This window comes from Sciurus carolinensis, chromosome X (genome assembly GCF_902686445.1).
Source record: "Sciurus carolinensis chromosome X, mSciCar1.2, whole genome shotgun sequence".
Taxonomy (NCBI): domain Eukaryota; kingdom Metazoa; phylum Chordata; class Mammalia; order Rodentia; family Sciuridae; genus Sciurus; species Sciurus carolinensis.
Genome location: NC_062232.1, coordinates 56,655,385 through 56,799,563, shown reverse-complemented (window position 1 = coordinate 56,799,563; position 144,179 = coordinate 56,655,385). Strand labels below are relative to the sequence as shown.

The 144,179-nt window shown below is 37.1% G+C and overlaps 1 protein-coding gene, 1 non-coding gene and 1 pseudogene across 6 annotated transcripts; 1 reads left to right on the top strand and 2 right to left on the bottom strand.

Annotated features, from left to right (window-relative positions):
* Nucleotides 1-3,302: 3,302 nt before the first annotated feature.
* Nucleotides 3,303-3,368, bottom strand: Trnai-uau (transfer RNA isoleucine (anticodon UAU)). Its single transcript has one exon. It is a non-coding gene; the product is annotated as a tRNA-Ile (tRNA).
* Nucleotides 3,369-12,926: 9,558 nt separating this feature from the next.
* LOC124971499 (AP-3 complex subunit sigma-1-like) lies at nt 12,927-17,643 on the top strand (annotated as a pseudogene).
* Nucleotides 17,644-23,621: 5,978 nt separating this feature from the next.
* Nucleotides 23,622-140,856, bottom strand: Chic1 (cysteine rich hydrophobic domain 1). Of its 5 annotated transcripts, XM_047535514.1 has the most exons (13): nt 140,452-140,856; nt 127,649-127,703; nt 119,938-120,093; nt 100,140-100,196; nt 99,821-99,880; nt 98,301-98,466; nt 79,235-79,330; nt 75,513-75,597; nt 73,603-73,697; nt 59,237-59,316; nt 48,631-48,737; nt 25,164-25,758; nt 23,622-24,441 (listed from the first exon to the last, which is right to left on the bottom strand). In XM_047535514.1, the coding sequence occupies exons 1-6, from the start codon at nt 140,745-140,747 to the stop codon at nt 98,416-98,418; spliced, it is 675 nt and encodes a 224-aa protein (XP_047391470.1). In that variant the 5' UTR covers nt 140,748-140,856; the 3' UTR covers nt 23,622-24,441; nt 25,164-25,758; nt 48,631-48,737; nt 59,237-59,316; nt 73,603-73,697; nt 75,513-75,597; nt 79,235-79,330; nt 98,301-98,415. The 5 variants fall into 5 exon arrangements, with proteins under 5 accessions (XP_047391470.1, XP_047391467.1, XP_047391469.1 ...); XM_047535511.1 differs by having other exon boundaries at nt 23,622-25,758; XM_047535513.1 differs by lacking the exon at nt 75,513-75,597 and having other exon boundaries at nt 23,622-25,758.
* Between the last annotated feature and the right edge of the window lie 3,323 nt (nt 140,857-144,179).

Sequence of the window (144,179 nt, the reverse complement as noted above, 5' to 3'; positions counted from 1 at the left end):
CTTTATGACTGAATTCATCACTGGCATAAGAAGTAAGATGAAATAATAATAACGGGGATTTAACACACTGTCCTATCCACAAGGTCTATGCTTACATAATCTTTTAAAAAGATGATCTTTTATTTTTTGAACTTCAGTACCTTTGTAGGTACCACCATGCAACTCCAAAATTGTACCCACATTAAGGCAAAGCCAGTAGGATTTTTTTTTTTCTTTGCTGTTGTTGTTGTTTTGGAGGGAGTACCAGGGATTTAACCCAGAGTTCTTTAACCAATAAGCCACATCCCCAGCCCTTTTAAATTTTTTTATTTTGAGACAGGATCTCACTAGGTTGATTAGAGCCTCACTAAGTTGCCAAGGCTGGCTTTGAACTTGCAATCCTCCTGCCTTGGTTTCCTGAGCCACTGGGATTACAGACATGCAGCACTGTATCCCATGAAGCCAATAGTTTTTGTTTTTTTTTTTTAATTCTTCCTATAATCTCCAGCTCACAGGTGTACTTTTTCCAATCAGTTGGGCAGAAAGAGAGGGTTCCTCTCAGTCTTTTCTGTCTAACTTCATTGACAGCTTAGTAGTTTTTAAAAAAATATATTTTTTAGTTGTCAGTGGACCTTTTTGTTTAATGTATTTTTATGTGGTACTGAGAATTGAACCCAGTGCCTCACACATGCCAGGCAAGTGCTCTACCACTGAGCCACAACCCCAGATCCCCTTGTGAAATCTTTTAAAACCTAACACTATACTGTGAAACCATGTGTCTTACTGCATTTATAAGCACCTGCAGTATTGTGTTTAAAAAACAGGAATGAAGATGGGAGTCCTTGATTCATTCTTGCAATTAATATTTGTGTCCTAATATTTTATCATTAAGACACTCAGGTTATGTTTCAAATAAAAAGTTATGAAATATTAATTCCCACTTACCTATATTTATGTTCATTAATTAAATTAATCAAAAGAACAGTTGGCATACTTGATGGCATATGTTGAAATGATTATATGTTACCTTTAACATGGTTAAAGAAGGTAAGTTTAAAAACTCCCAAGCATCCATTAACAAACTCATTTCTGTTTTTTCTATATCCAGACATGTTTTCCTAAATTCATAACCCATTGTGTACTTCCATAAACATATCTATTACTAAGCTTCATAATAAATGACATTATATGGCACATATTATTCTTCAACTTAAGCTTACACTAAATAACATAGTCCATTTCTATTAGTGTTAATGAATGAAGGAAATATTAATTCATTAAAAATAATTTTTAGCACTTGATGGGAACAGCATTTCTTTTGAGATTTATAACTCTCCCAGTAAATAGTTAACATTTTTTGTGGTGCTGGGGATTGAACCCAGGGCCTTGTGCTTGCAAGGCAAGCACCCTACTGACTAAGCTATCTCCCCAGCCCTAGAATTCTTATGTCATAATTAACTTGGTGTGTTACCTAAATACTGAAAAACTACTCCATAAAGTTGTTACACAAATTTATATTCTCAGCAGCAATTTATAAGTGTTTCTATATTTTCATATTCTTTCCAGAATTTTGTATTGTCAAAATTTTTGTATGTTGTTGAATTTAGTTTATATGACCCTGGCAGTTATTGATATTGGATATCTGTGCTTATTATTCATTATAATTTCTACATTTTAACAACACATCTAGTTTTCTATTCAAGTGCCTATTTCTTACTGATCTATAGACTTTGAAAATAAATTCTCCACATCAATCCTTCATTCCATAGAAAATACATATACATTCTCTAAATTTCTGGATGATTATTACCTTGTTTATAAACTTTTCTGAGCAAACAGTGTTAAGATGTATCAAGATATCTAATCTAATTTAAGGAATATTCTTGAATATTCATTAGTAAATTAGTCTACTTTGGGATCACAAACATTTTGTTTAATGTCACTTTGTTGAATGTTTTATTATGTTTTAGAATAAAATTTCACAATGGGTTGTTCATCTGTATGTAACAAAACCATTTATAATGTGAATTATTTTCTTCCTACGTGGATAAACATTGGCAATAGCACCATTTGCCAATTAGATACATAATGCAATCTGCCATAAACTCATATTCAGATTCATGTGACTATTTCAATACTCTATGTACCATTAGTACATTTGTCTCTACATGAATAAGATAATATTTTAAATATTTAGGAATTGTAATTGTTAATATGAGACTGACATAAGTGCATCTTGTTTCAAAATTATCTTGCACTTTTTCTGTTTCTTAATACACATTTTTTTTGTACTTTTGCCTACGAATTAAGAGCAACATGTCAAATTCCATAACAAATCATTCTAGAAACACGATTGCAATTACAATGAATTTACATGTGGGGTGTGCATATGTTGTTCATGTATTGACATTATATATACTAACATTAATTTTCCCAGTCCAAAAATATTACATTATGATAATAGTAAAATCTTATATTTAATTGAGCCATTACTATGTGGCAGGCACTGTTCTAAAGGTATTGCATACAATTATTTGAAACACTTGTGTCAATTACAAAAGACTTTATACTTATTTAGTGGTATTAAGCAAATTCAATTGCGATACCATCACCAATTCTGTTTTTTTTTTTTTTTTTTTTCAACGATTTTCCTCAGGGTACCTTTTAGAACTCACCCTATCATCTGCTTGTGTCCTATATCATTGATTTCTATTCATTATTTCCTTATTCCAACTTACTATGGGTTTACTTTACTTCTCTTTTTCTAGCTTTCTAAGATGGAGCCTTGATTACTGATACTTAGAGACTTTTCTTCTAACAAAATGATTTAAACTATAATTTCCACTGTAGTCACTTCTTTAGCTACATACACCCCATGAATTTTGACATTTTGTATTGTCATTACCATTCGGTTCAAAATATTTTCTAATCCTCCATGTGATTTTCCTTTGATGCATGGATCATATAAAATTGTGTTACCTAATTTCCAAATATTTGGGGCATTCTTACATAACTTATTTTATTATTTTATATTTAAATTTTAATTCTGTTATAATGAAAGAACATATACTGATTTCAGTCATTTTAAATTTATCAAGACAAATTTCATAGTCTACCATATGCTCTAGTTGAACACATGGTATATACTTAATAGTAAAGTATATTTGCAATGTAGTGTTCAAAAATTGTAAGTAACATTAAGGTTGTTGCTTATATTCCTCGGATCATCACTGTCTTTATGGGTTTTATTATATAGATATGCCATCAAATGCTCAGAATAAGGTAGTAAAAATCTCTAATTTCTTTTTTTTTTTTTTTTTTTATGGGTGCTGGGGATCGAACCCAGGGCCTTTTGCTTATAAGGCAAGCACTCTACCGACTGAGCTATCTCCCCAGCCCCTCTAATTTCTTTTTCCCAGTTATTTCTTTTTTCCCTTAAATTTGTCATTTTTTGCTTAACTTGTTTTTAATTTCTGTTCTTAGTCATACATTCGGATTGTTACAGCTTTCTAACAAATTGAGGCTTTTAGCATTATAAAAAAGTCCTTTATTTCTGACACTACTCTTTCTTTGGTCTTAATTTTTGTTTCATTTAAAACACAAAGTACATAATTGTTCTTGTTTTCTTTTGGTACTGGAGATTGAACCACCACATTGCCAGCACCGCACCCCCCCCCCCCTTTTTGAGACAGTTCTCCCTAAGTTCCCTAGGGCCTCACAAATAGCTAAGGCTGGTTTTGAATGTGTGAGCCTCCTGCCTCAGTCTGTGGAGCTGCTGGAATTACTGGTGTGTGCCTTTTAATAATGTCTAACTTTATTGCCCATTAACAAATGATTGGTTAAGATTCTCATTTAATTATTCATTTTCCATTTGTCTTCTCTGTGTTTTGATCCTCTGTGCTCCCATTTACATCACATTGAAAACAGGGATGCATTCCTCAAATTACAATTGTAGTGTTTACCCATAGTTAGGGCTTATACTGAGGTGGCACTCAGAAAAATGCAGAATAAATAAATGAATAAGACCAGACAGGCTGGGGTTGTAGCTCTGTGGCAGAGTGCTTGCCTAGCATGTGTGAAGCATTGGGTTCCAACTTTAGCACCATATAAACACAAAATAAATGCATGCTGTCCATCTACAACTACAATATTTTTTTTTTAAAAAAGACCAGCCAAATATCAGATATAAAGACTTTTAAGGGAAAATTCTTTCAATATATACATAATGAGAACATTATGAGTTGACATGAAAAATAGAATATTTTCTGCTTTAGAGTATACTTAAATATTATGATTGTTGGTGGCAGAAATTTATAATTTTTCATGTTAATAACAAGACAAAATTACCAACTCAGTGAAAATGCAAAGTTTTTCTTTTTATCTTTTTTTAAATTTTCTGGAAAATTGCACCATCTCTCAAAACTATGAGAAGAACCAATCTAAGAAACACTTTCTCTTCTTTTTCCCTCTGAACCTACTCTTCTGGTTCATACCTTTCATAAACTTCAAAGGGAGTTTGAAGATTTTCCTTTAACAATCTTTAATAGATTTTCAAAAAAATTATTTTTAAAAAAATATATCACAGCATAAAAAATACAAGTAAGAAAAAAATTATTAAATTTCTGTCATACAAAAATAGGTTTAAATTTTAGTAAACATCTTTTGAATATTTCAAGCATATAATTTAAAATAAAAATGCAGTCGTATTAGAAACATAACTACAAATAATTTCATTAATCTTTTATTCTATCCCAAGGTGGCTGCTAAAGAGAAGGGAACTGAGTAAAAAGGAGCACAAGAAAACTTTTAGGAGTAATGAAAATGTATTTGGTCAAAACAACTATGATACATTTTAATGTCAGTGAATTATACTTCAGTGTTTTAAAATGGGATTACATGTGCTTTTTAAAGTTATTTTAAACTGACAGACTAAAATTACATATATAGCATGTACTATGTGAAATTTGGGAATATATATATACTTTGGGGAATGGTTAAATCTAGCTAATTAAATTCCTTCATGTAAGGGCTGGGGATATAGCTCAGTTGGTAGAGTGCTTACCTTGCAAGCACAAGGCCCTGAGTTCAATCCCCAGCACCACAAAAAAAAAAAAAAAAATTCCTTCATATAGTTATTTTCATGGTGAACACACTTAAAATCTGTTCTTTCTGTTTTTCAACTCATAACATTGTCTTCAACTATAATCACCATGTGCTTTTATAGAAAACTTCGTTTTTATTTTACTTGCTTCAAAGACAGAAAGCAGTAAAATGACGACAGTAAAGTACTGAAATTCAGGTAAATATTATTTCACAAGAAACAGAACTACCAAAAAAAAAATCACCAAAAAAGTTTTTTTAATGCAAAGTAAAAGATGAAATATTCTATATGTAGTTTACCATGTATTCAATTTAGAGTACTGGCACCATACAATGAAATATGAGATTAACATCCAATAATTACTCATGTATGTCCCCAGGCAACAAATTTCTGTGGCACATGTTAATTCTACCCTTGGGTTCAATCCCAGATACAAAGAGAAAAAAACTATAAAGCACCAATTGGGGAAATTGGAGGAAATAAAGGAATGAAAATAAATTTATGGATCATTAAAGACATGATGAAAATGGAAAAAAAATAAAAATTTATGGAAATGTATTAGATAATGCAGTATAAATTGGAAGGAAACTCTTATCAAACCGATCTAATAAATTCAATGCAATTTTTCACAAAAATCCCAGCAATTTTTTTTTTGTAGATAACGTCAAGTTGATTCTAAACGTAAAAATTGCAGAACACCAGAAACAAGTTGGAAAAAATATCGAGTAAATCATTACCCAATTGTGAAACTTACTTTAAAACTTCATACTTTAAAACTTCAGTCTGAAGCTTCGTGTAGTCGCTCACGCCCGAAATTCCTGCAGTTTGGGAGATTAAGGAAGCAAGAAGATCGCAAATTTCAGAACACCTGGCAACTGAGACACACTCAAAATAGGAGGAGAGGGTAAGGACCTACCTCAGCGGCAAAGAGCCCAGGTTAATCCCTAGCGTCCCGCCCCTTACCACGGCCCCCACCCCCACCCCAAACCCTACAGTAATGGAGAGAGTGTAGCACTGCTGAAGGATTGGAGGAGAAAATGACTGCTATATTGGACTAATTCCAAATTAAAAATTTGGCCGGGCACAGTAGCATTCCAGCAACTCTGGAGGGCTGAGGAAGGAGGATTTCAAGTTCAAAGCCCTCAGCAACTTAGCGAGGCCCTAAACAATTCAGCCAGATCCTTTCACAAAATAAAAAAAAGGAGCAGGTCTTGGTGGTGCCCGCTTGTAATCCCAGCGGCTCCTGAGGCTGAGGCAGGGAATAGCAAGTTCAAAGCCAGCTTCAGCAATTTAGCGAGACTGTAAACCACCGAATGAGACCCTGTCTCAAAATACAAAAAAAAAAAAAAAAGGAGGGAGAGGATGTGACTCAGTGACTAAGCGCCCCTCGGTTCAAACCCTGGGACTAAATAAATAAATAGGGCTAGGAATTTAGCTCAGTGGTAAAGTGCCTCTGGGTTCAATCCCTAGCACACACACATGCAAAAACTGAGTTTTAACCACAACATTAAAGTATGTGCCCCCTTTTTACCCCAACCACATGCTTAGAACAATACACAGAGGCAAGCTGAAGGAGGCAGGCCTCATCTACGGAGACGTGCCAAGAAACAAACCAGAAGCTAAGCGGGGCACCCACTGCCATTTCTGCTTTCACTTTCCATGGTAACAGTTACCTGAGAAAAACTGGTCCAAAAATATGAAATGGAAAATACCAGAAATAAACAACTTCTAAGTTTTAAATTGCAAGCCATTCTGAATAATGTGATGAAATATCCTGTCAGTCCTGCCTAGGACAGGACTCAACCCTTTTCCCATTAAGTCCATTCAGGAAAGGTATTGCCTCAAAATTCCTTTAGTTGTCCCTTGATTAACAAAACAATTATCTTGTTTGCAGTACTTGGGTTCAAGTAACCCTTCATTTACTTAATAATAGACACAAGGCCTAAGAGCAGGGATGCTTATAATTTGCATATTGAAAAATGCAGCAAAGTGCTCTGCACAGTAATCCCAGTGACTCAGGCTGAGGCAGAAGGATCCAGGGCTGGGGAGATAGCTCAGTTGGTGGAGTGCTTATCTCACGAGCGCAAGTCCCTGGGTTCAGTCCCCAGCACTGCAAAAAAAAAAAAAAAAAAAAAAAAAGGAGAAGGATCCAGAGTTCAAAGCCAGCCTCAGCAAAAGCAAGGAGCTAAGCAAATCAGTGAGACCCTGTCTCTAAATAAAATACAAAATTGGGTTGGGGATGTGGGTCAAGGGTTGAGTGCCCCTGAGATTAAATCCCGGGTACCCACCCACCAAAAAAAAAAAAAAAAAAAAAAAGGGAAGATTGTGGACATAAGAAAAAAAAAATTCTTAAATGAAATTGCTAAGATAAACAAATATAAATACAGCAGATAGCCTCAATGAAGCACAGGCATACCTCATTTATTGTACTTTGTATTACTGTAGTTTACAGATATTGCATTTTTTACAAATTGAAAGTCTGTGGCCATACGCATGGAACAATACTATTGAAACCATTTTTCCAGACTGACACCATGGCATACACCTGTAATCCCACAACTGTAATCCCAGCTGAGGCAGGAGGATGGCAAATTCAAAGCCAGCCTCAGCAATTTAGCAAAAACTCATCTCAAAACTAAAAAATAAAGATGGCTGGGGATGTGGCACAGTGTTTAAACCCCCACAGGTTCTATTTGTATTTAAAAAAAATTTTTTTTCCCCAAAAGCATGTGTTCACTTTGTGTGTCTGTCACACTTTTGTAATTCTTACAGAATTTCAAACTTTTTCATCATTTTTATATCTATTATGGTTATCTGTGATCAGAGACCTTTAATGTTACTTTTGTTTTCAGGTATCACAAACCTTGCCCATATTGGAAGAAAACTTAGTAAATGTTATGTGTGTTCAGATTGCTCCTCCCATCAACTGTGACTCATATCTCTCCATCTCTTCAGGCTACTTTTTTCCCTGAGACAATATTGAAATGCCAGTTAATAACCTAATTAACAACCTGAAGGAAGTGTCATAGCATGCCCACTCTAAATCAAGAGCTACAAATGATGAAGCTTGGTGAGGAAGACATGTCCAAAATGAAGAAAGGTCAAAATCTAGACCTCTTGGGCTGGGGATATAGCTCAGTTGGTAGAGTGCTTGCCTCACAAGCACAAGGCCCTGGGTTCAAATCCCCAGCAACACACACACACACAAAAAAAATAAAAATAAAAAAATAAAAAAAAAATCTAGGCCTCTTGCCCTAAACAGTCAACTTGTGAATGGAAAGGAAAAAAAAAAAAAAAGTATTGCTGCTTATTGACAATGCACCTGGTCACCCAAAGCCTCTGATAGAGATGTAGAAGGAGATTAATGTTTTTATTCTAGCTAACGTAAGATCCATTCTGTGGCCCATGAACCAAGGAGTAATTTTGACTTTCAAGTCTGAGTATTTATAAATTACATTTCATGAGGTTGTAGCTGCCATGGATAATGATTCCTCTGATAGACCTGGGCAAAGTAAATTGAAAACCATCCAGAAAGGATTCACCATTCTGGATGTCATTAAGAACAACTGTGATTTATAGAAGGTAATCAAAATATGAACACTGGGGCTGGGATATAACTCAGTGGTAGAATACTTGTATAACACATGCTCAAGGACTTGGGTTTCATTCCCAGTACAGGGGAAAACTGAAAATCAGTATTAACAGGAGTCTGGAAGAAGTTGATTCCAACCCTGATGGATGACTTTGAAGGTGGTTCAAAATTTCAGTGGAGGAAGTAACCGCAAATGTGGTGAAAATAGTAAGAAAACTAGAATGAGAAAAGAATCTTGATAATATGACTGTGATCTCATTACAGAACTTTAACAGATGAGGAGCTACTTTGAAAGACGAGGTTTTTGGGCTGGGGAGATAGTTCGGGTGGCAAGGCAAGCACTAGGCCATGGGTTCGATTCCCAGCACCACACACACACACACACACACACACACACACACACACACACACACACGATGAGGTATTTGATTTCTTATGAGTTGGAGTCTATTCCTGGTGAAAGATGTTGTGAATGTTGTTTAAATGATAAAGAATTTAGAATATTACCTAAGCTTAGTTGATAAAGCAGGAGTAGGGTTTGAAAGGACCAACTTAGCTTGAGAAAGAAGTTCTACTTGTGGGTAAAATTTTATCAGACAACATTGCATGCTACAAAAAAATCATTCATGAAAGGAAGGGTAGTCAATTGATGCGGCAAACTCACCGTTGTCTTATTATTTTTATAGAGGTGGTTACTATTTTTAATGTAGTTTTTAGATGTTGATGGACTTTTATTTTGCTTTTTTTTTTTTTTTTTGCGGTGCTGAGGCTCAAACCCACGGCCTTGTGCTTGCAAGGCAAGCACTCTACCAACTGAGATATCTCCCCAGCCCGGACTTTTATTTTATTTTAATCATTTATTTATATGTGGTGCTGAGAATCGAGCCCAGTGGCTCACACATGCTAGGTAAGCACTCTACTACTGAGCCACAACTCCAGCCCACTGTTGTCTTATTTTAAGAAATTGCCCCAGTCACCGCCCTGATCAGTTAGCAGCCATAGGCATCTTAGCAAGATCATCCAACAGCAAAAAGATTATGACATGTTGATTGCTCATGATCATAAGCACTTGTTAATATTAAAGTTTTTTGTTGCTTTTTTTTTGAGGAGGGGAGGAGGACCAGGTATCTAACTCGGTGGGGCACTCAACCACTGAGTCACATCCCCACCCTTTTTTGTATTTCATTTAGAGACAGGGTCTCACTGAGTTGCTTAGCACCTCGTTGTTGCTGAGCCTGGCTTTGAACTCTTGATCCTCCGGCCTCAGCGTACTGAGCCACTGGAATTATAGGCATGCACCACTGCACCCAGCCAGTATTAAAGTATTTTTAAGTAAAGCATGTACTTAATTTCCTTAGACATAATCCTACTGCTCACTTAATGGAGTGTAAACATAGCTTTTATGTGCACTAGGAAACTGGATTGTGATATTGGTTGCAGAATTCATTAAATTTATCAAAACAGAAAAATAACATTGTATAATTTAAATGGGTATATTATATACCATGTATGTTTTATCTGAATAAAGATACATTTTAAAATTGTATTGGTCTAAACACCACCAATAAAAGATGAACATCTTCATGTAGGATAAAACACAAGCCAACCTATCTGTCCAACCTAAAAACCCAAACACCCATCAACTTACGAACCCCGCCAACCTAAACCTAAACCTAAACCTAATCCTAACCCTAACTCTAACCCTAACCGTAACCCAACTTAGGGTGAAAAACACACATACACACATGCATGTTATGAAAGCTATTCAAAGATTAAAAGTACAGGAATGGAGAAACACTGACCAAAAAAAACAATTGAAAATCTATATTAATGTGAAACAAAGTAGATATCAGAACAAGAAAGATTATTAAAGGGTAAAAGGAAGTTTACAAAAAGAAAGGGGTGATTTCCCCAGAAGACATAATATTCCTAAGTGCATAGGACAGTGAAATCATAGAATTGAATGAAGTAGGTGAATCCAAAATTAGTATGAGATGTCAATACTGCTATCTGTGGAATTAATAATAGAAACAAAATTAAAGATATGGGCTGAGATTTTGGCTCAGTGGTGGAGCGCTTGCAAAGCACGTGTGAGGCACTGGGTTTGATCCTCATTACCACATCCAAAGCTAAATAAAATAAAGTTATAAAAAAAGATAGGGAAGGTCTGAGCAACATTATTAACAGCTTGATATAATTATAGAACAACCTAACTAATAACAATATATGTTTTACTCTGTTATGTATGTAACAGTCACAAAGATCATGCTCTGGTCTATAAAATAAATTTCAATGAATAAAAAAGTAAAGCCCTATTTCTAGTAAATAGATTGAACAAGCCCGATTTCCAGTAAATAGATTGAACTGATATTACAAACTTCCCAAAGATGAAAACTCCAAATGTAGATGGTTTCTTTCCCTGGTAAATTCCACTAAGCAATCAAGGAAGAAATAACATCAATTCTACAGGCTGCCTTCCCCAACAAAGGGAGAGAGTTGTTATTTTTATTTTATTTATTTTTTATGTGAAAGTGTTGTTTATAAAGGAAAAGGGTTAAAGTTTACAAGAATGTTGATTGTCTTTAGGTACATTTCGACTGTGTATTTTTCTTGTCCGACTAGACGAGGGCACTTTAGGAGGAAGTCATGGTCGGCTTCATCTGGAGCTAAGTGTTAACACTCTGCCTATCCATGCACTATAGTTGTTAAGAGAATATAGGTGGGCTGGGGCGTGGTGGTATGCACCTGTAATCCCAGGAATTTGGGAGGCTGAGGCAGGACAATGGCATATTTATAGTCAGCCTCAGCAATTTAGCTAAAGTAGTATAATCTAGATTCAACTTTTAGTGGAAAATGAACAGCTGGCAGTAGAACAAATCTCAGGAAAACACTGAATGTTTTATAACGTGCTTGAAATTGAGGAGTGGGAGAAAAAATCTATTTTTCAAAAACCCTACTTTGGATCCAAACTCATTTCCAAAGTGTTTTGTTCCTGCACTTGTACAAAACTGTATAAAACAAACCTATGAATTTCAGTTGCCTTGGAGGCACCTGAAGGAAGTGGAATGACCTAGACATATCAGCTTTTTCTTCTATTACTGTAATTAAATTAAATAGGTGTGAGCAAAACATTTTGGATATCAGGTACAGGACAGGAGTTTGTTAGTAGGACAGCCCTGTAGACATCTGGTTAGAATTCTCATGATTTTAAATTTTCAATCTTTAGGAGAAGGCAGAATACTTAAACTCTACATAAAGACTAAAACATTTTAACATTTTGCAGTTTGAAATTATACTGACTACTAGCATGTTAATTTTGTATTAACATTCCTGTAAACTTTAGCCCTTTCCTTTACAAACAACACTTTCACACAAAAAGTAAAATTAAAATAATAACTCTCTTCCTTTGTTGGGGAAGGCAGCCTGACACTCCCATGCTCTGACCTGAGCAGCTTCTCCCACTCACTTTTGTGTGTGTGGTGCTAGGGACGGGAACCTAGGGCCTGCCAAGTCACTGAGACACATCCCCAACCTGTCTCATGTGTTGGATTTGTTTCTACCATGGCCGAGTCAGAGTTCCTGTGTCTGGGAATAATATAAAAATCCATCAGAGCATCCTCTATGTCAAAAGAGTCAAAATATTACGTAATATAAATGTATCACAACTTATTCAAATGTTCTCCAATTTACAGATGCACACAGGTTGTTTCATTTGTCACCAGAACAAACCTGCACAAGAATTCTTGTGTATAAGTGAGATATGAACACTTCTTAACTGAAATTTCTTTTAGCCACATAAGCATTCAACAACAAAATAATGTCATTTTTTACCATATTTCTCAAATAGTAAGCAAGTTATGCTAAACATAAATTTATTTTCACCAAGATTTGTACCCAGAAGATTTAGCTTACTCACCAAGCCAGCAATCCACAAGTTTCCCAAAGAGTACCTATACACATAAACACTTCCCACATAACTCTGAGATGCTTCAAGAACAAATATTAAACTGGGAGTGGTGACACATAACTGCAATCCCTGTGACTCATAAGGCTCAGGGAGGAGACACGATGTCAAGTTCAAAGCCAGTCTCAGTAATTTAGCAAAACCTTATCTCACAAAAGTAAAAAGAACTTGGGATGTGGCTCAGTGGTAAAGCACCCCTGGGTTCAAGTCCAGTACTCCCCTTGCCTCCGTAAAAAGCATTATATTCTCTGAGGTCCTTTTTTGGGTTATGTATTAAGGGAATGAGCGCCATGGTGTCTATAAAAACGCTTTTAGACAAGGAAAAACGAGAAAACTACGCAGACAGTACAGGTAAGATGATCGCACAGTCAGAAATATTCTCTGATGTTCTGAAGAGAGGGGAGAGAAACATGGAATGCAAGCAGGTTCTTCCCCACACAGACCACCTGAAGTGTGTGGCCTCCATAAGAGCCAATTTTGCTCTGTACTCACCATAACTCATCATCTGGGGAGTTCTTGAATTTTCATCAGTAAATTCTTCCTTTACTGGTTTTGCCAATCCCAGTAAGCACAGAATTATGCCCACACACCTGACATGGTAGCAAACACCTATAATCCCAGTGGCGCAGAAGGATGGCAAGTTCAAAGCTGACCTCAGCAACTTAGCGAGGCCCTAGGCAACTTGGTGAGACCCTGTCTCCAAAAAAAATATTTAAAAGAGCTGGGGATGTGACTCAGGGTTTAACGACCCCTGGATTCAATCCCTAGTGCCCACCACCTGCCTCTCCCCTGTAAAACAAAAAAAAAAAAAAAAAGAATTTCGCTGACACGGTCATTTTAGATCTTGCACTAGCCTGGGTACATGGGCCATTAAAGCCTGGGGTGGATGTCACAGCCAAAATAGGCCCTTTGGGCTAGCTGCCACTGCACCACCCAAATGGATCCATTGGAAGCTTGATGTAGCATCCTGCTGCCTCTCCCCCAGTTTTCTGGACTACATTCTGCATTTCCTCTCAGCCTTGGTTGTCTCCTTTGGTATGCAGTTTCTTCTTCTTTCCCTCCCCAATGAGCTGCAATATATAATACATAATATTGTATTAATATTATTATGCAAGCATGGTGTTTAATCTATTATGAACTTATTTTTGTGTATGTTCAAGATAAGAGTCTAATTTCATTCCTTTGAATGTTCAGAAGTCCCAGTGTAATGTATAAAACTGCTCCCCCACCCTTTCCACTGCAGTCATTTTCCCCACCTCCCAACCACTTGTCAATCTGTGAACATCCTGGCTAGCTATTGGTTCATCAGTCGGCTTGCAAGTATCCTTCTCTGTTATTGGTCCCCTGTTAGCCCGGCAGAATTCAACAGCTTTACTATAGCTACCCCACCATCTTTCCTCATCTATCTCTCTTTCCTACTCACTTTCTCTATCCTCCTGGCTTTCACACTCTCTCTAGCGCACGCCCTTTCTCGTTCCCTTTCTTTTCCTCTCATTTTCTCTCTTACCCTGCAGGGAGACACTCTGATTGCTTAATAAACTCCCTTATGTGATTTCCCGTGTCTGGCGTGGTTTTTCTGGGATCCCTTACATTGGTGCCGTGACTCAGGATGGGATCTTCCACTGTATCTTAAGCGAGTGGAACCCCATCTGACGCCCCAGTGCCCCCCCCCCCCCCCCGTCACAGCCCCACATTCCATTCTGCCCAGACGCTCTGCTCTGCATCCATCAGCGGACTTCAGATTGGTGAGTCCTCTAGGCCGGTTACCCTAGGCCGATTTATATCCTTGAGGCGGCTGAGGGGTGGGGGTACCCCCAGCCACAACTTTTATAGTTACGACTGGCCCCTATAGTCTGTTATCTGCCGGGTGGATTCCTGATTTTATGGTGGGATTTCTCTTTCAGGGTTGAGGCTGATCTCGTACTTGCATTTGTAATCGAAAACCCTGATATCAGGTCCTCAACCCTTCTCGGCTTTTGCCTGGCCCCACATGGATGTTTGTGTGATGACACCATCTATGTGCTGCCTTCTCCTCTCCAGTCGACTACTCTGTGGCCTCGGGACGCCGGGGCACAGACTCGGCTGTATCAGTCCCCACCATGGGATCTGGGTCCTCCAATCTGGCAGATTCAACCCTGGGAACCCTTCACCCGACCCCCGGCCATCAAAATTCATTTGTGTAATGGCACACAGCTTCCATGAACGAGCGGGCAGATGAAAAGGGATTCCTTATCTTTAAGTCTCTTCTTTCTTGCTTCTTGGCTCTTCCTGCAGGCTCGGGTGCCTCCAGACCCTGCTTCTCCATCTTCCCCTGCTTCTCCATCTGCTTCCACTCCCCGGCCCAGCCCACCTAGTCCCCCTCCCACGAGGTCCCACATACGCCAGTGTGGAGGGAGTAACAAGCCCAACCATCAGTGGCATGTCCCAGTAAGAAGTATGACCTGTTAGCTGCTTTCAGATCTGCGTCAAGGCTTACATTGGAATGTAAATGGAGGAAGCCAAAATGCTCAGTGAGAGACCAGTCTCAAACCCAAGGAAAAAAGTGTCCATTTTAAATTTCTCCTGGGCTGTAACTCAGAATACTTTTTCTCCCTTTCACCTCTTCTCTCTTTCTCATTTTCTCATGCTATAATTAATGACCATTATCATTTTTCTTCTAGGACTTTTGTTTTTCTTAAATGCTATATTTTTGAGCTCACAATTTTGATCCTACATACATAGGTTAATGATTTTTGATCAGTTCTTTTTATCCAACTCTAGAGTTATTTTTGAACATCTGTTACATTGCGATGGAGATAAACATTACAAGGCCTTTGCTTTTGTGTTAAATATAAACATATATAAAATTAAAGTTTAAAAAATGGATCCAAATACTTTTAATTCACGTGATTTAAAGAGGTTCAATTTAAATTGGGTAAACTAATAGAAGCAAAATGTCTTTAAAATTAACTCACAAGTCTCTAGGTGGTCAAACTCATTAAATGTTGATGTTTATAAAATGTCTAACATCAATTTTTCTAGGACTTTTCTTCAACAGGAAAGAGTCGGCAAATACTGTTGGTACACTTGTCTGATATCTTGGGTTTTTTTTTTTACAATAAGATGAGTGAATTAGAATTGACATGTATGGGATTTCTCAGATGTGTTTGTTAGAGACATCTAATTAATCGATCTCATTTCAGTACTCATGTCTGTTTGTTCTTCTCTCATAGAAGCACCCATCCCCAGATGCCTTTACAACCTGCTCTTCCCCAACTGGACTTCTACCATGGATCCCTTGACTAACCCGATTTCTAAAAAGGGAACTCCAAACTGCTTGCTCCACGCTGCCCACTTCCAGCTTGAAGAAGCCAGAGTGGTCATCGCCCCCCTTTCCCTACAGCAGTAAAAGAGTTCCTAAAATTAGAGGGGCGAATGAAGCCAGAATTGGGGACAGGCAGTTAGTGTAGAAATACGGGATCCATCAAATTGGGGAAATGAAATCCATGAAAACCATCTGCCTTTGGAAGTCTGGAAGGAGAATGGACTTTTTACATCTCACCTGCAAAACCAGCCTCAGTCACTTAGGTGGGAAGGAGAGAGAAGGCTTTGGAAAGAACTGGAGAACAAAAGATTTTCTTATAAAAACAGAAATGGGGGAATGTAATGTATAAAGCTGCTCTCCTCACCCTTTCTGTTGCAGCCATTTTCCCTGCCTCCCAACCACTTGTCAATCTGTGAACATCCTAGCTAGCTATTGCTTCATCAGTCAGCTTGCAAGTGTCCTTCTCCAATATTGGCCCAGTTAGCCCGGCGGAATTCAACAGCTTTACTATAGCTACCCCGCCATCTTTCCTCATCTATCTCTCTTTCCTACTCACTTTCTCTATCCTCCTGGCTTTCACACTCTCTCATTCTCTTTCTTTTCCTCTCATTTTCTCTCTTACCCTGCAGGGAGACACTCTATTTGCTTAATAAACTCCCTTATGTGATTTCCCGTGTCCGGCGTAGTTTCCGTGGGATCCCTTACACCCAGCACCATGTGTTGTCCACTTCCACATTATGTGTTCTTGGCACCTTTGTGGAAAATTTGTTGACCATAAAGGTATCAATTGTTTCTGCCACCTCAACTGTGTTCCATTGGTATGTGCATCTGTTTTTATAATATATTTTGATTACTATAACTTTGTTGCAGGTTTTGAAATTAGGAAAATATTTTGTATGATGCTTCTAGCTCTTTTTGATCCAGATTGTTATCTGTTTAACAGCTCCGGAGGAGGGAGCGGGTGGGGAATGATCTCTGGCAAGATCCCAAGGTGAGGCTCCAGCACCCACCTGCGCCCTGGTCCCTAGTGTCCACCAGATTTGGCTCAGGCCAGCCATAATCAAGTTGATCCTCATCTTCAACAACCACAGGAGCCCGTGGCTCTCCAAATTCTACCAGTCCTACAGTGAAGATACACAACAGCAAATCATCAGGGAGACATTCCTTTTGGTATCTAAGAGAGATAGATGAAAATGTCATTTCTCAGAAGGAAGATTATTAGTTGGAGGATCAAACAACACACCACTATGTAGACATTACTTGATGCTGTATTTTGTCTCGTGTGTGTATTCCTCAGAATGTAAACTTGGCATTTTAGATCTAATTCAATTATTCATGGAAACCTTAGATAAATGTTTTGAAAATATCTGTGAACTGGATTTAATTTTCCATAAAGATATTGTTATCAATATTCTTGCAGAAATGGTGTTGGAGACCAACATGAATGAGATTGTTGCACAAATCGATGACCAAAACAAACTGAAGAAATCTGAAGCTGGCTTATCAGGAGTTCTAGCCCTTGTTATATCAGGGGCTAGAATATGAATCTTCCGGAAATCCCAAGAAATATTAACATTGGTCACATCAGTATAAAAGTGCCAAACATGCCCTCCTTTAAATAAAATATTAAAAAGGCTACTCTTAGGTAAAATCCAGGGGGGAAAGTTGTCTAAGTTTACCATGCAGTTGTTTACCAAAAATAGAGGAGGAGAGTCTTAACTTTTGCTCTTGGATTTAAGTCAAAGTACTGTATAGAAATTGTGTAAATTCAGTATGGAAGGTCAATGTTGTAGATAGCCTCAGTAACTTAGTGAGACTCTGTATCAAAATAAAAAAAAGAAGGGCTGAAGATGTATCTCAGCAGTAAAGTACCCCTGGGTTCAATTCCCAGTACCAACAAGAACAACAACACAAAACACACACACACACACACACACACACACACAAAACAAACAAACAAACAAACAAAAAAACCCGAACAAAACCAAAACGAAACATATCCAATGCAAGGGAGCTCCAATTTAGCTATCAGTGGATTTCTCAGCAGAAAACTTGTTAAAAGAATATGGAAGGACATATTTTAGGAGCTGAAGGACTACAACCAGCAACCACAAATACTATAGCCAGCAAAGCTCACATTGGGAAATGAAGGAGAAATAAAAACATCCACAAACAAATGCTGAGGGAGTTCATCAACGCATGAACTGCCTTAGAAGAAATACTAAAGGGAGTATTCTTCATGTTGAAAGAAAATGACATTAATTAGTAACATGAAAACATATTAAGATATAAAACTAAGTCCATCATCAAATTCAGAATACCTAATATTTTAATGGTCATTTGTAAATCACTTGTATCTTAGGTGTGATGATTATAAGGCAAAACAACCCAAAAATAATAAATTACTAAGGGACACACAACATAAATGATGTAAATTGTGACATTATAGACATGAAGTGGGGACAATAAAAGTGTACTTTTTAAAAAATGTGATCAAAGTAAATGTGCTATCAGTTTAAAACACCCCATTTTAATAATAATAAATTTCATTTACACCACATGGTAATCAAAAGTAAAAACCTGTAGCAGATACACAAAATACAAAAAGTAAGGAGAAAATCAAGAGAAAATCAAGTCACAAAGGAAGATAGCAAGAGAAGAAATGAACAATGAATATATAAATCCATCAGAAAGGACTGGAGGTATAGCTCAGGGATACAGCATTTGCCCAGTAAGTACAAGGCCTTGGAATCAATCCTGTGCGCACATACAGAAAAATATAACAAATAAATAAAAATGAAGGGGTTAGGGCTGTAGTTCAGTGGTACAGTGCCTCGCACGTGCCAGGCAATAGGTTCAATCCTCAGCAACAGATAAAAAGACAGTGTGTTCATGTACAAATAAAGAATAAAAAAAAACCTTGAATGTAAATGAATTAAATTCTCAAATCAAAAGACGGAATAGCTGAATGGATACAAAAAACAAGACCCAACTCTATGCTATCTACAAGAGACTCACTCTGACACATGACTAAATGTGAAGGCATTGAAATATTCCATGCAAATGGAAACCAAAAGAGAATGGGGAAAATAAGCCAAAGTAGAAGTGAAAAAATACTAACTACTGTTTTTTCTGGTGTATAGGCCATACTTTCTTTTTATTTTGGAGGGGAGTTTAGGGGCAGTACTGGGGATTTGAACATGGCTTGCACATGGTAGACAAGTGCTGTATCACTGAGTGAGCCCCATTTCCAACTGAGCCATACTATCATGTCTTTATGTGCCTTGCAATTCTGTTCATGAAAACTGGACATATAAAGTACATAATGTTCTAGTATTATAATTATTCTGGAAATAAAAAGTCTCCCTTTCTCCAGTATTTGTTCATGGTGCCTTTTATGGGTTGCAGTTGCTTTTATTTATAGATTGGCTCTGATTTACAGCACTCCTTCAATGCGTAAGCAACCTGCCCTGCTTATAATTCTGCCCCAGACTTCCTTTTCTGCTTCAATGGAGCCTAAGGGTCAGCCATATCTCTAAAAATTCTTGAAGTTGAATGTAAGTAAAAGGTTATATCCTTTTCAGGCCTTTTTTGGGCTTATGTGTAGCACTGGTCATGCCCTTGATCCTCTTGATTCTCCAGTAGATGCAGGAACTTTTCCAAACCTTTAATTTCCTTACTTATCTTTCTCCGTATTCTTCCAGCTGCACTGTTTTTAATTAGAATCCAGGGTTCCAAATGATCCTGACAGTTTCCCCAATTTTTGGATCTTTGGAGTACCCTCCTCTATCATTCTCAGTGATATTACACCCTGCCCCCAATAGTTGATTGAATTATGAAAATTTTCAATCACACAACAAAGACAAAAAATATCACATTGAAGACTCAGCACATGGGTTCTACCATTAACTTATACATGTTTTTTTTTTTTTAATCATATAACCACATATCTATATATCCCTCTGTTCATATTAGTTCTTATGTTTTGATGTATTTCAAAGCAAAGAAATAAATGAACACTGGCACATATATATCATTAAAAAGTTCAATATTTATTTGAAGCACTTTTAATTTTCATGTCACACACATATACAATGAATTGCCAAATTGTTAAGTATACACAGAACTTTGATACATTTAACCTCATTCTTTTTTGATAAATTAGATAAGTCTCTTCCAATATCCTACAACATCCTTGAAGGACATGATATTGTGTGTGAAACAGTGCTAGACAAAGAACAACTCATGAGGTTCACAGGGTTTGGTATTACTTAGAAGACAAGGCAAGTGGTTCAAATTTTCTGATGGTTCTCTCTGTAACTTCCCCAAAAAATCTACTATTGGCCTGTATATCTTCAGAGATTGGTATCTCACCAGTTCTGGAAGTAATGTATTCTATTTTTGGACAACTCAGAGTATTCAAATGCCCTTGTTAATACGGAACTATGCATGACACTAGTCATCTTTCTACTATTACAGACAGTTCCCAGTTGTAAAGCTGGTTGGTCCATGCCTGTAACACCAGCAATTCAGGAGGAGGAGGCAGGGGGATTGCAAGTTTCAGGAGCCCACAGCAATTTATTAAGAACCTGTCACAAAGTAAAATAAATAAATAAATAAACACATAAATAAACAGGCCTGGGGATGTACCTTGTGGTAGAGTATCCCTACATTCAATCTCCAGTACCAAAAGCAAAAACCAAAACAATAGAGGCCTTTCACCTGGTCTGATCTTCTTTTTCCCATATTGTACCCTAGTCCTTTTAGCCACATTTCATTGATGATTTGAAAAGGATCCTATCAGTCTGCTACTTTGAACTTCAGTGATTTATCAACGTTTTCTTTAAAAGATACTGCTTTGAAGCTAAGGAAAACTCCCACTAAGGGGGATTCTTCAAATGAAATCAAGTACTTCAACTCTTTGTTGTGGTTTGGAACATCTACTTTTTCTTCTTCAGTTCAGATCCTACTTTTACTTAGCTCATTTCTTGCAATACCAGCTATGTGCTCCTGATAGTTTCAGGCTGCCATCTGGTGGCTATCTCAGGCCGTGTATTTATTGATGGTAGCCCAGCAGGGGTTGAGAACATGAAGATTTAAGGAAGTCTACAACTAGATCGTTCTGGATCTTTCAGAAAGGAAACCTGGCAGGGTGTGGTGGTACACCACCACACTCAGGTGGCCAATGCACGTGGCTCACAACTTCGAAGCCTACCACAGCAATTTGGCGGGAACTTGTCTCAAAATTTAAAAAAAGAACTGAAGTTGAATCTTACTGATAGTATGTCCCTGGGTTCAATCCCCAGTGCCAAAAAAAGGAGAAGGGTCTGAACCATGCATTTGGGAGCCAAAAAGGAGAAGGGTCTGTACCATGCATTCGGGAGCCAAAAAGGAGAAGGGTCTGTACCATGCATTCTGGAGCCCACTGTGCTTGGTACATTCCCATTTGAGTCTACCTTGGACTAACTTTCAGCAAGTCGGTTTTCCTTTTCCTTTCTTCATTTCTATGCATGGAATTGTAATGGATTCATAAAATGAAGCCAAGCAGTAGTGAAGGTCATGAAGGGGAAGAAGTAGAGTGGAGGATTTGAGGGCTGGTGGAAGAGAGGGGTAAATATAGCATGAAGGTGACAAACGGCAAAAGAGGTCATGGGTTGGAGGACCACAAGGAAAGACAAACATTTTTGAGAAGTTCCATTCCCGTCAGATTGATATTTCCAATCTAAGTAGTAAAAGATTTCATTTATCCTATTATTTTACTAGAAAGTCATGCAAACAAATGGGGGTGAAAGGTTAGTTTAAAAGAAGTTCAGGGGGCCAGGAACAAGGCCAGGACCAGGGATGTAGCTCTGGCCCTGGGTTCAAGCTTTAGTACCAATACAGGGAAAAAAAGACAGTCATCCAGAATGGTATTTAAAAATTTTAATTGAACTTTCTGCACAATATCTGGAGAAAATAGGTCTTCTTTGTAGGTTTTTGCACCGGCTTCATTTTGGGGGCTTCAGGTAGTCTCTTGGGGAAAATTATCTGAAAGTTTTCTGAAGATTATTAGATTCTTAAGCATTGCTTTTTCAAAAGTGTGAGGGCAATGTGCCTTATTTGGAATGCTTTTTTGGGAGCCAAGAGTAGTTTAAAGGTGGAGAGTATCCCCTACCGGAGAGGATTTTACATACTTTTGTTATGTATCTGACAATTGGTTTGCATTCGAACAGTAGGGGGTTAGCATATCCTTTCACTCCCAAAGAATGCCAGGTTTCTAACTATTCCACCAGGGACTCTCCTTTCTCAGGTAGAGAATATGGGACCAGGTATGAGGTCAGTTGCCTAAACAGGATAGAACCAAAGTGCTTACCTGGTGGCTGCAGGTTCTCTACTGGGAGGTCCTCCACCGCAGAGTAAGACTTCCGTGCCCCACCTTTGGCTTTTATATGCTTTTTGCTCACAGATTATTGGTTGCCGCCAGAGGTTAAATTCACCACAGTGGTTTTGATTGGTCCAAACAGAGTATGTAAATTGAGCTATGAAATTCCAGGGGGAAGTAGGAAAGTATATAAAGAGCAAGGACTCACAGTTTGGAAAGGACCAAGAGGTCCTAACACTACTCCTCCTCGCTTTCTCTGGGATCAAGTAGCCATTTTGTGAAATGCTTTCCTTTACTTCTCTCCTACACCGAGACACCCATAAGGGCGTCCAAATTTCCAAGGAAAGGACCATCCAAGGCAGTGTTGTAGGATACAGCAATCCTCAGAATCATCAGGGAATGACCTTGGTTACATCATTTAGCCTCCATGAGCCTTTCATAATGTATTACAAGATAAACAATCCTTCATTAAAACTTATCACTTCACTCATCTTTGAAGATGGTTCTCACCTTTTGGTGTTGCCCTTTCCTAACATTTTGGGTTCAAGAGTTTGGTGGTAGAGTTCCAAATTTGGTTGCATGTGGTATCTGGGTACTTCATCAATATATCAAAACTATACTTCTTTCAGTCCACAATCTCAAAATCAAACCAATCTAATGCATTTTACATTTGTTATTCAGTTTGTGGAGAATTTTATCATTAGTTTTCTGTTTTGAGTTCTTCTTGGGTGTGCCCATTTTATGGATGAGTAAAGTTGAGGTTGTGACTCTTGAACTGGAAATGGACCCTACTTCCAGTTTAGAGTTCTTTGTGATATAGTAGTGTTTTGTTTGGCTTATTTTGATGATATTGTTTGCTTGTTTTTCATTTTCTTTGTTCGTTGGTATATTTTTAACTTATGAAACCTTCAGAAGAAGTTAGACTTTGAATATTTTAGCCACTCCTCTCTAGCTCCCTCCGCCTCCAGCCCTCCCTCACTTCTTTAAGCTCTGTAATCCTCTGCAGCAGCCATATTTGTTCCTTTCCCGGGGATGTGAGCTTCCTAACTATGGCTCTCCACTTTTGTGGTCTTATGAACCATTTTCTGGTTCTGTACCACCCATGATGGAGGTCTTTAACAAACAAACATGGAAATTACATAAATTATTCAAAAAAATTCTTTGCTTTGTTATGCTATTTTGCCGCCATCTTATCGTTGTTTTTCAGATTCTCGATTTATTCTTAGGCAAATTTTCGCCTAAGAATACATTTATTACATTTTTTCTTTGGAGTGGTATTTGGTTGACATCTTTTTGGGGTGGTTTTGCTATCCTCTCCAATTTCCTGTTAGCCCATCGGGGCCACGGATACCTGCCATTTTTTTTTTTTTTTTTTTTCACTTTGCCCAACGGGGCTGTGGATACCTACCTTTTATTTACTTACTTTTTTAAAGTTGCCCATCGGGGTTGTGGATACCTGCTTTTCATATGCATATTTTTAATTAGCCCATCGGGGCCTCGGATACCTGCTGGGTCTCTAACCCGTTATCTTTGGCCCATCGGGGCTGCGGATACCTGCTTTTTCATATGCATATTTTTAGTTAGCCCATCCGGGCCTCGGATACCTGCTTTTATTTTTTTTTTTAACTTGCCCATCGGGGCCTCGGATACCTGCATTTTTTTTTTTTTTTTTTTTAATTTTATTTTGTTGGGCTCATCGGGGCCGCGGATACCTGCTTTCATTTTTTTTTTCCATCGTCATCGAGACTTTTTCTGGATGAAAATGTGTTGGTGGTGTGGCTGATTACACTACCTGGAATATCTTCACTTTTTTTGCTGATGATCGTTTGTTGGTGTGTGAGTGAAAGAGCAGCTCTGGCCAGGGAGTGACCTTGCAGATAGGAGAAGCGAGGGTGCTGGCTGTGGAGCAAGAGTGGACGCCATTTTAGAGTTGCTGCAAGTCTCGGCAGTGGTTGTGTCAGTTGTGCTAAGTATAAATTTAGGGAGGCGAGATGGATGGCTCCCTGGGCAGGGGTAGTCATGTGCTTTGCATGAGGTGAAGGTTTCAGATGAGCTGGTTTGGAGGTGTTCGGAGCTTCTGCATGGACTGTGGTATCGGCAGCAGCAAAACAAGATCGGAGGCAGCAAAACAAGTCCGAGGCTGAAAAACAAAACCGTTGTGTATGAGAACGTTAGGAGAAAGTGGGAGGGCGAGGATACAGGGGCAGGGCTCAAAATGGCGATTTGACATTGCTGCGTTGCATAGCATGGCTCCCACTGCCATGTTGCACTGCACAAAATGGCCGATCCAGTTATTTCAACATGCAAGTGGCGGGAAGGCTGCATGACGTGGCGTGTCTTTGTTCTGATATGTAGCATGGCGGTGGATCATTTCGGCGTTCCAAAAGATGGCGACGGAAGCCCTTGCGGCATTACATAACATGGCGGGTTTCGTTGTTTTTGACATGTCGATTTCACCGTGGATTTTGCTGCGGGGGCGATGTAGCACAGTTGTTGTGTGGCTAACCCGGCCGTTTGTTACACTGGTGACATAGCGGGGTTTTGGTTGAGGCAGTCTTGATGAGCTTGGCAGAAAGTGGCTCTATCGCATTGCTTTAAGATGGCGGGCTATGCTGCCTTATACTGCCCACAGCGGCAGTTCCAGATTGCTCCATGACCTAAGCAATCTGAAATGCGAGTGGAATTGGACACGGCCAATTGGAGCATAGGATGAAATTACACTGTGGTGACTCACTGTCCAGCGAGGACTTGAGTGAGCAAGCATGGCTCCTCACAGCTTCTTATTCTGCCAGTCAGAAGAATTGGAGAGAGGCCGTGCTGGTGGTACTCTGGTGGTACCCAAGTCCTTTCAAGGACACTTACCTTTCTGTCTCTCTTCACTTATGCTTGATGCCTCCATTTCAGCATGGCTCCTGAAGTGCTGGATATCAGGCTGGGCAGGCTTGAACCTTACTGAATTCCTCTGTATTATCATAATGGTCAAAGGCTCCTCCTTGGCCACTCTTCTAACTTGCATTGTGGCCATGGGCAGTGCTCCAAGTTTGTCTGGTGTGGACATGGTGGTGACCCATGTCAAGTTCCAGAATGGATCCCAGATGGTCGTTGAGCAACAGGTGTCAGAAGAGGAACCCCTACCTTCCTCAAGAGGAACACCTACCCCTCGGCTAATGCTGGAGTCGGGTTTTGATGTCAGTCATAAGTCTTTGTGCTTTGCTAGTCTTTGACTTTAAGTCTTAAGAAGTGAGTATTTAGAGGCTTCATTTGTAGATTTCACTTGAATTAACTTTAATGAACTTTCATTTTAGGTTCTTCAGAGTTTCCAGGTTCTCTTCATAATTTCTTCAATTTTTTTTTTTTTTTTGCAGTAGATATTCAAAGCCACATTCTTTAGCATTTAAAATATTTGCCATTTTTTAAAAAATTGGCATTAAAAACTTCCCTTAAAAATTTGAAGAATCTAAAAGGACAGAAATAGAGGAAAAAAAAAAACAATCAACTTTATGATGAAAGTTAAAAAAGGAGTATTTGAACATCTACACCACTCCAGGCCTTGCTTCCTTCCCATTCTTGATGCTGCACTAATGACCTATCTACCAGGCAGACAACTGGAATTGCTGTGGTATGGTATCCCTCTACCAGACTTAAACTATATTAAGAGTACTAATGCCCACATTTCTACTTTCTGTGGTTGCCTGCTTTCCTAGCAAGGAACTCTTCCCTAGCCCTGCTACCACAGCTCCTAATCCTGTCTTGCCCCACTGCCACTGCCCCTGCCCAGCCCCAGCCCCAGCCCTGTCCCTAGCCCCAGCCCCAGCCCCAGCCCCTGCCCCAGCCCCAGCCCCTGCCCCAGCCCCAGCCCCAGCCCCAGCCCCAGCCCCAACCCCAGCCCCAGCCCCAGCCCCAGCCCCTGCCCCTGCCCCAACCCAGCCCCAGCCCCCCAATCTCCCAGGCACAGCCTGGCTTCTCCCTAGAGCAACTCCAATCTTCATCGATTGAATCTCAAAATAAGTTGTCCATTGCTCATCTTGTTAGACTAAGACTGTCTACCCTTAGCACTCTGACTGCCCGAGTCACTATCTTTAATTAATGCACCCAGTCCCCTTTGTCCATGGTCCCATAACAGAACAGAGTCCCTAACCCTATATATTAAAGATAGAAAATGTTAATTAATCAAGAGGTTCATATCAGACAATGATTGCCCATAACCAAAGTTACTTATTATCTTCTCAGACCCCTACCTTAAGGAAGGAGAAACTATTCTTGTCATTGTCCCAGTAATCAGTCTCAATTTTCTACACAGTACTCAGTGGTCTTTTTTTCACATACTGTACTGACCACCTACTACTCTTTACGTTGAGTGAACTGTCCATAATCTACTGATTGCACTAGAGCCCAAACTTTGCGTTCGGCAAAGATGGCATGCAATTCAAATCTTTTGTTGGACAGTTAATGTGATCAGTCACAATTAATTGCCCATTAAACAAGGCACATTATTACATCCCTTTGCTTTGCCTTGCTTCTGGGGAGCTCTGTTCATGGTCAAATAAAGTATAAAATAGGAATTATTCATTGACTCCCCTTTACACTTGCTTTGAGGCAGTGCCGAATATCTGAGATGATGTTTCTTCAAAATTTTGAGTAAGAACTCAATTGTGCATAGCCTTGCTCATTATATCAGGGCCTTTCCACCTCGTTTGCACTACAGCAGAGATGCTCATTCTCAAAGCTCCTTTCCTTGGAATATTAATGAGTACGGTCATAATTGTTCATGGGCCTACCTAAAAGAGCCACCTATACTCTTTTCACTGCTGATAAGTACAGCAGACTATCAACTACCTAAAAGAGCCACCTATACTCTTCACTGCTGCTAAGTACAGCAGACTATCAACTACCTAAAAGAGCCACCTATACTCTTTCCACTGCTGATAGGTACAGCAGACTATCGCCTACCTTGCATTCAGGGGTAAAACCCTCATTGCCTCTGCTCCTATACGTTAGTTTAAGATGTCCCCTCTTGATGCCATTAATGCTGAGGAGTTCCCTTCTATCTGTGGTCCAACACAATGAAAGTGGATTCCCATCCCATTCTACTCTGGGATACTGCTAGAAAGTGCAGATTATTAAAGAGCACGGTTCTTGGACAGTTAATGAATTTGCACAGTTTTCGTTGTCCAGAGCCTTGTCCATCGGAAAGAGCCACTGTATCCTACTTGCGCACTGTTACCCCAGTGCTCTTCTCTTGAACTGATGATATCTACAACTACATTTGTGCACTAGCCCTGTCCGCTCACTCAGTTTCAGCAGGGGATCCTTATTATTACTCAAGACCTCTGCACTAGGACAGTTTATGTGCACAGTCCTAGTTGATTACAATAAAAATCTATTATATTAGGATCTTTGCACTATCTTTGCTTAAATCAAGAGGGTGCTGATTACATAAAGCCCCTTCTGAAACTGTTGTACAGAATTGCAGTTGTTCTCTTTGGGATCCCATCCCCTCAGGCACCCTCTGTATTACTGCAGGGGACACTTTGGACTGATAAAGTGCACAATTAAAATTGTGGTTCCTTAAACTAAAGATTCCATTCCCTCACACCCTAATAGTATTTGGGCAGAGGGTGGAACCACTAAGACCCCTTCTTTTGTACTGTTAATATATATGTAAGTGGATTTGTCCCTCTTCCTGTGAACTACTATTTCTGGAATTTCTGGAATTCAGCAGTGGATGACCTTTACGCAAGACCTTTGCATTAAAATAGTTAATGTGAACCATGGTAAGTGACCACACTTATGTATTTCTGATCAAGTCACCTGTACTTGTATTTTATAGCAAAGGTATTAATTACCTACATTGTTACCTTTTCCTGGGACTATGAATGTACAAAATTCCAATGCTCGAGGTCCCTCCCTTTAATATCCCACTTCCTTTATATTAAAGCAAGTGATCCTTCTCTTGGGACTCTTAGTGTACTTCCAGTTGTCCCTGCTCTGGCCCAGTAAGCCAATGTCTGAACTTCTCTGAACATTATAGCAGGGGCTGTAGCCACCTGAATTCTTTCTATTAGACTATTAAAGAGCAATATTGCCCTAGGGTCCTATCCAATTATACCTCCTTTGTATAACAGCAGAGGATGCTTCTATACTACTTAAATGCGCATAATTAGCAGTATTCTATGCCTCCTATGTTAGAGTAAGATTCCATTTCTTTGCTTCATGGCATCACTGTGGAGGCGCTTCTAAGTAGCCAAGATTTACTCTGTTAAATGTTCATACTTAATTTTGCTGTAGTAGTATGCACCCAGTAAAGACCCCACATACTACTTATGTTGTAGCTGGAGGTACCTACTACATAATAAACTTAAACTAGTAAAGTTAATGTGTACCATCTTAGTTCTGTACACATTCTCAGTCATCGACAACTGTGCCTTTTACATCGGGACTTTGTACTTACCAAAGCAGAAGGTGCTTGTAACCAACATAAAGCCCTTCTCCTGAGAAGTGCTCTCTCTCTCTCTCTCTCTCTCTCTCTCTCTCTCGCTCGCTTGCTCGCTCTCTCATGCTCCCCCCCCCCATATATATATGGTCCTTCAAATTACCTTTCTGTCTATGACCCTTTACACCCTCTTTGGCCCACTGCATAAGGCACTGTTCACTTGAGGACCATTTTCAAAACTGTTAATGTGCATGGTAACAGTTGCCTTTGGATCATTCCATTTTATAGCAGTGGTGTTGGCCACTAACACTCCATTTCGTGGCCTGCTAATATGCATGACTGGATTTGTCCAGGTTTCTATGCACTAGAGAAGGAAGCCACTCTTGAACTTTCTGCCATTCCCTTTCAGCAGGGAGTACAGACTGCAGAAGACCCTTATATTTGAACAGTCAAGGTGTACACATTTGTAATAACTACACCCCTGCACCTTTGACTTTAATGTACCTAACAATATGTGGCTCATCCCATATAAGATCTTACTCTCAGACCCCTTTGCAGTACAGCGGGGGTGTTGATCTCTAAGGCCCCTATTTGGGCGCTTTTATGTGGATAATTATGCTTGTCCAGGTTCCTGTGTACTAGATCAGGAAACCTTCCCTACCCTGTCCTCCCCGCTCCTCCTTTCCCTTCCAGCAGAAATGACAACTCCATAAGACCTTTATATTTGGAGAGTCAGGGTGCACAACTATACTAACCAGTCATGCACCTTTGACATTAACATGCATAACTGCAAGTGGTTGATCCCACTTCGATAAGATCCTACTCTCAGACCCCTTTTGCAGTATAGCAAGGGGTGCTGATCTCTAAGGCCCGTATTCTTGGCCGGTTATACGGGTGATGATATTTGTCTGGGTTTCTGTGTCCCAGACAAGCTTTCCCCCAATTGTGATCTTCCTTCCAGTAGTGAAGATCACTTCATAAAATCCTTATATTTGGATGGTCAAGGGGTGTAACAGTAATAACCAAACTGTGCACCTGAACCATAAGTATAACTGTGCATAACTGCACTTGGTTCATCCATTTGAACAAGATCCTAATTTCTTGGGCTGGGCTGCAGCTCAGTGGTAGAGCACCTGCCTAGCACATGTGAGGCACTGGGTTCGAGCCACAGTATGACATAAAAAATAAATAAATAAAAGAAAGATATAAAAAAGAAGGTCTACTCTCAGACCCCTTTTGTCATAGAGCAGGGGTGCTGATCTCTGAGGCCTTTATTCTTGGCCTGTTCTGTGGGTGATTATTCCATAATACCCTTAGATTTGGAGAGTCAAGGTGCACAATTATACTAACTGATCATGCACCTGTGACATTAATGTGCATAACTGCACTTGGCTCATCCCATTTGAATAAGATCCTACTCTCAGACCCTCTTGCAGTACAGCAGGGGTACTGATCACTAAGGCTTCTTTTCTTGGCTTCCTCATGTTCCTGGATACCCTTCCTCTCACTCCCTTTGCTTCTCAGGAGGGACTATCTATTACTTTAAGACCTTTATAAAGTGTGTATATTTAATTTATCAAAACTATGTCCCTTGGGCATTAATGTACATAACTGTGGCATGGTTCATCATATTTAACAAAGGTCCTACCCTTACACCCTCAATTGGCATATACCAAAGTTGCTGACCTCTGTGTCGCCTTTCTTGGCCTGTTAATACACAGAGTTGCATTTTCTTGGGTTCTTGGGCACTAGACAAGGCTATCTCAACCTCTGACTTCTCAGCCATTTAGTAAGTGGTGCCCACTGCTTAAGACCTTTACATCTGGACAATTAATGTGCATAATTGCCGTTGTCCACAATCCTATTACTTCTATGACCATTGTATCCCTTGGCTCTAGTGCAGGGGATACTCCACTGCTCCTCCTAGTGGACCATTAATATACAGAATTGAAATTTTCTTTCGTCTTTGTCGGTAGACTAAGGTAATGCCCACTTACATTTCCTTTGTGGTACAGAAGGGTGTGCTGATCAAGCAAGGTCCTTTGCTTTTGGACCTTTAATATGTATAATTGTATTTGCTACTATTCTGTGCACTATAAAAGGATCCCACTTACTTCCTTAGCACTTTCAGTCAGAAGTAAGTACCCACTACTCGACTCTCACTTAGAAAGTTTCTATGCACAAAGAAAATTTTCTATGCATGTCTTATATCAGAAATCTTCTGTTCTCCTTGCTTTAAAGCAGAGAGATGCTTTTATCCAGTCCCACTTCATTTGGACCTCAGTGTATGTTAAAGCTAGGATTTCATCTCCTCATATCCTCTTTGCATCAGGGGGACAATAACTATGAATGAGCCCTTCTCTTGCAAATATGAATGTGCATAATTATGCTTGTGGACCTGTGTAGTAGAAAAGGACCTTATGTTCTTACTACTACCTTCTGCTTGCTGCTGAGGCATACTGTTCATAACCTCAAGTCTTGCACAATTAATATGCAACAATAATAATCAAGAGGGTACTGATCATTAGATGGCACCACTGCACCATTTTTACATATATCAGTGGTGCTGATCAACTAAGGTCCTCTGGACCTTTAATGTGAATATTTGCCATTATGCATGGGTAGAATACTATCTTCTCACACCCCTTTGCATTACTGCAGGGGCTGCTGATCACCTAAAATGTCTTCTCAGACTGTTCTGGGCACAATGGAAAGTCTTATTGTTCTATTTTCCTTCCCTGAAACTTATCTGGGGACTGTTAAGAAGCATGATGGCAATCATCAATGGTTATATTTCATCCCTGGCCTTGTTAAGCAAGTACCCTGCCCCCTGTGACCATGGCATAACAAAGTATAAACATCACACTATGCCAAGTACTTGTGCATCGAACAATGGCACGTACTTTCACTACTTTTGCCTTAAAAAATTAAATCCCCAAAGCCTTCCTCTCCCCTGCCCCTTCTCTGCCCTTGGACCCTTGTTGACTAATGCTCACAATCCAGTCATTAGATAAGACTGTGCTCCCTTTCTCCCCATCCCCTTCCTCTGCCCCTTTCACCTCTTTGCTGGGTAATGTTGACTGGGCAAGGCCCTTTCGCTTAACAATCCCAGATGTCACTGGTTTACCCACTTTGTATGGCCATACGTCTCAGTTGCCCTTTCCTTGGTCCCACCCATTAGACACGGACCCCTCCACTTCCTTTGCATTGCTTCTGAGTAGTGCTGATTATCCACAGCCCCTTCTCTGTGTCCTTAATGAACACAGTACTGAATGTCCCAATTTTCTCCCCATCAGTCCAAGATCTGTCTACCATTTTGGTACATTTGTGCAGCATTGACTATTAAAAGCAGGCCTTCACTTTCCCCTGCATTTGTTAATTATCACAATTCCAATTATGGGCACATTCTGGGGGTAAGAACCTCTCCTGCCCATCTTTGTTACTGCTTTACTGTGTAAAATATTCAAGGCAAATCAGGCTCAGGGAGCTGGATTGCCACCCTTGATACAGGGTTTTCAATACACAGTAATAATTGAAAATTGTCTCCCTAGGAAGGAAGGTTAACATTTCTCTGCATTCTTCCTTCCAGAGCAGATTTCCTGGTTAATAAATTCTCCTTGCTGGGCACAGTGGCACATGCCTATAATCCCAGCAATGCAGGAAGCTGAGGCAGGAAAACTGCAAATTCCAGGCAAGCCTGGACAACTTAGTGAAACCTGTCTCAGATCTTAAAAAATAAATTAAAGGGGCTGGAGATGTAGCTCAGTTGTAGAGTGCCCCTTGGGTTCAATCCTCAGTATTGCAAAACAAAGCAAACAAACCAGAAACCAAAAACCTCCTGTTCTCTTTTGTATGTGGCTGTTGTACAGTGCAAACTGCCGGGATATGATCAGAAAAGTTGCTGTTAATTTACTTTAAAAATTTTTTGGAATTGCAAGGTGGAATTGATTACCTGATCATTAATTATTTCAAAGACAAGAATCTATTTATACTATGTACCCAAAGACCAGTGTCTCTCATTTTATCGACAGTGATGAGTCTATGGATAGACCACTTTTGACTCTTGCTATTTTAATATTTATGAAGGAGTTCTAGAGTAGAACTCTTAAGACCAGAATCTTTTTTTGGCTGTACTACCATTTTAAAGCCAATCTTTGGGCTTTACTATAATGCACTTTTAGGAAAATTACCTAAACCTTCTAATTCTTAAATTTCTTCATCTTGAACACCAGCTCAAGTAGATTGCCATAGAAGGATTAAACAAGAGAATATGTGCTGAGGTGCTTTTAAAAATTAAAGGCCAGCTCATTTGATTATTATATAAAATGCACTGTTCAATTCTGCTAGTAATTTAAAGTAGTTTGAAAAAGCACCCTAGAGCGAGAACTCACCTTACAAATGATGGGACCTGTTTCCCCATCTAACAAGAAAAATAATCCAAGATCTAATTATTCTGAGCATAAACTTCAACAGTAGATGGCTGCCTAGTAAAAACAATATCCTAGACTCTAGTATACAGGGTGGATATGATAATATGAAACTGCTGAAGCAAATAACTAGTCATCACAACAGCAGTTTTTCCTAGTTACTGATAAAGGATACTATTCCTCTGAGAAAGATGTCCAAAGATCCACCCCAGCTGAGTGCAGTTTGCTCTACCACCTCTTTGGACAGCTGTAAGAAGAATATCTGGCTCTTTACAATACTGTAAGTACTGCTTTATAGCTATTAAATAATCATTTCTCTATTCTATTTTCTTTCGCTTAGACGCTACCTGTAGAAAAGTCAGGGTCTAATAAGCCTCTTTGCTGCTTCTCAAGTCACCTTATAAGTATGTGTGTGTATATACGTATGAAGATATATATATTATGTTAACCAACAGACTTGCAGAATTAATATTGTGTACCCAGCCCTATGCTAGGTTACACTGACATGAGGAATAGAAATGATGTAATCTTAACAATTTCATCTCTGAGATGGCTATATTGTTGAAGAGCTAGTATAATATAAGCACACTTGCTATAACTTTAGGAAATGATAATCAAGTGTTGCTTTGTAGTAACAGACTTTTAAAAAGGAAGCACACTAGGATTTGAAGTGAACAGGATGAGTTTAAAGGAGGATGTGGGTTTATGTTTTCTCTTTGAGCCAAGATATCATTAATGCTACTGTAATCTTGGGTAGTCTAGTTGGTTTATTCTAATGTCATTTGTTTTTTATCACTTTTGGAGGTATGGAAAGACATTAAAGAGACAGGGCCTAGCCATTGAGTTTCGCTATATATCAAGGCTACCAAATAAATTGGTGATAGTCTCAGAAGTCTGAGTTTTTCCAAGTTCAGGGATTGGAGGGATAAATTTGATACTCTGGCTCTTTGTACTGTTTTACTCTATTTCTGCCCATGGATGACCATGGATAATCCATGGATAATCCAAATCGGAGATACTTTTAGTTTGGAATCTTTTTGGCAAAAGGGTAGTGGAGGATTAAATTTACAAAAACCTTGATCTTATCTACTCTGTGCTATAGTTTATATATCCTCTACCCTTTCATTTTTTTCAACAGGTACCTTGGTAAACTAAAAGGAGCTTATCTTCCTTGATGTAAAACAAAGTTCCAGCTGAAAATATATTCTTTCACATAAAATTTGATTAAAAAAATTTTTTTTAAAATTTTTTCCCCTGTTTTTGGTGTGTGTGCACTCTATCCATCCATCCTAGCAGGGGCAATTAGAGCTGTATGCATGAGCTGGGTTTCTTCCACTGCTCATCCTAATTCATATCAATATTTCCAAATAGCTCCCCCTCCCCTAGCCTTATGACATTGGCTGCCTGGGGGATAACATATATACATATATATACATATGTATAAACAAATAAGTAAGATGGTCTTGAACCTTTTTGGAAACATGGTCTTTGCCATTGTTTCTTAAACTCAAGCCATGCTTCAGAATGAAACACCATGTAAGGGAGCAAAATTTCCTGAAATTCTAAAGAATATGTGTTTGATGGAATACTGACTTAAGAAAGTTCCTTGAAATGTAAACATGTTTTCAAATTTCATGTTATTATTAAAAACATGTTTCAAACAACTCATATAGAACTTGGGGATCCAGGAGACTATATGCACAAACCCAGAGTTCTTAACACCCCAATTTAAGAAACAATGGTCTATGCTTCTGAAATATTTTTAATTGCTAATAATCAAATTATTATTGTCAATGTATAACTATAACTATCAATGGAATTTGTTTTACAGGAATGAGTTTGCAGCTGGTTCTGTACCCTGATTCAAGAGGAAGGATGTCTCCTCTTAGGTGGCCACATTGATGACTGCTACATAATATCCAAAGGTAAATCTTGGAGTTGTGTTATCAATTCATTGTTTGAAATAATCTCTGTCCTTAAGAAAAATTTCTAGCAATTTTAAGAAGAGATGTTCTAAAAATGTGGCCATCTTCAATATTGAGATAATCCTTGTTTTAATTCAACAAATATTCATTGTGCCAGGCACTGGGATGATGAACAAAATCAAAGAAATGTTTTCTATCAAGGAATTTGCTCGCTTATAGAAAAGGTAGAAATGAGCAAATCATTATGGTGTTGGGCAGAATTTGATAAGAACTATAAACATATTGGGAAGTTCTGTGGGGCACAGAAGATGACAGAGGAGTCTCAAAATTCTCATGAATGAATATTAAACCCTAGTGAAATTTTCATTCTGTACCAGTTCCAGAATGTAACTGCTTTCTCTGGCCTTAGAGTCCCCTTAAGAGGAAGGGAATGCTCCTTGACTATGGCATTACTATAGTAACAAACAGAACTAGAGGGTTTTAATGCTAAAGCAGCACTCCACTGGCAACCCAACAAAATAGCAAGGTATTTTAGACATGATAGTCATAATAAACTACTAGGTCTACCACAGTGAGGGAGGGAGTCAGAATATGGGAGGAAACAAATATTTGTTTCCTTTCAGAAACCAAAAGCACACAGCATATAAAAGAATTTGAGCTTGGATCTGTTAATCTTACTCTCATTAATGGAGTTCTAGAAAGTACAGATAGGAGACACCTATGTCTAATGTTTCAGGCTATACTTTGGTAGCCTACTGAGCCCTGTCTTTCTTCTCAAGGACATTCAGAGCCTGTGAGACTTGTGGACTGCAAGCAGCTACAAGAAGCTACACATTCAGCAGACCTTCTCTTTTGAGAGTCCAGACAAGCTCCAGCTAATCTGAGCAGAGAACTTGCAGACCTTCTGGAAAAAAAGGTAGTTTGGAGAACTTATCATTGTTAGATTTCTGTCTTTGTCTTTAAGGGCCTTAGCTTTCTGCAGCTCTTTGTAAAAAGCAGAACAGAAGCCATTAGGTATTTGGCCTATTTCATTTACTCCTCAGAGCTGGCCTTGGGTGAGGTATGTAAGGGTAAGCATCCTTGATCCTTATTTAATAAATTAAGAATGAAGAACAAGAGATGCAAAGCAATAAATTTCTTCTTTTACTATCTCATAGTTAGTAGGCCAACAAGATAGCTGCCTTCAGATTAATAGGCTTTTAAATTATTCCTTTGGCCAACCAGTGTTAAGTTCTTAGGAGTTGCCTATGAATAGGATCCATTTGATCTGTATCAGATCTGTTCCTCTAGCAGGCCTATTTGATTTCCATTGTCACTGTCACACCCTCCTTTTTAAGAAGTTGAGGGTTTCTTAAAAGAGGTGAAAGCTGTAAAGCTAGAAGATAGGCAGGCACTTTGAATGATGTGGGTTACTCTATCTTAAAAATAGTGCCTTATTTTAAGAAGCTAGAGGCAATGTGAAGGAAAATTCTTACAGAACTCAGGATCAGATCATATTGGAGCTTTTCTAAGTGGCTTCATGGATCCCTTGGTTGAGAAAGCTTTGGCTTCTCCTTCCATTGGTTTCAACCTTTTAATTTCTTGTCCTCCATTACATTTCCAATGAGAACACAAAGGAGCACTTATCACTCACACTCCAGAGGACTGCTCATTAGTCGACACTGGAGAATAAAGCAGAGTCTGGGAATTTTTGTAATTTTTCAGCTCTTGGAGGTGAGGGGAAGTACACAGAACAGAGCTGGGATAAATAGAACAATTCTCATGTTGCTAGACTGATACCCAGCTAGATAAAGAGCTCTAAATAGCTGGAAGTGTTCACCCTTCAATCTATACAGAGAAAAGGGTAGACATGATTTAACTCAGTTGCTAGTTACTCATCAGGACAGAGTGTCTCAGTGTACTTGATTTTAATAATTTCTCTTTCTTTTCTTTTCCAGATGTTCCTCCGAAGAACAGGCTTGTTGCTTTGCAGTGTTAGTGACCTTTTCCCTTTGACGATCCTCAGGTGGAGATGGGGCATGAGGATCCTCCAGGGGCAAAGCTCACTACCACTGAGCAACAACCCTGGGTCAGGAGATTTTACTAAGATTCTTTCCTAGATACAGATAGGAGGGTGAAGACAACCACCGCACATCAAGATTGGTAAGCTACGCCTAAAAGCATAATAGTCTTAATTTTGATCTTATTTTTCCAGTAAACAGTGCAGTTAGCTTTCCACTGAGGCTGTATTCATTCTCCTGCTTTGTTACAAACAGCATCCTAACTAACCAGGGAGGCAATAGAGTGTGAGATTGGTGAAAGTGATGATGTGAAGAAAGTAGCATGATGCATGAATTAGTTTAGGATAGAACTGCAGGATGTGGTAGAGGCCTACAAGTAAATTGTTCACATTGTTCTTTCTTTCAGGAGAACATGGACAACAGCTACGACAGCAACCACACTGATCTCATAAGCAGATCATCCTGTTCCATCTGGTCCCCCAAAGTCTCCCTTGAAGCTCTACAGGAAAACTGTGCCAGTCATTCACATACTTCAAGATGCCGTGGGATATCCATGGGACGTAACACACAATGAGCAGTTTGAGAAGATACAAGAGAACTTTATCTTTGTATGCTATGCTTGCTGATTGGTAGAAGCCTCATAAATACAAATGGAAACCTGACCAAGAATGGTACACAGTTATCTCTCATTGGGCAGTATCTACAGAACCAGGACCCTACACGCTCTAGGTCAGTAGATGGATGGGGTTTAAGGGGTGAGGGCTGGGAGATTCAGTGCAGTAAATCCTAATGGTGGAGGCATTATCCAGCATTCCTCATAAAGAGTAGGTACCCTATAAATTCCATGAGATGTTTTCATGGGAGGAACCCTTAAAATGTTATAATTGACTAAAAAGACCCATGGATTTAGAAAGTTACTGACAACTTGTTAGAAAGCCTAGGAAGATCTATCTAATATACTCAGAACCATTAGGGCCAGTACCCTGTTCCCATTTTTTAACTGGGAGAATGTGAGTCTCTGAGTCATTCACCTTTATCTCAGAGAGCAATGTCATGAGATTCTGAAATATGCTGTACGGCTTTGTCTTGGTAGTTGAGCCAAGATACTTAAATACAGCTAACTTGGCCGTTCCATTTTTAGATTCAAAAATCTCTTTTTCTGGTCTTAGTTATGAACCATTGAAAGGGACTCCTTCCTAGCTGGTTTGCATTTTAAACAAGATCCTAGTCTTCAAAGAGACAAGACTATGACTAATGATGGTGCCTCCAGTGACTCATCAAGTGATGGTAGACAAGATATTTTCCCAACTATGTCATAGTTTCCTAATTAGTTTTAGCTCAAAGGGCCTAAAAGCTTCAACTTCATAAATTTCTAAACTCTGTGGACACATTTTTTTATAGTTCACGAATGTGAATCTTCCATGACTGCAGTACAGTACCAAATGCTTCTTTTATGGCATTTACTTGGTGTCTCTCTCAGTCTCTCTCTCTCTCTCTCTCTGTATTTTTTTTTTTTTTTTTTTTTTTTTTGGTAGCTCTTAATTGTTCCCTTTGTTTCTGACAAAACATTATCTTTCCCAGAAGCAGTGCAGAGAGCTGGGTCTTCATCAGGATCAAGAAATGAGAACACATCAAAGGAAGCCAGGTTTTCTACCTGAAGATCAACATGCCTGACACTCTAGAATTTTAGAATAGCAAAATTAAGTAAGTTGATGGGGTTGCAGTCCTGTAAGTATTGCTCCCAAATGAACAGCTGTTTGCTGGGAATTGATATTGGATGGAGTGAGGAGGTCTAATGTGAAAGAAACTGGGCTGAATCTGAGATGGGAAGATGACCAATCTTCCATATTAATGAGAAGATGACCAGTGTCCTATATTACCAACTGGGTTCACTGTTAACTGCTTACCAGCTGGGTCACAGAGGACTTTAGCCTCTACTTGCTTTATTGTATATCTTCAATGCATAAGTGCTCTGCCATTCTGAGAGGCTTAAATATTGAGTAGCCTAAAAGATAGTTAATGCTTTCTGATGAAAGCCTGGCCCTTTCTCATCTCCGTTTGGGAGAGAGTCTATTTGAGTTAAGACTTGGTGCAAATTGGAACCTAGGTTGGATGCAGCATCCCATACCTGTAAGCCCAGTGGCCCTGCAGGCTGAGGCAGAAGGATCATAAGTTGGAAGCCAGCCTCAGCAACTTAGTGAGACCTTGTCTCAAAACAAAACTGGGATGTAGCTCAGTGATTAAGTGCCCCTGGTTTCAATCCCTAGTACCAAAGGAAAAGAAAAAAATAAAAGAAAGAAAGAAAAGGACAGATAGACCCTAAAGCACCTATTGTAATTGTGAAGGGTATGGAAAGTCAGTTTTCTAAATGGATGGGGAAAGGTGAGGCTATAAATGAGAGGATTCTATGCTATCCAAGGGCCCTTTATGAACATATTCACTCATTTATAACATCTCATTTGGTTCTTAGGGAAATCCTAGTAAATAATTGTAGCAGAATGTTAAGAGGGACATTCTATTTTAAGTTCTTTCTGCTACTTCTCAGGTGTATGACCATTGGCAATTGAGAGTCTTTGACTAGATTTCTGTGTTTGCCACAGTTAAAGAAATTATGGATGCGAAGTACTTAGTATAGTACCTGGCCCGTGGCAAGTAATAGGTAATGCCAAGAATTTCACAAATTCCTTTTACACAATATAAGTGGCAGGCAGAGTTGGCATGTTTTGGTTCTATGTACAAAATCCTTAAGCTACAGATTTCTTATTACTGTTAGTAGTAATAAGTAGCATTGGTATAAATAATTGCTTTTTATAATTATTAACGGCACTTTTTCATTTTCTTTTAGCATCCTCTTTTTGTGCCTTGTGTCCCTCACTGTGTCTTGTCTCTCGTACTTCTTATTCTCCTCCTGTGATTGTCTGCCTTTGCTTATATCTTTCACTCCTAAGTGTGCATTTCTTTGCTTGTCTATTTCTTCCTTGCTCTTTCTTCTCTAACTCGTGTGTCTTACTCATCTCCATGTTCTCATGCTAATTTCTTCTATGTGTGCCTTGTCTCATTTTCCCTTTTTGTTCCTAAGTGTGGTCTGTGCACTGTCTTAAATGTATCTCTTTAGTTTTTGTTTGGTTGCTGCTGCTCTTCACTCTCCTAGATCTTGTTCGTTTTCTCTCTCTCTCTCTCTCTCTCTCTCTCTCTCTCTTTCTTTTTCCTCCTGTTTTGGGTCACATGCTTTCTGCGTTTTTGCCCTTTTCTTATTGTGCCTACCTTGCTTTTTGTCACTGTGAACTCTTGAGTGTTTGTCACCCCGTCACCTTCTTGTTGGTTTGACATTTCCACCTTTTTCTGATTCTGGCCTCCTTTCTGCTCTTTCTGCTCCTTATCTCACATCTCTCTTTGGTACATTTCCTTTTTGCCCTCTCTGGGGCTGTTTTCTCTCTTTCTACTCCTGTGTACCTCGGTGTCTCTTTGTTCTTTGTGACTTTCTATTTCAGCATTACTCTGTGTGCTTGTGTGTCTTCTCTGCTTTTTCCTTTCCTACTCACCTTTGAGTATTTCGGCCTCTTCACGAGTCTATGTTTCCTTCTCTCTGATTTCATGTAATCCTCTCTTGGATATTTCTTTGTGTTTGTGGGCTGTGTGCATATGTGTGCATGCCATGTGTGGCAGAGGGGCTTCCTAACCCTTTCCCAATAGGTGCAGAACATCGGTTATCAAAATCAGCTTTGCAGAAGAGCTATTGCTCGTGCCATGCTGCCCTGTGAGGTAATCTGATACCAAAACTTGGTCCTGGGATCCAGTGGAAGACAGGTGGTTTGAAACTTGAGGACTAAGATAAGAAGCCCATGTCTCCAGAGAGCTGGAAGTCTCAAGTCTGACATAGCCCAAGGGCTTAGTTTGAGGACTTAAGACGCAAATAAGAGCGAGGATTCAAGCCTCCCTACATGGACAGAAGGCCTGAGAGACACAGATCCCTCAAGAATAAAACTGGAAGCTGGAGGCCTGTGATCTGGAACTTAGGAAGGACAAAACCCCAACACTGGGGGAATACCAAGATGAGCACCCTAAACCCCAAATCTTCTTGAGTGCTACACTGCCCACTCTTGGACATTTTCAGTACTCTCCTTCCAGTTCTCTTATTTGCATTTAAGCCTGATTCTATTGAGATGTACTTTTTGATGTTGCCATTTACCTTAAAGGAACATGTCTTTAGAGTGACAATATGATGCATGGGCCAATCTTGAACCCCTTCTTAATCATATTAAGGTTCTAGTGTTTTTTTAAACCTCCATTTCTCTTCACATCTACTTCACGTGAGAGAGCCAGCAAAAGGCAGTCAATACCTAGTCTGGCTTTTGTTATTCCACTCAGGAGCAAGCTTTTCTATAAACACTATATTTCAGTACTCCTTAACTCAGAAGCCCTAGGCTGATGAGAAAAGGGGAAGAAAAGTGCCAGGTTATCTAGAGAAAAGGTGAAGAGATACTCCAGGTCAATGAGAAGAACTAGACAAGGGATACCCAGATGTGCCAGCCCTCTGAGAAGTACCAGCCGGCGTCACCTTCCTGCTTTGAGCCTGGGTGAGCAGGATTCCCGGGATTTGGAATTTCTAGTAATGTCTACGGAAGGGGTGATTAGGCCTGGGACAGACTAAGATCTGAACTCCCTGCTCATACTAGTGGCGAAAGAATTTGGGTAGACTGTGTCTAACCTATTCCTGGGTTTAACATGTATCTCTCGGTTTAAAGACGAGAGAATTTGGGACTATTTATTCTTATCCTTGAGCGCTCTCCCTTTTATGAGGGAAATTGATTTAAATGTTTGACAATATGTATGAAAGCACTATAAATCATGAGAGAAAAAAGTAATATGTGCTCATTCCTAAGATACTGGCAATCATACACAGCTGATATTTCAAAGTGCACTGTTAAGTTGTAAAGCACTGTGTAAATCAGGAGACATCACAATTTTTCTGTAAGGGGTCAGATTGTGAATACAGACTTCATGGACCTCTTGCATATTCCTTAAAAGGTAAGAACCAGTTTTAGCTTGCAGGTCAAGGGGACTTGGCCTGCTGCCCATAGTTAACCAACTCCTGATGCAAATGCCTGAGAATATGTCTGAATATTAATTTCCTTCTCTGTGCCTCTTCCTGAGCTACTAAGTATGCAGTGTTTATTCATGATCATGTCCAGGTGACATGAAGAAAAATACATGAATGTTCTTTATAAACTATTAAGCACATGAAAACTTGTGTGTTTCAGTGTTGAAGAATAAATGTTCATTACATATTGTATGCATTCTCCTGTGCTACGCACTGTAGATACAAAAGAAGCCAGGAGCAGTGGCTTATCTGTAATCCCAGCTCTTCAGGAGGTTGAGGCAGGTGGATTGGAAGTTCCAGGCCAGCCTCAGCAACTTAGTGAGACCCTGTCTCAAAATAAAATTATAAGAAGAGCTGGGGATGAATAAACAAGTGCTTTGTCAAAAGAATATAATACTATGTAGACATAATAAGTATTCAATAAACGAATAATTTGTATATTTGAGGTCAATGTGTTTCCACTGCTTCGATGATTCTGAATAAAAATACAGTATTCCAGAGAGCAGAATACACACGGAAACTGCTTTCAAACTACAAAATATACTGCAAATTCAAGGGATTAATAAATTGTCATCACCAGCTGGGCGTGGTGGTACATGCTTATAATCCCAGCGATTCTGGAGGCTGAGGCAGAAGAATCACAATTTAAAAGCCAGCCTCAATAACTTAGCAAGTTTCTGAGCAACTTAGTGAGACCCTGTCTCAAAATAAAGAAATAAAAAGGGCTGGGGATATGGCTTAATCGTTAAGTGCCCCTGAGTTCAATCCCCAGTACCAAGAAATTGTGGTTACCTAAAATGTGCCAGGAACTAGAGATAACAAAGTGAGAGAAAATATATTCTCACTGAACTAAAATTTTCATAAAGGAAGTGCATATTAAAGTCCTCTGTAAACTGAAGCACTATGCAAATATTAACAGGCTACCTGTTTATGAATATTAACTGGTTCTCCTATACCAGCTATTGTGTTGGGTACATGATATCCATGATTAATTTTCCCATGTAATAAGGGGAACATTAATGCCCAATGCTATTCAATCAGTCAAGACTTTACTAGTGAGGTCAAGTTAAATTAATGCCAGTATATTTTCCCAGGTAACCAAGGAAATGCTAATGAATGAGTGCATTCTCTAAATTATAAAGCACTCTGTGAGACATTAGATGGCTTCTATATGAATGAAACTTCTTATTTATAAAATAGGCACTGTCTCTACAAAAGTCTCACAACGAGAAGGGTAGTATAAAATAGCTATACAAGTCAGGCCAGGTGGCATGTACCTGTAGTACCAGCATTCAGGAGACTAAAGCAGGTGGAACTTGAACCCAGGAGGCTCAAGGCCAGTCTAGGCAACACAGTGAGACCCTGGCTTAAGAATATACTTATACAAACCGAGGGTTTAAATACCTGCTGAACTAGTGAATCAATATCAATTGCCTACTGTCTTATCCACTGTCATGGGCACTGAAGAAAGGTTTATCATATTTCATTGTGCCCACAGATGAGAATAAGGAAATATATATGTTAGCACTTTGTGAACTCTAAAGCACCAGAGAAATGTAGCTATTGATTTTCCAATTTGGTGCTCTGTGCCAATCGTTATTATACTATGTAAATCAATTTTAAAAATCCAAGGACTGTTTATTATTGAACACCTAATATCGTGTATAAGGCATTCAATGCCTGATGAATCCAAGAATGGATGGTAATCATCTGTTAGATTCCAGTGTTCTTGCATGGCACTGCAGCTGCAAAGATAAACCATCTTTATTCTGTCCTTGGTAGCAGAAGAAATTATGTATAATCTCAATTTATAACTTGTAAACTGCCATGTAGGCATAAGCAATATCTTTTGAATGAATAATGATTATTTATCTTATCCCAGGAGATGGCAACTGGTGTACAAAAATTCATTATCTTTATTAATGAACCTGCAACAGACATCTGTGTATATGTGTATAAAGCCTACAGTTCTGTACAGACAAGAATTAACTGTTGGCTTAATCAATAATCAGTGATTAGTTTCTGTGAGGTTCAGAATTATATCCCTTAATAATTATTATGGAGCTCACAGGAGAAACTGAAATAATAGGTGTGAGATCCAGACCAAAAGGTCATGTAACTACTCACTACTAAGCTTATTCAATGATGAAAATGGAGAAAATCGATTTGTATAATGCAGTATGCTAAATGCTGAGCTTTGTAAAGGGATAAGATCCCGTGTACACTTGCCACCTGGTTCGACTGAAAAGATGGAAAATCATTTTCTGAAAAGCAAAGTATGCGATTTTCCATCCAGTTTCTTAAGGGTTGAATGCTGATGATGGACATGAATTAGGACCAACCTGGCCTGGCTCAGAGACAATAAAGGAGTAAAAAAATAAATGATTAACTTGTCTAATTAATCTGACAAGTAAAGCTTCTTTTATGTGGAATATGCCACTCTAGGTCCAAAAGATAAGAGAGGTGAAATGGACCTAGTCTAAAGGGTATTAGGTTACTGATCATAGTAGAAGACAGAAAATACCTCTTTGATTTGATTATTAAATAAATATTTCAGTGTCTGATGACTGCAAAGCACTGTGCTCAATGAATTAGTTAAGTAGGTCTGGTTCAGAAGACCTATTGACTTGCCTTGGAGATTTGAAAGAACAGAAAAACTGGCAAGATTCATTCAATGTAACATGAATAAATAAAATGCAGACATTTTTTCTACTTCTAGGAAACCCCAAAATTCACTGGCTTTTTGACCTCATTTAAAGCCCAAAGAATGATAAAAGGGCTCAGGGTTTGTTCTTTAATTCATTAATTAAATAACATTTTATGCTTACTATATATAAATAATTTACGAGGAGAATAAAACTGAAACAATGGTTTTTAGAAATATTTGCTCTTTGCCTGGCTTAGAGTCAGGAAGACACTTGAGCAATAAAAAAGGATTTTCACATGTACCATAGTTAGTGATAATATATCAAATCTGAATCAAGCATTGTTTTTAAGTGCTCAGTAGAATGAGGACATTTTAAACACCTAAACCAAAATGCACTCTTTATCTCAATAGCATATGGTGGAAACACAAGAATGCATTAAATAAGAAACTACAGTTCTTTTTTGTTGAAAAAACGTAATTGAGAAGACTGAGAAGGAACAACTAACTAAGTAGATCACCTTCTCATTGGCATGCTTGGTACAGTGGGAATAAGAGGGCTTTCTCATCTTTCATTCAGACATATCACTGAAGATGATGCTTAAATGCTAAATGAAATAGATATGTTCCAAAATGCACTTACTCCAATTGGGAGGTACAATGAAAGAAAAAACAAAACAATAAATTGATACTCTGTATCAAACAGAAGTATCTATTATGTCAAGCCACTGTATTAAATCTCAGAAAACAAAACAGAGCTTGATTGAAAGACATTTGTTAATTCTCTTAGAGACTTGAGTAAAGGAGGATAATCACTATTGATTCATTTTCTTCATCTATTCACTTATTCTACAAGTACATTTGGGTACCTATTGGATGTAAGTTCCTTAGGTTGGCCCAGAGATAGGACAAAATGCTTGCCTTCCCAGAGAACTTCTTAAACTTTGCTTCCAGCATGTTTTCTGGGTTGAGGCCTGACCAAGTCCCCAAATAAATAACATTGTCTAGTTTCATTCTCCCCAACACCTCCTTTACCACTCTGGCCACTATGATGAGCAGGTAGCTGTGTTTTGTTAGCTTGTTCCTTAAGGTGCTGGAACCCTCCATATACTAGATACTTCATTTCCCTGACCCATGGCTCATGTAAAATGACTGACCACTGTTGGGCAGAAGGGATGACAGCCAACTAATTCTCAAACCCCATTTTCACTAGTATGATCTACCTTGGGGAATCCCCCAGACTTGAGCCACAACAGATTTTCAATGAACTTGTCTGTTTTCAAGTCTTTACCCCTTACATGCTACTGCATGTACATTCCCTAAATAGATCTCTTTCAGAAACAGTCCTCAAATAGCACATAAGTAAAATGTAGATGGAGACATGATTTCTCTTAGAATAGTTCTCAATCTGTACTTTGTAAATGTTCTCCATATCATCAAAACTCAGGAAGGGCTTGTTATGGTAGAACATTATCAGTAGATGAGAAGAGTTTAAAATTTTACTATGCTTGCTTAAGTTTTAAGAATAATAAAATAAAAATTGGAGAAAATTGGAGGAAAAATAACAAAAGTGAAAACAAACAAAAAAATCATCTAAATGAATGCCTGCTAGGCTTTGGCCTTTCCTATTTTTAAATCACTCACAGAGGGTGGGACAGGAGGAAGAGTGAAGGAAAAGGTCAAACCTAGGTCTAAGGGCAGCCTCTTGTTCTGGATTGGCTAAAGAGCATTACTAGCTCCAGACCTCATTAAATTAATGTGACTTCTCTGTCACCGGGTTGTCTTAACCAAAATTGGCTCTAAAGGAGGTGGACTTTACTGTTCATACTCTGAAAGCATCTAACCAGCGTTTACATGGCAAGCCAGCAATGACATCCAATAGATGAATGGCAAGTATAACTGGTAGAAAGAGCGAGGTTGAAGAGAATTTGGGGGTGACCTTTTCTAGTTTTCGCTAGGTACATTTTTCGTTAGACACTGGATACAGCTGAAATATGATTAATAATGCTCACGTTTAATGTGTGGTATCAGCTGGACTCAGTAACACCCCACTCTTTACATGAGTGGGGGATAGCTACTGGAAAGTGGAAAGGAGAGAGTAACTAAAAACCTTCCATCCACTCTTTCCGCCATCAATAGCACTGCTCATTAAACAAGAATAAGAGAAAATGTGCTCATCACCGGCTTTGGTCATGTTAATGAAGCTGTGCTGAACAAATCTGTCCTAAAGGAAATGACTTCATCTACATTCTTCCACCCCAGGGGAAATCTTTGTTAAAATGCTAAAACAAATGAAAGACACTTGCACTTGTGAACTGATGTGTAAGGTGGCATCTCTGTTGACTCTAAATGTTCAGAAGCTTGAAAAATCTTGCTCAGCATGGATGAGCACCCAAAAGCAATTCAAAGCCATGTACATGTCACAACTAAGATAAACTGTTGTCCACTGTTAAATAAAATGTTCTGTTTTGAAAGCTTTGTGTTTCCTTGTGACAATTTCTAACTCACTGTCCCTTCCTCACCACACTGGTGACCTCAACTCTTCTACTTTTTAAAATATTCTAATCACCCTGCATGGTATATCATTTGAGGTCTCATTTCTTACAGGTTCAGTTGCTTGGGTCAAGGATATCAAGAAGCATATACAAAACAAACAAAAATGTGGGAAGCAAAATGTCTCAATGATCATGAGACTGATGGGAGTAGGCATAACTAAATGGTACAGTTGTAGGAATTAAGAAGCATTCCAGAGGGAAACCTCTGTAACTGGAGAAATTAACGAGGCCCAATCCCTGAATAGGTGAAGGGATTTCTGATATTTCTAGAATCTCAAATGATTAAATATCCACAAATTAGATTGGTGCCTTTGAAGGCATATGAACCAGTGGTGTTTTATGAACAAGAGTTGCATAAAACTCCTTGTTAGCAATGAAACTGGCAGCTGTTGCTTTTAGAAAAAAAAAAAGCCTCACGCTGTTATGGACTAATTGCTTTTTAGTCCACGTGGCTTTTAAAACTGATATCTGAAAAACTCTTCTTGTTTTATGGGTTACAGTCAAGCCTTGTCATTATTAACAAATAATGATATATAAATATCAACGAATTTCTCTCCCTGAGGTCATAAGACAAAAATGGACCATTAAGGATTCCCTGTAAGAGATCCTAAGCCTTGTTCTCCCTGGAGACTGGATCCCACAAATGATGCCTCCAGTTTCCAACCAGTTGAGTGGCTATGGCTCAACTCTGGTGCCTAAAACAGTGCAATATGAACTAGCTGGAGGAAGATGGGAAGATATTCCGTCCACCTCCCATCCCTCTACTCTGTGCCTCCTAGTTCAGGGAGATAGTCTGAACCAAGTAAAAACTAGTTTTTCTTCTATTAGTACTCACCTGTTGAAATTACAAAAGTCCTCTTTGCCCCCTCCACTTTCCCATCATTACCATTTGTGACCATCATCCCATTTTGTGACTGTTCCTGTACCACTACAATACAAGACACCTAGATAAACATGAGTCTCTACTTTTGGGATCTAGCTAAAACTGATTTACCTAGGAAAGTTTAAATAGTTTTCTGCCTAGAAGCCAAAACTTTGACTAGCTGACTTGTAGAATATCCTTTCATCACTAGCATTCTATTTTATCATTTATACTATATTATAAATCAAAATATCCCCCAGCAAAGGCTGGGGGTGAGAATCAGTGGTAGAGTTAGCATATGCTAGGCCCCAGGATTATGTCTAGTTCTGCACCAAAAAAACAGAAAAAAATCCCAAAGCTACTTACGCACATCTCTACTTACGTGTTAGATAGTGGTTCTGTTCTGCCTTTAACTTCTCATCCAAAAACAGACTGATGTGTATTAAGCTCTGTTCCAAAGATGTTTTTTTTTCCACATTGGTTGTGAGTCTAAAAGAAAGGAAAAAAAAAAAAACCAAAAAGTAAAATAAAACACTCTGGTTTAGGGAATAACCTAAATATAGAATCAGAAGACATGACACCTACTGGTTACTCTGCTATATAAATAACTTTTGGTTAATGAGGCCATAATTATCCCATAGGTGTTATGAACTTACTGGTGTATACTTCAAATGGTTACACTGGTGAATTTAATGTAATGTTTGTTTTACTACAATTTTCAAAAGTTGATGAGAACCAGGGGAATGCTGAATAAAGATTTACAAACACAGAATATTGGTAGGAGAGTTCTAGGATTTGTATTTGTTCTATTACCATCCCTATTCCCACGCTTGGAGATGGACTTGATGACAGCAGCTCATTTTCCTAATATAGTTTCCTCGTACCAGAGGTGGGGAATATGGACCTTAACCCAAAATGAGCAAGCATCAGAATCAAATGTGGACACGGTCAGCACGCTGGCATTTTCAGATAGAGAATTTAAAACTATGATTAATATGCTAAATGTTCCAATGGAAGAAGTGGATAACATGTAGGAACATAAGACTGAAATGATACCAATTATCTTTTCAAACCACAACAGAATGAAATTGAAAGTCAAGTGCATTAAGTAAAACTGGAAAATTCACAAGTATATGGAAAATCAACAGTGCAATCCGGAACAATGAATGAATCAAAGAAGAAATCAAAAGGGATATTAGAATATATCTTGAAACAAATGAAAATTTGGAAAAAAGCAACACAGTAAAACTTAAGGGATGTGACAAAAACAGTATGAAGAGATAAGTTTATAGTAGATGTCTAGATTAAAGACAAAGTATCTCGGGCTAGCATTGTGGCTCAGTGACACAGCACTTGCCTAGTATGTGTGAGGCACTGGGTTCAATTCTCAAGCAGACGCTGGCACCATAATCTTGAACTTCCCTGTTCCAGAACTGTGAGCTAAAGCTTCATTTGATAACTCCCAGCCTCAGGCATTTTGTTATGGTAACACAAACCAGATAAAAATAATTGTGGTGATTCGAACACTTATTACAATGTCCAGACTCCTCCAAGTGGTCTACACATTCATTATATTCCCTTAAATGAAAATAGCAAAAACTATTGTACAATTCATATGGAATTATGAAGCCCCCTGAATATCCATAACAGTCTTGAAAAAAGAACAAAGCTAGAAACACCATGCCCCCTGATTTCCAAATATATCATGAAACTATAATATTTAAGAGTATTGTAGCTGGGTGCAGTGGCATACACCTGTCATCCTTGTTGGCTCCGGCGGCTGAGGCAGGAGGACCGGAAGTTCAAAGTCAGTCTCAGCAACTTAGTGAGACCAAGTCTCTAAATAAAATATAAAATAGAGCTAGGTATGTGGCTCAGTGGTTAAGTGCCCCTGGGTTCAATCCCTGGTACCAAAATTAAAAAAAAAAAAAAAGGGTATTGTAATGTCATACATGTAGACATACAAACCAATGAAATAGTAGGGAGCTTGGAAATAATGCCATGTAATATGGCCAACTGATTTTGACAAGGGTTCAAGAATACACAATAGGGAAAGGAAATGTTGCTGGGAAAACTGGAAGTTCATATGCAAAAGAATAAAACTGCACCTGAATCTTACACTATACCAAAAAAACAGAACAAAACAAAACAAAACAAAAAAACAAACCTCAAAATAGATTAACAAATTAAATGTAAGACATGGAACTGTAACTCCTAGAGAAAACAGAGGGAAGTTTCATGACAGTGGCTTTGGCAATGATTTCTAGATTTTGACACTAAAAGCACAGGAAAGAAAAGCAAAAGTGATCAAGTGAGACTATATCAAACTAAAAAGTTTACTCACAGCAAAGGAAAGAGGCAAGAGTGAAAAGTCAATCTACAGAATAAGCAAAACTCTTTGTAGTTCATATATATGACAAGGGGCTAATATCCAAACTATTCAAATAAGTAAAATATATGAAGAAGTTTTATAATTTGATAAAAAAAACACAAATAAATATAGAAAATAACCCAATTAAAAAACAGGCTAAGGAACTGAATAGATATTTCTCAAAAAAGAGACATAAATAGCCAGCAGATATATTTAAAGGGTCTCAACTTCACTAATTATTAGGCAACTGTCAATCAAAACAACAAAACACATCTTTTAGGAGAGACTTGCAGAGATGAATTACCCTTTCCAGGTAATCTTCCAGTTCAAGGTGAATAATAGCACCAACTGCTGATATGGGCAAAACTGGTTTCAGATAGCTAATGCTATAAGAGCAACAGTGGAATCACAGCAAACATGGACTTATGCTGTCATCTAGTGGTACCATAGGGAAAGTGACCAAAAGCGCCAAGAAAATAAGTGGCCTGCTTAGAATTTATGAGACAGAATAACCAGTCATATTATAAAGGCTAGAATAATGCTTCAACTTTCAATGAATAGATAATATTACACACTAACCATTATCAATAAATTTTAGGGAACCATGACCTCTCCTAATAGTCAAAATAAGGCGCCAAGAATTGTTCGTATAGTATCCAATATGGGTAAACTGGGTTTTTTCTTTTGTTTTGTTTTTACTTTTAAAAAATTGGTTCTTTTTAGCTATACATAACAGTAGAATCAATATTGACATAATTATACAAACAAGCATGGAATATATCTTGTTCTAATTCAAACACTAATACCTCTCCTTCCCCTTCCCTCTCCCCAGTATATAACTCAAGAAGAAAGGTTGCTATTATTTGTCTACCATTGATCTGTGAGGTACTGGAAACCAACCGGGACACTACAAGTTCATAGGGTACAAACTCTGCTGCTTCAGATTCATTTGGATAAAAGGATAGACCCACAAACAATATGAAAAAGCAAAGGAACAAACCGATCCGAACAACCCAGAACTCCAAATATACAAAATTACAACAGGCCCACTCCAAGGCACATTATTATGAATATGCCTAATATATAGATAAGTATAGAATCTAAAGACTTCTAGAGAAAATGGTTACATTTAGAGGCAAACCAATCTTGATCTCAGCTGATTTTTCAACCTAGACACTACATACTAGGAGGTCTTAGAATAATATAATTTTAAGTTCTGAAAGAATATGGATGCCAATCAAGAATACTATATCCAGCAAAATTAAGCTTCAGATTTGAGAATGAAATAAAAACCTTCCATGATAAACAAAAGTTAAAAGAATTCACAAGAAAACCTGCGCTACAAAACATAAAAGTATTTTGTGAAGAAGAAATGGAGAATAAAAATGAAAACAAGCAGAGGGAGAAACTACATTAGAAGAATATTCAGCAAAGGGAAATCTAACTAAACAGGTGCACTCACACACATTGCTGTTGGGAGTGGAAACAAAGCAGTATGAAGATTCCTCAAAAACCTAGGAATGAAATCACCATAGCCCCAGTTATCCCACTCCTCTGATCTGAAATAGGAATCAAGAAAGCAGTCCCATTTATAACAGCTACAAAGAAATAATAAATAGCAAACACTATAATACCTGACTTCAAAATATATTTCAAAGCTTTCATAATTTCTTTTTTTTTTTTTTTTTTTTTGGTGCTGGGGATCGAACCCAGGGCCCTGTGCTTGTTAAGGCAAGCACTGTACCAACTGAGCTATCTCCCCAGCCCCCAAAGCTTTCATAATTAAAACAGAATTGTTTTAGTATAAAAACTGACCCACTGACCAATGGAAATGAATAGAGTCTCGGAGGAAACCCACACATGTGAGATCAATTGATTTTTTAAACAAAGGTGATAAGAACATGTAGCAGGGAAAGGACAATCTTTGCAATAAGTGGTGGTGGAAAAATTGGATATCTGCAGGCAGACAAATGAACACAGACCATTATCTCTCATGAGTTAAATAATCAACTCAAAATGGATTGAATTACTTACATGGAAAATCTGAAACTATGAAACGACTAGGAGGGAAAACACGTGACGTGCTTCAGGGCATTGGAATGGGCAGGGAATTTTTTGAGAAGCCCCCAAAAGCACAGAAAAGCAAAGCAAAGAAGGCACAAATGGGATTTCATCAAACTAAAAAGTTTCTGCACAGCAAAACAATCAACAAAGGAGAAGACAACCTGTAGAATGGAAGAAAATATTTGCAAGCTATCCGTCTGATAAGGAGTTAAAGTCCAGAATATGTAAGAAACTCCAAAAACTCAACAGCGAAAAAACCAATAGCTTGATTAAAAAATGGGCAATACATCTAAATATGTATTTCCAACAAAGACATATAGGTATATGAAGAACTGCTCGATACCACTAATCATCAGGGAAATGCAAAGCAAATTCCAAATGAGATATTTTCTTACTCCTGTTAGAATGGCAACTATGAAAAAAAAGATAAATGCTGGTGAGGACGTGGAGAAACGGGAACATCTGCACACTGATGGTGGGAATGTAAATTGATATGGCCATTCTGGAAAACAATATGGAGGCTCCTCAAAATATTAAAAATGGAACTACCATAAGATCCAGCAATCCCACTGCTGGGGGTATAGCCAAAGGAAACGAAATCATTAAGTTGCACTCCTGTGTTTATTGCAGTGCTATTTATAATAGCCACAAAACAGAACAACATGAGTGTCCATTAAGGGACACTTAATGAAAGTGAAAAAATGAGATATTTGAGGGTTTTTTGTGTGTGTGTTTTTGTTCTATTCTGGTTGTGGGGATTGAACCAGGGTTAGCTGCATGGTAGACAAGTGTCTGCCACTGAACTATATCCCCAGTCCAATAGTGGGATATTTAAGAAGCATCTTACCTGCATCAAACAAAAAATTAATTCTGTAATAAAGAATGAAAATCTTTTATAAATATACATGTGGGGTGTGTGTACTGGTGATTGAGTTGACACTGTGCAGTTTGAAGAGTCCCATTATACTTCAGAGGAAACCTAGTATTGGAGGCTGGCCTTTTTGTCCCTTGAACTTGAGCTCCCAGGGTATACTTCCTAGACATGTGAGCCAGTCCAACTAAACTACAGGAACACACTCATTTTGTCAGAGATACTATCTATTGTTTCACTTTCTCTCAATGGTCAATTCGTACCTGTATTTAGAATGTTTATTATAAGAAATTGTTTATTTTAATCCCTGGCTTTGGTTACTGAATGGCTTTATGAATAACTAGAATAATGATTAAAATTTTTATTACAATACTATTTTTACAACCTACTTTTCCTGATAGTTCCAAGGGAAAAGTTGGTTCCAAACATACTTAGCATCCCTCTCTGAAGGGATTCCTGAAACAACTCTGGTAAATTTTGCTTGCCTGTAGTATAACAGAGGAAGCAATAGCAGTGGAATAAGAATTCATTGCTACTCAGCTGGAAATAAATATTTTATTCACCTTGAACATGCAGATAGTTGCACTTAGGATGGTCCCTAATGTGACCTCTCAAGAAAGGACGATCCATTTCCTCCTAAATATTTCAAGGCCTATCATTCTTCCTCAAGGGAGCCTTCCTTAATTAAGTTAAACTGTTTATCCTCTGAACACCTGTACTATGTTTTGCCCCCCACCATCCATTTGGCTATTTGGAATGCATGTTTTAGACACCAACATTTTTATATTGTTATTTAACTATTTTGTAATTATTTCATTTTCTGCATTCACATTTTATTTCCTTGGCTAACCTATGAGCTCTTTAGTTTCAAGGTTATACTTTATTTTTGCAGATGCTTATTTGGTAAGTACTAGGTTAGGTAAGAGAATGGTAGGGAAGACTCAGTTAGCTTAAAATCCAATTAATGCAGACATAATTCCTAAATGACAAGATGTGGAGTTCCACACACCCAATGAAACAACAGGTGGTGAGAAGTATATTTTAGAATCACCACCTATATTATTTTATTTTTTATTTTATAATAATTTTATAATGATTTTTAAATTATTTTATAATCACCACCTATAGCAGAACAAGATGCAAGACAGTGGCTGAGTAAGAACCTCTAGTGACCATCTTAACACAGACACATCAATTCTGACATCTATGTATACTGCAAGGAATCTTTAAACAAGAGCTAAGGAAGCTAGGTAAGAGACCATAGTGTCTGGTTTAAATAGTAAGAAAAGACACACATAAGAAGGCAGAAAGGTAAGAGTTGCCCATGTTACACTTCCCTTAACTCCAAGCACCCTTAGTGCTGGGAGATGTTTCCTGCTTTGGGAAAAGAAAAGGAAGTCCAGGGGTTAGACTGGAAACATGGTCCCAGGTCACCATGGTGATATCCAGCTGACAGGGCCCCACAACCCCTGCACCCAGGAATGAGCCAGTGGAACTGCATTAGCCAGGTAATCCAGGAATTGCCTCCACCACCATTCCCCAAATTTGGGCACAAGACTCACATGACATGCAAGTCCTTGTGGCTGTGGGACTCATGTACATCAACCTCAGGACTTGGCATCAACCTCATTAGCCAAGGCACTGCCTCCACCATCCCTCCCCCAACGTTGGGCACAATTATCCCAAAGCCAGTCCTCACAGAAGGAAACTACACTCACTCTAGCATCAAGAAGAAACCTGTGCCCAGTTGGGAGGCACTTGTGTCTCAGATTGCCTCACGACCACATTAAAGATAAATATGGGCTTAGGCTGCCATCTAGTGGTGAAACAGAAGAAGTGGTTATGAGAAACAAATTAAGTAGCCTGCTTAGAATTTCTGAAAAGAGAAGCACCAACAAACCCAGGTTCCAGTGTTCATTCTGAATCCTTGAAATGCACAGATAATGAGAAATGGCAAAAATCATTATGAACGTTCAGGGAACAATGATGTCACCTGACAATAAAAATAAGGAACTAGAAATGGACCAGATAGTAACCAGTATTGGTGAACTCTTGGATGGAGAATTCAAAGCAGCTGTTTTATCAAAGGTCAAGGACATCAAAACAAAGGAAAACTATAGATCAATATGTGGAGTAAAACTATTTTCAAACCCGTAGAGACAGAAAGCAGATCAGGTGTTTTCAGGGAAAGAAGGAAGAATGGGGAGTAACTTTCTAGTGGGTATGATGGGGTTTCCTTTTGGGTGATGAAAATATTTTGAACATGATGGAGTTGATGGTCGCACAAAAATGTGATTGTACTAAATGTCACTGGATTGTATACTTTAAAATAGCTGAAAGGTGAGTTTTATGTTATGTAGATGTTATCTCACAAAAAGAATGGATACTTTAGAAAGATATGGTCTAATGGGAAAATTTATGTGTATGGGGTATATTACGAATTTTTGTTAAGTTTATTTAACAGTAATTCCAAAATAAAAAAAATTTAAAAGACAACATTAATGTAATTTATCATATTAACTGGTGAAACAAGAAAATTACATGATTGCATCAACTGAGGGAGAAAAATGATTAAACAAAATTTAATATCCATTCATAAAAAAAAAACCCAAGTAAAACTAGGAATGGAGAGATACTTCCTCAACATACTAAGAACATCAAAAAAGCTATAGTTGTGGGGTTGTGGCTCAGTGGTAGAGTGCTTGCCTCACATGCATGGGGGCACTGGGTTCGATCCTCAGCACCACATAAATAAATAAAATAAAGACATTGTGTCCATCTACAACTAAATGAATTAAAAAAAAAAAAGAAATTCCAGGCCAGCTTCAGTAATTTAGCAAGGCCCTAAGGCAACTTAGTGAGAACCTGTCTCAAAAATAAAAAAATGCTACTCAGTGGTAAAGCACCCCTGAAAAAAACACATTAAAAGCATGTTCCAAAATGCTTTTAGGTATAATCATTTAGTGTGAAACAAGTATAATTCTAATATGAAAGGAAAGTCTTCACTTTCCCAGCAAATAATCTTATTCATGCAGTTGTACCTTAGTGTATAATGGGAATTTCTTGTAAAATACAAAAACCACTTGAGCTGTTGCTAATGACAGCATTTCCCTAAATTAGAAAAAAAATTGGAAATGTTATATTTGAGTTAAATAAAGGGATATCAGGCCTAAACACAACACTGTACTATCTCCTTTTAATAGGTTTTCTTACCCAGAAGTTTCTTTGTAAATATGCCAATTACAAATTGTAGAAGTTTTCAATAGATCATAAACCATCTGAGAATTAGCTAATTATGGATAGACTATATAAATGTTTCCCTATTAACATATGCATCTCCACTGTAATTTAAATTAGAAGCATGGTTTTAAATAACATTGAGATTCTTATGAACAATTACATTTTAATATAAAATACTAGCTGAAAGTATTAGTTTTATATACTTGGCCTACATTCTCCCCAAAGCTGATATTTTGATAATTCTTAAAAATGCAAAGCCATGCTCTCTTCCTTAAAATTAGGAAGTTTTCTCTTTGAAATCATGTAATGAAAGGCTTTTTGAAGTGACGCTTTATGGCTAAAGTTTGCTCGGTTTCCACAAGGACACATTGTGCTTACTCCTTAAGTAAGGAATAGGATTTTAAAGTTAATCATGAAGTAAAATACATTTGTCTTTATATTATCTGTCAACACTGTTATGTTAATTTTAACATGATTGTTGACTTGGATAATACATTACCAGAAGTTGTGAAGGAAATATATAGTAATAGGATCTGGACCTAATATAAATAAATATCATCTTTTCTCAATTCTCAAAAGTATCAGAAACAATAAAAAAGAATTAAAAATAAAGGAGATGGGGTCTGTGTTCCCCACACTTGAAACCAGGCATGATTTGACTAAGGCAAAAGTGACACCATATGATTCTGAGGCTGTCATAAAAGTAATACAACTTCTACCTAGTCTTTCCTTGGGACACTTACTCTTAGAACCCAATCATCATGCTGTCAGGAAACAGAGACACACATGGGGAGGTTATTTGCTGTCTTTCCCCAGAAAAGTAGCTAACCAATTTTCTCAGTACAATATATTGAATGATCTTTCTCTTTCTCTGCTCTGTTGTTTTGTAAAAACTGCTTTAGAATATAATCAGAATATAATCAATATAACATATGCTGGGGTTTGTGGTGCATGCCTAAAATCCCAACAACTCAGGAGGCTGAGGCAGGAGGATCATGAGTTCAAATCCAGCCTCACCAACTTATTGAGGCTCTAAGCAATTCAAGGAGATCCTGTTTTATATTTTATAAAATATAAAAAATGACTGGACAATGTGGCTCAGTGGTTAAGTGTCCCTGGGTTCAATCCCTGGTACCTAAATAAATAAATAAATGGTTTTATTTTCCAGAAATGAGGTCCATGATCACAACCCCTGCATTGTGACACTAATTTGGGCTTCGCTCTCCTCTCACACTTTTCGATGGTCCCTTGATCTATATTAAATGCACAAACATTTGAAACCTAGAGGTTGTATAAGTGGAAATAGCTTGATTCTCTTAAAAATAAAGCCAGGATAAAATAATTACAAGCAAGTTGGAAGAGCAGATTCAATCTGTTCTTTAGAATTTGTTCAACTATCATTTGTTATTACTTTCTGTTTCTACTCCTTCAACTAGAACAAGTTCTAAGCAAATGTATATCTGTTTTTACAAATAAAGTCAATGAACAGGATAAATTTAAAGAAAATTTAAGACCAAATAAATTCATTTGTATCTCACCTAAAAAAAAATAAATGATTTTATTAGGTAAACAAAGAATTTAGAAATATTAAACATTTTATTTTTATAGACACAAAGTAAAAAGAGATATTTAAGATGCATTTTATGGCTACTAAATAAATAAAAGTTAAGTTGATGATGTGGTTCAGTGGTAGAGCCTTTGCCTAGCATGTGCTAAGGCCCCAGGTTCAATCCCCAACACTTCAAAAAAATAAATAAAAGTTAAATTTGTGACAAAGAATGGAAATCTTTCATATTTTAAAATGCATATTGTTTACCTGCTTCACTTTTTTAAAAAAAGCATTCTTATATCTAAATTAAAATTGTGTTAAACTGCATAAGTTATTTTTCACTCAGCTGATTTTTATCTTGGTTTTAAATGATATAACCTTTTAAAATATTACAATTTGAAATTAAAGCCTAGAGTGTGCTCTGATTTGCATTTGGGTAATGAATAATGTGCTATTTGTTCAGGTAAATATCAAGACATGGAAGGTAAACAAGTGTTGAAAATCGCATTGCAATTTTAATGTGAACTTGACTAAAATGGTGGCTAAGATCCTCAGACAATGCTCTCCACAGAGACACACCAATGTCAAAAGGTATTCAAGTAAAACACTACCTCTATTACAGCTAAAGAAACCAGGTGACAGACCATTATGCCTGCTTTTAGAATGACAGTAAGAAAAGACATTCTGAAAAAGGCAGGAAGAAAAGAATTTCCCGGGTCATCCCCTGACCCAAGCAGATTGAAATGCCTTTTGCTTGGGGGAAGGAAAATAAATTAAGCTTTCGGCCTCACACCAGAAACCCAGTACCAGAACCACCTTGGTGAAACCCAGTGCCAGAACTGCTCTGGTGAAACCCCCATAGATCTTCCCCGATACTGTGCCACCATGCTTACCTGGGATCCACGGAGAGCCTTGCTGAGTGGGATTAACATTTTGGGGTCATCTTCCAGTTCTTGCTGAACAGCAGCACAGACTGCAGAATGGGAAAAACAGACCTGGGTCAGCAGATACTGTAAGAGTAACAATAGCAACACAGCAAATGTAGGCTTAGGGTGCCATCTACTGGCAACACAGCAGAAGTGACCACAGGCTCAAAGAAAAGAAATTGCTTAGAATTTCTGGAGTGAAACACAAATAAAGCCAGATCATGAAGACTAGAAGAAATACTTAATCCTTCAGTGAGAACATAATGTTACACACTAACCACCATCAACAAATTTCAGAGAGTCATGACTTCACCTAATGGTTAAAAGTAGTTACCAGGAATTTTTTTGTTATTGCTTTGGTTGACAGTTTATTAAATACACTACAATTGTACCTTATTCTGTAGTTTTAAAATCATTCACACATGGGCTTAGTAAAAAAATACTTTGTAGAAAACCACTTGCAAGGCAAAAATGAAAATAAAAATGTAACATAATGCACACATATTATACTGATGAACTATTAGGCATATTTTAATTTAATCTGTACAGGTGATCATGAAATATTAGATGGTTTGATTTTCTTAAATCTGGCACCAGACCATGCTTCAAGTGTTCATGTTAAAATATGGATGCAAAAATGTCTACCAAGAAAACTGTCTGAGAAACAGGATTTTGTTTTTCTTCTGCAGATACTTTTCTAAATCTACCCTTTATGCATTTCATATGTATTAAATTTTTTGACTCAATACCTTTATTTTACTTATTTTTTTTAATCCGGTGCTGAGGATCAAACCCAGTGCCTCACATGTGCTAGGCATGTGCTCTACCACTGAGCTATAACCACGGCCCCCCAAGAACTGTTCTTTTTTCAATCGAGACAACCAATAATCTTTATTTACAACCATTAAAAGTCTAGCCACTGTTGACCAACCAAACACAACTTTTTTTTTTTTTTTTGTGGTGCTGGGGATTGAACCCAGGGCCTTGTGCTTGTGAAGCAAGCCCTCTATCAACTGAGCTATATATCCCCAGCCCCATCCATACATAACCCTTGTGGCAAAAAAATTTAATCGCATACTGCATGATACCAGTATTTTTTCAGGTAACAAAGAATTACACAAAGTGTGTGGAAATTTTTCTACAAAACATATTCCTTTTTCCCTGTGTCATGTGTTTAAAACTAAACTGTTTTAACACATGCATATTCTGCCTAGAAAAAGTACAAATTTCAATTAAACAGTAACAAACATGAAGTAAAATTTTAATGTTACTGTTGAGCTTTAAACAGCTGCCAATTCACAGGACAGTCACAAGTGTATGCACAAGCTACATATGGACATAAATTCTATAGTCTATAGATGTTGCATTTTACTAGAAATATGTGGAAAAATGCTCAACAATAATCAGCTAATGAAGAATTACTGAACCCTAATTATAAAAACAAAGTTCTAAATACTATAAAGGATCCCAAGTATAAAATGTGCAGTCTCTGGAGACAGGAAAATGAAGCTCTATTAACTGTCTACAGGACTATTTTAAAGATCCACTAGGTATTCCATGTGCTATTTCCCAGACAGGATTTTCAAATCAATCAGCTATAATTCACTTTCCCTTGACTGCACCCCCTCTTGTTCACTGCAAATTCTGCCTGCCTGAGATCAGCCACTGTCATCTAACTCTCCCAACCCGAGGCCTCCCTCATGTATACCACTTAGCTTGGTAAGATAAGTGAGAGGGCTACCATCTTGTCACCACGTGAATGCAGTGCTATTCTCTTCCCTTGCTGAACTTTTTTTTACTTTGTGCCTTACTGTATTTTATTAGAAAACTTTTTCTTTAAAAATGATTTTTTGGAAAGACCATTTTATTCTACACAGTGACACTAATTTAAGGAACACAAGTTTTCCAAGAAATTTTTTCAAATTAAAATAAAAAATAAAAGTAGAAATTGATGACCAATTTTCCAAGGAGTTCAATAACCAATCTAGTCACCAGTTACATATAAGACAACAGAGCCTCATTTCATTTTATATTCTTGTTGGTTAGTTACTATTAGGTTAGTGGAATAAAATAAAAATCCAGAAGTACACTTGTCTCAAGTACAAGAAAAGAAAACTAAGTAACTATTCTATAACAGCTCTTGAACCCGGGTTTGTGACTAGACCTGGAATCAGCACTCCCATTTTAAGGCTACTAGGCCACTACTTGGTCTAAATAAAATCAGTATTAAAGTTTGCTTTTTGTTAAGTTTACTTACTTTTTAACTTAGTCTCATTCCAGGTACTAATATTCTTGCAATAACTGAAGTATAAAAATTTGTATTTCTAATACACACTAATAATCATTAAAATATTAGCATTCACCCTCGGTTCAAATCTTCTCTTATACTTTCAGTAGGGACACATAATCCATGGTAACTAGTTTGCTTACATCTAAAAACAAATGCTTCAAAGGTAGCATTATGATGCAAACCAATTAAGACTGTGGAAGTCTCCACATTTCACACATGGAATCCATAAATTTCCTGACTCAACTCCAGGGTTTACCCACTTAAATCGACAGTCCTCCCACGGGAAAGAGAGCACAAGGCTTCTGATGGCTACTTCCATTTTCTCTGTTTCTTAGCTTGTTCACTTCTGTTCTTCTTTTTAAACAAAAGTTTTTTTTCCCAATAAATACACTTTTAGAATGTACTGCATCTTTGGAACCAAAATTAAGTCCCTGCTTAGGTTTACTCACATTTTTCAAACCTGGATTTGAATTTTTCTGTTTTAATTTTTCCTTATTCACAGAACGCATGACTCTTCGTCTGTGGACTAGGTCTCTGGTGCAAGATCAACTCGAATGCGAAATCCATCTGCAATTTGAGCCCCATTTCTTTTCAGTACTTTTGTAGCAGCAGTCTCAATACACGAACACAACATAAGCATTAATGTTTTTCTGACCAGGATGAATTTTACATTTTATTTTTGCCAACTTTTTGGATACATTCCCTCTGGTCAATCAGAGAACGAAATCGTACAGATTGTCCATACTTCTTAAAAAATGACTTCAGTTTTTCATTACATGTGACAGGCAAGTTCCCCACACAGTCCTCTCTCTCTCTCTCTCTTCTTCTTCTTTTTTTTTTTAAAGGAAAGCATTCTCTTTTTTTAACCTTTATTTGTTTTTATTTTATTTTTATGTGGTGCTGAGGATCGAACCCAGTGCCTCACACGTGCTAGGCAAGCGCTCTACCACTGAGTCACAACCACATGCCCAGTCCTTTCATTCTTTAACCTTTCTTCTAGATTGATTTTAATTTTTTTTCTTTGACTTACATTGTAGCTGTGATCCACATCATTAAATACTTGTCTATCAGTAACACTAGATTGGGTACTTTTCCCATTCTGCCCTTGTTTCTGGTGACTTTCTTCTTCTAAATCAGTCCTTGCTAGAGCACTTTCCCTGCTGGCCAACGTGACCTCTGCGTCGGAAGGTTTCTTCTTCACTTTTGTCTTTTTTGAAGGTTCCTGCAAGAGTGGCCATCGAAGCTGGGGTGCACGTTCCTCATCCTGCTCCCGGCTCCGCTTCCTGAGACAAGGGGACTAACACCGCGCTAGACCGCGGTGAGGAGGCGCTGAAGAGGGCTGTCAGCCTGGTTGCCGGAGCAAGCTGTCCGCAACCTGTCCCACCAGGTAGTCTCGGCCCGCCCCCCGCCCCCCGGCCCGCCCCCCGGCCCGCCCCCCGGCCCGCCCCGGGCACCGCCCCGAGCACCGCCCCGGGCACCGCCCCGAGCGCCGCCCCGGGCACCGCCCCGGGCACCGCCCCGAGCACCGCCCCGAGCACCGCCCCGAGCGCCGCCCCGAGCGCCGCCCCGTGCAGGGCTTCCCAAGAACTGTTCCTTTTTTCTTTTTTTTCTTAATGCCCTTTATTTTTTCTTTTTATTTTAATTAAAATATTTTTTTATTTTTATTTTTTTGCGGTGCTGGGGATTGAACCCAGGGCCTTGTGCTTGCGAAGCAGGCACTCTACCAACTGAGTTATCTCCCCAGCCCAAGAACTGTTCTTAATAACCAGTACGGGTGAACTCTTGTTTGGATGGAGAATTTTTTTAAATGACTATTTAGATAACTAACCCACTTAAAAAAATTCCTTTAGTTATTGATGGACCTTCATTTTATTCATTTATTTATATGTGGTGCTGAGAATTAAACCCAGTGCCTCATACATGCGAGACAAGCACTCTACCACTGAGCCACAACCCCAGCCCTTGGATGGAGAATTTAAAGCAGCTGTTTTAAGGAAACTCAATGAGCTTCAGAGAAATAATAACTATAAGAGAAAAACTAAACAGAAAGATGGAAGCAATTAAGAAAATAAAACACTTGAAGAAATCCATCTGTGCAGTGGAAATGCAGCCTACCCCCCGCCCCCTGCTTGTAGGAACCATGTGGCTCTCTCCCGGTCTGCCACAGCTGAGAAGTACGTGAATAATACATCTAAATCCTCTCAGTTGAGTCCAAGTTCTTTGGGATTGGTAAACACCATGCTTTGGATATTTGCAGCCCCAGGGCTGAACAGAGGGGTTGATGGTCCTTTAGAAATACAAAGACCACAGTCTAGTTTAGACAAACAGCAAACAGGTTCCATAGGCTTTCAACATCTCCCACTGAGGAGGACAAAGAGATCCCCGGATCTGGCATCTAGTAATGGTGCATAAGGCTGAAATGATGGCGCAGCAACTTAGTGAGACCCTGTCTCAAAATTAAAAATCAGAAGGACTGGGGATGTGGCTCAGCGTTAAAACACCCCAACACACACACAAAAATAAATAAATAAAAGGAAAAAAACTGGGATAAATTTGATCCTGAGACTCAAACACAAGAGGCTAATTTTCTTCATGAACACTGCTGGGCTTGAAAATATGCTAGGAGATGGAGAAAAATGCCCACTAGATGGCAGTATAAACCATAATATTGTTCTTCAATTATCAGCGGGAAATTATAAGCGGGAAAACCGGGAAAGAACTTATTACGAATTTCCTTTTTTCCAAGGGACCGCCCATACTTACAAAAATAAAGCCAGTTGTAATACTTACTCATCCTCACGCTTTAAAATCTCCCCAATCTAAAGAGTTAAGAGCGACCCTCTCCAAAACTCCCCCATCTAAACCCAAGGAGAACTTGTTTTAGTCAGTTTTTTACACTGCGGTGACCAACAGACCTGATAGGGATAATTAGAGGAGAAAAAGTTTATTTGGGGACTCACATTTTCAAAGGTTTCAGTCCACACATGGCCAACTCCATTCCTCTGGGCTCATAGTGAAGCTGAACATCATGGCGATATTCCCTCTGCTTCCAGAGGGAAGCAGTTCAGCACACAGCACCAGTATGGAGAGGCGCAAAACAAAGAGATTCAATCATGGCGGACCAAATATAAACCCCAAAGTCACGCCCTCAGAGGTCCACCTCCTCCAGCCACACCCCACTTGCCTATAGTTACCACCCACTCAATCCGTGTGGGGGATTAATGGGGGCTGAAATGGTCATAGCTCAATCATTTCACCTCTAAACTTTCTTGCATGATCTCACACATGAGTTTTGGGGGGATGCCTCATATCTATACAATAACAGTATAAACATAATAAAGACCCAGAAGTTTGTCTGCACCCAGGCCTTAATAATATCGAGCATGGCTCACCATACACTGGTCCAACTGCTGACCAACAATATCCTCCTTACAAGACACAGCTGGAGAATTTGGCATTACATGGGTACATGTCTCATTTTCCCTAAAGATCTAAAACAGACCAAATAAAATTTAGGCAAATTTGCAGATGACCTGGATGGATATATTGAGACATTTCAACACTTTACTGAAGCATTTGCCTTACCTTGGAAAGGCATATCAGCGATACTTTAAGCGCTTCAGGAAAACAAAAGAATGACAGATTCAGCCAAAAAAATCCAGAGATCAAATGTACCTCCTGGACCAAAACCACCCCAGGAGTCACTGCAGTCCCTACCTCAGATCCTGACTGGGACTATGACAGAAAAAAATGAGAGACAAAAGAAATCACTTCTTGGTCAGCTTAAATGAAGAATTGGGATGAAGTTTATTAAGTCTTTATACTAAACTGGCAACAGTAGATCAGAGGGATTAAAAAAATCCCACTGCTTTTCTTAAACATCTCAAGGAGACGCACATAAAACACACACCTGTAAGTCTGAACTCTTTAGAAGTACAATTGATTTTATTCACTTATTTAATTTAATTTTTGGGGGGTACTGGGGATTGAATCCAGGGTGCTTAACCATGAGGCCACATCCCCAGTCCTCTTTTATATTTTAATTAGAGACAGGGTCTCACTAAGTTTTTTAGGTCCTTACTAAGTTGCTGAGGATGACTTTGAACTTTCAGTCCCCTGCCTCAGCCTCCCAAGCTACTAGGATTACAGGTGTGTGCACGTGGCTTGCACCATCTACTTTGCCCTTACATCTTTCTCTGGAAAATTATGTACTGATTCTTGTTAGGTAATGGGAATTCCTGGAAAAGTCCAGATCCAACACTTCACCAAACCAGTGTTTTGCATATCTGGCAACTGGACATTTACTCATTCTTTTCTAGTATTGCTCAACTGTCCAGCTTCTCTGTTAGGATAAGATCTATTATAAAAGGGGGGAGCCTAAATTGTTTTTTGAAAATTCTTAGGAGTCACCTATGATATTACAGGCTTTAATACAAATCCTGGAGGATAGCTCCATGATGTCAATGGAATTATATGTAATCTTTGAAGTATGGGACATTGGTATACCAGGGAGAGCCAAAATAGCCCTACTAATTTCCCTAATAAGAGACAATATCCTCCAAAACCTGAAGCTATTGCTGGCATTCAGCCATTGATTACTAAATTCTTAAAACGCGGACTCCTGGTGCCTTCTAACACCTAGATTCTAGCTATAAAAAGAATAATGGAAAATACCATCGGGTCCAGGACTAAAAAATAACTAACAGGCAGCCATTCCCATCTACTCAGTAGTACATAGCCTGATAAGGACAATTCTGGCAATATTTCTGACATATATATATATATATATATATATATATATATATATATATGATATTATAACTCAAGTATCACAGATGCAGGATTCAACTCCTGCTTTACAAGACTGGGAGTTCTGTTTGACCACTCTAGTAGTTAAAAGGTTTTCTCATGACTCTAGTTTTAATCATCCTAGGTGGCATTTTTATATGTCGCCTTGCTCACTGCTTCCCAATACTAATTGGTAATTGTGTTCCTCAGCTCCTGTAAAACATGTGGCACTTCAATCAAAGATCACTCCTCCATCTACTGTGGACCTTCATAGCAACCTTACCCACCTGACAGAGAACAAGAACTTTGGGTCACTTTCCCCTAACATTGCCCTCTCTCAGCAGGAGTTAATACCCAATAACCCTAAAAGAATTGAAGGACCTGAGTCCTTGAGGGACGAAATGTTAAGTAGTCAGCCTGAGCAGGTGGGTAGGGAGAGGACAATAAAGGGAGATAATTTACAGGAAGGACATCAAACATATACATTAAAGTAAGTCACAGGACTGGGAATCACACACACACACACAAAACTTTATCAAAGCAGAGAAACATACGAAAAATGGGAATTGCTATGTCAAACCTCCCCTAGTCACAGTTCATTATACTCCCTTAAGGAGTATAAGACTGGGGGCTGGGGAGATAGCTCAGTCGGTGGAGTGCTTGCCTTGTAAGCACAAGGCTCTGGGTTCGATTCCCCAGCACCCAGGAAAAAAAAAAAAGGAGTATAAGACCTCTTGTGACCAGGTCATCAGGACCCTCACTTATCAATCACACGGGGGAGAGGGGTTTGAGAGAATAAGACAAGAACAAAGGGACCCAAAACCTTGAAACCCCAGACTCTTAGAGTCTCTACAGATGGTCTACTCAATGCCAATACTGCCCTTATCCTCACTATCTGCAATACACTTCTGCCTGTTATTCTGTGTACCTTATTGAAATCTTTCCCATGGGATCTCAAGGACCAAATGCTACAAACCTCCACAATATTTTGGCTCCACAGGAGCAGCTCTCCAATACCAGTATACACAGATGAGAAAGTGGAGTGGGAAAAGGGAAGATCACTGGGAATGCTGAGGCTAGGAGAAGGACTGTGGCAAATGCAGGAAGCATTGTCTTTAAGAACCCCTAAAAAATTTACCCTTCCCACGCAAGGGAAACAACAGAGCTGTGTGGAGTGAAAGTTACAAGACATATTTCAATCGTTCTCCATCCATCACATTACTATCTTGGTGTTCCATTTGTTGTAATCCCTAGGAATCATCTCGAATCTTCAATTGATTGTCCTTACCTCCTTCTCCGTTTTTAGGAGATTTGTGTGTGTGTGTGTGTGTGTCTGTGTGTGTGTTGCTAGGGATTGAACCCAGGGCCTTGCACATGTTAGGCAAGGGCTCTACCACTGAGCCATATCCCCAGACTATTCTCCTTTTATAGAAGTTGCACTTACAATTAGCACTATTTCTGCTTACCCATTCAGTGAATAAAATGGCTGGCTCAATTTTAGATCTCATTTAAATTATACAAATTTCAACTTGAAATGAGAGATGCTTACCTAAGTCTATTAATCTCAGTACTATTATCTTTTCCAGTGAAAAGGCAAGGGAAGAAAAGTAACTTTTCATGACCAGTGGTGAAATAGTAAACTCAAAGGGGGCACAAGTTTGAGGAAAATCCTGGGGTGTACCAGGCATGGATCCAAGGTATGGACTGGGTTTGAGCACAGAACACTGGGCTCTCATCAGGTCACATGAGAACACTCTGTGATGACCCAATGCCTCTTGGGCCTCCCTGGTCCCCAGTAGAAATCTGCTCTTCCCTGTAGTACGGTAGTATAAACATGTAACCTGAGCAGTGGCCTGGCTATCTCATTAAAATGATTAGTTCTCACTTCGTATATAAACTATTGCACTTCCTGAATAAATTGAGTCTGCGTCACAGAACCTGGCTCCCGGTGTCTGGGCAAAGGGGCACTGTCGCACTCACTCCCTTCCCGAGAGGCCAACCCACATCTGACAACACAAGTTTATGTAGATGTGGCTTGGCCTGGCACAAAACAAATATAATCACAAACGCACAGTAATCAGCTATCATCACCCTGCTGAAAACACTATCAAATGCTTTGGCATTTTCTAAGTATTTCTGCTACCCCTATAAAATTTCTTTGTCTGACCTTTTCCTTGCTAACCGTGAGACATAATGCTTTTCATTTCCTCTCCATTAGAAAATTATATACGAAGAGAATTCTGAGGAGCAATGGCACCACAAATACAATTATAAGTAGAGCAAAAATGACAATGATCCTGAAGTTAGCACCTGAGGGAATCAGTGCTCCCAAAAGTCATGATAGCGATGACACCCAAGAATAACTTCAGGAAGAAGTCTTTCCTCACTTCTCTGTCCCCACCTGCTTTCCCCTCCATTCCACACCCCTAGACTTGCAGGGAAATGGAAGCAATCAGCAAAGGCCACTAGGGCTATCCCGTTTCAGAAGAAACACCCCAGGATATCATCAATTTTATCACCTCAGACTCTATTCATTTATAATGATGAGATTTGACTGTAACCCATAAGACAAAGAAGAAGTTTTCAGACATCAGTTTTAAAAGTAGGTGGACCGAATTACCACTTGGCCTATAACAGCATACTTTTTTTTCCCCAAATACAGTTGCCAGTGTCATTGCCAACAAAAAGGTTTAAGAGACTCTTGTTCATAAAACACAACTGGTTCACATGTATTCAAAGGCACAAATGTAATATCTGGATATTTAATCTTATGGGATTCTAGAAACATCAAGGATTCCTTCACTTATTTGGGGCCTTGGCCTTGTTAACTTCTGCAATGGTAGTTTCCCTCTGAAATGCTTCTTAATTTCCACAACCCTGGGGCTGGGGAGATAGCTCAGTCGGTAGAGTGCTTGCCTTGTAAGCACAAGGCCCTGGGTTTGATCCCCAGCACCCCAAAAGAAAAAAAAAATTTCCACAACCTTCTAGTTCATATAGACACCTACTTTCATCCCATTCTTGATCATTGAGACTTTTTTGCTTCTCACATTTTTTTTTAATTGGGTTTGTGCTTCTTGGTATTCTTGACCAAAGCAACTGAACCTGTAAGAAATGAGACCTCAAATGGTATACCCTTGCTAAATGATTAGAGTATTTTAAAAAAATAGAAGACAAGCTGGGGCTGGGGAGATAGCTCAGCTGGTAGAGTGCTTGTCTTGCAAGCACAAGGCCCTGAGTTCGATTCCCCAGTACTGTGTTAAAAAAAAAAAAAAAAAAAAAAGACAAGCTGGGTGAGGTGGCACATGCCTATAATCCCAGGGACTCAGAAGCCTGAGGCAGGAGGATCACAAATTCAAGACCACATTTAGCAATTTAGCAAGGTCCAAAGCAGCTTAGTGAGACCCTGCCTTAAAATAAAAAAAAAATAAAATGGGCTGGGGATATGGCTCAGTGCATAAGCACCCCTGGGTTCAATCCCTGGGAGTACATAAACAAATAAATAAAATAAATAGAAAAAGAAAAAGAGTTGAGGTAACCAGTGTGGTGAGGAAGGCACGGTGATTTAGAAATGGTCACAAGAAATACAAAGCTTCCAAAACAGAACATTTGTTTAACATAGACAACATGTACATGGCTTTGAATTGCTTTTGGGTGCTCATCCATGCTGAGTAAGATTTTTCAAGCTTCTGAACACTTAGAGTCAACAGAGATGCCACCTTACTCCTCAGTTTACAAGTGCAAGTGTCTTTCATTTGTTTTAGCATTTCAACAAAGATTCCCCCTGGGGTGGAAGAATGTAGATGAAGTCATTTCCTTTAGGACAGATTTGTTCAGCACAGCTTCATTAACATGACCAAAGCCGGTGATGAGCACCATTTTCTCCTACTCTAATGAGCAGTGCTACTGGTGGTGGAAAGGGTGGAAGGAAGGTTTTTAGCTACTCTCTCCTTTCCACTTTCCAGTAGCTAACCCCCACCCCCATGTAAAGAGTGGGGTGCTACTGAGTCCAGCTGATACCACACATTAAAAGTGAGCATTATTAATATTTCAGCTGTATCCAGTGTCTAACGAAAAATGTACCTAGCAAAAACTAGAAAATGTCACCCCCAAATCCCCTTCAACCTTGTTCCCTCCACCAATTATACTTTGCCATTCATCCATTTCCTTTCTGTTTATGGATATCATTGCTGGCTTGCCACGTAGATGCTTTTATATGTAGGAAAGCCAGGCACTGTGCTCATGCTTCTAATTCCAGTGACTTGAGAGGCTAGGGCAGGAGGATTGCGAGTGCAAAGCCAGCCTACGTAACTTAGGGAAATCCTGTCCCTAAATAAAATATATATTTTAAAAAGAGCTGGGGATGTGGCTCAGTGGTTAAGTATCCCTGGGTTCAATACCTAGTACCAAAAAAAAAAAAAAAAAAAAAAAAAAAGAAAAGAAAAAAAATGTATATAGGAAATACACGGGGTGGGGGGGGGGAACGAAGTAAAGCCCTCTTGTTGCAAATTTTTACTTCATCTTTAAAACAACCTTATGGTAGGTCACACTGGCTCAATTAAATTCCCTTTGTACCTGATCCTAACTTGGTTGATAACCATTTGGGTAAAAGTAATTATTACTCGGAATCGTATAACAAATTACTACTTCATCTCAATCATGATTGGTTATTGGAATTTCATTAATCTAAAAGAAATATTCCTAAGTTAGACCTGGAGGTTGTAATGCTCTTAAGACCAATCCAGAAGAAAGGGAAGTTGCTCTTTCCTTCTGTCTCACCTGCTGTGAGTGATTTAAAAACATAAAAGATCAAAGCCTAACTAGGCAAGCATTTAGAATATATTTTTTTGTTTATTGTCTTTGTTTCCAGTGTGTTTTCCTCCAATTTTTTTGTGTGTGTGGTTCTGGGGCTTGAACCCAGGGCCTTGTGCTTGTGGGACCAGCACTCTACCAACTGAGCTATCTCCCCAACCCCCCAATTTTTGCTAATTATTTACAATTTTATCAATTTAAAAACTTAAGCAAGCATGATAAAAAAATTTAGCTATTTTTCATCCACTGGCATTATTCTTCTATAATAAGCCCTTCCTCGAAAGTTTTGATGATGAGAACATTTCTAAAGTATAAATTAAGAAGTTTTAGTAAGAGAAATCATGTCTCTATCTCCATTTTACTTTTTTTTTTTTTTTTTTTTTTGGTGCTGGGGATCAAATCCAGGGCCTGGTGCTTACGAGGCAAGCACTCTACTGACTGAGCTATCTCCCCAGCCCTCCATTTTACTTTAATGCTATATGTACTTAAGAACACTGCTTTATTCAGGCTTAATTTTTACTAAATATGGTAAATGTGAAAATCTTTTTTTGTTGTCTAAGCCAGGCCATAAACAAATACTTTCAAAACCAGTTGTTTTATCTTGATTCTTCTGCTAAATATTTAAAAATAAAAATAAAAGCACAATGTTTAGTTAACAAATTAAAGGACAAACCCTGAAGCCTTTTGGTCAGTCTTTGCATTTCAAACTAGGCCACCAAGCAAGTGACCTTTCAGACTTTTTGGGACTAGGAACAAAATGTCTCCATTTGATTCATTCATTTTACATTGAATCTTGTCTTTTTTTCTTTGGTTTTTCAAATCTGCAAGGCAAGTCAATGGTTCTTTTGGACCAGATTTACTTAACTAATTCATAGAACACAGTACTTTTTCTCAGTGTACAATAACATGTTTCTCATTTCTGTCTAAAAACCTCACCAAGAAAAAAAAAAAAAAAACCTCACCAAGAATGATGGTGTTTAGGACTTGGACTGGAGCTTAGTGGTATAGTGCTTGCCTAGCACATGTGAGGCACTGGGTTAGATCCTCAGCACTACATAAATAAACAAAATAAATGTATTGTGTCCATCCACAACTTAAAAAAATTTTTTTAAATGGCCTTTACTCTCTTAGATCTCCAGAAGAAACCTAAACTAGATTTTTTTCTGTGAGTGACAAAAACTTTGAGTTTCATAGGAAAAAAAAAAAAAAACCTCTTCTAATGTACACTGGATAACTTGTCAACTCTTCTTTTTTAAAATTGTTTGTTCTATTTAGTTATACATAACAGAAGAATGTATTTTGATTCATTGTAGACAAACAGCACAACTTTTCATTTCTCTGGTTGTATACTATGTAGAGTCACACCACTAACTATTCTTTAATACTCAAGAGAACAGATTTTCTTGTTTTGGAACTGGGGATTGACCCAGGGGGTGCTTAACCACTGAGCCACATCCCTAGCCCTTTTAAAAATATATATTTTATTTAGAGACAGAGTCTCCATAAGTTGCTTAGTTCCTAAGTTGCTGAGGCAGGCTTTGATTTTGTGATTCTTCTGCCTCAGCCTCCAGAGTCACTGGGATTACAGGAAGTGCACCAACCCCCACTCTTGCTTTGAGAGAACAGATCTTCCTGGGGATTAGATAAACACTATTCTTCATAATCAGGATGCAACCTCTGATAGATACCTGGACTTTAAAACCTTCTAGAGAAAGAAAATTTTAATGAATAGCACTGGACATTAGTAGATGAGAAAGTTTTTGTTTTCTGTGAGCCTAGTTCTGCAGATGGAAGAATGGATCTTTGTGGGTTAAGATTAAGCATGTAGGGGCTGGGGAGATAGCTCAGTCGGTAGAGTGCTTGCCTTGTAAGCACAAGGCCCTGGGTTCAATCCCCAGCACCCAAAAAAAAAAAAAAAAGATTAAGCATGTATAGTTGTGGTTATATGGTACATGCTCCTTTGTAAATGAGAACCAGATTGCAGAAACACATTTTTCATGAAATGCAGTGTGAGTGTTTTCCTGGACTATTACATTCTCCCTAATTAATCCAGAGGTCCAGCAACGGCTAAACAAGATTGTGGAACTCAGGAAGTGAAAGAATTGGAAATGGGGAGAATGGTAGCATCGTATTTTACCCTAATATTTACCCTAATATTTTAAAACTAGCTACCACAGAGCTATGGAAGAGGCAATGAATTATTTTAGAAGGTACTCATCTACTCAACCAGTGTTATCTCTGGCCCTTAGTCCTTTATGGCCTAATATAAAGGCTTACCAAGTCACAGAGCTTAACTTAGAGAGCAAATTTATCACATCCCTGAAACTTAGGGTAATCTGAACCCTTCTTTTTCTGGGGAACATAGTATAAAGGGGCAACAACCTAGGTTTCCAAACATCCAAGGTCAAGACATATGACTTTAACGATAATACAAAGAGGAAAATACCTGATGTAGGAGTTCCAAGGACTTCCTTGAATTTAGATTTGTGAACATCTTCCTGGAACACAGACCTCCATTGGAATTGATGGTGAAGAAGCTGGCTGAAATCAACAATTTAAAGAGTCATTGAAAATAGTATATGCATGCATATATTCATGAAAAATATGGCCTATTCATACTGGAAAGTAGGCTAATTAAGGATTCTGATGTTAACTTTATAAAAGGATGTATTTCAATTAAAAGAAAACTTGTCAGAATTGAATGAGCCCAATTTGCAATATAAAATTTAATAGAAAAATGTTTAGCATAAAAGCAGTTATAAATATAAAAATGGTTAGAAATTCTATTTAGCATACATCCTAAGAATTTTACTTGTCAGTAACCAACATAATAGATGGTAAAGTATAACTGCAAAAAGAGATTTATTCTTGGCTGACAATAGAAATATGGTATATAAAATTAAGTAGGTGATAGTCCTATCTTACTGTGTTCTAGTCAATCAGATTCTGGAGTATTGCATTCATTTTAGAAAGCCACACCTTAAAAGACAAACTGAAAAGTGTTTAGAAAACTAGGATGGTAAGGGGATTCCAAATTAAGTCAGAGGAGGAAAAATGGAAGGAATTGTGATTATTGGACCAATCCTGGAGAAGATGTAGGTCTAAAAATGATACTGGGAAGAAGGACCACTGTCTTCAAAAGTTTGAAGGCCTGCCAGGTGTGGTGGCACATGTCTGTAATCCCAGCAGCTCAAGAGGCTGAGGCAGGAGGATCTCAAGTTCAAAGCCAGACTCAGCAATTTAGGGAGACTCTATCTCTAAATAAAAAATATAAAAAAGGGCTGGGAGTATGGTTCAGTGGTTAAGTGCCCTGGGTCAATCCCTGGTATCAAAAAAAAAAAAAAAAAAAAAAAAAAGGTTGAAGTACTGTCATGTGGAAACATTAGATTTGTTGTACATGGTTCAGAGGAGTTGAATTAGAATAAGTAGTTCTCTACATCATAAAAGGAGAAAGTTTCCACCAATGGTGAAGCTATTTAAAGCTCTAACAGGCTCCCATGGGAAGCAATAAATCAATAGAAATATATAACATACTAGAATTATTACTGGAAATTCAAGCAAAATGTAACTTATTAGATCAGTTGATATGCCTGTGATTGACAACTAAAGTAGTCTGTAGACTGTAAGCATATTCAGGACCCTGTTTTCAAAAGGTAAATTACACAGGCATATTTACTTTTTCTTCCCTTTGCTTCCCCAAATATCTCCACCCTTAGGCAGGGAAGAAACAAGAATGAAAAACTGTATTAAGTAATCATCTATCCACCTAGCACCAATCTCTATTTTAAAGCTCTAATAAGAGAATTTATTAAAGAAAAGATTGTGACCACAAGCTAAATATATGCCATCTCAGTGTACTTCAATTTTCAGTGGACATCATTATCACAATACCATGAAAACTCTAGTGTCTTTGGAATTATTCTGCTGTCCCATTTTCCCATACACTTTGATTTCCCAAATTTCAGTATTTAAAAAAATATTTTTCGTTGTAGATGGACATAACACCTTTATTTTATTTATTTATGTGGTGCTAAGGATCGAACCCAGTGCCTCACACATGCAAGGCAAATGCTAACACTGAGCCCCAGCCCAAATTTCAGTGTTTTTTTTTGTTGAGGGGCAGGTACTGGGAATTGAACTCAGGGGCACTCGGCCACTGAGCCACATCCCCAGCCATATTTTTTTAAATTTTATTTAGCGACAGGGTCTGAGTTGCTTAGCACCTTGCTTTTGCTGAGGATGGCTTTGAACTTGCAATCCTCCTGCCTCAGCCTCCTGAGCCGCTGGGATTACAGGCATGTGCCACGGCACCCAGCTCAAATTTAAGTAGTTTTCTGTTCTCTTTGCCTTACTTACATTCTGGCAAAAGTCTCTCTCATCAGTACTGCTGACCTTGTTCTCCTGAAGAACATCTTGCAGGTAAAGAAATGATTCTGTATGGCTAGACAAAAATGACACAATAAACACTGGGGACAGCTGATTGCCCCAAGACTACATTGTGTACAATTCAAAACAGGGGCCTAGATAATAATCTATTTTTAAAGTGCACACCAGGAACTAAAACCAAGTGAACTGAATAGTTAAGACTAAATCCTGAGAACGCATTGAAAACATGCTGAAGCTGAAAGGGATATTAGCGGTCACCTAGATCAACTTCTTCATTTTACAGATGAGGAAATTGAAACTCAGAGATGAATCCATTTTCTCACAGTTGTATAAGTAGATACTTCAGTTTGTTCTAGCTTAATGGCTTCAAAATGTCTATACAGTTATAAGTGGTTCACTTGATCTATTTATTTTGCTTTTTAATGGCTTTGTTCTAGTTAATGATTACCTTAAATAAAAAGTTTCAGTTTGGGATTTCCACTGCTTTTTTTTCTTGTTGTTCAGGCAACAGCTACTAATCTAATTTTGATTTCCAATATTCATAAGGCTATTAATGGCAACGAAGTGTTTTAACAAAAGATGATGATCCTAAACCATCCACACTAGAAAATGTGTGCTTTTCTATGCAATCTACTCTGTACTTCTGCAGGAGGGAATGTCTCCTGCCTTCTGCTCTCATTATTAAATAAATAACCTCTAAGAGAAAGCTAAATGAGAATTATTTGTTTTCTCCCCAAGTTCCTGTGAATTCAGTTTAATAGTTCTTCAAGGTCCAATATATTGTACTTCTGGCCTTCTTGACCTTTTTCCTTCCAGTACTGGGGATTGAATCCAGGGGTGTTTTAACACTGAGCTACATCCCCAGCCCTTTTTATTCTTAATTTGAGACAGTATCTCACTAAATCAACAAGGCTGGCCTGGAACTTGTGATCCTCCTGCCTCAATCTCCCACTTCAGCCTCCTGAGTAGCTGGGATTATAGGTGTGAACCACCCTGCCTGGCTGTAATGTAATTCTCCTTGTTTATTTTGATTAGAATTAGCTTGTCACCACAAAGATGGTAATTGTTAATGTGAATAAAAGGTTTCATAACTTGCCCCAATAATGATCTATCCTGCTCCCCGGTGTTGTCATCTGTAAAAGTTAATGTAAAAACTCATTCAAAAAGTGAAGGAGGGGTCTGGGGATATAGCTCAGTTGTAGAGTGCTCACCCCGAAAGCAGGAGGCTCTGGGTTCAATCCCCAGCACTGCCCAAAAAAAAAAAAAAAAAAAAAAAAAAAAAGTGAAGGAGGGCTGGGGTTGTGGCTCAGCGGTGGAGCACTTGCCTAGCATGTGTGAGGAACTGGGTTCCATCCTAAGCACCACATAAAAATAAAGTAAAGGCATTGTGTTCATACGAAACTAAAAAAAAATATTTAAAAAAAAGTGAAGGGGGTCGGGCACTGTGGGGCATGCCTATCTATAATCCCAGTGGCTTGGGAAGCTAAAGCAGGAGGATTGTGAGTTCAAAGCCAGCCTTAGCAAAAGCAAGGTGCTAAGCAACTCAGTGAGACTCTGCCTCTAAATAAAATACAAAAAATAGGGCTGGAGATGTGGTTCGGTGGTTAAGTGTCCCTGAATTCAATCCCCAGTACCGCCCCGCAAAAAAAGTGATGAGATTTTAAATATATATTTTAGAAATTATAGTTTGTATCTATTTCTTAATAGGTGTAACTTTTAAAGTATGCACTGTTATTTTTAATTATGAAATAGAGCAATACCTTACTATATATTCCCACTTGTGTATGTTTTATTAAAATATATAAGCAAGAAATTATAGATAAGTGACAATGTCCTTAGGAAGACAAAGATTTTCCTCTTAGGAAAGAGAAGTAATGGTGATATAAATAAAATAAAGTTTATATCTGCATGAACTTAAGAAAAATAAATGTAAAAGTAAAGACTTTGTGGCAACGACAAAATATGAACAACAGATATTCCCTAATATCTGTTAAATTAAAAATACTACTACCTTAAAAAAAAAGTGAAGTGGGGTGAGAAAGGGAAAGGGGCTGGAGCATCCATTGGGCCTGAACTGCTAGTGGCAGAAAAACCCTAATATACAGTATCTTGCTCTGTCATCACTTCCTATTACCCTGCCTTCCAAAACGAAATCAAGATTTTGTTAACAACTTACAGGAAAGTCAGAGGACAGACAATAGTATTCATCAACTTTGGAATTGGGATCTGTAATACTATTTGCCCCTTTAAACTAACAAAGACAAGGAGGGAGAAAATTGGAAATATTTTTACTAATGATTTTCCACCTTAAATACTATCTAAAGATGCTGACATGCTATAACATTCCAAGATTCTAGAATTTATTTTCCTCCCGAAATATTTTATTTTTGTAAGATGTTTTTTAGTTGCAATGGATCTTTATTTTTTTTTTAATATGCAGTGCTGAGAATCGAACCCAGTACCTCACGCATGCTAGGCGAGCACTCTACCACTAAGCCACAACTCCAGCCGTTCAAAACCTTTTAAAAGTAATTTTTTGTGTGTGCTGGGGACTGAATCCGGGCCACTTTTCCACTGAGTCACATCCCCAGCTCTTATTTATTTATTCATTTTGAGACAGGTCCTTGTTAAGTTGCTGAGGTTGGCCTTGAACTTTTTATCCTAATGCCTCAGCCTCCCAAATCACTGGGATTACAGGCATGAACTTCTGTGCCCAGCTAAAGTAATTATTAAAAACAATTCAGGATAAGGCTGGGGGTGTAGGTCAGTGGTAGAGGGCTAGTATGCACCAGGTCCTGAGTTGGACCCCAGCACTGCAAACAAACAAAAAAACAGGAAAAAGAAAAATAGAAAACCAAATGCAAATAAAATGTGTGCATTCAATATCTTTGAGGTCAAAAATACTTTGAAGACATCCTTACATTTATCATGACATGTTTTAGAAAGCAAAAAAGCAGCGAGTATGCATTGATTCTTATTTTGTGGAAGGCAAGATTATAATTATGGAAAGGTTACGGTACTTTAAGGCTGGGGAAAAAATCCAAAGTGTATGTTAAATGCCTCAATTAATAGGGCTTGTCAGATAAGTCTTTCAATTTTCTCAATACCAGATAAACCACATAGAAAAGAAAAACAAGAAGGGGAACACTAAGTATCACTTCATTCTGAAAAAGTCTAGCCTCCTCTAACAATTCTTCCTCATTTCAGTGGTAGTCATCTGCACCTGCACAGGAGTTGATATGGAATGCCCATTAAGCTTAGAAAGCAGGGCTGGAGATATAGCTCAGTTGGTAGAGAGCTTGCCTTGCAAGCCTAGGGCCTTAGGTTCAAATCCCTGCCACTACCCAAAAAAAAAAAAAAAAGACTTAGAAAGCCGTGGTGTCACTGGGCACGGTGGCTCATGCCTGTAATGCCAGTGGCTCAGGATAAAGAGTCACTTTTTAAAAAAAAAAAAAAAGTCATACTGTTCATCGTTTGGGTTGCCTTCTGTTAAGTGGAACCCAGGATACAGTTCAGTACAGTAGTAGTAGGGGGTGTAGTATGGAACAAAGGAAAATGACATACAAGCCAAAAAGCCTGGAGAGCTACTGGAGGTGATTTCCCCTTTGCTTCTCTGGAATTTGAAAAAGACACAATCTGAGTTTCTTTGAACCCTTTACCAGGGGACTTCCCCTCTCTCCTTTGGCCCTTACCTCTTTATCTTCCAGCTCCACGTGGTCCCTTGTATTGCTCTCTGCTTCGGACGTCTCTGGCTCTTGCTTTCCAGACATAGCTTCTGGTTTAGACCTCTGAATTTGGGGCCAGGACAGGGGGAAAGTCTGTTGGAGGTACTGACCACTAAGGGTTAACTGCTAGACTGACCACTGCTACCAGCCAGGAAGGGAAGTAGATAGTACTGAATGAGGGATGCCAGAGTCTAGGACTGGGCAGAGGCGACCAGGAGCCCAGCTGGGGAGGGGCTTGCTCACCTTGACCAGCAAGAGGGAGGTAAAATGGCAGTTTAATGACCGCCCCTCGCTGGCAGGGCACAATTGGGACTTCCGGCTAGAGTGTGTTTTCATCACAGCCCTTTCTCCTAGCCTTTCAAAAGAAAAAATATATATGTGAACGGAGCTTGGGTTGGGGGATGGAGCTCAGGGGCGGAGCGGGGAGAGTCTGGGAGGAGATAATGTCACATCTTTGCAGCATCCTCAAGGCCCTTTGTCATTGTAATCCCCAGGTCTTCCAGCAGCCAGAGTGAAGTGCTAAGAAAATGTCAGAGACCTCCCCGGAATTTGATAGGGAGTGGGGGAGGGAAATACTCTTCCTTTCCCCGGGTTGTGGGAGGTGGCAGCAAGCTGCCTCTGGTTCAGGTACTGGACCTCCCTGACTTATAAACTTGCCAAATGTTCACCTCCTAGCTTGACTCCTTCCTGCCCAGACAGTAATTACTTGATTTCCCAGCAGTGGTTGTGGAGTGCAGAACGACCCTGTCCCGGATCACGTAGAGAGCTTAGGTGTATGAAATGTGCTCTTAGTGATGGTTAAAAGGAACCACATGCAAATTACCTGCGTTAACCACCCAGTTGCCTACACGTGCCTGCAGTCCTCCATCCTCCTGCTGAGACCCAGGTATCCCGCCTACAACTTTCCCGCAGTCTCTAAAATCTTCTCCAAAGCCCAATTTAACAGCCTGGACACAGCCGGGCATAGTGGTGCCCGCAGCTCCAGCGGCTGAGTGCCGGGAGGATCGAGAGTTCAAAGCCAGCCTAAGCAATTTAGCGAGACCCTGTCTCTAAATAAAACCTAAAAATGGCTGGGGATGTGGCTCACGGATAAGAGCCCCTGGGTTCGATCCCCAGTTAAAAAAAAAAAAAAGTTCCCGCCTCCCAAAAAACCGAAACACAAGTCAACTACTCCCCCGCCCCCACTTTCTCTCTCTCTCTCTCTCTTTCTCTCTCTCTCTCTCTATTTTGGTACCTGGGATTGAACTCAGGAGCACTCCACCACTGAGTCACATCCCCAGCCCCTATTTTGTATTTTATTTAGAGACAGGGTCTCACTGAGTTGCTTAGCACCTCCCTTTTGCTGAGGCTGGCTTTGAACTCACCATCCTGCCTCCGTAGGCGCTGGGATTGCAGATGTGCGCCTCCGAACGTGGTGCATTGCAGCCATTTCGTGATGAAGGGGTCTTCTGGTCCCCATTACCCTTTTAACTCTTGTTGAAACAGCAACATTACCCAATGCCTTTCCCTTTAGAATTAGAAAAACACCTTTTTTCCTATTGTGTTTCCATTCAGTTCTTTGAACATGAACCACCTAATTGATTTTTTAATACCCTGGATAACCTAACCATTACCTAACCTGCCCCCGTTTTGAGAGTAGGCCTAGATGATCTCTAAGTACCCACTTCCCAGCTCAAAAACTCTTAATTCTAAAGGTAATCCAGAACATTTCTGCCTCATAAGAATCAGAACTTTAGAATAGCAAATATGTCAAGGATTGGGAGTGGGAAATTCAAAACAGGTACACCAACATATGGGGACTAATTGTTAAGATGAAATAAAAATTAGTAGGGAAATCATGGTTCTGGTGTGTGACCTTGGGTAAATAACTGTAACTCCCTGTCACATCTGATTTTCCTGTTTTTAAATTGGAGACAATTTTGTCTGCTCTACTTATCTAGCAGACTTTTTTTTTTTTTTGGTGAGTTATTGAGAAATAGAAAAGCTATATAAGTGTTAAAAGTCCTATAGATACATAAAGTGTGATTAGATATGTAAAATCTTGGTAAGAGCAGTCTAATAAAGGGAAAGGAATGAAAACAAATCGAATTACAAAACATTTTCTTAGTGTGTTATTTATCCACCATTTATAAATTATATACGAGTCATTGATAGAGTAGCATTTCTGGACTCAAGGACCTTTGGCACATCCCACATCTGGAATTCCTGCTCATTTCCAGGAAATCCATACATTTATTTGGCCAACTTTTGACCCAATTTCTCATTACTCATCTTCATTAATGCCTACTGTGTTACCAAATGCTGTGCTAGGGTACCTTTCAGGGAGATAAAGGAAATATAAAATGTATTTTTCTCCCTTGATAGCATAATGTGGTTTAACAAATATACATATTCTTATGAAGACATATGAACATTTAAAAATCTGCACAGTAGTTTAAAAAAATCGGTATGGTTATAATACAAAATACACTTGTAGAAATAGCACATATTACATACAATTGTTAATTAAGGGTCAAAGTGAGCGAGACAGACAATACTAGAGGCAGGATTTCTTTGCTATGAATGGTCAGTAAAGTCTACTGTACTAGCCTATAAGTGGGACAGCATTCCAAACATAAACACAGTGGTAGACTAGCAATTTTTTTTCGTACTCGAGGGAATCTAGTATTGGGCAGCTATAGATGTCACAACTTAGAAGGTTTCTGATGGCTTAAATAATAAATCAAAATCTACATAGCTCAAGGTTCTAATCTGACTCCATATTATTCTAAACAGCAAATCAACCTTTGTGCCTTATTTACTTGCCTTAAGATGAACATATCCGGGGTAAGCTATCAGAAGGAATGAAAGAAAATCCCCAGCTAATGATGGGGGTGTGGAAATGCTAGAAGTTATTTCTTTTTACAAGGACTACACTAGTTCACAGAGGCATCAAAATGCCAGATCCTGTCAGATTGCAGTCTACTAAGGACCGGTGCACTTCATTTTTCAACTTGGCTCCCGTCTGAATACCCAAAGAGTTTTATTTTACAGAAATCTGTTTTCTTCCATGGAATTGATAGTTGCACAGTGCGTAGCCTAAGATACCAGTTTGATCAAGGGAGAGCAAGATTTTTCTACTCCACTGAATGGTAAAGTTATTCTTGATAAATAATAGATCAAAGTCTCACATTTATCATTGTTATGATTTGGATAAGGAATGTCCCCAATAAAGCAAGGTTCAGAGGTGGGGCATTTAAGCAATGCTTAAATCACAAGGGCTCTCACCTCATACGTGGATTAATCCATTAATGGCCGAATGGACTACTAGGATGTGGGGACCTAGCTGGAGGAAGTAGGTCATAGGGGATATGCTCTGGAAGGGTTTATCTTCTCCCTATCTCCTCCCCACTCCTTCCTGGCTGTGATGAGCTAAGCAGCTTTCTTCTACTGTGCCTTTCAGCCATGATATTCAGCTTCACCTGAGACCCAAACCAATGGAGTCAGCCAAATATGGATGGAATCGTGAGCCAAAAACAAAGTTTTCCTCCTCTAAATTGGGTTGTATTAGGTATTTTGGTCCCAGTGATGAAAAGCAGACACACTAATGTACAAAAAGAACTCATGAAAATACATAGGGTTGTCCTTACAATGTTAAATGATAATGGTGTAAAATTTTAGAACTGCAGAAAACTATTAAAAGAGCCTTAAAGTTGCTCATTTGACAACACAGAAACTGAAGTTCATATCACTTAAAATATCACAGTTCATAAAGAGGCAAGACTAGGATCCTAGTTTAAAAAAATCCTCAGTCTAGTGTTCTTTTCATTCTATTATACCATTACCCCAAATCATGTAAAAATATCTAATATTTATTGAATTTTTGTTCTACCTTTTTATATTGTCTCACTGAAATATAAGAACACTAATAATTTCATACTGTTAATATGGTTATATTAATGAGGAATCTGAGGCTTAGAAAGGTAAAGTAACTTGTTCTAGATCAAAGAGCTGCTAAGTGGCTTAATTCAGGTCTATCTAGCACCAAGGTTCATTATCTTCATAACTATGCTGTACTGTCTAAAAGGAGTAAACCATACTTGGAAGAATGCTCAGCCTTGTTAGAAGTAAGTTTGAACTGAATTACTTATTAAATTCATTTTAAGTTCTCTTAAGTTAATAATAAAAAAGGAACCCAACACTGGAGAAGTTGTCAAGTAAGAATTTTTTTCAATTGCTGATAGTGATAAAATTAGGCAGTGTAAATTTTTAAGGAGAGCAATTTGGCATTATGTATCAGGAGTCATTAAAATGGTAACCCGCCCTTTAACTTGGCAATCCTATTTCTGGGATATATACTAAGAAAACATTTATGAATAAATTAGAAGATATTTGTACAAAACCATCAATCTTTTTATAGTGGAAAATGGAATTGTTCAAAAGCCCACAATGGAGAAATATTTAGATCCTCTAATAACAGAATGACAAAACTAGAATCTTTGAGGTTAATTTATTTAAATATAATTTCTTTGCTACCCCACCTTATTTTTCAGACAAAGCAATGGAACTCAAGTAAACTGTGCTATTAATTGGAATGAATATTCTATAGTCATCAAACATGATAAAGACCATGAAATATAAGAAAAGGTGTGAATAAAATATTAGAGTCACAGCTCCTATGAAAATGTAATGAAAAGAGAAAGAACAAAAAAAAACAGCCGGTAAAAAGTTAAATTTTTAGGCTCACTCCTTGACAGCTCTCTGACATCTCTAGATTATTGAACAGTTGGCATTATGCTGCTTGGAACATTGTATGATTTAGAGATCATTTATGGAGAGATGGGGTTGGGGAGAGAAGGGAGGTGTTTCTGTTCTTAACAATGCAAACATAATTCAAAGAAAACAGAATAAGAAAAACTGGAGTGGGAATCAGGCAACCTTAGCTTCAGTTCCAACTCTGCATTAAAAGCAAATCCCGGCCTCTACTCTGGAAACAGTCATTAGTATTGGAATTGATGACCTCAAAGATCTTTTTCCATATATAACATTTTATGTCATTGTATAATACGGTTCCAAGAAGCTTAAAATTAAATGCAAAGAGTTGGTTAGAACATCATGCTCATGAGGCCAAACCAGTGAGTTGAGATCCTACATGCTTCCCTTGTTCTATGATCACTGTTCTCTCAACCCTTGCTAGTAATCTCACAAATATGAATCACTGGTCACAGTGAGGTCCCAATCAATGCCTATGGGCTACATTCTCAAAAGCAGTATAAAATGCCAATGTAATGCTACCTGAATATTAGGAAAACAAGGCATAAGCTGCTTAAAACTCTTAAAGTCAGTTTGTTGAAAGTCGATTGAAAAGATTTAAAAGAAGACCCTTTTGTTTGTTTTTTTTTTTGGGTGCTGGGGATCGAACCCAGGGCCTTGTTGCTTGAAAGGCAAGGCAAGCACTCTACCGACTGAGCTATCTCCCCAGCCTCAAGAAGACCCTTTTAAGAGACTGTGTTTGAAAGGAAAAAAAGTGGAAAGGTAAATTAATTAGTAATCTATAGTACTATATGCCACTGAGGTTTCCACACAAATTGGAGTCTGACAGCTGTTGGTGTTCACTGATTATAGCTTTCCTGAGAAAGGATCCCTTCATTTTCTACTGTGCCCTGTGGCTACCGGGTGTGGAAATGTCCTGGATGACAGCAATATTCTCCTTCACCTTACACTATTGAAAGTCCTTGTATATCCATAATCTCATACATCCTTATAATATTCCTGTAAGGCAAGGGTTGTTATATTCATCCCATCTCATAAATATATCAAAGACTTTAGGCAATCTCAAAGCTAGTCAGATGTGGAGCCAGAATTTGAATCGGGACAATCTGATTCTAAGTTCAGAACTCTCTGCAAGACTACTTCCATCTACCTTAGATGCAAAGTCTCACTGAAATCTCCAAGGATCACCTATCCTATTTTTTCCAATTAACTTGTCCCAAATCCCTTTTCATAGTGTAGCTCTGCTTTTCATTCTGTTGTAGCCCAGCAAGACTAGAAAGTGGAAAAGACTCATTGCATACACAGAAAACAGAATAAAGATTAACATCTTTGGGCTGGGGCTGGGGCTCAGTGGTAGAGCCCTTGCCTAGCCTGTGTTGAGGACCTGGGTTTGATTCTCAGCACTGCATATAAATAAATGAATAAAATAAAAGTCCATCAACAACTAAATTTTTTTTTAAAAAAAGATTAACATCTTTAAAACGAAGGCAAGCCCTTTGCACCTAGACAATAGGTAAAATTCCTAGAGGGAATCTCAGAGATCAGCAATACCACAACCACCACAGGCTGAGAGATGTAGGAAATCAAATTTATTTCAAAGACTTACTAGGGCAGAGCCTTTTGAGAACTCCAGGGCATTCTACTCCCCAGGACCACCTAAGCGGGCAAAGCACTCAGAGATCACTGAAGCTGTGGTTCAAGTATCATGTAGTTGGCAGACCTTCGCATTGACCACGTGATGGTGGTTTTGCAGACACACAGAATGCAAGAGTTATAGAGGTCATGGCAGTGTTTGTTGAGATTTCAAAGGAAAGCCTAGAGACTAATTTGTGAAGCGAGGCCAGAGTCCCTCCAAGTAGCCCCTGACAGGGTGGTGTGTAGTGAAATTTTGAGAGTAAAACTGAAGTTGCAGCGGAGAGTCCAGGAAAATAGAGATGTCAGAAACATGGAAAGCCTGCCAAGGGAAGCTAAAAACCTGCTGAAGAGAGAGGACATTTGGGCTGCCACCAGCAAAGCCATAGAGGGGTGGGGCTGCCCAAGTCCTTCAGAGGCCTCATCCCACTGCAGTGTGCTCTGGATGACAGACATGAAGTTGTAGGACTTCATGTTCACCTTGCTGGGTTCTGGTCTTGCTGTAGCCAGATCCTCCTTTCTGTTCCCCTATTCCCCTCTTTCAGAATGGGAATGTTTACCTCCTGCCATTTATCTTGACAGTAAATTAACTTTAAAAAAACTCTTGGTGGGTGTGGTGGTGTATGCCTGTAATCCCAGCAACTTGGAAGGCTGAGGCAGGAGGATTGCAAGTTCAAAGCCAGACTTAGCAACTTAGTGAGGCCCTAAGCAACTTAGCAAGACCCTGTCACAAAATAAAAAATGAAAAGGTTGGGGGTATGGCTCAGTGGTTAAGTGCCCCTGAGTTCAATCCCGGCTACCAAAAAAAAAAAAAAAAAGTTGTTACAGGGGCTAGGAGCTAAGAATTTGCCTTGAGACTTAGAGTAGACTTTGGATGTGGACTTTTGAGCAATACTGGAACAGTTAAAACTTTAGGGACTCTTGGAGATTGACTGAATGCTTTTTGCATTGTAAGATGGACATGAGCCTCTGAGAGCCAGAGGGATCTTAAGTGTCCCTCAAAACCCATGTGTTAAAGGCTTGGTCTCCAGCATGCCACTATTGGGAGGTGGTGGAACCTTCAAGAGGTAGGGCTTAGCGGGAGGTCTTCAAGTCACTGGGGGTGTGCCCTGGAAGGGGATGTGAAGAGGACCCCAGCTCTTTCCTCTTCCTCTCTCTCACTCCCTGGCCATGAAGTGAATTAAGTTTGCTCTGCCACACTGCCATGATGTGCTGCCTCAACACAGGCCCAAAACAGTGGGGCCAACATACCATGGACTGAAACCTCCAAAACCATGAACCAAAATAAACCTTTTCTCTTTATGCATGTATACATACATTTCTATATGTACATATGTGTACACACATGTTGTTTCTGTCAGTCGTTTCTGGTTGGAGGAGGAAATGTAAGACTTTGGGAAACTGATTCAACAGCATACTTCTCTTCAGTTTCTCTGTTCATCATGGCATGACTTGACTCATTCTTCCCTCACTACAACTTCTAGCATCAGAATGGACCTGCTGGTATCTTTTGACCAGGCACTCTTGCTTACCATAGAGACTTAATTCTTGCTTGCTGCCTGGAACATGCAAGAGTCAGGCTTAGAGGCTACACCTACACTAACATGAGACAGGTGCATTCATCAGCATGGCCAGTAAAGTTCCCATGCCTATTTTCCAGAACAGATTCATTGACTATTTCCAACTGTTTTTTTTTTTTTTTTTTTTTTTGTACTGGGGATTGAACCCAGGCACACTTAACTACTGAGCCTCATCCCAAGCTCTTTTTTTTCTTTTTACATTTTACATAGAGGCAGGATCTCCAAGAGTTGCTGAGGCAGGAGGATTGCAAATTCAAATCAGTCTCAGCCACTCAAACCAGCTGAGGCTGGTTTGAACTCGCAATCCTTTTGTCTCAGCCTCCCAAATTGCTGGGATTACAAACATGTGCCTGAGCACCTGGCTTATTTCTAGCACTTTGAGTAAAACAAAGGTTAAGACAGGGATGAAAAAAAGTCAAAGCTGAGACAGAAAAAGGCCAAACAGAAAAAAACAAATAAAACTGAAGATTTAACACAAGAGTGTCAGACCAACATTAGAGATTAGGAAAATGGGGCTCAGATTACAGGTGTGTTTCCCCTCAAATATAGATGTTCTGAGTTTCCAGTCGAAAACGTCATTTATTTCAATTTCTCTTATCTCCAGCCACCACAAATAATCAGCTGAAGGAAAAGGAGTCCTTGAAAAGTTCACCAGCAACCCAGAGTATCAAACCCTTGCTTTTAATTCATCACTAAATGCTCTTGCTCTTTGGTCTCCATTATGCACATCCTATTTTAGTTCATTAAAACTTCACAAAATGGGAGGTTTATCTTTCAAAAGCATTTACAAGTCCCCTTTATCTCCCTCTGCTCTGTTCAGATCATCATTTATGCCATTTAAATATCTACATTGCTGCCCACCTTTTATCCATGAAACCTCATGTCAAACTGTACATAGTACAGGACATTTTGACTAAAGAAATCAGAACTGGACTCTCAGCTACCTCAGAGGTCTGCTGGTGGATTGGATTTACTTTTTTTCCACCTTCTACCAAATAATCCAATCCTAGTCCAAACTACTTAAAACATGTATTTAAAAAAATCACAAACCCAAAGTAGAATACAAAGTTGATTTCAGCAAACAAGATGTTTGCAATTTAATATATTGTATTAGGTGTATATGAAGTATATAAATACATATATATTGATAGGCCGTATATGATACCAAAATAACATAGTAGTTAAGATCATAGTCTCTAGAGAAACAAAACAGTAGTAGCAAATCCTTAATGGTGTACCTGGCACATATTAACTGCTCAATAGATATTAAGTGAAAGAATAAGTCAATGAACTGTTCCACCTTAGAAATTAGCTCTCAGAAAGTGGGATCATATGCTGTGTAGTCATGGTAGGAGCCCAGACACATGATGGGTGTATAAATGTCAAAAGAATCCAAGTAGTTCCCATAAGTACAAAGAATAGGAAAAAATATCCACAACTTCTATCCTGGCAAAGGTTTTCTGTTTTGACCTTTAAATTAGTTTTAGTTATACATATTGAGATTCATTCTGACATAAATGTACAAGCATGGAATATAATTCGCTCCCATTTGGTCCTCAGTACTTCCCCCTTCCATTCCCCTGTTCTCTTTCCTGTACTCTACTGATCATTATTTATAGTTTTTTTTTTAACATTAGTACCTTGTGAGGTGAGATTCAAAGTTTTGTATAGACAACATGACTAATATATGCAACAGTAGGTAATCCTGACAAAGGAATTGGATGTTTACCTATATTCTTCACTAGAAGCATTAAAACAGACTTGATATCATTCCACTCCTTTCACATTGCCTGACTCGATCCTAGTAAATCTATTAGACAGGTATAATTACTCCTATTTTACAACAGAAATCAAGGCTAAAAGAGTTAAACTACCTTCCCAAGATTATCTATAAAGGGAAATGGCAGGTAGGAAGCATAAAGACACTTTTACTAAATCCAGGGCTCCTCTTCTGGGATAATGGCTAATGGACAAAGCAGGTAAGAGGCAGCTGTCTTAGAGGAGAGAGAAATAACCCCATAGGGATCCAGAATACAGCAAGTTATTATGTGAGGAGGGAATGCTTTTCAGAGTTTCTCGGAGGTGGAAGTCAAATTTAAAAAGCCATCAAGGGAAGCAGTAAGAAAGTTTGTGGTTGATATTTAGGAAAGGGTGTAGGCAATTTGTTTTCTCATCTAACTGCTGAAAGTTACAGAATGATAAATGTAGCATTTGCTAATGTTTTCCATTGAGCTGTTAGTGTTCTTAAGTCACAAAATTTGAAAATTGGTGACTTCCTTCTCTGACCTTCAGGGACAGTTCTGCAGAATGGAGCAATGAGGGTGTTTCATGTGCCCTTGATTGGAGAAAAAAGGACACTCTCCTATTCTTAGCTGCTGGGGATGGTAGTTTGATCTCTCAAATTTTTACCAGCACCTCACCCAATTAGCAGCTCTAAGTAGTGTGTTTATTCCTAATTTCTGCTCCCAAATCTCCCCATTTATGCAGAGGAAGACAAAGATTCTTAAATAGTTTCTGAATGCTGTTTCTCCCATGTGATGTTGCAATGTATTTCAAGAGTCATAAAGACTTTATGCCCTTTTAAAAAATTTTTTTAGTTGTCAATGGACCTTTATTTATTTATATGTGGTGCTGAGAATCAAACCCAGTGCCTTATGAATGCTAGGAAAGCGCTCTACCACTGAGCCACAACCCCAGTTCTATACCCTTTTATTCAATAACTGAATTCTCTTAATAAGCCTTCTTTTCATCCATTAGACCCTCATACAGGTCCTCTTACAGCAAAACCTGACTTAGTTCTGGTCGCAGTGTCTAAGCATATTGAATTTGGCCTATTTTTGAAATATTTTTCTAAATTTTCTTTTAGATTAACATCAATTTGGTTCAATACAGTAAGAGATAAGAAAAGCAATCAGTAGTCCTATCCAAATAACAAAACAAAATGTAGGTTTCATAGGTTCCCACCAAGTATCACCTTGGGCAGTATCACCCTTGGGAAATAACAAGACCAATTCTGCTTTGGGTGACTGATCAAATTAAAGATCACTTATAGAATAACATGTTGGTGTTCCTTGCTTGTGGCAGTTTCTCTAGGAGGAATAGTGATGCCAGTATTTTATTTGGAAGCTTAGCCAGTTTCATAAACACTATTCATTCATCATTATACACAGACCTTCAAAAGCAAATGATTCCAAATATACCAATGTCAGAAAAGTCATCTCATGGGAACTATTCTGCCAGAATTTGATGAGACTTTAGAGATTATCTCTGAGGGATCTCAGAGATCATGAAATAAAGTACCCATAACCACCAGGTAAAATCAATGAATGAAGATGAAGCAGGTCATATGTAAAACACTTCCCTTACACACACACACACAGGCTCTCTAGTGCACCCCCAAGCTACAGTTTAAAGAAATACATATAGCTCATGGTATTTTTTTCTCAGTTTGGAAATACATGGGTTTGAGAAATACTTTGCTTTTCATTATGCCATAAGAGAACTAATATAACCTGAATTTCAGGGAGATAAGAGGGAATAGTAGTGAACATGGCAAAACAGAAAATAAAAGTTCCATCAAAAAGGGTCAGGCTGCTACTCAGCTGTAGCTAACTGTTGCGATATATATAAAGAGTCATAAAGACTTGTGTAGAAATCCGTATGTATGATTTCTTTTTAAAAAAGCCAGAAATTTGAACTTCTATGTGAAGTCTCTTACTTTTCAGTTCTGGCAATTACTTCAAAAGATGTGAAAAAAGATTCACAGGTAAAAAAAAAACATGTCTTTGGGCCAGATGTGGATTAGTTAACCTTAACTAACCCAAGTTCCTATCTTGGGTATGACAAACAAAATCACAGTTACCTAGTGTCCTGATTTCTGCTAGAGGATTACAACTCAATTTTCTTGGTAATTACAACTGGAGAATTCTCGTATCCCCCAGAGAATTTTCTACATTTAAGTTAATTATCTTATGAAGAGTTAAGTATTATTTACTGGCAGATTTAAAGGCATGTGGCTTCCACCCTTAATGTAAAATGCAACATAAAAGCACTTCCCACATAGCACATCCTACTTCACATTTAAGAACTTATCAATGAAAAATATTTATTTTTCCCTCATCCATAAAGTTTGAAAGGAGATGTTTAGAGGCTGATAGTGCAGCTCAGTGTAGAGCTCATGCTTAGCACATATGAGACCCTGGGTTCAATTCTCAGCATAATTTTTTTTCAAAAGAAAAAACATTATGAAACTTCTATGTAGCTTTAAGTGTGTCGTCGTCTCTGCCTTAATATTTAGAAATTTAAAATTCTTTTGAAATACTACAATTACCACAGGTGCTGGGAACCATTCTATAGTTGCTCTTGCTATGTTGTACTTTCCTGTTTTTAATGAATTAACAAGAATTGGGGATAAATTAAACAAATCTAATATTGTCGCTTTTTTTTTTTTTTGTGGTGCTGGGGATTGAACCCAGGGCTTTGTGCTTGCAAGGCGAGCACGCTACTGACTGAGCTATCTTCCCAGCCCCATATTGTTGCATTTTAATCAGCTTAAATAGCAACTAAAATAGAAGATGTTAACACCTGAATTGCTTCCACAATCTGCTGAGTCAAAACTTTTGTCAAGTGGCTTCACATTCCACACTCCTTGCATCACGCATTTATGCTTAGTAAGGTAGAACTGTATTTGTGCTTTAATTTTAATATTATAGTTCACAGGTAGGCATGCAAGGTGAATGCAAAGTCATTCAGGAATAACTTCCTACTTAGTCATATGCCAAACACTGGGCACAACAAAGGGTCCCAAAGCCAATGTATGGCATAAATTACTTATAGAATCAGACACAACACTCACCAATGTGGGAAGGGGTGAAATGTAAAATATGATCTTCAAAGGGAAGAATAAGAAAGGGAAGAAGAAGAAAAAAAGATGTGCCCCCAAACACCCATTCACTAACATAGATTTGCACTTTATTTTAATTTTGCATCCTGAGAATAAAATTGTATCTGACAAGTGAACAACGACAGAAGCAGCAGTGAAAGTTTCAGAGAGGCAGGTATCCTTCATTTTGGCACAGCTGTATATAGGTTGAGTTCTTCCAGGGGAATCATTCCTGGACTCAAGGGAGAAAAATGAATTCATTCCACAGGCTATGAAACACTACAAGATGCATGAAAGTTCTTTGTTTGGATAGACATATCCACTATTATTCTCTTCTGGTAATGCTGTCCCAACAGGAATCCACTGTCAAAAAGTAGAAATTGTAGGCTGTTCAACCAGATGTGTTGACCAATATCCACTTTCTAGCTATTTGGATGTCCTGTTCTTGCCACCAAGACTCATTTGTACATGGTTAGACCAAGGATGGCAAACTAGCTTGTAGATTATATAATTTCAAACATTTATAACTTGTTCCAAAGTCTAAGCATTAAAACAATTTTACACTATTTGCTTACTAGTAAAACAGAAAATTAAGAAAATTAAGCCAAGATAAAAGCTTAAATGAAAAGAGCAGGAATAAAAGCAACATTTGAGAAATTATTGCCTTGATTAATCACGCTGAATTTATACACAGAACTACTTTATAAGACTCAGAAATTGATATTTAGTCCAATGCTAGAATGTGACATTATAACACTTTCCACATTTGCAATATGGGTGTATATGTATAAGGTACATGTACACACCTCAATAAATTAGCTCAGTTATATCATCCTGAAACAGAAAAAAGCTGAAGGCAAATTCCAACCTGAAGTTATATAGCCCAATCTAGCCATCACACACACACACACACACACACACACACACACACACACACTCCCTCGCCCCCAGCATTTCATTATTTAGGGACCAGGTAAGCAATTTGTGGAAAAGGTCAAATAATCTTAGCTCCTTTATAAAAGTGGCTCCCAACATATTTACCATACACATCTCTTCATGATTCCTTCTTCACATTTTCAAGTATATAATAAGTTTTCTCATGTTTGTATAAATCAAAAGCATATAGCAATTCACAGCTTCTAATCAGTGTTGATAAGCAGTGTTAACAGATAGAATTGAAAGAATGTAAGCAAAATGCATGGAAATTCCATGTCTTAGTTGGCTTGTATAGCAGGAATATTATGGGTCAAAGTATGGTTTCTAGTGTATTTTTTTTTAAATAAATGAAAAATGTTCAAGGATAACCCCACTGCTAGTTTCATCTACCCCAAGTTGGGAACCACTGGTTTACATCCCCTGCTTTTCCTCCCTAAATCAAGTATTAACATAATACAATTACTCATGTTTAACAAACAGGGGATCAATAACAAAATTTACTACTGAAAAATAGATAAACTGCAACACTCATTCTGTGAAAGAAAACATAATGACATGGATTTCAAGGACTCTCTTTAGACATTACACAATTATGATATCCAGTATATCTTTCTATCAACTTCAAAGCATACTAATATGTGAAAAAATCCTCAATTCCCCTGTGAGGTAGGTCCAGATTATTGTCCCCACTTCAGCAATGAGGACATGAGGTACAGAGGAATTAAGCAGCAGAGCTAAGAATTAAACCAGAAGTGACTTGGGTTTGAATTCCACACCATTTTCCTTTCCACCAAATTTTATCAATTTGTTTCAAAATATCTTTTTGAAAGTGTGGAACTTGATAAGACACTGAAGCAAATGTTGGATAGGATATGAAACTCTTCACATAAAAATATCAGAGTGGATCCTTCCATATCTCCATTATTGTCACAGCTTAATTCTTGCCTGGATACCAACTGCATAGTAAGGTTCCACATAGGCAAAGCTCAGAGACCTCAATCCTCAGTTCCCAGGGAAACTACATTCACTTTTATCACCAAGGATGGACCAAGGTCTAGCAGGCATCAGATTCTTTCAGTCTGTATGATATCAATACACATCAACTAGCAGTCAGTCAGCAAACTGAACTTTTACTGTGTGCAAGGCACTGTGAGAGTTTCCACCAAGGGTAGTATATCTAAGAATAATCATTCTGAGATTCTGTAGAGTAAAAATTTCCTGTGGATTTCTAGAATCACAGAATGTAAGGTAATCTCTAATTTTCTGTCCAGCTCTAGATTCAACCCCATAATATTACAGACAAAAAGACTGACATGCTATTTAGGTTAATTGCCTAGGGTTCACAATATTAGATCATTTCTTCATATAGTATGAGTTTGACAAAGTCCACAGAAAATGGAACATATTCTCAGGTTGCCATCATCAAAATGAAGAGGCTGGCTCAGAATCAGGTAAGGGAAATTTGAAGAAAGATAGGGGTATATCTATAAATATCTATCTATAGATATATCCCTTTTTAGCCCACATATTACATGAACAGGTATTAATAAAGTCTATTCCTTTTCTGTGAAAAATTTCCAACAGTTTACCACTTAAGGGAACTTGAAAAATTTGACAATCATTGCAGAATAGATTTTGTTTTAAAAGCAGACTTTTACAGGAATAAGAGGACTTAATTTTAATGAATTTGAGCACTTATAATCAAATCAGCAAAAAGTATTTCCATTATGAGAAACTGCTCCCATTAATCAAATGAATATAATTTCTATATCCTACTAGGTCAATATAGTAAATTCTAATGAAATATTGTTTGGGGCTTTATGTTCAAGTAGTAAGGTTTGATTTTTTTAAAGGGGTGGCTTATTTGTAAACAAAATTATAATGCTAATGATTTTTTTAAAAAATACATACATTTGAAAAACCTTATTTGTTCAAAGGCTTACAAATGTTACTGAACTTTACTCAAATTACCAAAGACCACAAATAAATTTCATTAAAATGGCAGAGTGATAAGTATTAACATGGTTTAATTTCTCAGGCATTAGTGTTTACAGGTGGTAAGAGTATGGACATTAAATACATAAGTGGGCTTTGGTAGGGTTTCAATGAAAGACCATTGTCCTTTCACAACCATGTTAAATTACATGTTTACTAGCATTAAAATTATACAAATTTTTAAGGGACTGATAGTCATCTTCTGTAATATTTTGTCATTAATATATCACATGATTGGAGGAAAACAAGGAAAGACTTTGTATAGTAAATAAATATAATATGCTAGTGAAATATTCTTATACCTAGATGAAAAGAATGATTTCTAATCTAATGATCTACTAATCATTCACTCTGCTTCCTTCCATGTTATCTTTGTTCAGAAAAAGACAAGGCACTTTTCCACTTCTAAAGTTTGACTACTCTCTCCTAAATTAACATGGGGACAGGAGGGAACAGAGTAGAGGACATGTCTGGAATGGAAGTTAATAAATCTGTAAGTAATACTGGTCTATATTTGTTATCAATACTATATATGCTATTGGCTTTTTGGATGAGCTTTAAAATGATCAATTCAATCAATCAATTAGGACAGAATCTTTGACCAAATGAGAAGCATTGGAAAATGAATTTTAAAGAACTATTTTAACTTGTAACCTCAATGTCTACTGAGATTTATATACTTTGGCAAATACACGTCATTTTTCTCTGGAAACCACCATGGCAGATTTTATAAAGGAATATTATACAACAAAGAAAAAATTACTTTTTTCAATCTAAAAACAACTTTCACAAAATATTTTACTAACCCAATGGAAAAATACAAGTATGCTCTATCCTGAGGATTAAAACAAAAAGCCTCAACGGGGGAGGAATTAATTACCACAGTGTACTCTGTCATTTCAGCATTCACCGATAGCAATTTCATTGAAAAGAAAACAACCCCCCCAAATACTCCAAAATACCCAATTGCTAATCAGCCTCTGCAAGGGAAAAGAGTTTGAAAAAGCAGTCACAGGAGAGAGAAAGTGACAGGAAAAAAGAAAAGAAAATTGGGTGTTTTCTGGGTAGTTCAAGAAACTAAAATTGATCAACCAGCATAATGAAAAATAAAAATAAATTTAAGAGTGATTGGTTAAAATTAAATTTACACATGCTGGCAAACGGTTTTTATGACAAATATAACTGTAACTTGAATTTTATATTCTGTTACCTCCAGATACACACTATTCTTATCTTAATATCTGTTTCATGGAAACAATTCACCATTTCCCATTCTCTAAATAAAACCAAGTACGATTTATACATGGCAGAAAAAGTTACTAGGATCACCACATGGTCGAGTTCTAAGGTTACAGGAAAAAATAAAATTGTAAGGGTTGACACAAACAATTATTCTATCCATGATAATCAGAAACTCTGTATTAATGCTGGCAATCAATTTTGGTATTAAAATGTCACAGTCTGAAGCATAAATTTAATGACATTAGCTGGAACATAAACCACAGGTACAATTTTTCCCTGATCTTAACTATAAAACAAGACAGTGGGTATGTATTTTCAGAGGTTTCCACCTTTTCTATAAAAATACACCTTCAATTTTGCAGCAGGCAGACACATGATATTTGCAGGCATACACAATATATTAAAAGTTAGAGAACTGGGGTGGCTGGGTGGCATGGGGCTAATGGAGCTCCACAGAGGGAGGTGGTAAAGTGTTTGTGCAAACAATCATAATTTCATATCAAATAGTGTCTCTTTCTTTCTTTTTCTAATAGTCAAGGACTGTGAATTTCAAATTAGGCATGAATTTGAAGAGTAGCCTAAAAAGGCTTGACCTTATGTGAAGAAAAGATTGTCCTCTTCACTGGGATGAATGCTGGCCTATAAAAGCTTACTAAAAGCAGCAAGAGACAAACAGAATATTATTTGATCCCAGACACTTTCAATTTACCTTTCCCAGTATGAATTACAAATAATGCCTATATACAGGCAAACATCTGTCATTGAATTGAAATGATAAAAAGCTTATGCTAAAATTCAAAAGTCTAGTAGAAGAGGAGTGGTATTCTCATTTAAATTGTGAAGAGAAATAGCATACATACCAACCCAATGGCTACTTGGGTGGTAAATGTAGAAACTAAAACACCTTTCTTCATTAATCATTTCCAAATATTTAAAAAAGATCCCCAAAAAGAGGATTAAAAGTACTTTATTAACTATGATTCAGCCACTCCATATTATTTAGGTATAACTTAATGAGCTCTGTTTCCCAAAGTAGATTATCTGAACTCCAGGTAAGGGTTAGCAGTAGCTTTCATGGGAGTCTAGATTACTTCCCAAGACATGTAAAATATCAAGATACTTCTTAAAAGTCAAAATTGTGTGTATTTTCAAAGGAAAGAAAATACACAAAGGGAAAGAAATGAAGGATAGTGAGGCTGTGAAATTGCCAGATGTCAAATAAGTTCTTTGGGGGATAAGAGTGGAGTTCAAAATGGGAAATACTGAATTAAATGGAAAAAATAAGGTTCTTGGTTTCAGATGCAATGCACAATATCTGAGATAATGACTTCAGTTTTAATCCACTTGTTACAAAGGGCAACCCTGCCCTACACCTGAAATTTTAACATGCTTATTATGACTTCGTCATAAAACAGCATGTTAACGTCTCTACATTCAAAAGGATGCTTGCAAACGTCATTCATATTAAAATCTATGCAAATTGTTGGCAATACAGTAAGAGTAATATTACATTTTGTAAACCATGGCATAACACATTTTACATTATGCAAAGAGACAATATTTACAAGTCTTTAGGAGTTTAAATATTTTATCCACTAACATAAGTGATAATTTAGCAAAGTGCAGGACAAACCAGTGCTATTAATTGCAAGTCCTTTAAAAGCAGAGTAAAACCACTTCTAAAAGCTACCAAAAGCTTATTTAAGTGTGTCCAGTAAGGGATTACAGAGCATTAAATAGCCTAGAAAAATGATGCATATTTAGAAACAGTGAGTATGAAAATTATAAGGCAGCATGCTCCGAACAAGGTTTTTGTTTTTGTTTTTTAAACACCAGCACTGATGTTTTATTTTTAGTGGCGACTATGTGTGTGTGTGTGTGTGTGTGTGTGTGTGTGTGTGTGTATTTATTTAAAAATTGGGAGTGCAAAACACAAGCCTCATTTAACAACAAAAAGAAGATGTGCAAATTTTCTTAAACCAACACAAATAAAAGAGCGAGGAGAATACTCTACCATTATAAAGAATAACTTGAACACAGCAAAGGAGACCATCTTCATTCCATAATCATCTACAAGGCACTAAGGGTAGGAAATGACAGGTAACACAGAAGTGACTGAATAAAACTTCTCAGTCAGGTCGGAATATGGGATATTTTGGTAAGAATTCTATTAGTATTACCTGCAAAATAAAAATAAACAAGAATATGTTGACGAAATAATTTTAATTTAATATAACTTATGTAAAACCCAGAAAAGTTTATAGTCATTTTCATAGGACTATCTTTTGATCCTGTACTATATAAAGTAAGGAAAATACATGAAACATTTATGTAAAGAACTTACCACAAGCTGTGATTAGATTGGCGATTCAAGAAGTAAACTGGCAAACTAAACTACTTGCTGTAGCTAACAGTTGTTATTACCTGATTTACAATAACTATTTGTTTAGGATTAGAGACGCAAACCCTATTACTTTATCAAGTCCTCCCTTCACCTGTTTTTTAAAAAGTGAAGTAGAAGGAATTAAAACTGTTATACAGATTAGAAAAAATTATTACATTATGTTTATTTTTCAATCAAAGCAGTTGATATTAGTTGAGGATTATCATCTTCTGCAAGTGGTTTGTGAAAAATATGAGCATCCAAATGGACTGACTAAAATAGTTTATTCACAGGAAGGTTCAGAAATATAATAATAAAAAGATACTTTTGAAGGTTTTGTCAATAATAGATTTTAGGGCTGAGGGGAGAGCTCAGTTGGCAGAGTGCTTGCCTCACAAGCACAAGGCCCTGGGTTCAATCCCCAGCACTGCAAAAAACAACAACAACAAAAAAAAATAGATTTTAGTTTTGTGGTCATTTGCACATTTTTCTCAAAACTATTCAAAGTGGAGTGATACCGTAATAATCCTTGTTTCTGAGATACAAATGGAATGTTTATTATTAAATACAGATTACATGTCAGCAAACTGGAGCTAGGATAAATTTAATATTCTTTTGAATGTTAATGTTGAATTGATTCACATCAGCTATATGTGATTTTATGTTTCATGACCAAGATTATATAGCTTTCAGTAAAAAAAAAATGAACCTGTATTAAAACCTATAGTTTCTTCATTAAAAGTTAAATGTCAGCCAGGAAAAAGCAAGCCAGAAATATCACTTCAGAATTCAGAAGTTAGTTTCTATTTTATGCAAGTTTTGATAAGATTCCATTTAGAAATATTTTGTCCAACAGAAGCTGTCCTTACCACTATATGTTATGGTTTGTGACTGTTAAAAGAAGATTAAGACTGTACAATGCTCTCATCTGAGCACACTAGTTGAGACTTTTCTGACATCTAAATAATTGTTAGCTTTCAAGATATTTTAGGTTGGCTACACAGCTAAAGAACATGTTAGCAAACCTTTACATTCTAACTGACAAAAGTTTAGGCTGAGGAGAAAAAGAATAGCTGAGAGATGATAAACATAGTAAAATGTTACATTTAGGATAAATCCAAAAAATGTAATTAAAACAACTTCATACTTACATACTCCATCATATTGCTAGTTTCGCATTTCCTTTTAGTCAACTTCCAGTGCAAAGCAAGCTAAGAAAGTACAGTTTGTTAAGAATTTTTATATCAACTTAGACTAATTACAATTTCAGTCTATACATCTGAGTAAGTTACTACAAATAATATGATATGAAACATAGCACTTAAAATACCTTCTAAAACTATATATTAAATAGTTGAGTATTAGTTCTCTAATCCTTTCATGGCCAGAAAAATCCGCATTTAGTCCTTTTTATTCAATTTAATAATGAAAATAAATAAATGAGGCACTCATTCGCTTAGCATTTCTTACCTTGTGATATAATCTGTTATTTTCCCACTCTAATAACTTCTGAATTGATCTTCTGGTCTATGGAAAAGGATCAAGATTTTGTTACAAGATGAACTCTAAGAACTTTGTTTTACTCTGTGAATCTATATTTTCCTGTTTACTTGTAATTTTCTATTTATTTCCTCTCTTGTTTTTCTATTATAAATCAGAAAAAAATGCAATGTAACTGGTAGGAACTGCCAAGTTAAAGAAGTTAAAGTTATGTAAAAGAAAAGGCAAACAAATGGAAACTATCCCACTTTTAAAATAATTAAAATAAATTTAAATAAATGTTATGTTACATTATGAAAGGGATGTTGCAAATACAATAAATTCAGTAGGCTCATTCATACTTGGCTAAATCAGCAACAATGCCAGCTGGAGTATATCTTGGGGTCATCACACTTGACAGAATCCAGACATAATCAGGATATCAGATAAAGAAATTGAATTAGTAATTAAATATATTTCCACAAAGAAAAAACCAGGACCGATGGTTTCAATGATGAATTTACCAAACATTTTAAAAACAAACACCAAGCCTTTACACATTCTTCCAGAAAATGGAGGGGACAACTTCCCAACTTATCCTATGAGAATAATATTACTGATACTAAAACTAGACAAAGACATCACAAATGCATAAAGAAAACAAGAGATGAATATCCTTCATTAATATAAACACAAAATTTTCAACAACAGTAGTAGATTGAATCATATGTAAATGGAATCCATCCAAGTAATACAAAAAATAAACTAATGTAACATATTACATGAACAAAAGACAACCATGTGATTATCTTAATAGATTTAGAAGCAGCACTGGACAAAATTCAATATCCATTAATTATAAAAACCTGAAGCTGGATGCAGGGGCACTTGCCTGTAATCCCAACAGCTGGAGAGGCTGAAGCATGAGGATTGCAAGTTCAAAGAAAGCCAGGCTCAGCAACTTAGTGAGACCCTAGGCAATCTAGTGAGACTCTGTCTAAGGCTGGGCACAGTGGTGCATGCCTGTAATCCCAGCAACTCGAGAAGCTGAAGCAGGAGGATCTTAAATTTGAGGCCAGCCTCAGCAACTTAGTGAGGCCCTAAGCAACTTAGACCCTGTCTCAAAATTAAAAATTAAAAAAGGGCTGGGGGGCTGGGTATAGTGGCACAGGCCTATAATCCCAGCGACTTGGGAGGTGGAGGCTGATGGAGATAGATGGTTAAAGGGAACCAAGTTTCAGTTATGCAAGATAAATACATGATGGAGATCTATTAGGCATAGTGCCTAAAAGCTAACAATACTGTATTGTACACTTAAAATTGGTAAGAACGCAGATCTCATATTAAGTATTCTTACTGAAAAGAAAAATAATAAAGGTGGTGGGAGGAATCTTTGGGAGGTGCTGGATATGTTTATTGGCCTTGGTGGTGGTGGTGATGATTTCCAGGGTATATATTTATTGTCAAATTCATTGAGATATACTAAATATGTACAGGGGGATAGACTGAGTACTTATGTTCCTCTCCCCTAAATTCATATATTGATATCTTAACCATTTAGGTGATGTTGTTAGGAGGTGGGCCATTTGGGATTAGATCATATGATTAGTTATAGGTGAGATCCCAGAGAATGTTAGCCCATTCCACTATGTGAGGACAAAATAGGCTCTATGTTTTAACTGAGAAAGTAGGCCCTCACTGGACACCAGATCTGCTAGTAACTTGAGTACAGGGCTGAACTACAGGAAATAAATTTCTTTTGTTTGTAAGCTAGTCAGTTTATGGTATTCTGTTAATAGCAGCCTGAAGAGATTAAGGTACACAGTTCTTTATGTCAATCACATCTACAAAAAGTGGTTCACCTAAAAAAGGAAAATCAATATACTTTCATGACAAGAGAACTGAATGTGGGCTGGGGCTGTAGCTCAGTGGTAGAGTGCCTGCCTAGTATATGTAAGTCATTGGGTTCAATCCTCAGCACCACATAAAAATAAATAAAATAAAGATCCGTCAAAAACTAAAAAATATTTATAAAAAGAACTGAATGCATTAGAAATGGAAGAAATGTTATTCAACATGTTAAGGACATATATGAAAAATATATGGATAATATTAAAATAAATTGTGAAAGAGTGAAAGATTTTTCTCTAAGACAGAAACAAAATAACCATGCTTGCGCTCACTATTTCTGTTCAGCATAGTATTGGAAATTCTCGCCAGAAGAATTAGGCAAGAAAAAGAAAAAAAAAATACAAAGCAGAAGGCAAAGAAGTAAAACGGTCTCTGTTCACAGATGACATTATTTTGTAGTACTAAACCCCAAAGAATTCACAAAAAATCTGTGAGACCTACCTAACACATGTAACAATGTTGCAGGATACAGATCCATTACATAAAAATCAAGTGTTGCTATATAGTAACAACAAACAATCTGATGGAAATTAAGAAAATAGTTATATTTACAATAGCAGCAAAAAAAAAAAAAAACACTTAGAATTAAATTCAACCAAGGAGACAAAACACAAGCAGAAAACCACAAAACATTGCAGAAAAAATTATAAAGACTTAAACAACTGCAGACATCCTGAGTCTATCAACTGGAAGACTTTATATTGTTAAAATGACAATATGATCCAAAACAGTCAATAAATTCAGTGTAATCTCTACCAGAAACCCAAAGATTTTTTTTATAAAAGTAGAAAATCCCATCCTAAAATTCATATGAATCTCAAGGCACCCCTATTAGCTCAACGATCTTGAAAATGAAGAGCAAAGTTAAGTAACTCACACTTCCTGATTTAACAAATCACTATAAAAGCTACAGTAATAAAAACAATGTGTGGTCCTGGTATAAATTACAGACATATGACCCAATGCAGCAGAATAAAAAGTCTAGAAATAAATTCTTGAACAATGATTTTCAACAAGAGTGTCAACCATTCAACATTCTCGACAAATGTACATGGAAAACTGGATATTCACAGGTAAAAAAAAATGAAGCTGGAACTGTACTTTACACTATCTACAAAATTAACTCAAAATTCAACAGTGAACTAAATCTAAGAGCTAAAACTATAAAATTCTTAGAAGAAAATGGGAGATAATCTTCGCGACACTGGGTTTTGTAATGATTTCATGGATATGATGCCTAACGCACAGAAGAGAAAAAACAGTTTAATTGGACTTCATCAAAATTAACAACTTTTGTGTATTAAATGGTAGTATCAATAGAATGAAAAGATAAACCATAGAAGAGGAGAGAATATTTGCAAATCACATAATCTGATAAGGAATTAATAGCCAGAGTACATAAAAACACCTACAACTCAAGAACAAATAAACAACCTAGTAACAAAATGGTCAAAAGACCTGAATAGACATGTCTTCAAAAAAGATATGCAAGGGTTGGGGGTATAGCTCAGTGATAAGAGAACCTGCCATATATGCACAAGGCCCTAGGTGCCATTCCAGCACCACACAGATACACAGACACATAAACACACACAACACAAAAATGGCCAATAAGCAAACCAAAACATGCTCAACATCAGTAGTTATTGGGGGAAAGAAAATCAAACCATGATAAGACACCATTTCCTACTCATAACATACTTAAAGAAGTGGTTAATGCAAGGATATTATTAATAAAATGGAAAATAACAAATGTTGGTGAAGATCTAGATAAACTGGAACTCTTATGGACTCCTGGTGGGGATGTAAAATGGTATAGCTTCTATGGAAAACATTTTGGTGGTTCCTTAAAAAGCTAAACAATTGCATATGATCCAACAATTGCACTCCTAGGTCACACCAAAAACACTGAAAGCAGAGACTCAAACAGATAATCATAGCAATGTTCACTGGAAAATTACAATACACAGTAGCCAAAAGGTAGAAACAACCTAAGCACCCATCAGTAGATGAATGGATAAACAATATGTGGTACATAAATAAAATGGATTGCTACTCAGTCATAGAAAGGAATGAAATTCTGAAACATGATACAATAAGAATAAACCATAAGTTCAGGAACAAAAGGAAAAACACGTCATTATTTCATGTATATGAAGTAGAATAGGCAAATATGTAGAAATAGAAAGTAGGTTAGAAGTTCTAAGTTCTGAAGGAAGGGGAAATGAGGACTTACTACGTAGTGGCTATAGAGTTTGGAGTAATGAAAAAGCTTTGGAAATAGATAATAGTAACAGGCATAAAACACTTTGAATGTAATTAAGACCACCTAATTGTATACTTAAATTATTAAAATGATAAATTATATGTATATTTTAGCACAATAATAATCATTCAGAAAAATTTCAGTGACCACACTGGAAACCAAGAAAGGATTTCATTAACTGACAAAAGAGAGGAATTTCTTTTCTTTTTTCTTTTCTTTCTTTTTTTTGGGGGGGGTGCTGGGGATCAAACCCAGGGCCTTGTGCTTACAAGGCAAGCACTCTACTGACTGAGCTATCTCCCCAGCCCCAAGAGAGGAATTTCTAGATGATAGAAAGATGATCCCACTCTCAGATGAAAGCACTGAGCTCTAAATAATTTAAAGTTGATTGAATATAACTTGTAATGGAGGTTTAGGAGCCTGAAAAAGAAGCAAATATGAATTTGAAATACTTTAAACATCCACAGGCAAGAGGACATAGGTTCCAGAAAAAGGAATTTAGTTTCTCAAATAAATGAATATGACATGCTAAGACCAGAAAAAAAATAATTATAGGAAATTATGATGTCAATGTCTGATTAAGCTGGAAATATCAACAAAGAGATAAGTGTTATTTAAAAGAACCAAATGGAATTCTGGAGTTAAGGAGTACAATAACTGAAACTAATAATTCAGTATAAGGGCACACAAGTAGAGTTGAGGAAGTAGATGAAAAAATCACGGACTTGAAGATAGATTAAATAGCTGGGTGTGGTGGTGTATGCCTATAATTCCAGCTACTCAGGAGGCTGAGGCTAGAGGATTACAAGTTTGAGGCCTGTCTGGATAACTCAGTGAGACTCTATATAAAAAAAAAATAAAAGAGCTGGGGATATAGCTCAGAGTATGTATAGCACGTATCTAGCATGTGAAGGGCCTAGGTTTGACCCCCAGCACTAGGGAAAAAAAGGCAGATTAGAAGCAAATGTGTGTTCTTAAGAACAAAGAGAAAAAAGAATAAAGGAAAATGACCAGAGCCTGGAAGAAATGTTAGACATCACTGAGTTTACCAACATACATATAATGGGAAGAAAAGAGAACAAGAATAAAACGGAAGAAATAATCAACAAAATAATGACTGATATCTTCTCTAGTTTTATGAAAAATATTTATACACACGTCCAAGAAGCTCATGGAATTCCAAGTAGGATAAATATGATGTGATCCATTAGAGACATGTCCTAACAAAAATGTTGAAAGCTACAGAAAGACAGAAAATGCTGAAAGCAGCAAGATGAACATGACTTGCCATTTACAAGGGAACTGCGATAAGATTAACAGCTTACTCCTCATTAGAACAATGGAGTATAAGCAATCACAATTGATAAACAGAAATAAAAATAAATGTCAACCATGAATCCCATATGTGGCAAAAATAACTTTAAAAAATGAAGGTTCATTTAGGCATGTAAGGAGTTTAGAAGTAATCTATTCTGGCCACACAAGAAAAAATGGAATAAACTAAATATCAACAACTCCTTTAAGATCTCTCCAAGAAGTGAGATCATAGTGTACATGAGTGCACCAAATATTGAAGAAACAAACAGGGAGACATAGAGAAGCACAAATTAATAAAGCAGAACTAGAAGAGAATAAACTCCATTTGAACCAGGACTGGGGTAACAAAACCTAAATTTTAATTGACAAATTGCTGCAAGTTCAGTGGGGAAAAGGTTGAAAGTTTAAAACTTCAGGGGATCCCAGTTTTAGGAGCAGCTTACCACACTTTGGTGAGTTTTACACACCCTATTAAGTTCTCACAGTGATCACAGAAAAGTCCCTTCATGATTCTGGTAGAGGAAGGAGAAACATAGCTATTTAAAAATAAACTGAGGGAATTTTGTTCTTTTGAAAACGGGCTGCCATCGAGACAAACTATTGTACTAGTGCCTAAACAACTGTGGTTTTGTCAGAGCCTAAAAATCTTCAAGAAGGGAAATACAGAACTCCAGCATCCTCTAGCTTTCCTGTCTTAAGACAAAACAAAATAGAGATGCACTTATAGAGATCATGGTGCAGGGGCATGGGTCCACTTAAAATCAGGTCCAATGATAGGACTATATAATACTTCCCCTTCCTCCATACCTTATCACTACATCAGCAGGGCCCCTGTATCATAATGAGAAATAAAATGGAAAGAATGGTGCATCTTAGTGTTGATATCTATTAAGTCTCTAGCGAAATACTAAGAAAACGACTGGACAAAAACAAGAACACTGGAGAAAAGTTTTTAAACTCCAACATTTATGGACACAGCAAATAGTAAACACAGACTAACTTCTCATCAGATAAACATAAAATATCACTTTAAAGGCCTATTTACTTCGGTTTCTTTAAATTGTACTATTTAGGGGCTGGGGATATAGCTCAGTTGGTAAAGTGCTTGCAGGGCCCTGGGTTCGATCCCCAGCATAAAAAAAAAATTGTACTATTTAAAGTCAGAAGGGAAGATGGTAGAATGAAATGGACAGTATTACCCTATGTATATGTATGATTACATGAATGGTGTGAATCTACATTGTGTATAACCATAGAAATGAAAAGTTGTACCCCTTTTGTGTACGATGAATCAAAATGCAGTCTGTAAAAATTAAAAAAAAATTTGAAGTCAGAGTAAAAAACAAAAACCCATTTTAAGTGGCCTAGTAAGCATTAGAACTAGACTCATAAGTGACAGAAATGTTGTAATGATCAAACTGAGAATTTGAAAAACTAAAAATTAATATGCTATGAGTACTAAAGGACTCACATGCAGAATACATTCATTCCATATCAGTACCTCCCAGTCCACCATCAACTGAAATGGAATTTGAAATTAAAATAATAATGCCCATTTATCTTAGGACAGTCCCAAATGGGAATATTAAGGCATAAATCTAACAAAAATATGCATAAGATGTGTAGGAAGAAAACTGCAAACTTCTGATCTTCCCAACCTAATCTATAAATTCAACAAAATCCCAATCAAAATCCCAGTAAGTTCTTATATGAATATTAGTAAATTGATTCTAGAATTTATATACAAAGACAAAAGATTCAGAATAGTTAACACAATATTTAAGGAGAACAAAGTCAACAGGTGGGGATGTATCTGACTTCAAGACCTACTATAAGTGTATACTAATTGAGACAGTGTGCTATTGGCAAAAGAATTGATTGATTGATCAATGGCACAAAGCAGAGAGGCCATAAATAGGACTATCTGATTTTTGACAAGTGATCAAAGGCAATTCAATGGACAAAGGATTGTCTTTTCAACTAATGGTACTGGTACAACTGGACACTAAAATGCAAAAAAATTCATTTATTCACAAATCTTATATCTTTAGAGAATATTATTCAATATGGGTGACAGATCTAAATATAAATATAAAACTATAAAACTTCTACAAATAAGATAAAACAAAATCTAGGTGACCTAAGTTTGCCAATAAATTCTTATTTTTTATGTGGTGCTGAGGATCGAACTCAGTGCCTCACACCTATGAGGCAAGTGCTCTACCACTGAGCTACAGCCCAGTTCCATAACTTTTCTTTTTTTTTTCGGTGGTGCTAGGGATTGAACGCAGGGCCTTTTTCATACTAGGCAAGCACTCTACCAACTGAGCTATATCCCCAGCCACCAATAAATTCACAGTAACAAAAATATGAGCCATAAAAGAAAAAAACAGATAAAGTAGAAGTAAACAAAATGAAAATGTTCTGCTCTATAAAAGATACTATTGAGAATAAGAGCTGGCCAAGCATGGTGGCACATGCCTGTAATCCCAGCAGCTCAGGAAGCTGAGGTAGGAGGATTGTGAGTTCAAAGTCAGCCTCAGCAAAAGTGAGGTGCTAAGCAACTCACTTTTATTTAAGAGGTGTCTCTCAAGATTTGGAAATAGAAGAGATGAATAGGTATAGTTCAGTGGATTTTCTAGAGTAGTGAAATTACTGATTTATATGATACTATGATGAGGAGAACATGTTGTTAAACATTTGTTGAAATCCATCGATTGTACAACACAGAGTGAATCCTGATGTAAACCATGAGCTTGTCAATTATAATGTTACCAACATTGGCTTATCACTTGTAACAACTATACTGCACTAGTTCAAGATGCTAATAGAAAAATTTGGCATTGAATGATGGGGGTTTATAGGAACTCTGTACTTTTTGCTCATTTTTTTCTCTAAACCCAAAGTTGTTCAAGTAATCAATTAAAAATTACTTATAGGGCTGGGGAGATAGCTCAGTTGGTAGAGTGCTGGCCCCGCAAGCACAAGGCCCTGGGTTCAATCCCCAGCACCAGAAAAATAATTACATATAAAAAGTGAAAAATTACATATAAAAAGTGAAGACAAAAGAAAGATATTCCTAGATAAAAACAGAGCATCTGTGGCCTGTGGCCACATGATGAGAAATACTAAAAGAAGTTCTATGGGCTGAAACCCAGTGACACTGGACACTTATTTGAATCTGTACAGAAGAAAAAAGAAAACTCAAAGCAGCTAAATAAGTTTCAAGTAGGATAAGTTCAAAGTGAGCCATACGAAGGAAAAGTGTAGTCAAACTGTCAAAAGTAAAAAAACAAAAACAGAAATCTTGAAAACAGAAAGGGAGAAGCAATTTGTTACAAGGGATTCTTAACAATATTAACAGCCAATTTCATATCAGAACATACAAAGGTCAGGGGCAATTGGATAACACATTGTAAAGTGTTGAAAGAAAAACTGTCAACCAAAAAAAAACTGAATCTAGCAAAATTATCCTTTGAACAAAGGGAGAAATTAAGAAATTTCCAGACAAACAGGGACTGAGGGAGTTTTATGGCCATTAGAACTGCCTGTAAGAAATTCTAAAGGGAGTCTTGAATAAAAGAACACTAGGCAATATCTTGATTTATGTGATGAAATAAATAACACTAGTAAAAGCAATAAATATATTGAGAAGACAATGTTTTTGTATTTTTGGTTTGCAACTTCTCTTTCCTTTCTCCATGACTGAAAAGAAAAAGCAAAAAATGAAAACTATGTATCTATATTAGAGGGCACATGATACATAAGATGTAATTTGTCTCAATAACAGCATAAAATGGAGGGCGTGGAGACAAGCAGGAACAGTTCGTATACTGCTAAAGTTAAAATGGTATTAATCCAAACTACAGTGTTAAAAGGTTAAGATGTTTTTTTGTAACAACTAGGAAAAAATGAAAAATACACAGAAAAGGAAGGAGACGGGACAGGGCACAGTACAAAAATCAGTTAAACATAAAATAAGGTGGTAAGGGAGGAATTAAGCAACAATAAAGATATGACATATGGAAAACAAACAGCAAAACAAAGGAAGCAAGTCTTTCCTTATGTGTTATGGGCTGAATTAAATTCTCTCAAAATTCATACTTTGAAATGAAATCTCTAGTACTTCAGGATGCAGTTATATTTGTACAAGGGTATTCAAGGAAGTATTTAAGTTAAAATGAGGTCTTCTGGATATGCTCTAACCCAATAACTGGTATTCTTATAAGAAGAGATTATGACTCAGGCATGTATAAAGGGAAGATCTTGTGAAGATACAGGGAGAAGATGGACATCTATAAGCCAAAGGACTTAGGAAAAAACCCTTCAGGAGACATCTTGATTTTAGACTTCTAGCCTCGAGAATTCTGAAAAAACACATTTATGTTATTTAAGTCACTATTTTGTGTTACCTTGTTTTGAAAGCATTGGCAAACTAATACATTAATACTAATCACCTTAATCTAAGTAAATTAAGCTCTCCATTAAAAGGTAGAGATCTACAGAATGGATTGAGAACATGGTCTATCTATATGTTGTCTATATGAGATTCCATTTACATTTAGAGACATAAATAGGCTGAAAGTGAAAGGATAAAAAACAGACATTCCCTGCAAATAGTAACAAAGAGCTCTGGTGGCTATACTAATATCAAACATAATAAAGTAAAAAAAAAAGTACAAAAGAAATAAGTGACAGTCTACTTATGTCTTAGTTTGTTCAAGCTGCTATAATAAAATATCATATATAGAATGGCTTAAAAAGCAGACTTTAATTTCTCACAGTTCTGGAGAGTGGGAAATCTGAGATCTAGGTGCCAACATGGTCAGATTCTGGTGAGGTGTCTCTTTCCTGGCTTGCAGACAGCTGTCTTCTTATTGTATTCTCACATGGCAAGGCAAGATGGAGATTAAGAGATGAACAGGGAGGGAGGAAGAGGCAGGAGAAGAGGAAGGAAGGGTAAGAGGTGAAGAGAGCTCTCTGGTTTCTTCTTATAATGGCACTAATCTTAAGGACTCTACCCTCATGAGTTTGTAAGGTTATAATTACCTCCTAAAGTCCCCATTTCCAACACTATCACATTGGGCTAGAGTTTCAATGTAATGAATTTTTGTGGGGGAGAACAGAGATGATGTCCATAACAGTATATGTTGATAAAAGGGTAAATCCATTAAGAAGAAACAACAATTATAAACATACATGCAATCAACAACAGAATTATAAAATATGTAAACAAAAATCTATACAACAAGAGAAAAATAGTTCTAGGATAATAGACTTCAATATCCCAGTTTTAATAATGGATAAAACTACTGCAGAAGATCAATGAATAAATTCAGAATTGAACAATGTTATCAACTAATTAGATGTAACAGACATACAGAACACTCTACCCACAACAATATAATACAAGTCAATCTCAAGTGTACCAAGAACATTATTCAGGATGGGCCATGTGCTGTGTCATAAAACAAATCTTTTTTTTCCCCCCAGTGGTGCTAGGGATTGAACCCGGGGCCTTGTGCTATTTTTAGTTGTAGATGGACACAATACCTTTATTTTATTTATTTATTTTCATGTGATGCTGAGAATCAAACCCAGTGCCTCACACATGCAAGGCAAGTGCTCTACCACCAAGCCATAACCACAGCCCACAAACAAGTCTTAATATATTAGAAATATTAGAATTATAAAGTATCTTCTCTAATAACAAGGGAATGAAACTAGAAACCATAAGAGAAAAAAACTGGAAAATTCACAAATGTGGAAATTAAACACCATATTCTAAAACAACTAACAGAAAAAGAAGAACTCACATGGGAAATCAGAACATTCTTTAATGAATGAAAACAAAAACTCAATATCCCAAAGCTTATGGGATATAACTAAAGCAGTGTTTAGAAGAAAACATACCTACATTAACAGGAAAAATAAATCTCAAAATAACCTAATTTTATTCCTTTAGGAACCAGAAAAAGGAAAGCAAATTAAGTCCAAAGACAAAAGAAGAAAGAAAAAAGTAAGAGTAGAGATTTAAAAAAATAGAAAAACATTAGAAAAATGAACAAAAGCAAATGTTGGTTCTTTAAAAAGACTGACAGATTTGATAAACTTTCAGCTACATGAACTACGGATAAAAAGTAAAAACAAAAAAAGAAGACTCAAATAACTAAAATCAGAAATCAAACTGGGAACATTACTAACACTCTTACAGAAAAAAATAAGAGAATAAGAAGAATAATTGTATGTCAGTAAACTGGACAACACAGATAAAAAAGACAAATTCCTAGCATTGACTTGAGTAGAAACAGAAAATCTGAGTAGATACGAATCTTGAGTAGAAACAGAAAGTCTATAACACATAAAGAGATTGAATAAATAATTAAAAACCTACCAAGAAAAAAATTCTAGAATCAGATTGACTTTACAAGTGAATTCTCCCAGATATTTAAATAAGAATTAATACCAATCCTTCTTAAAGTCTTCTGAAAGATAAGAGGAGGGAACATTTTTTTTTTACTTCCTGTGGGAAAGAGAAATGAGGAGTGACTGCTTAACAGGTATGGAATTCTCCTTGGGGATGATGAAAAGTTCTGCACACCTGTAATCTCAGTGGCTCAGGAGGCCGAGACAGGAGGATTACAAATTTAAAGTCAGCCTCAGCAACTTGGTGAGTCCCTAAGTAACATCATGAGACCCTATCTCTAAAAAAAATATAAAAAAGGGCTGGGGATGTGGTTCAGCAGTTAAGTGCTCCCAGTACAAAAAAAATGAAGTGGTTATACTGGCAGATATTACTTTATGTATATTTTTCCACTATGCTCAGTTTAAAAAGCTAGCCATGAAAGATCAATATACGGTATGGATGCAATATATGAAATGTTCAAAAAAGGAAATATAATAGAGAAAGGAGATTAGTGGTTAGGGTTGGGATGGCAGAAGGAAATATGGAATGACTATAAATATAAATTCTTAGAATCAAAAGAGTAGAAATATAACATATCAGAATCTCTGGGACATAGTGAAAACAGTCCTAAGAGGAAAGTTTATAGCTATGAGTGCCTACAAAAAAAAATAAAAAGGATCCCAAATAAACAACTTAATGATGCATCATAAGGTCTTAGAAACACAAGAGCTAACTGATCCAAAAACTAGAAGGGAATAAATAACAAAGATCAGACAGACATCATTACCCTATTACACGAATGGTATGAATCTACATGTACAACCATACAAACAAAATGATGTACCCCATTTATGTACAATGAATCAAAATGCAGTCTGTAAAAATTTAAAAGATAAATAGAAAAAAAGAAAAAAGAAAAATAAATAAATAAAATAAAATTCCAGTGGGGGGAAATCAGAGCTGAAATTAATGAAATAAGAGAATTAAAAAAAAATAGAGTCAGGTGTGGTGGCACAGGCCTGTAGTGCTAATTGAGACAGTGTGCTATTGGCAAAAGAATTGATTAATTGATCAATGGGACAAAGCAGAGGCCAGAAATAGGGCCATCTGATTTCTGACAAGTGATCAAAGGCAATTCAATGGACAAAGGATTGTCTTTTCAACTAATGGTACTGGTACAACTAGACACTAAAATCCAAAAAAATTAATCTACTCACAGATCTTATATCTTTTAGAGAAAATTATTCAATATGGGTCACAGATCTAAATATGAAGTACAAAATTATAAAACTTACTAGAATATAAAACAAAATCTAGGTGACCTTAGTTTGCCAATAAATTCTTAGACACAATAACAAAAATATGATGCATAAAAGAATAGAACAGATAAATTAGAAGTAAATAAAATGAAAATTTTCTGCTCTATAAAAGATACTATTAAGAATAAGAGGGCTGGGGAGATAGCTCAGCTGGTAGCTGGCCTTGCAAGCACAAGGCCCTGAGTTCAATCCCCAGTACCACACACACAAAAAAAAGAATAAGAGCTGGCCAGGCATGGTGGTGGCACAGGCCTGTAATCCCAGCAGCTCCAGACGCTGAAGCAGGAGGATCTCGAGTTCAAAGCCAGCCTCAGCAAAAGTGAAGCACTAAGCAATTCAGTGAGACCCTGTCTCTGAATTAAGTACAAAACAGGGCTGGGGATGTGGTTTAGTGGTTAAGTGTCCCTGAGTTCAATCCCCGGTACCTCCTCCACAAAAATAATAATAATAAAATAAAATTAAATTAAATTATTAAAAAATTTAAAAAACAATAGAAAGGATGAATGAATCGAAGGGTTGGTTTTTTAAAAAGTTAAACAAGATTGATAAATCCTTAGCTGAACTAATCAAAAGAAGAGAAAGAAGACCCAAATTAATAAAATTAGAGACAAAAAGGTGGATAATACAGCACATATCACTGAAATACAGAGGATCAACAGAGACTATTTTGAAAACTTATATGCAAATAAACTGGAAAATCTAGAAGAAATGGATAAATTTCTAGAAAACACAAAACCTACCAAAACTGAACTAAGAGAAAACTTGACTGAAGCAGTAATAAAAAACCCTGTCAACAAAGAAAAGCCCAGGACCAGACTGATTCACAGCTGAATTCTACCCTATCTTTAAAAAAGAACAATGCCAATGCTCCTCAAATTATTCCATAAAAATAGAAAGGGAAGGAACACTTTTAAATTTATTCTACAAAGGAAGTATCCCCATGATACTCAAACCAGATAAAGACACTTCAAGGAAATAAAACTTCAGGCCAATATCTCTGATTAACACAGATGTAAAAATCCTTAATAAAATATTAACAAATTGAGTGCCCTCAAAAGATTTAGAACCACCATGTGATTTTGTTTTTCGATGTACCTATAATGAACCAGCTAAGAAATCAGGAAAACAATTTCATTCACAATAGCTTAAAAATACCTACGAATAAAACTAACCAAGCAGGTGAAAGAAGACCTCTACAACTAAAATGATAAACACACACAAAACTGAAGAAGACTCAAAGATGAAAAGACCTTCGATGTTTATGGGTTGGCAGAATTAATGTTAAAATGGCCATATTATCAAAAGCAATCTACATATTCAATGTAATGTAATCTCTATCAAAATTCCAATGACATTCTTCTCAGAACTAGAAAAAAACAATTCTAAAATTCACATGGAAGAAAAAAAGACCCAGAATAGCCAAAACAATTCTGAGGAAAAATGAGCAAAGTTGGAGGCATCACGACACACAATTTCAAATCATATTACAGAGTCATACCAACAAAAATAGCACGTTACTGGCATAAAACAGAAAAGTAGAATAGTGGACTAGAAGACAAATAGCTTCTTAACAAAGGTGCCAAAAACATGCTGGAGAAAAGTAAGCTGCTTTAACAAATCGTGCTGGGGAAACTGGATATCCAAATGTAGGAGAATAAATCTAGATCCCCATCTCTCACTCTACACAAAAGTCAATGCAAAATAGATCAAAGATATAAGACCAGAAACTAAAACTGTTGGAAGAAAACACACAGGAAAACACTTCAATATATAGGCAAAGGCAGTGACTTTCTACCTAAGATTCCTATGGCACAGGAAATAAAAAAATCAATAAGTAGGATGGCAATCAAACTAAATACTCCTGCACCTTAAAAGAAATAAGTCACAGTAAAAACAATCAGCCTATAGAATGAGATACAGAGGATTGATATTCAGGATACATAAAGAACTCAAAAACTCAACATCAAAAAACAAAAATATAAAACAAAACAAATCCCATTCAGTAAATAGGCAAATGAACTTCACAGACAGTTCTCAAAAGAAGAAATACAAATAACCAACTATTAGGTGAAAAAATGTTCAACATCTTTAGCTGTCAGGGAAATGCAAATCAAAATTACACAGATTCCATCTCACTCTAGTTAAAATGACAATCATCAAGCATATAAGCAATGATAAATGCTGATGAGGATGTTAGGAAAAAGGAACTCTTAAACGTTGGTGAGAACATAAATTAGCACGGCCACTAAGGAAATCAGTTGGAAGTTCCTTAAAAGTCTAAAAATTGAACTACCATATTATCCAGTTAAACTCATACTCCAAGAATACATATCTTCCCATGTTTGTCACAGCATAATTCACAATAGCCAAGTTATGGAAGCAGCCTAGAGGCCAATTAACAGATAAGTGAAAAGGAATAATAATTGGAGGGCTGGGGAGATAGCTCAGTTGGTAGAGTGCTTGCCTTGCAAGCACAAGGTCCTGGGGTCAGTCCCTAGCACCGCAAAAAAACAAAACAAAACGGGAATAATAATTGGATAATTTTTGCATCCAAGTTGAGTCATTTCTTATAACCATATATAAGACCATGATGGTTTATGATATATATACTAAAGAATGATGAGTTAGCTTCCTTTGTCTTTTGGTCAGTTTAATTGGCTAACAACTGTACTACATGTAGGATTTTATCTGTTTTACTAAACTACAATGGTTACTATTGAGGTATCTTTAATACTCTTTTAGTCTATTTGAGACACTCATCTAGTTTTTTAAAAGTTTTATATATTGGTGCATACTAACCATATGGAATAAGAGGTTTCACTGTGGCATATTCATACATGCATATGGCATAATTTGGTCAATTTTACTCTCTAGTATCTCCCCTTACCTTCTCCTCACTCACCCTGCTCCCCTTCCTTTACCCTAGTGACTTCTCTTCTATTTTCACTACATCTTTTTTTTTCTTTTCCCTCTAACTTCCACATGAGAGAAAATATACTTGTCTTTCTGAGACTTGCTTAATTTGCTTATCATGATGCTTTCCAGTTCCATCCATTTACCAGCAATTTCATTCTTCTTTATGGCTGAGTAAAACTCCATTGTGTATATATACAGTAGGAAAATAGGCAAGCTATAACCAAGTTACAAAACTCCATATACTAGCTCTATGCATGCTGCCTTTGCCCAAGAGTACATAGAATGTATTTTATGAAAGGTATGAGTAAAAGTCTTAAACAGAATAAAACTCTTAGCAGAACTCTTTGTCTCTCATTGCAAATACTGATTTTCTTTTCTATATGGCATAATGTATGAATGAGGTTTTTGCTTCTATAATTTGCTTTGCCTTCTAAGACAGTGAATTAAAAGCTTTATCTCGTAAAACAGGATTGTGTTCATGTTGTGAGACAAATAATCCCTTCCTTCTGACTATCCCTCTCAATTTATCAAGTATTAAAGCAAAAATAGGAAAGAGTAAAAGTAATTTCAAATTTAAGGGTGGTGGCATGACTAGGCCTAAAAATTAACTATGATATCGCAGTTGTTTCAGTGGTGGATGTAAGAACAGGTAAATCAAAACCTCATTTCATATACCATGTGACTGCGAAGTTCTCATTGGAGTTAAGAGTCATTAGAGGGAACTCAAGGTATCCAATCTGTATTTCTTTTCTCTGCCACCTAAATTGCTAAAGAAAATATCCATGAATTACACTGGTTAAAAATAGTTCATAGGGAAGACTATTTACACAGAAGTTTTTTTTTTCTTGGAAACATTTTATAATCATTGGTCCAAATAACAACTTTGTGATACAGGACTAAATCATATTATTTCTACTTTATTTTCTGGATAAACACACATCTTCCATAGAGCTATATACCCAATTTAGAGATGGCCAGAGCAGGATGGCAAACCACAACCCACTGGCCAAATGTGGCCTGCAGTCTATTTTTGTAAATGAAGTTTTATGGCAACATGGGAGTACCTCACTCAGTTAAATATTATTTATGGATGTTTCCATGCTGCAAAGACAGAGTTAAATGGATGCCACAGAGAACTGTGGAACACAAAGCTGAAAATACTTACTATCTGGTTTTTTAAGAAAAAATTTTCCAATCACTGCTAGAGAATGAAACCCAGTGGGTTTATCACGCTACCTATCCAAATATTTTCTGTCTCAGGGATAGGGAATTTGACATAAGGAACATAATGTCAGGATAATATAGTGTTAGAGAAAAAAAACAACAACAAGGTTTGTTTCTGGTTGTTCCATTTGCTATACAGCCCTGGGAAAGTCACCTCGCCTTTCTGCACCTTACTTTCTACACCTGTAAAATAAGGGATTTGGGCTATATGAATAATAATCATCCTTTCAACTCAACTATTATAGTCTATACAACTTATTTTACAGATTAGGAAGTAATAGTGAAGGCATAAAAATTGTTAAAATTATATTTTTTAAAAATTTCTCCTTGTAGACAAAAAAGCAATGAGACATTTAAAATATCATCTTCATCACATCCACCTTAAAAGTAAATAATATTATCCTGATTTTATAGGTGAGAAAACTGACATTTCAGAAAAGACAGTGCCTTGTACAAGGTTATCAGTATATGCTTAAGATTTCACTGTCTAGTGTAGTATTGACGATGTGGCATGTGCAAAATCAGGGGTCATGAACTATAACACCTACAGAGAAAGGCAGATAATGTAAATGCTGGATGGTTGCAGGGTGAACCAGAAACTATATGTCCTATTTAAAGGGAGAAACCACTATCCAGCCAGAATTAACTGCTGACAGATAGGCATGTAAATCCAGAATTGTCAGATCTTTAGATTTTATGAGGGATTAGATATCAGTAAATTTGTTTTAAAAATTCTAACTTTTATGTATTAATTTGCAGAGCTGGGGCTCAAAACCAGGGCCTCATGTATGCTAGGCAAGTACTCTACCATTAAGCTACATCCCCAGTTTCAATATTACAATTTTTAAATGCTGACACTTGATTCAAATGTTTACAGACAGAGTGAACTGAATTTGGCTCATGAGATGAAGGTTTGCAATCTGTATTATCTTTTTAAAATTCACAGATGAGTGAATTAGAATACACTGATATTTCAACTTCAGTATGAACTCAATTAACCAAAGTAATGGAAGATAGGGAGAGATCATAGCATTAGTATTATCTCATTTTTTAATTGACTATGCTATTAAGAAGTACTGATAATAAAACCAAATGATTGAAAACCTTGTTTCTATTTCAGGTTCTTTGATGGAAGCTTTGACAAATAAGCAAAGCATAAATAGATCATCAAAGAAAGAAGATAAATCCTGGATAACACTAAAACCAAAAAATCTGTTTTTAAGTAATGGAGATTGGCTGCATTCACATTATGGGAAATCCAAATCATGATTAATTCACATTGAGGCTTTTAAAATAATGGGGATGGATAGGAGTTATTGATTGTAACTTTTAAAGGTAAGGTATGACAATTAAGAAATGTGTGCTTTCAGCTTTTACTTACAGAAGGTCAGCTGAAGTCACTGTTCATGCTTTGACAAACAAATTAAGCTATATTTAAAGTAAAGCTCTGATCTATTGGTGGTTACCAAGGGAATCAATAAAATGCTTAACTCTTCCATTCAAAAAATCATAGGATTGGCAGCAATGTTTGTCTTCTTGAAGTAGACATGAAAGAGGGTACAAGAAAAATGGAGAGAAAAAAATGATGATTATTTCTTGGAACTATTTTTCACCTTAATGAAATAACTGCACCACTAATTATTCTCCACAAGGTGCGATAATTTTGAATCTGATTTAGTGCACTAATTATTATTTAAAAGTTTAAATAAAATCCTTTATGTGGTACTGGGAAAAGACCTTGGGGTAAAATGAATTTTCCTCACTGGCTTCAATTTCAATTTTGAAAGATGTCTTCTCACTGGGGAAAATTATTTCCAAAATAAAAATGAAATTTCAAAGAAGGTGAGATTAAGATAGTAGTCTTTTCTTTTTTTTTCTGGTGGTGCTGGGGATTGAACCCAGGGCCTTGTGCATGCTAGGCAAGCACTCTATCAACTGAGCTATATCCCCAGTCCCAGTAGTCTTAATTTCATGGCATAACTAGTAGTAATGCTATGTTAGAATTTTACTGTAATATGTTCAAAACTAAGGACCCCATCCACACACATACAACTTTGCAGGTTACTTTCCTGTATGTCTTTCTTCAGATCAGAAGTAGTTCTCTCATACATCTATAGCTTAGAAATACTTTGTCATATCTTCAGATCGTATAAAAAAGAATAAATAGTCCACCTATATTTCTATTAACTTCAGTCCTTTACTTACACTATATATACTTAAAATGATAGGAACTCATATTAAGTGATAAAGTATTGATAAAGGTTGGACAAATGCTCAATCTCTGGCCCTGAGTTTATCCCTAAAATGATACCATTGTTATGGAAATTAAATAAATAATGTAAAATACATAGAAACAGTTCTTGGCACATAGTAAGTGTGCAATAAATGTTAGCTGTTACTATTGTTATACAATAGAATGGTTATACTCACTCTTTTGTTGAGACAGATAACAGGCCATAGGCTGCAACCCAGTGTGCAACAGCAGCAGAGACACCCACACAACAGCCATTTCACATTGACTGGGAGAGCCTTTTTCAAACATGCATTCACACGGCCAATGCTGGTCTTAAATTCTTCTGGGGCCACCTACAACAAGGGTACTATCTTTAACAATTTGTGGGCAGCTTCCTACTATTTATCTCTAAACATAAGGAAAATGTCTTATTACAAACATTTTAAGGAATTACAAATGTCTAAATATATTTCCTCCCCATCTCCTCCCATAAATATGTATCACATTGTCTTGGGAGACAGAAAGTAAACAATATAATTTTGTGCTCCCAGATCTTAACCTGATGTTTGAAACAATCTTTTGAAATGACCAATGATAATATGACAACAGTAAAATTAATGGTAAAAGATACCCACCAATCAGTTTTATTACCAAATATTCTCATTATTAAGGCAATATTGTTTATAGTTTTCAGGTACTCTGACTTAAAGTTGAATAAGACTAGAAGCATAAGACAACAATCAAAAAATCAAATACTACCGTAGCATACGGAATTCAAATTAGACCTTGGCAATACTCCTGGATTACTTGTAAAACAGAAACTCTTAAACCTTTTGTCCCTAGCAAAGTTGCGACATTTAAAACTTGCTACTGTTTGCAGGGAAATGTTACACTAACAAGACAATGCCTAGGAATTACATTCAAAACAGTCTGTTAATATTCAGCAAAAATGAACTCATAAGTGCTGCAAATTTTGAAAGTTAAAAGGTCTTTAAATACACAAATTTAATATTTCTAGTTACTACCTCTATTCCTGGAAATGGCTGCTTGTGCCTCTCTGAAACAATGACAAAGTCAGTTCAGAGGCATGAGCATGACCAGCGTAATCAGATTTATACCAAAAATTCTGCTTGAAGGTTATACAATTCAAAGGTGTACTAAAAATGGGTTGCTCTCAGTAAAATGACATTTTTGGACCACAAACTGATCACTTTTATTTAGAAAGCTATCAGACTGCAAAATTTATAGGAAAATATTTCACCAACTGAGTGTGAAAGCAAAAATTATGAAATTGTCAGGAAAAGTAAGGTATTCTAAAATATAAAATCCTTAGTACATTAGGTGCCAAAACTATAGAGCTCTACTCTCCCAAATACAAAACTGTATTACAATTTTTACAAATTATTACATTTTTGTCTTTTAACAGAGGTGTCTTAGAATCAACATACAAAATACAACTATTAGCAGATGCTACAGAGGTACATGACCAAGAATTCAGCACTATTATGATTAAAACATTAAGCGTATATATACACTTTCTTAGAATTGTTCATATCATCTAGTAAGGTTAATTGCTCAGCACATGAATCTGATTTGCTTCCAAACAATCAACAATTACCAAACTGTAAGGCTCAAAACTTCACTTACATGAAAGAAATAAACAAGTTTCATTCTCCAACTAGATTGTCAGCAACATGACACAATGACAATCACTGTGTAAAAAAAATTCCAATTAAATGCCAAAATTTGGGGGTAAAATTAAAATAAGATTCAGAGAATAATACCTTATAACTGAAAATAGAAAACACTCATAAGTTAAGCACATAAGACAATAAATCAAGAGATCTGAATTCTTTTTCTTATTAGCTTTGAAAAATCCCAGGCAAAATTGTTTAATTTTTCTCAGCCTTAGTTTCTCATTTATAAAATGGAATAAGGATCTTTATTTTACATACTCAATGGGAATGGAAATTGCACCTTAGAACTTCCTGATTGAAATACAAAGAAATTCGTAAAACGTATCTCTGAGTACATTTGATAAAAAGAAAAGTTCTCTTTTGCAAGGACTCTCACCTGAAAACAAGAGGTTTGATAAGGTAATTACTGATACTCCACAGTGTTGCTATATATTATAAAAGGATATTATTATATTACATTATATATTATTTCATAATATATTATAAAAAGGATAACTGTTGCATTTTGAATGTAGACTCAATGCTCTTCAGTTCTTCAATTCTTCAGAGAAGATGTTCTTTTTCTTTCTCTGTCTCTTTTGGTGCTGGATATTGAATCCAGAGCCTTGTGATTGCTAAGAGCTTGCACTCTGACACTAAGCAAGACTCCCAGCCCCTTGATATTCTTTTTAAAAACAAGATACCAAATTACTATCTTAAGATTTACCTCTCCAAAAGAGAGATATTCAACTTCCTTTTTCTAGGAAATTACTAAGTAACTGAGTAGAAGTTAAAATAAAGAAAAACACACATTTAGCTCCAATCTGTAACATAATATCACTATCAAATCTCTTTAAACTGTGCATTCAGAATCAATACAAATTTTTAAATATGGCAAACTGTGATACAAACTTAAACAAATCATAAAATTATTACTCTGCCCATTAACAAATTAGCTTAGAATCTAAATTTTTATTTTAAAGTAAATACAAGTACACTTCACAAATATTAAAAGTGAGCAACTTATTGTTAATGAACTTAGGTATTTGATATTTCTGATGAATATTTCTTTGTGCAACTTTTAATTTCTTTTCCATACACTCTAATTTTTAGTAATTATGGGAAGAATTCATGGTCTTCCCTTATATACACTGGAGAAACACAATTGGTATTTATCCAATTATTACTCTTTAGGGGCACATTTAGAGTTCTGGATAACTAATTATGGGTTTGAAATAGTCTATGTTACTATGTACAGCAGTTTGGATCCATCATATGGAACAGGCAAAACTACCTGTATTTAAGTACTCACTGTTAAATCAGAAAAAAAGCATTCAACAAATAAACACTGCAGCAGGTCTTCTCAGTTTTGAGTTTCATTTTAAGTAAAAACAAACAAACAACAACAACAACAACAACAAAAACGTAAAGGGTGAGGCTAAATGCAGAAATGAGTCAGTCCAAAGGAACAAAACTGTTTCGGTGGAGCTTTAGAAAACTCTATGTTCACTAGTGGAAAAAAAAGTCTGAGGGAGATTAAGGCTAGAAAACAAAACGAAAGGGAAAGAAAAACTGGCTTTAAAAAAAAAAAACAAAGTGAATGAAATAAATTACATGCCAAAGCATATAATTTTTTAATAAAACATTATCTTTTATCACATGCTTCGGGAATGAAAACAATTTTCCTTCTTCCCCACCGACACTTTTCACAAATAGTTTCAGTTTTATACTCTTACCACAAATTAAACAATAAATAGTCAAGTCAATAAAAATGAGAATTCAAATTTTTGAAGGCATAGACAAACATAACGAGAAGAAAAACTTTTACTGGATTTTTAAGCAACAAGCTAAGATCTGCATTTTGACTTTAAATGGAGGCCAGGATTGTCTTTGAAAAAAAACCTGTATTTGAATAACAGTAAGAGTCATAAAACAGAGATAAAGGCATAGGAAATGGGAACTGGTTAACTCTCGATTTTAAACAATGTGGAAGAAATGTTTAGTTAACTGTAGAATCAGAGTTAATAACATTTTACTCATTTACTTCCATATAATTGAGTATCTCTAGTAATGAAGGTTAGCTGGAAGCCCCTTACTTTCTAGCTGAATGGTAGGCTGTAAAGAAACATTTCATTCCTTTTGACTCTCTTGGAAAGAAAAAAAAAAAGAAAACCACATCATAAAGGTGGGAGAAAGGGTCATAATATTTTATAACAGGATGTAGGAGACTCTGCAAACAGAAGAAAATCTAAGCAAACCCCAGCAGGACTGATTTGCCTTCTTCGGTTGTGGGGAACACAACCCTATCAATCACTTGTCATATTGGATCACAATAGTAAAGGTCAATTTTTATGACTTAAGATTCCCAACACTGCACACTAATCTTCCCATAACACCATTTAATTGTTTCCAGCTGAGGGCCGGAAGCTTTCATTTATTTTCTGAAGTTCTGTGGTTCTTTCCTTTTCTGGTTACCAGAATCTGTGTGTATGTACCTGCTTGATAATTCTTATGATAGAAGGAATTTAGTGAAACAAGGAAAACAATCTTTTCTGCACATAATATAAAATATTATTTTTTCTTTGCATTATAAGCCTTAACACAAAAGAAGCAAAAAATTAATACTGAGTCACACAACTGTCAAAATGGCCTTTCAGATTTTGAGAATTCACTCTGCAATTTTGATTCCCTCAGGCAGGCACAAAAGCTGTTTATAATCTCATTCATGCTGGAAGACTGATTTTATAAAGAGTACTTTTTCTATTTGAGCTATTGTATTTATTCATTTTTAAATATTTTAACAAAAGGGCTATTATGTCTGAATTCAGGTCTTTTTTCTTTTAATTTTTTTCAAGTTTATGTAAGGTCTCTTTCCCCAGTTACCAAAGAAGCATTTTGGTAATTCAGAGTAAATTATACAAATGAAAGCACTTACTGCAGAAAAATTTTCTCATTAAAAAATGAATAAAATTAATGTTACTACCATGCAACTTTAAAAAAAAATCAGACCTTCAGGGTATAGAGGTATAGGTGAGCAGTAGGGTGCATGCTCAGCATGTGCAAGACTCTGGGTTCCATTCCCAGTACCTAAATAAATAAATAACAGACCTTCAGAATTTTTTTATGGTTTTCTTATCACCAAACACACACTAGGAAAAAAAATCACAGTATCATTTATGCTTTATCCAATACATGAGAAATTTTGTACACTATAAATAATGCATACTTGAAAAAATATCCACATATCCTTATGATGTGTGCTACAAAATGGTCACCTGAAAAGAACAGATGTCTCTAAGAACAGCTCCTGTCCACATCGTTTAGGCTGTGTGCATACATACCAAAAGCAGCTTGCCATTCTTATTCCTCTAAAACAATTATACTATCTTCCTAGTGGAATTTTTTCTTTCTTTCTTCTTTTTTTTTTTTGCGGTGCTGGGGATTGAACCCAGGGCCTCCTGCTTGCAAGGTGAGCACTCTACCAATTGAGCTATCTCCCCAGCCCCCCCAGTGGAATTTTCTGTTGAAAAGAAATGAGGAGTGAAAAGATATTCTAATGATTCCTTGAGCACAAAAAACGGGCCAATTTACAAAACAGAATTCTAAAAACAGGGAACTGAACTCAATGACATTTTTTAGGTTATTCATTTGCTAGAATTTCTTGGACTTGTAATTCAAACTTTTTAAATACTAAGCCAATACTACAGCTGGATGGAACTGCCAGACAACATATGCAGAAACATCAAGGAAAATACAGAGAATAAATTTTCTATCACAACTGTTTTAATTCATTCTCTTTAATACTGAATTTTTCATCTTTCTCCCAATATGTAGAACTCCAAGAGATACTTTCATGACTGTTTTACTCATTTGGAGGAAACATTTATGATTAATTTGTATAAAACAAATATAAGTCTAATGTGTTGCTTCAATTCGTAAATTATTCTAAATGATAAGGATAGGAAGGTAGAACACAGCAGAAATTAAGGCCAAAATCTCACACCAAAGGGCTTTCTTTTTGTGTTTTAAAAAGTTAAATGGCGAGCTGACGAAATGGCTGCTTTTGGAGAGCACTCTCCTAGCATGCGCAAGGGCCGTTCGAATCCCCAGTGCCTCAGGGGGAAAAAAAAAGTTAAATGGCAACATATTTTCAAATGTTAACTTACCCTGGGACTATACTTATTATTATATGGAAGGATCTGATATTATACCTCAGGAGATATAAAAAGGGTCAACAAACAATACCCAAATTAGTAGTAGAACCAGAGAATAAATTATTACTCAGATGAAGAAAAAGTGGCAAAAGCAGTTAGACAGTGAGTAATCTGGAAAAACAATCAAGGTGAAACTGGGATACGCTGAGAATAGTTAACAGTGACCCAGACTAACTTTGGGGAGTTAAAAAGTACCTGAGAATATACTAGGAATTGCATATAAGCATGCTCATTTAATCCTTTAAAAAAGAGGTGGGGTAATTATCAGCATCATCTCTATTTTTCACCTAAGAATTGAGGCTTAGAAATGGCTTGCCCAAAACCAGTAAGTGATAGAACATGGGTTGCAACCAAGACCTGACTGCAAAGCTTGTTTATTTTGTGAGGCAAATAAAGTCTAATTACCTTTCGGGGTTAAATAAAATAGAATTAAATTAAAATTTCTTATGATTTGTGAGATACCTCTTGAAAAAAGAAATAAGTTTTCTATCTTTTTCTCTTCCCCCAACCACAAGGTGGCTGGAGAAGAGAAGGGAAACATTGGAATTAGGCCTTTAAAAATGAGGAGAGTAAACAGTTGAAAAATACATCATGATGAAAAAGAGCTAATATTAGTAGAAGGAAATTATTCCATTCTAAAAAAGTTTAGAAGAAGAGAGAACAAATTAAATTTCAAAAGATAATAGCTGAATAATTAAAAAATGAAAACAATACTAAAAGATGTTCGGAAAATAGCCTCATTCTCACACTTGTGGCCTCCATCCATCTCATTTTCCTTTTCTCATCAAAGGTAATAATTCTTATTAGTTTCATGTATTATCTTTCTGGAATTTCTTTTGCAAAATACAATTATTAATCTGCTAATTTCTCCCAGTTCCTACATATACTATACACACTGATTTGCACCTTGTTTTTCCAGCTAAAATATAAGAAAAATTAACACTAAAGTAACATAAAAGCCCTTTAGAGGATTATTTTAAATCATGACCAAAATCTATACTGACAAATAACAAATACAAACAACAAATAGTAAAATTAAGCAGAATAAAATTAAATTCCAGGCTCCAAAATATAAGAAGTCAACTTCTTTTAACCCCAAATCATCATTTTAACAATCAGAAATTATTGAGTATTTTGTACTATAATTGCTTTTCTTTCTTCTATATTTACTCAAATACAAATGGGTATAATGTAACGTTTTGCTTTACGCAGAATTGTCTTCATTGGGTCTAGAAAGTTAGCATTATTGTTATAAAACGATTTTCCAAAAATAGTTTCTTTTTAATATTGTATATATTTAAGGTATACAACATGTTTTGATATACATGTACATAGCAAAATGATTATCACCGTCAAGTAAATTAACATATCTATCTTCTTGCACAGTTACCTTTTATGCTAAGAGAACCTGAAATCTACTCACTTAACAAAATTCCAATATGTAACACAATATTATTTGTAATCATCACACTGTACATTAGGGGTCTAGACTTAATAGTTTTCAGTCCTAGAAGTCTTCGAATTAAGCCTCTGTGCTAGAATATTCTACTGAATATAGAGGAAACAGGTAATAATTTCTTACAGTGAGTCAAATTTTAGAAACTCAAACTATTTGAAAGACAAAACAATATCTATCCAAAAATTTGATACTTTCCTTATAGAACAAATCATATCATTTTACAAAACAGTGATACAATTAAATATAATGTTGTTAATAAAACATTGGAAATCATTGACCTAAATGAATGCAATTATAGCTACCTATACTGGAAAAAAATGCAAAAGTTGAAAAACTGAACACAAATAATGGCCAGCATTAATGAACAACAGATGAAATAACTGGTCAGAGGCTGGTAGTCATGGAGACAGCTTTTAGTCACCTCCAACACAGCTTCCAAATATGGAGACCTCCTGCTATTTGACTTAATTACCAATGAGTCAAAGAATTTGTCATAACACTGAATAAGCCATAAAACAATGTGTTAGAATTAGAAAATTCAAAGCAAACTCTCACTTACCTTCCCTGTTAGAACTGAGGGAAATTCAGTATCAAACTTGTTGCTCAAGCCAAACCTTAAAAACAAAGAACAAAATATATTCTATCGAGCATATTTAACCTTTTTCCTTTCTTAAAAAAAGTTACAAGTCTTTTTATTTTTCTTTTGGTTTTCTGATTTTTAAAATTATCCTCAATATATAATTTTTTTGTTTTTTGCACCAGTTAAAAAGAAACAAATTTAAAAAATAGATACAGAAGTCTTAGAAAACATTAAATTGAAATACAAAAAGTGTCCTGAATTATTTTTTTGTGGTACTGGGGATCAAACCCAGAGCCTCAGTGTATACTAAGACTAGTGCTCCCCCACTGCGCTACACTCCCAGTCCAGTGGGAGAAAAACATGATATTTATCGAAAGTAAATCTTTGACTTTTAATCCAAATTAATAGTAAAAGAAGTTTTAATAAGAGCAAATGTTGTAATAAAAATACCCCTCTTTACCATTAATGTAGCTTTTGGAATTACAGAATTTAATATACTCAAGGGTTGATCCTTATGAGTGGCTTTCATGTGTTCAATGAATTCTAAGAAAACAGATCCCATCTTCTAAGGCTTTCACTTCCCGTATGCTCACTAAAATATGTAATAAGAAGTCAAAACTTAACACCAAAAAAAAAAAAAAAGGCCAATCAATGGGCAAAAGAACTAAACAGACATTTCTCAAAAGAGGAAATACAAATGGTCAATATATGAAAAAATGTTCAACATCCCTAGCAATCAGGGAAATGCAAATCAAAACTACACTGAGATTTTATCTCACTCCAATTAAAATGGCAATCATCAAGAATAATAATAATAATAAATAGTGGCAAAGATGTGGGGGAAAAGGCACACTCATACATTGTTGGTAGGAGTACAACCACTTTGGAAAGCACTATGGAAATTCCTCCGAAAACTAGGCATGGAACCACCATATGACCCAGCTATCCCACTCCCTGGCATTTATCCAAAGGAACTGAAATAAGTACACTATAGTAATATAGGCACATCAATGTTTATAGCAGCGCTATTCACAATAGCCACATTATGGATCCAGCCCAGATGCCCATCAACAGATAAAGGGATAAAGAAAATGTGGCATATATACACAATGGAGTTTTATTCAGTCATAAAGAACAACAAAATTATAGCATTTACCAGTAAATGGATGGAACTAGAAAACATCATGCTAAATGAAATAAGCCAGACTCAGAAAGTCAAAGATCAAATGTCTTCTCTCATATGAAGAAGCTAGAGAGAAAGAAGGAAATAAAAGGAGGGGGGTAATCCCACCAAAAGAGAAGGAAGAACAGTGGAGTAGAAGAAGGAGACTAGGGAGAAGGAGGAGGGATGGGAAAAGGAGGAACTGTGGAATGAAATTGATCAAATTATGCTATATACATATTTGAATCTAGCACAGTGAATTCACTTTTATGTAAATCTATAAAGCATCAATTAAAAAGACAATAAACAGAAAAAATAGAAGGAAGACCAGTATAGTAGAAGAAGGAGGGCAGGGGAAGGGAGGGAAGGGGGGGAAGTGGAAATACTGGGGATTGTAATGGAGCAAATTATATTCCATGCGAAGCCCACTATTATGTATAACTATAATACACTAATAAAAATACTTTAAAAGAAGTAAAAATTAATTTTATAAGCTTTGCTCACCTATTTGATTTCAGTAGAGAACATAAGTCACTTCCTTGACACACAGATGTCAAATGACACCATTATCATAGTGACTGCAATTTTACATTAGTGAATGATAGGTTGTAAACAAAAAGGAAAAGACACTAACACTGAGAACTCTATGTGAGGAAGGCAGTAAAAGTTATCAATAACTATGTACTTACCAGGCTACCCACTGTGCTAAGTATATTACTACAAAACTTTAAAAACCCTCAAGAGAAGTATTATTATTCCCATTTTTTTGGACAAGGAAGCTGACAATCAGGAAAAAAATTAAATATATTAATTAAATGACTTGCCCAAAGTCATGTATATAGTAAGTGGGGGAAACCAAAATTCATATACTGATCCCTATTCTCCTTTCTGTTCTGTATCAAGCTCCTCCAGAACAGAAACCATGGGTTATTTTGCTACTTCCGTTATGGATGATACCATAATGGAATCAGTAGTTTGTTTTTTGTTTTGTACCAGGGATTGAACCCAGGGTACTTTACCATTGAGTTATATCCCCAGTGCCCGTACCCACACAATTTTTTTGAGACAGGGTCTCATTAAGTTGCTGAGGCTGGACTTGAACTTACAATCCTCCTGTCTCAGTCTCCTGAGTCACTGGTATTATAGGAGTTCACCACCATGCCCAGCAATAGCAGGTTTTTAGGTTTGTTTTTTTTTTTTTGGGTACCAGGGATTGAACCCGGGGTGGGGGTTCAATCACTGAGCCACACTCCCAGACCCTTTTATTTTCTATTTTGAGACAGGGTCTCACTAGGTTACTTAGGGTCTCACTAAGTTACTGAGGCTAGTCTCAAACCTGCGATCCTCCTACCTCAGCCTACGGAGTTTCTGGGATTACAGGTGTGCGCCACCACACTGGGCTCTAGTATTTTTTCAATAAAAGTTTACACAGAAGTTTACTGAGTAAGTTATTGTACTGTTTGATTCAACTGATTTATGCCAGTTTGGTCTCAGGGGCTTTAAAGAAAGGTTAGGAATCCCATGTCTAATTAAAACTATGAAGGAATTTGATATCATCCTTGCATCATTTATGTAAATAGTTTATTTTCAAGGACACAAGCCAATCTTAATTAAGCACAAATACTCTATATTTAGCAGCTACTAGCATGATATATACCTATGCAAAATATACTACATCTTGTATGTTAAAAATGTATTTTTATCCAAGTTCTAAATTTTCAAATAGTTAAGAAAATTAATTACCAATTGTAAAGACTTTACATTAAAAAGCTCAGTCACTAATTCTGTTCAGGCATCTGTACAACATGTAATGAGAATACACATTCCCTTTAAATATACACATAGACATAACAGTATAGCTAAACTTAAAACCAGATGGGATAATCTATGCATAAATTTTTATGACAATTTTCAACTGCTGCTTGAGTAACTTACATTCTAGTATTAAAAATATATTTGTATTTACATGCTAACTTAGCATTCAATAACATGACAAACATTTGAACAGAGCAAGAAACATACTTCACTTAAATCATTATTTAGTGACTTTATCACTACTCAAAAAGATACAATTCATTATTTTACAGAGTAAATTCTTGTGCAACAAAGAAATAGGTGCATTTTCATTTTTAGAAAGAAGACACATATTTTAAAGTAGAGTTTTATTTCCACATCATGTCTAAATGCTTTTCAGATGCAATGTCAATAACATACTCTTACCTCAATTAGAGATTACTACCATTTTGGCTTTTGCCAGCTGCAATTCTTTTACTAGATATGAAATATGTAGTAGATATAGACGGATGTATCCATCATAATGTTTAGAATGGTTTTATTATTTTATAAATTCTTAGCCAGGTGAGGGGGTATAACCCTGTAATCCCAGTGGCTCAGGAGGCTGAGATGGGAGGATCTCAAGTTCAAAGCCAGCCTCAGCAATGGTGAGACACTAAGCAACTCAATGAGACTGTTTCTAAATAAAATATAAAACAGTTGGGGATGTGGCTGAGTGGTTGAGTGTCCCTGAGTTCAATCCCTGTACCAAAAAAAAAAAAAAAAAATTCTCAGCTTTGCTTATTTCTCTTTGTACTTATCACCCGATAAAGGAACTTTCCACTATTTCCACTTCCCTTTATTAACCTTTTGAAATCTGACTTTTTAAAAAAATTTTGGTACAGGGATTGAACCCAGGGGCACTTAACCACTGAGCCACATTCCCAGCCCTTTTTTGCATTTTATTTTGAGACAGGGTCTCACTGAGTTGCTTAGGGCCTTGCTTAGTTGCTGAGGCCAGCTTTGAACTTGCAATCCTCCTGCTTAGCCTCCCGAGCTGCTGAGTTCCCCGGCATGTACCACCACACCCAGCTGAAATCTACTATTTTTGATGCTGCCATTTTACTGAAAATAATTTTTTATTTAGTAAAGACAAGTTCTTTTTGTCTTACTGCCAAGTTTAATGTCCTTCTCTAAGTAGAAAAATGTTCTCAACTTTTTAGCTGTGACACTGTTTATTATTTCCTTCCTAACATTCTTACTCTTTTCATCTATAGCAACACTTAGCTTTAATTCATCTGCTTTTTTTCCCCTAAGGGAACTCTGCATTTCATTGGCATTTGATAGCTTTGACAATCCCATCTATGCTGATGATCATCAGATCTATTATCTCTAGTAACACATATTTTCCAACATGCTCTAGTCCTTCGTCTTTAATTGTAAAATGAAAATTTCCATTTGGATATCTTGCCACAAAATACAATGTCAAGTAAAACATATCTAAAATTAAATGTAACCCTTTCTTGGAAATTGTTTCCTCTTTTCAAATTCTTCATCTCTTTCAATGGCACATCACTTTCTTCCTTAACCTAGACCTTGGTATCATTTTTTGCACCTTCCCTCTCCTATTTTTTGCACCCTTATTAAAAGTAAGTGTTGCCTAAGTTCAGTCACTTGCTCCTTTAAAATAATTCTCATAATTCTTCTTTCCTTCCCATTGCCACTGCCTTGTCTTTGCCCTTGTGATTCTCTTGCTTCCTCTCCTTAGTTCAAATTGTACACAGCCTTCAGGGCTAAAGTTCCAACTCTGCTATAATGCCTTGAATGCTCAAGTTTATATGGATTCCCTTTCTCTGAACACTCACAATCACTTCTAATCTGTATTACACAATTCAACAATTAAAATATCGTCCTTATTCTTTGCTGCCCCATAAAAATGTCATAAAGGTAATATTCTGGTTAGGTTTGTAAAGCCAGGCCTATATTTTGTTTTCTCTGTATTCTTCCCAGTACTTAGCCCCAGTGCTGAAGTTCTTAAGAAAGGTATATTAGAAATGGTAAAGAAAGTATTATTTGACTTCTTAAAACACTCCCTGGTGACCTCCATACACTTGCTCCTCTTAATATTCTATGGGGAACTGATTCCGGGCCCATCTTGGGTATCAAACTCCTTGGATGCTCAAATCCTTTATATTAAAACAACACAGTATTTGCATATAACCTATGCACATCCTTCTGTACACTTTAAATAATCTCTACATTACTTATAATAACTAATACAATATAAATTCTATGTAAATGGTATACTGTATTGATTAGGGAATAACAACAAAAAAAAAAAAGCCTGTAAGTGATGTGTTTTTTTTTTTTTTTCAGGTATTTTTGATCTGCAGTTGGTTCAATCTGTGAATGTGGACTAACCATATATCCATATTAAAAAGTAAGAAGAAAAGCAAACTGTGCTGTTCCTCTCTCACAATTTTAGCTAAGAGTAGCAATCCTGTTTTGCCTATCAGGGATTATTTTCTTAACTTTTCTCTTTAGAGTCTGAGCACATAAAGAGAATATTTAACTCAAAGAACCTTAGGCCCTAAAAGTCTCACTTACTAGCCGCTAGGAAAATGTTGAAATGACTGCAGATGAATAAAATACATCACCTCTGTTTCATAAACAACCCATTAAGAACTGTGAGTCCACAGAGGTTAGACAATCTCATCCACTTATTTTTCATCAATGATAGATATTAGCCCAAGATGTGGGGCTCTTTAGCATTCGACAAAGAGGCACTTGGGAACTGCTCAGGCTGCCATTTTATCGACTTCATTAAATATAGAATCTATTATGTGTTTGAAACCAACCCAGCTGGTGATTCTCAATTATTGCATTTTCTTTGTCAAGTGTTTTCAATGCCCCACTTTTTAATTTCTTGGAACAATTATTTGGAGTAAAGGAGACTGAGGCAAAGAAGAATGGGTCCTTTTAGTTGCTCTTCCCCTTCTTCCCTCCCTACATCCCTCACTGTTTTTTAATCTTTTTGAAAACAGCTATACATCAGCCTTTCAAACCTTGCACAAATTAAAGTTCCTGTGTCCAGGTTGTTTAAGAAAACAGCACAGTTGGGCACAGTGGCACATGTCTGTAATCCCAGCAACTAGGGAGGCTGAGGCAGGAGGATCGAGAGTTCAAAGCCAGCCTCAGCAAAAGGGAGGTGTTAAGCAACTCAGTGAGACCCTGTCTCTGAACAAAATACAAAATAGGGCTGGGGATATGGCTCGGTGATTTGAATGTACCTGAGTTCAATACCCAGAACCAAAAACAAACAAACAAACAAACAAAAACAAAAAAAACCAAAAACAAAAACACAAAAATGCATAGTAAAATTCTGCCAACAAGAAACATGATTTCACTAGAAAACTTAGAACTCATTCTGAAGCACATGCAAGGAACTCCATTTACTATATTAAGGGAAAGGAAAGGCTATGTCATATAATATAAAGAGATTTTTAAAAAATTCTACTTAGATCTCATTTATCTTTCATATGGAAATAGTCATGACTTTCTACACTGTAACAATGGCAAGTCACTAGAGATAGCTTCAGTATTCCCAAGGCCTAAAACCTTATGAAATATTCACTGCATATAAATGCAAATTAACAATGTATCACTGTAATTTCTCAAAAACAGCTAACAGACGAGGCATTCCATTTACTGATTTGGGAAGTATCAAAATTTGCAGTACTAAGTTTTTGCAGAAATGTGCTGTTTGGCAAATTTGGCCATCTTCTTCAATTCTATGTCTAATAACTTCAGTTTTTTTAGATTAGTTTTAATGAAATGATTTTATGAATTCCTGAGATTTGGGTAATCACTAGCCCCTACTTATTTCTATACAGGTGTGCTATCGAGAGTAAATATGTGCATTTTAAGAAATATAAAGAATGTGGTAATGCCTATAAATGAGGAAAAAAATCTCATGAGATGTATTTTTTTCTGTATTTCAACACATTGGATCCAAATATTTATCCTAAAAATATCAAGAAGACAACTGATAGGTATACTTACATGCAATATCACTTGGATATATATGTATATATATATATATATACACAAAATTTATGAAACACTTAATACTTCCAAGAGATATTTCATTATTTTTGCTTCTATAATCTCAAACCTAAAGGAAGCAATTTAGGTATACATTTTTATTTGGAAAAAGATCCCCAAATATCTACTTATTATCAGAATTGGAATCACTTTTAATAATTATAACTAATTGCATGTTAAAAGATTAACAACTTGTTGAAGTAAACAGAAAGCTGAAACATTAAGATGATACAAGTAGACATGGTACTCTGATAAACAGGAGCTAGCTTAACAAAGCCTTTGAAGGAAAGCCACGTCATAATCCCCATTTATGGAACTAGTGATATTGTTGTATACAGATATATCTATGCTAAGAAAAAAGTCCTCACTCCGTAAAGATTCAACAAACTAGTAATTGTTGAGGGCCTAGAGTAAAGTTTGCACTATGATGGGCATATTGTGGCTTACTAGCATGAGTCAATATTCATTCATCTCACTTCATGCCAGGCATCATGCTAGGCACTGAGGATTCAGAGAAAATGAGAAATTGTTCTTGCTATTGCAGCTTTAATTGAGGCAAAGAAAACTTGTAGGAGGTGGTGACATATGGAGAGCCAGGATGAGGAGGGGTGGGTATTGACATTTTAGATGGAGGCCCCAGCTTGAACTGAGGCAGTGAGATAAGAAATGGCATGCTGTGAATAGAAACATACCAGCAGTAAGGGAAATGGTAGGAGATGAGACTGATGGATAGGCAAGGTCCAATTCTGTATGCCATATTTTGGAGCTGAGACTATCCTGTAGGTGAAAGGAAAACCACACAATCTTAAGCAGGAAAGTGGTTTAATTAAATCTGTACTTCTGGTGTCTTTTTTTTTTTTTTTTTTTTTGCGGTGCTGGGGATCGAACCCAGGGCCTTGTGCTTGCAAGGCAAGCACTCTACCGACTGAGCTATCTCCCCAGTCCTACTTCTGGTGTCTTAATCTAGTAATACACTGGATGAGGAATGTAAGAAGAAACAAGAATGGAGACAATGAGTTAGGGTGGTGAAAGGGGCCTGAATCAGGGAAGTCATGGTAGGGAGGGAAAAAGAGCAAATTTTAGGCCATATATTGCTAATATTTCCTGATTGCTTAGCTGTGGGGAGTATAAGTGGGAAGGAGAACCAAAGATGGTTAATAGGATAGGTAAAGGTACATTCAACTGAGAAGGAGAATATAGAAATAGAAGACAGTTTTGAGAGTCTGGAGGTATGAGGGGTATGGAAGGACAAGTTCTGCTGAATGTGTTGAATTTAAAATGACAATGGGCCAAGAAGTGAATAAGCCCAAGTAAGAACCTAAGCAGACTCTGGAACACAGATACATATTTGGAAGACATCAGATAACTAACCTTGAGAGAAGTAAGATGAGATCATCTAGGGAGAGTAGAGAGTAAGAAGAGTAGATAGCTGAGCACAAAACTCTAGAGATCACTGGTATTTAGGAGGTAAGAAAGAAAGAGGAGCCTATGAATGAGATGGTTACGGAATGGACTGAAAAGTACAAGGAGAACCAAGAGATTAAAGTGGTCAAAAAGTCCCTAGGTTTGCTTAGCTAGCAAATTTTTTTTTTAAAATCAGAATCTGAACACCTTTAAGCAAGACATATACCTTCCAATTCAACTAAGGCCCCACTGCTACTTATGCTGAACCATCTTCTGTGATTTATGTTGCTTCTGAAGGCCTGTGTGTTCATGACCCCTGGAGTAGAAGCCTCTAAGAAAGAGGGAATCATAATAAATGTCAAATGCAGCAAGGGGGGACAGAAAGAGAATTAAATGTCCACTGATTTAGTAATAAGAGAATCATGGTGATCTTAACTGGGGCCAGGTCTTCTATGATTGAGGTAGCAGAATCCAGATCAGAGGAAATACAGTGAATATAATTACTCTTAAGAAATTTGGAGAAGGAAGAAAAGTTTGATAGTAGCTAAAGGGAATGTGGGTACTGGAAGGTTTTTATCTCACCTTTTTTTTTTTTTTGCAGTACTGCGGATTGAACCCAGGGCATTGTGCTTGACAGGCAAGCACTCTACCAACTGAGCTATATCCCCAGCCCTTCGCTTTGTTTTTTAAAAAAATCAGAGATTGTTTATGGGATGAGCTAACGGAAAGGCAGAGGGAGATTATATTGGACAGACGGGCAGATGGAGCAAGATCAGGGAGAAGGTTAAAAGAGAAGGTATGTAAGGCACAAGAGGAGGGGTGAGCTTTGGATAAATGGAGGAACTCCTTGAACTCTGAGGCTGGAGAAAAGCAGCACAGAAACTCAGATCTAATTAAGAGCCACTGCAGGTTTGCAGCAGGAAAGTGACATGATTAAACTGTTTTAAGAAAATCAGTTTGGCACAAGCATACAGGATGGATTGGAGTGGGGAGCAGCAACAGACTGAGGCAATAATTCAAGCAAGAGATGATGGCTACCCAAACTACAGTGGTGCCAAGTAGGAATGAGAAAATGAAATATCTAAGAGATGTTTCAAAAGGTATGATGACATAATTCTGGGAACAACTGGCACAGGGCAATTCAAGGAGAAGGAAGAGTCAAAATGACTCAAAGATTTCACATATTACCCTGGGAGATTAGAATGGTGGTATCAGTGTCAGAAATGGGGCAACTTGAGACACAGCCAATGTGCAGAGGAGAAAACATGTTAGGTTTAATATATGCTGAGTTTAAATCAGGTTAAACATTATCTATCCCCTCAAAAACTATCACTTCTTCATGGTGAAAACCTTCAAAACACTTTCTTTGAGTTGGAGGTGATGGCTCTCAAAACTTAAACTTTGGAAAGAAACAACCCCCTCCCCCCACAGAGTAAAGACTGTACAGAGGATGGAAAAAAATCAGGGTTGAGCGAGAATAAGAAATGTGTCATTCAATAAGGCATAGGTCTGAGCATGTAATTCAGTGGTAGAGCATTTGCCTAGTATGTGCAAGGTCCTGGGTTTGATCCCCAGTATCAAAAAACAAAAAAACAAAAAAACAAAAAAACAAAAGCAGGGCATATAGTTTGGGGGAAACCTGACCACTCATATGCCAGAAAAATTTAAACAGAAGTTAATATTTTAAATGCCTGAGAATAAGATTTAACTATTGCCTAAGGGTTTTTTACTTCACCTGATATAAGGAAGTCTTTGCTATCATAGCTCATTTCTTAGACACAGCAAAACTGTCTCCTAAACATTTAATCTCACTTTGCAAGTCCCACATATTTAACATCAAATGCACTTTCTTTTTTTGGTGAGAGAAAATCTACAATAAAACTAAATAAGTTTTCAAACTATATACATTATCTAGAGATTCAACTACTGGTTTGTGTTTTTTAGATTTTGGCTTCAGTCAATTAATAGTAACACCTACTACCAGCCCCATCATTTCACACTCCTAACTCCAGAATTTTTAAGCCAAGGGTGGGTTGGGGGGTGGATTATACCTATCAAAAGGGCCAGCGACTCAGGAGGTTGAGGTAGGAGGACAGTGAGTTCATAGCCAGCCTCAGCAAAAGTGAGGCCCTAAGCAACTCAGTGAGACCCTGTCTCTAAATAAAATACAAAATAGGGCTGGGGATGTGGCTTAGTGGTCAAGTGCCCCTGAGTTCAATTCCCAGTACCAAAAACAACAACAACAATGGGCCTGGGTATGGTGTGTCTCTGTGCTCTGCATTTTTTTTTAAAGAGTTTTTTTTTCCCGCCTCTGAGGGGGCCAGGGATTTGAACAGCGGCCCTTGCGCATGCTAGGCAAGCACTCTCCAAAGCAAGCTATTTCTTCAGCTCCTGTGCTCTGCTTTTGGTGAAGAAAACAGATTGGTAAGCACTTCACCATGATTGTATAGAGACTAGAATGGAACTACGAGTAAGTTTATTTTTATTTTTGGTCCAGGGATTGAATCAGGGGTGTTTAACCACTGAACCACATCCACAGCCCTTTTTTATTTTTTAATCTTGAGACAGAGTCTCAATAAATTGCTTAGGGCCTTACTAAATTACTGAAGCTGTCCTTGAACTTGTGATCCTCCTGCCCCAGGTCCCGACTTGCTGGGATCACAGGTATGAGCCACCACACCTGGTCACAAATAAATTTCTTAAATTCTGTTTCCTTGCTCCTTTTTCATTGTCTGAAAACAATGGGAGGGGGTGGAATGTTGGAATATATAATTATGGACTGGAATAAGATACCTTTTCTGTGTTCGGTCACGTAAAATAATCTGCATGAAAGGAACCCTTTGGTGCCAGAATCACAATAGTTTGAGTAATAAACTGTCTCCCTAGTAACCACAGAAATTGAAGTAAAACAGCGCAGTAATCTGACATCTGAGCACTGTAAGCTATCTGCAAAATTCTTCAACCAAGAAAAATTGTCTTAAAATTGCCTAATCAAAAAGCAGGCGTAAAAGTCTCCCTGAACCCTTTCACAATTTCAAAATCTTTGTTAATACATTTAATACAAAGATTATAAAAGTGTATCACAGTCAAAATACTCAACATGTTAAAAATTAAAAGCTAACATAATGGAGAAGGTGGTACATACTATGTGATTTCATATAATACAAACTCAAATGAAAGTCAAAGGGGTTAGGTGAGCCATTATCAAAATTAGAGACAGCATGATATGATAGGAAAGAATAGGCCTATTTTAAAATGCAATGAAAGGTAGAATTAAGAGAATGAACATTAACACAATACTTAAACTTTCAAGTATTTTATTTATGATCAAGCAAATAAATATGAGGAAGTACTCTTCAAAACCAAGAGAACTATCAATTTTTCTTCCTTTTTTGCTTTGCAACTAAAATGTTACGAAATCCCTTCTAATTTTATTTTCTCAAATATGATGGGAGATTTCAATTTTAAAAAAGCCACACTGGCAAAGTTTTTAAGAAATCGTCCTCACCTTCTGGAGGACCAATTTGCACATACATTTAACGTTTGTATATTCAGTATTTGGGTAAAAAAAAAAATCCCCTGGAGGTATTTTAAACTATCTCATAGCTGAAAGGTTTTAGAAACAATCTACTCCAAACCCTTCATTTTGCATACGGAGAAACCAAGGCCCAGAAATAGGAAGCAAATGACCAAGGTCACGGGGTCAGAAAGAAGCAAATATGGCACTAGCATCCAAGACCCCTGACTCAATCCACTGCTGCTTCTACTTTCCATGGCGGCCTATCAACCCGAACCTCTAATGGTGCGATATTTAAGGAACGTCAGAGTGAGTAGTGCTCGAAACAGAGAAAGAATGACCGTATTCATTCATATAAGGATTAGACAGGAAGAATGGATGGATGAATATGCAGGTAGATGGATGTTTATATTATTCACAAAACATCACGTTTCTGTTTTGAAAAATCCAAGCCTACTTCTCATCACATGTTACAGCAGTCGCCGTTTTCCACTAGACACCAATCTTGGCAGCAGAGAACGCTCTAGTACATCCTGCAGTTTAGAGAATATTCAATGCCAGCATTCCTACACGAAAGGAAACTCACCCCTACTTCGATACCTTTGGCTCTCAAACCCCTAACTTTCCTGTCCTACACTTACTCTTTACCTGGCGTTGGTGCATTACAGTCACATTCTTTACACCTATTCACCCTCGGTTCCATTTAGACCAGGTGTATGCCTCAGTCAGCCCTCCCCCACTCCACAGGCCCCTCGATCGCCTTCTCACTTCTCTATCGCCAAATCACGGCCTTTTCAAACCCCATGGCCCCCTCTTGCTTACACAGTGATGTGGCCGGCGCCCCGCACCAGTACGGGGTCCGGGGCATATCTCCGCAGATGCTCCTCGCTCACTACACGAGGCGGGGGCGGCACCTCCTCTTCATCATCATCTTCCTCCTCTTCCTCTTCCTCTTCTTCTTCCTCCTCCTCCTCCTCCTCTTCCTCTTCCTCGTCATCGTCGGGCCCAGATACAGACGACGAAGACGACGGCGACGACGACGTTGCCGCTTCTTCTTCCTCCTCCTCTAGTTCCGAGATGGTGTCGAACTCCGCCATGTTGGGCAGCAGGATGCTCATCACGTGACCTCGCGATCGCCGCCACTCTCACCAAGAAGAGTTTGAACCTGCGGAGGTGCAGGAAGAGGAGGGGGAAGAAATGAAGAGAAAGAGGAGGGGGGTAGGGATAGGACTTCAGGAGACGCGCCTGCGTGTTGGGCAGATCGAGTGGGGGGGATGTTGGAGGCGGGGGTATGAGGAGAGAGGCGCAAAATCTGTGTACGCTTGCGCGGCTCCAAGGGGAGGGGGCCCTTAGAGGTGAACTCCAGGGAATTATCGAGGTCCGGTCTGCGGGTGCTGATCTTAGTACTGCTCTTTGGACGTCAGCTAGTTGTATCCAGGAGATGTACTTTCTGATTTTTATATCCTATTAATTAATGCTGGGTCTTATTACTCCCAGTGGAGGCAGTTCATTCTTTAAAAGTGAGCTTAGAACTTTGCCCACAGTATCTCAAGGTATACATGTGCCAATCTCTGATGTTTGTTCAGTATTACAGTTTAAGAGATTTACGTTAGAACTTTGCCACAACTCTGGAAGCAGGGTTAACATTTTTTTATTAATAATTTACTAAAGAGGAAACTTGTATTACTACTTCTATGTAGTACTCATGGAGGACTTAATACTTGTCAGAGACTATGAAATGCTCTACGTGCATATTTCGTTTAGTCCCCCACAACCCTGTATGTTCCATGATGATCTCATATTACACATGCGAAATTTAAATGGAGAGAGAATAAATGATTTGTTTAAGATCGTGGAGCTCCTAAATGGCAGACCTGGTTTTATTTTATTTTATTTTTGGTACTGGGGACTGAACCCAGGGACGCTTAACCACTAAGCCACATTTCCAGCCCTTTCAATTTTTTTTTTTTTTTGAGGTAGGATCTCGCTAAATTGCTGAGGCTGGCTTCGAACCTGCTATCCTCCTGCCTCAGGTCCCAAACTGCTGGGATTACAGGTGTGGGCCACCACACCAGCTCAGACCTGGTTTTAAATTTGGGAGACGCTTCTAATTCCAGAAGCCCAGCAGCTTAACCAAAGGGCCATACTGCATGAAGTTGTTTGGAAAAAATTTGTAAAGTGGTGAGTGCATTTTAGGCTGATTCTTAAAATGTGACTCTGAATATGCAGATTTGAATTTGGGGAGTTGGGGGCGGGGTGGAGGAAGTGTAGGGATGCATTCTAACCTAAGGAAACCCTAATTAGCATTATCCGGGGCTGGGGATATAGCACAGTGGGTAGAGGCCCTGGGTTCAATCCCCAGCACTGCAAAAAAAAAAAAAAATCTGTTTTCTAGACACTGAGCTACATTCTTTCATATGCATTCTCTTTGTTAACCCTTAATCATGTGAGGTAGGCATCATCCTACCTATTTTACAGATGATAAAACCGAGTCTCAGGAAGTTTTAAGTAATTTGTTCAGGTCTATGGTGACCTTTTGTCCAAATTTTTCCATTTCAAATGTTCTACCCTGCTTTCTCCACACCATTAAGATGTAGAGATTACATATTTTAAGTGTGCAGATAATGTGCCAAACTGGTTTGTACTTGGCAGCAGAACAAAATCTATGTCATCAAGACAATGAAGTCACACAGCTGCTAAGTAGCAGAACAAATACTGTAATCCAGGTATTCTAATAAGAGTGTTATTGCTCTTTCTTTTACCCTACAGCTGCATTCCAATCAGATGGTGAGACTGGGAAAACGACATAGACACACCTTGATTTAGGATGAATATTTCACTTAGCAGTATAAGCAAAGGATTTAGGGTGTGGGAGGGAGGAAGAAATCAGTTCTTTAAGAGGAATGAACCAAACCGTTATCATTATCAAGGAGTTTGTATTATTAAAGTGAAAATGTTTCCATTGTATTTCATAAAATATAATCTTTTTTAGTATAGAGAACTTGGTCCACTAGCAAGAAATTATAATAAAAAAATGTAATCTTTAAACATCTCCTAATAGCCTTCTGATAAGACTTATGTATCTTTAGTTTCTTGGGGTGCTAATAAATGTGTCATATCAACTATGGGAGTGAAATAACTTAGACTTAAGATCAAATTCAATATTCTGCACTAGTTCTTCTCTTTCAAGAAGTAAAAAAGGGGCTTGGGATTTAGCTCAGTGGTAGAGTGCTTGTCCAGCACGCACCAGGTCCTGAGTTTGGTCCTTGGTCCTGAAAAAAAAAAGCAAAAAACCAAAAAACAAAAAACGTAGAAGAGACTAAACATTTCCCAAATATCTTATATTATCCATAAAGTGTCACCAAGTCATTGTCTAGAGGGAAAAGTATTTTGCTGATTGCTCTTCCCATGGTAGTTTCTCTTTTTACCACTCAGGATCAGGGCAGGAAGGAAATATTTGAAGGAGAGAAAGGCAAAGGGGTAGGGGTAGATTTTGTGACAAATGCAAATAAGGTACTGAAACTATGATAAAAGTGAAGAAATGGTGGCTATGGGGGATGGGGAAGTTCTGTCAAAGTAGAAAGAGGCCCCTGACGTTAAATCAGATGTCAAAAGGACAAAGCAGTTGAGGAAATGCTATACTTGGCTAAATGCACAAGTATAGTCAAATCAGCTAGTTTTCATGCTTATACATTGTGCTGAAAAGGCATATGCGATTCCAAAGGTAATTTGTTTTGCTGAACTATAGAAGAATTTGAAACTGGGCAAACTAAGAGCAGCACATTTTGTTTATTCATTATCAGTAAACATAAGGGATACCACATATTCTAAATGATACTTAATCACTGAGAATAGTAAATGGAAGAGTGGATAGACATGAAAACAGGCCACGTAACATTCAATCTAACTGATGTGCTAAGATGGGCATGGGGCCAATTATTCCATCTAATGGTTGGGGATCTGAGGCATAGGTCACAGCTTTAATGATCTGAGGGGGTTTCATCATTGAAACAGCTGAAAAGAATGATAATATTTTAAAGATAGCTTTATTTTATTTATTAAAACATAAAATTCAGTGATTTTAATAAATTTTATCAAGTTGTACAACTGTCACTACAAACTAATTTTAGAACACTTCCATCACCCTTGAAAGAAACTTCTGTCCCATTTTTAGTCACTATCCATTCTCACCCTCAAGTTCTTTCTATCTTTGTACTTCTTTAATCGACATTTTAAGTAAAGTGACTCATACAATATGTAGTCTTTGACATCTAGCTTCTTTTGTTTTGCATAATGTTTTTCAGGTCTGTTTATGTTATATGGTGTATTAGTACTTTATTCCTTTTAATTCATAAATAGTATTCCATTGTTGCAGTTTATCACATTTTGATTATCCATTCACCTGTTGATGACATTTGTAGTGTTTCCACCTTTTGTGTATTATGAAAATGCTTCTATGACCATTCACATACATGTCTGTGTGAAATATGCTTTAATTTCTATCAAGTGGATATCTTTGAGTGGAATTTCTGGATTATATGGTAAAACTG

Coding starts and splice junctions, on each gene's coding strand:
- Chic1 (XM_047535511.1), bottom strand. CDS start 140,747: ATGAGCATCCTGCTGCCCAACATGGCGGAGTTCGACACCATCTCGGAA. Junction 120,094..127,648: donor CCTCAGTTCTAACAGGGAAG/GTAAGTGAGAGT, acceptor CCCTTGTTGTAG/GTGGCCCCAGAAGAATTTAA. Junction 99,881..100,139: donor ATAACAGATTATATCACAAG/GTAAGAAATGCT, acceptor GTACTTTCTTAG/CTTGCTTTGCACTGGAAGTT.